Source organism: Eucyclogobius newberryi, unplaced genomic scaffold (assembly GCF_026437365.1).
Source record: "Eucyclogobius newberryi isolate DKJ021-1_F unplaced genomic scaffold, fEucNew1.0.hap1 SCAF_22, whole genome shotgun sequence".
NCBI lineage: Eukaryota > Metazoa > Chordata > Actinopteri > Gobiiformes > Gobiidae > Eucyclogobius > Eucyclogobius newberryi.
This window is the reverse complement of record NW_027315857.1, coordinates 25,263,732-25,407,910: the sequence shown is the minus strand read 5'-3', so window position 1 is coordinate 25,407,910 and position 144,179 is coordinate 25,263,732. Positions and strand designations below refer to the sequence as shown.

General features: G+C 45.2%; 6 protein-coding genes across 7 annotated transcripts in view; 1 reads left to right on the top strand and 5 right to left on the bottom strand.

Annotated features, from left to right (window-relative positions):
- LOC140371636 (phosphatidylinositol-binding clathrin assembly protein) overlaps nucleotides 1-20,668 on the bottom strand; it is a 100,751-nt gene extending 80,083 nt beyond the window's left edge. Inside the window, exon 1 of the mRNA XM_072458814.1 lies at nucleotides 20,496-20,668. Coding sequence (XP_072314915.1) covers nucleotides 20,496-20,625 — 130 coding nt within the window. The 5' untranslated portion in view covers nucleotides 20,626-20,668. The remainder of the gene's footprint in view (nucleotides 1-20,495) is intronic.
- A 14,052-nt stretch (nucleotides 20,669-34,720) lies between these two features.
- LOC140371651 (uncharacterized) lies at nucleotides 34,721-54,792 on the bottom strand. Of its 2 annotated transcripts, XM_072458835.1 has the most exons (3): nucleotides 54,635-54,792; nucleotides 48,790-49,309; nucleotides 34,721-36,067 (listed from the first exon to the last, which is right to left on the bottom strand). In XM_072458835.1, the coding sequence occupies exons 2-3, from the start codon at nucleotides 49,286-49,288 to the stop codon at nucleotides 34,878-34,880; spliced, it is 1,689 nt and encodes a 562-aa protein (XP_072314936.1). In that variant the 5' UTR covers nucleotides 49,289-49,309; nucleotides 54,635-54,792; the 3' UTR covers nucleotides 34,721-34,877. The 2 variants fall into 2 exon arrangements, with proteins under 2 accessions (XP_072314936.1, XP_072314935.1); XM_072458834.1 differs by lacking the exons at nucleotides 48,790-49,309; nucleotides 54,635-54,792 and adding an exon at nucleotides 39,006-39,254 and having other exon boundaries at nucleotides 34,721-36,167.
- Nucleotides 54,793-75,186: 20,394 nt separating this feature from the next.
- Nucleotides 75,187-120,275, top strand: LOC140371657 (uncharacterized). The gene is made up of 2 exons (XM_072458841.1): nucleotides 75,187-76,156; nucleotides 120,015-120,275. Exons 1-2 carry the CDS (start codon nucleotides 75,194-75,196, stop codon nucleotides 120,024-120,026), a joined length of 975 nt encoding a protein of 324 aa, XP_072314942.1. The 5' UTR covers nucleotides 75,187-75,193; the 3' UTR covers nucleotides 120,027-120,275.
- LOC140372126 (uncharacterized) lies at nucleotides 82,942-83,962 on the bottom strand. Its single transcript, XM_072459411.1, has one exon. The coding sequence runs from the start codon at nucleotides 83,836-83,838 to the stop codon at nucleotides 82,942-82,944; it is 897 nt and encodes a 298-aa protein (XP_072315512.1). The 5' UTR covers nucleotides 83,839-83,962.
- Nucleotides 111,354-116,973, bottom strand: LOC140371650 (uncharacterized). The gene is made up of 2 exons (XM_072458833.1): nucleotides 116,898-116,973; nucleotides 111,354-115,158 (listed from the first exon to the last, which is right to left on the bottom strand). The coding sequence occupies exon 2, from the start codon at nucleotides 115,134-115,136 to the stop codon at nucleotides 113,865-113,867; it is 1,272 nt and encodes a 423-aa protein (XP_072314934.1). The 5' UTR covers nucleotides 115,137-115,158; nucleotides 116,898-116,973; the 3' UTR covers nucleotides 111,354-113,864.
- A 3,282-nt stretch (nucleotides 120,276-123,557) lies between the features above and the next one.
- Nucleotides 123,558-134,453, bottom strand: LOC140371675 (ras-related protein Rab-38). The gene is made up of 4 exons (XM_072458856.1): nucleotides 134,261-134,453; nucleotides 128,593-128,723; nucleotides 127,233-127,382; nucleotides 123,558-125,732 (listed from the first exon to the last, which is right to left on the bottom strand). The coding sequence occupies exons 1-4, from the start codon at nucleotides 134,448-134,450 to the stop codon at nucleotides 125,535-125,537; spliced, it is 669 nt and encodes a 222-aa protein (XP_072314957.1). The 5' UTR covers nucleotides 134,451-134,453; the 3' UTR covers nucleotides 123,558-125,534.
- Nucleotides 134,454-144,179: the final 9,726 nt, after the last annotated feature.

Here is a 144,179-nt window from a genome sequence, read left to right as displayed (position 1 = left end):
AAGTGACATTTTTACAGAAGTGGAGGAGGAATTCAAGTCACGGCAAGTTAGAAAACAACCTGCTGTTCCCGTTTTATCGACACTTTATTGTACTTTATCACGAGTTTGTGCTGTACCTTCCAGTAAGTACAGTAGAGACTATAGTAGGACAGAAGCTTAAGACATTCTACTCTTCACAACAGAATCCAACCTATTAAGAGCAGGTTACTAAATGATCTTTGAGCGTAGCTTTTGTTTGACTGTATCTGAAAGCAAGGTTTACTGGAATGACCGCCGTTGACAATTACTTAAAAAAAGGGTCTAATTACCCAACAGCAGCAGTTAAACACTCTCCTCCGCTCACTCGTCACGCAGCCTTTTTACATTTGATCAAAAGCATTACCTCCGCTATTAAAAGTTTCCCCACTGTTTCAGACTTGCAAAATGAATAATCTCTCCCATCCCGGGGTTCAGACTTGTTGCTTTGAAATGGCTTCAACTCGCAGCTAGCATCCAGTCAGACACCCGCGCGCACGGTCGCTAACAATCGCCCGAAATCTCCCTCCATTCACGCGCCGCAGCTTCCCTCCCGTGTAATCTTCCAATCCAACCCATTTAGGAGCCATTAGAAAGCCGCGCGACGCTTTTATGAGAGAAATAAAAGCATTTCGACAATACCTAAAGTGAAATAGGCTTGAAACGCACAAACGCGCCGTCGTATCCTTTTGTCGCAGAAATACGGCCCGGCGTTTCCCAGTCACTTTAAACGAGAGCCTTTCCAGATTGTCGGACAGAAGTGAAGTAGTGTGCAATCGTGACGTAAGCGGACACATGGGGCGCTGTTTAAGCGGAAGACGGGAGTGAAAGACATCGTGGGAGTTGAAGGCTCCGTTTCCATTTCATTATGAACGCGCCACTCAAGCCGAAAATACCACGAAAGGCCGTTGGACACCGACCCGTCTCCAGATCAAGTCCGCGGACGTTTGAAAAAGCGGAAAAGCTCCTTCAAATGTTCTAGACACTGCGTTGTGTTGTGTCCATTTGTAAATTGTCAAAAAAACGACTGAACCACATGTTGAGATCAGAGCTGCAACTGGTGATTATTTAGCGCATCGATTAGTCTGAGGGTTTTTCTTTCACTCGCGGAGGTGTTAAGAATGCGGAAGGCCCGTGAATTTTTTTATATTTCAATTTTTATTCAATTGTTCTCAGATGAAGCTGAACTGAAGCCGTACGTATATGTTGTGTTTTTATCAAAATCCCAAAATTTACACATTTACCACATTATTTTTGTGATATTTGAAGAAGACAAGAGGTTCTGGGCTTTGATCCTTCAAACATTTGTGGACATTTCCCTCTGCTCTTCCTCGTCCAGACGCCCTCTGCACTGGACACACCCCCTCTGCACCGGACACGCCCCCTCTGCACCGGACACGCCCCCAAAGCGTTCAAGAGCGCGGCCTTGATTCTAAAATATAACATCCGGACAGTTGGAAACGAGGCTCCTTAAAACAGTCTGCAACGAGGCTAACGTTTATTAGCATAGCCACTAGTATTAGCCAGCCGAGTAGCCAGAAAAGAAGGGTTGCGTGTCACGTGAATAGTCGGGTGATTATTTGACGACTGAATTTGACCTAATCCATTTCTATACTGGTTTAGTTGTGATTAATCGAACCCGCCGCCGCCGCCGCCTGTGGCGTTCAGCGGGGCTTTCATGGAGGTCAAGTGCCCCTGTGCGCCGATTTCTTCTCTGACCGTGGAATCTCAGTGATGTGAACCCGGAGGAGCTCAATACAGGAAACACTAGAATTTACAACATTTTTTTTTTATTTCAGTGGTTTTCACTTATATCTGATCAATTATCACCGGGATTTCAGACAAATTCATCAAAAGTCGCCAAATTAAGGAACTTCAAATGCTTTGGCCGTTCTGCTCCTAGATTATTTTCCTTAATATTGTTCCAGTTACACCTATATCCGATTATGGGAATGTTGTGGTTTTCTTTCTGAGGCTGTGACTTCAGGGTTAGCGGCGTACGAGCCAAGTTCATCTTCAATGAAACAAAATCTAAAAACTACTACTTGGCATTTTCGAGTAATAAAAACTCCTGCATTTGGGGTAAAAAGATGCAGGACGGAGAAGTCAAACGTCACACTTCACTTCAGCACGTTTCGGTTTCCGTGTAGATCCCGATTTTCACTCGTCAATCAAAGTCTAATCGACCTAATGCTCTGCTGGTTTCGGCCAAAGAATCTGGCAACACGAGGAGTCTTTCTGTCCACGTCTCGTCATATCTTAAGCAACATTAGTGAAATAATGCAAATAAATTACCAATAAGTAATATATAAGTAATTCACGAATAAGTGAACAGCGAATTGAACTGGGCTTTGTCGAGTTTTTGAGCCTTTCTTGTACCGTTTTTAGCACCGACGTGTCACTGCGCGGGGCCCGATCCCACACGGCTCAAACGGAGTAAAGCAAAGGACCGACCGGAGCGACAAACGGGGGGAAAAAAGAAAGCAAAGAAGAAAAAAGCAGCTTGTTAGCCGTTTGGAATACGGTGGAAGCGATAATCGGGCTTATCATCACGGCCGAGAGCTCGTCGAGATCAGAGCAGGTTCAACAGGTTTGGCTCCGAGTCGACGGATCGTCCCGGCAACGGCATTCCCCGCGTTCGCTCAACCTTTCGCCGAAACGCAGCACGCGTTCGGCAACTCGCGCACGAACCTCCGAACGTACGAGCACGAGCGACGCGTTCACAATAAAGCAGAAATAACCTTCACATTATAGCGTTCTGCTACTTAAACTGCACTTAGGTCCATTTGCAACAGGGTTTGAAAAGCAGTTATGTACAGAAACGACTTGGCTTTTTCCCTTTTCGCACATTTTAAAAAGCTCGACGACAATTTGAGAGAAGAGCGATCGACCCCACGTTTACAACGCTTCGCTTGACGGCGGAGGGAATCTTTCTTGACAGATAAAACCTAACTTATACCTGTGTTGTACTTCGTAATCGTGAGGCCGAGCTCGCCAATCAACGTGCTTCACAGAGAAAGGGATGACACAAATGTCACAGATGATCGAGGAAACAGACATCAGGCAAATGGAAGAACTGACATTCAGACTTGGCACTAACGTGGCATTTTGGATTAATTCGTTTTTACGTTTTACTGGACATGGTTTTTCATTGTATTTACAGATATTTATACCACGAATTTTACTTTTTGTGAAGTTTCAATATAATTTTGAGGCTAGAAAATAACAATTTCTCTCGCCTTTTGAATAGAGAAGAAAACAACAGGACATTTCTACCTTGGAAATTCAAAACTGTTGCGAATCTTTCGCCATAAAGACTTAACCATTGAACATCCTTGTTTTTTTTTATTTTGAAATATTGAACATTCAGGGCATTTTAAAGCGTCTATATCTCTGAACATTCCAGAACATGTGGATTAGAACGTTCCAGAACACGTGGATTAGAACGTTCCAGAACACGTGGAATCGAACGTTCCAGAACACGTGGAATCGAACGTTCCAGAACACGTGGATTAGAACGTTCCAGAACACGTGGATTAGAACGTTCCAGAACACGTGGAATCGAACGTTCCAGAACACGTGGAATCGAACGTTCCAGAACACGTGGATTAGAACGTTCCAGAACACGTGGATTAGAACGTTCCAAAACGCGTGGATTAGAACGTTCCAGAACATGTGGATTAGAACGTTTCAAAACACATGGATTTGACCCGACATTGACATTATTCCTGCGTCGACAGCTCGAGCTCTTGAGCAAAGCGCTTTTCCCTCGCTCCTCTCTCACCCTTTTGCACCTACACCCTTCCCCCCCCCGGAGTACTTTGACGCGACTCCCTTTCTTCCACGGACGACTCGCTTGTGCACAGGTAAAGCGCACGAGAAGCCGATGGCTCCGCCGGGACGAGCGCTAAAAATAACCAAAGCCAGAAGAGCACTGAATGTTCCCAAACACAAACATCACACGGGCAAAGCCGCTTCGCACCGCTAAAGCTGAAGGCGCCGAGCGAGTGCCTCACACACATTCTGCGATATCGAGTCGGCGATAAACGGGCTAAGTGCTCGTTAGTCGTTAGCGTCGTCGTAGTCATCGCAAACGGAGCTCCTTCATTCTAAAGGCTGCTCCCGTTTGTCAACTCCATCGGGTTTTCGATGGGAGCGTTAGCGTTAGCATACGAGCGTCACAGACTATGAAGGACCAGGGCCGTTTGGTGCCGGGGGGCCCCAAACGCTTCAGGGCCGGGACGCGCGCAAAACGGCCACGAAAGCGACTCGAGACCGTAAACGGTGATTTATAGGGATAGATGCAATCCTCCTGCTGAAGGTTCATCGATAATCGTGATCATTTAGGTCACAAAATAATCGTAAACACAAAAAATTAAGTTCCTTTTTCAATCTAAAGCCCAAAAACAGACCTAAATGTAAAGAACTGTTTTTATTCTGGCTGTTTTTGTCACATTTCACTTGATTTCGTCTTTCAGAAAGTTCAGTTGGGTAATGTCGGTCACACACACTGGAGGAACTGTCACACGTCGGACCAGAACGTTTAAGATTTCACGTTTCCCCCCCCACAACAATCGCAGCGCTCGCATTTGACAACGCGACGTGCCCAGTCCTGACCCAGACTAGACCACGATCCGGAGACGCTCGACCCGGAGACATTGAGGCCCGGGTCAAACGCAGAGGAAGAGCGAGTCATGCACCAAACATAATGAAAGCAAGCGAATGTTTTACGTGATCAAAAGAGCGGATTTAACGCCGTGGTTTATGTTCAGTTTCACACGGCGCACCTTTAAGACGCTCAACCAACAACAAGGAGTCCAGTTCTATTCCCGGCCTCAATTTGAAACTACGCCTTTCTTACTCGTCCGAATGGATTTACTCCGGCGCAGATTACTTTCCTCATAATGGAAGAAAACGAGGACTTGAGTGGCTCTGGTGCGGACGCAATAACATGTCCGGAGTCATAAAAGGCATGGCCACGGGCTGCGGCCAACACTTCGTGATGAATGGCTCCTTGCGCGCTCCTGCTGCTCCGGACAAAAGGATTAAATGCAGACGTTTACCGCGTACGTCAGAGTAGATACTGCACGCGATCCCTGTCCAGGTAAGACTCTGCGTTTATCCGAACATTAGCTCGTATTTGGGTCATTTCTTGCGATGGCGACGGTCATAATTCAGACCTGGATTAGGCCTAACGTAGACCTGCCGTTCACAGTAAGAATGTATGTTTCTCACTGAATGTCTGAGCACGACACATGGTTATTTGAGTTTGAGTTTATTAATATGCAAGTTAATGCCGTTCATCTTTTTTACCCTGGGTAAGAAAACATTGTTCATTTTTCATATATCTTGGATACTTTACGGACTAATTCTGCGACAGAATGTCTAAAAACACTTCTATAACGTCGTAACACTTGTCCCCAAACATCATTATGTCAGAGTGCACTTTGACCCCTGAACTTTGACCCAGGCTGCCTCCATTATCGTTTGCTAAAGATGCTAACTATGCTGAAGACTTATTTAGCGCGACGGTCAAATGTCATGAAGTATGAATTGTCAAACTGGATTCAGGAGCTTCAAAATTAGGACTTATATGTTCAAATTGCAGCTGAAGTTGGTCAATATTTAATTATTAATGAATGTGGCCCTAGTTTTTGACATTTAAAAGCATATTTTGGCACATTTCTGATGGACTGGTTAATCTTAATTTGGTCGTTTTGTCCGTATCTTCTTCCCTCTCCGCATAAAAGCTGCTTAAACTCTGCTCCTTGTGGAGCTATCTGAAAGTATTCAAACTATAGACCAGACATGCTACACTATGCTATGCTAACTTGGTCCCTCCAGTGCTTGGACATAGCCCTGTGGACGGCGGGCGGGTCTATCTAAGCACCGCAGTCTGGGAGCAGCCGCTCAAACGTGGAGATAACGCTGGACTCGCCTTGGTTTCAAAGGCCACGCCCCGTGCTGCCCGGTGGTGGAGTGGTTAAGGCACAGCACACGTATGCCGGGCTCCAAGTGCAGCCGGCCCGACTGACACTCTGCATGTCCTCCCTTCTCTCTCATCCGCCTTTCACACTGTACTTCCCTGCCCATAAAGCCCACGGGCAAGACATCTTCAAAAATAAATTAAAATAAATAAATAAAAGCTTCACCCGGAAACTCTATCTGCGTTTGAATCGATTGTGAGCCACAGTCGCAGGAAATACCAGAGCACAATGTGTCGCCTAGCACCGCCCTGCAGAGGCCTGGCCCAAACACACACTAATAAGTACTTTCCAAATTAGAAATCCACCAACATGAGGTTTTCCACGGTCAAAGCAGACATTTTAGAAGCCAGAGTTTTTATCTTCATGTCTTTTAAATATATATCTGTAATCGACTCAAACTACTCGCACCGTGCACTGCTCTAAACACATAAAAACTAATGCTGCAACCACTTTGTGAGTCGACTATCAAACACGGTAGATGTGTTTATTTCATCATTTCAATAGAAAAGTTGAATGGAAATTGACAGACCAACAATGGAGTCATGTGATTGGGTCTGAGCACCAAAGTGTTCAAACAAAGCTTTAGGTCTTTCCTTAGTTTAGCTGTTCAGTCCCTCAAATGTGTGGAGCCAAAAGAATCTGAATATCAAACGAAGGACCAGGTATGTCACGATTATTCCATGAATCAATCGTCGTGATTATTCAGGTCATGATATAATCGTAAGAACCAAAAAGTAATAATTGTGACGATTTTAGGATTTTTTTGTTCAATATACGGCACAAAAAATTGACCTTTAAATGTAAATAACCTTATTTTATCTGGTTGTTTTTGTCACATTCAACTTTATTTTGTCTTTCAGAAAGTTCAGTTTGGTAAAGCTGCTCACAAACTGGAGGAACAGTGACAAGTCGGACCACGAGAACGAAAGACAATGAAAGATTTACTGTTGTTTGGTCTCGATAATGTGAATAATCATGAATCATTTTTAAATCGTGACCTTTTCTTCACAATAATCGTAACTCTAACATTTGACATGGTGACATCTCTGATCTAAGTCTAACGCTTCTTGCAGCAACAGTTTGAATTTGAACTTTAAAAAAAAATAAAAAATAAACTGTAAAATAAATTTGACACTCTGAATATCCACTTTAAATATCATCTTTAGATTCAGCACATGAATCCTGCTGAACAGTTGAAGATGGAGCGCTTGAAGACGACTTTAGCCACACGGCGTTCCAAAAGCACTAAACAGCGTTATGTCCCAGCGGGGCCTCCGTACCTGCCTCACATACCTGCGGGGAACTCAAACTTTTCCATGACCTATAATTCTCGGAAATGTGAAATAATAATGGAGAGCCCAGTGTGGCGCCGCGACACGTGCTCTGCGTTACTCTGTTTGCACGTTGCACCATCAAGAAAATGAGTCATTATCGTGAAGTGGAGGTGCATTTTTAGCATTGTAAAACCGTCTCAATCGAAAAGCTTTCTCGTCTTACAGTTTTTCGAGATGACTTCACGGCTGGAAGCTCGACGGTCCGGTTTTTGAAAAGAATTGTGAAAACTCGCCAGGCCAAAACCCCACGCTTTTACAATACTTAACAAAAGATAAGACGTTAAAACCCTTTCAAATGCACCAGAATGTTCAAAAATCAAATCAATTACAACAATAAATGAGCAACAATTTTACATTTCCAGGTTAAAGGAGTCAGTTAGTTTGCCTTACTAAAGCAAAGGATGGAAAGAACACACATGTCGAGCCTCAAAAATGCATTCGAGCTTCACAAAACATATCATTTGTGGTCAAGTTAGTCATATATGCTCAACATTTCTGTAAGCGTTTGTCCAGTAAAACCAGAACAATCTCCAACAATCGCCGCAAAGTCCAATGTTGAATCCGTCTGAGGCTTTTACTTTGACAAAACCACCAGGATGCGTCATAGTTTGCGATATTCTGCGGTGAATCCCAGTTCCTCCCGTGAAATCGCGTCACGTTCCGCTGAAACGTTGGCCTCCGATCAGGAATTTAGAGCGCATTTGTTAACAAACTTTAAAAGGGTCTGGGAGTCTGACCGGGTCAAACGCAGAGGACGGGTCAACATAAGTGTGCCATAACTGACTAAATATCTGTTACTCGTTCGCGGAGGAAATCGTGTTGAACGCCAGCGGTCTTTGCCGTTTGAGGAATGTGTTTTTTGCGATCTGTTTCCCAGAGTTTAATCTTGCATTTCACACGCGTTCGACTGCACAGAGCGCGGGGGCCAATCGCTGACGCACAGTTCCATTCCCGTGGTCTGTATTGATGTGACTCTTTTGTGTGCGCTTCTCCACGGAGGCGTCAAGGACGGAGGTGCGTAGAGTGTGCATTGAAAGTGTACAGCTGTAGTGTAGGTGGAGGAGGTGGAGGAGGACGGCGACGTTAAACCGATGGCTAAACTCTAAGCAAACAGATTTCTATGACAAATGCAAAGTGAAAGTTTTGTCTGCTAAACCTGATTATTAACATTATTTGAGTTCGGTTAAGCCACGACTGGCCCTGAACCCGCGGATCGGATGGCTTTAGAACGGCTCTGTTAGCGGCACGTGGCTCTGCTACGCGAGCGACTAACGTCACCCAAACATAACAAATATGTTATTAATAAATTAACGCAAAGTCGTACCTGAATTATACTTTTTAATCATGAAGTTGCGTCTGAGCGATTGACAAAAATACGTTTATTAATTCCAAGCGTGTGTGTGAGGGGCGTGGCTAAAGCGAGCGTGCACAGGAACAGTTTTGCCTCACTTCTTTGACTTCTCTCAAAGCATCTACGCTGTGTTTGAACCTCTCTTTATGTCATGCTAATGCTAATGCTAATGTTAGACTCATTATGACCTGGAAAGATCAGATTGTGGCTCTTGACAAAGCGAGTGCCTTGCGGCCATAAACAGGAAACAGCTGTCGCTAACGCACTTCGCTAGCTTTGTGTTGCTAATGCTCGACGTGTAAGTTAGCGTTTCCATCAGCTGCGGTTGAATAAACCAGCTCAAAATGCATTTATTGTTTGGACATGTTATTTTGCTGCGAAAAGCCAAACCTCAGTGGACTTTATTTGTTTTGTTGCAAGACAGTGTAAGTTTGATTTTCCTCCACAGCTTTCGTTTCGATCTCGTTTAGCGGATGTTCAAGGTTTGTGTGACGTGAAAACACATTGTAGTTCAATAGTCGCACTCATAGTTTCAGAGCGGCTCGGAAAACCTCGCATACAATCACCGATCCAAGGCTGAGGCTGCGGTTCAGAGTTCTGTCGCGGCGGCTCGTCCACAATAACGTCAAGAGAAAAGTGTTACGCAAACGCCTCCGACATCCAAGTGTATGGAAACTGAATCAGGCGTGTCAAACGGACTCAAACGCTACACTGAAAGGAGTAAACTCAAAAAGCAAATGTATAACATAGACTAACGAGGGACTGAAGGGAGAGAGGGAGCATATATAACCTCCCATAGACTAACGAGGGACTGAAGGGAGAGGGAGCACATATACCCTCTCATAGACTAACGAGGGACTGAAGGGAGAGAGGGAGCATATATACACTCCTATAGACTAACGAGGGACTGAAGGGCAGCTGAAGAGAGCGGGAAAACAGGGCAGGGAGCAAAACCCGAACTGGAGCAGAACAAGAGCAGAACCAAGGAAAACACAGACAAGAACAGAAACACAGGATCATGAAAGTTGCACGTTTCTCAGCGATAAAAACGTCCATCACAAACACGGCATCGCGACGAAACAGAGATGGGTAAAAACGTGTCGTGAGTCCGAGTTCACGATCTTGTTCATTGATCATTGTTGGTCGTCACCGCGTTTGTATGGAGGGGTCCACATCCGATCGTAAAATGTGATTCATTTTTTGTCCCGTCGCTCAGTTGGGCTGGGCTCCGTTACCGAAAAGGCCCGGGGAAAATTATGTCGTTTCTGTGCCGACTTTGGGTTCCTTGCATCTGCGTCTATGAGCGACCCCGGCACAAACCTACATCATAGTTCTGTCATGTTCAAACAAATCTCAGTGCATCACCTTAAACCCAAGGGTCGACAACACGCGGCTCTTTAGCGCAGCGTGCCACTCTTTAGCGCCGCGTGCCACTCTTTAGCGCCGCGTGCCACTCTTTAGCGCCGCGTGCCACTCTTTAGCGCCGCGTGCCACTCTTTAGCGCCGCGTGCCACTCTTTAGCGCCCTGCTAGTGTGAATGAAAATGGAATTAGATGGTTTTGATATATTTGTTGCTTTAATGTGGTTTCTGGAGAAGGACAAACATGACGCAAACATTCTTAACGTTTTCCAATGCTGTAAAATGTTTATAATGAATATAAAATTTCAACATTTCTGTCGACGAGAATTTGCGGCGGCGCACGTGGGCGGGGCAGCTTTTGTAAACAAACCGTAACAAAAGAAAGCAGATGATAGAGGATTCAAGGAAGAATGATTTGCTTTCAATGCCAATGCAGAAGGACTGTCTGCATGTTTGCTTTGGAATGAGAAGTTTTCAAATAACAAAGAGTCATAAAGACATTTCCAGGACATGAAGGATTCGCCGCAAAGACATTAAAACGGCAGGAATTATCACCAATCGAGCGATACAAAATAGTAGAAGAAGTATTGCTTAGCATCTATATTTTTTGACAAACCCAATCCTGGCAGCTTTAATCTAGCTGTGACTTTTTAAAAAAACGAGAACTATATCTTACATGTGGCACTGTTAATACCAAATAAAAGAGGGATTAAACAAACGGTAGCCGGCTCTTCCCAGCATCCGCCGCAGTGATTTTGATCTTTATGATTGTCCATAAAAATAAAGGTTTCGCGGGGAGCAGAAGGATGACTCGGGTGGGGTTAATCGAGGTGGACAGCCCCAATCACCGTGACACTAAATGGCTTTAAAAAAAACGCAGACTTCAGCCACCGGCGCATGAAAGTCACGGCTGTTCGATGGGAGAAAATAAGACTGGAGAGCCCGTCCCGGCTTGAAGGCACCAGACGCAGCTCGGCCTTTTTTTCCCCATGTTTCCAATCTTGTCCATTTTCGTGCGGCACTTGAACACAACGCTTTTACAGATGATGCCGTCGAAGCGAAAACATCTACGCCCATGGGCCCTTCGAAAGTGTCGTCAGAGCAACGCCTGTACTGCCCGTGTACGGGAAAACGACAGAGAAACTGTCAAAAACCTGCTCATGAACATTTTCATTCCCCCGGGTCGGCGTTGACGCGAGCAATCTTTACTTTCTCCAAAATAACACGACACGAGCACCTACAGGAGGTCCTACACCGGCCACCGAAACGGCCACGCATTCGAAACGGCCATCGCCCCCAAAAAACTCCTATCGACAAGTTTTTGTGAGTTTTTCGCTTTCCGCAAAGCTTCGTTCACGCCGTCGATGATCATGTGACGCAGGTGCAAAGGGTCAACACCAGACACTGGGGCTGTAAAGCTTTAGTCGTGGTGCCGGGGGCGTCGACCAACATCGATTCACCGAAATCTCGCGATACTTCCGAGTCACGAGACTGGATGAACATGCTTTGTTGCCTGGACTTCAGTTGATTTAGCTACGTTACATGCCATACTGTGGAACATTCCGGGCAAAAGGACAACGTTTGCACGAAGACAAACGGGTGCAGAATCCTCCGCCACATTTTAACGGTCAGCTGAAACCACGCGCACGCTACTGCACGAGCGATAAAAACAGACACTACTTTTTTGATGACGTTGTAAGCCTTTATGAGCCGAGGGGAATGAACCATAATAACTTTAATCCCTTGCCAGTTCAGCGTCGCGTCATATTTTATGTTTGGCAATACCGCCTTTTACGACATTTACTTTTAAACTAATGATATTTCCCGAAGTGTGTTGTTTTTAATGCGCATTATATATAAAAGACGAACCTTGATGGGATGAATACGACGAGGCATCAGCAGGTTTCTCGTGCCGACGGTGGCGCTCGGTTGTCTGGAGGGAAGCCGTAAACCCTAGTCTCGCGTCCAGGTCGGCATTTTGGCAATAAACCTCTCGATGGGTGTTCTGGCCCCGGCGGCGAGCTCTGGTAGCTGCCGCGCGAACGGGGGCGGGCCCGAGGGGCGGGCTGCGGGCGACTGGAACGCCTGCCAAACGCTTACCTCGCTCAAAAGAGACAGCCGATCGAGCGTAGTCGATTTGGGATGAATAGATTGCGGGGAAAGGGCACATCTTAGGCTAAAGTGACTTTTCGGAGCTGGTTACGACGTTGTTCATCAGAAACATGCCTGGAATCGTGTTTAGCTCAGAGTTACGCGCGATACGACCATTTCAAACGTCGATACCGAGGAAAAGGCTCGATTTTCGATCCCACAACGATAACATAAATGTTTTAGACACATAATAATAGTACTTTCTTCATTAAACCTTGTGGTCTTTTATTAGTTCTGATGATTTTAAAATTGATCACAATAGTCAGATTTCGTTAAGTTTCGATACTAGTTTTGGCATTAATTAGTATCCGATTTGAGCTTAATTTAACCCAATTGGAATAAAACAATTGATTGAACTACATTTTTAATGCACAAGATCAAGATGGATCAACGCTTTGGACCAAAACCACAAATATACGTCATATGGAATTTTTTAAGGTTCCATTCAGAAAAAGAAAAAGGTTTATGGCAGACAGGTATTTAACTAAACGGAGACTACTTTTTTCATTTCACGTTGGCGTTTTCTTTAAAGAAGCTGTACATTTTCTCCTGTTTGACTGACTAAAGGGACGTTTTACCTGAAAGATCGTGGCTTTTTTTCCCAATTTAATTATGTTATTTATTGGCCAAGCCGGGACTAAGTCAGAGGGCCTTTCCATGACCTCTGACCAGACGTTCCGAACACGTGGAAAAGCCATAGAGCGCGGTACGTTATTTACGCGACGCCGAGCTAGATTTGTGACACCACAGGTAGAAATCTGGAGGGTTTTTTTGAGTCCGTTAATCATCTCAGTCGCGCCTTGCAACGGCCGCTTGCGTTAGCGCGTCGGGGGCGAGCTAGCTTTTGTCGCTTTTGACACGTCATTGCCTCATGTAGCGTTTTGCTTTTGAATAAACGTAACGGAAAGTGCAGGCAAAACGGCGGCGCTTTGATGCGACGTGTCCAACGCGGCGCGACGACAAAGTCCAGACAGTGGCCTTGGGAGAGAGTGAAGTGACCGCTCAAACTGACGGACGCCGTGTTTACGAGCGTTGGGGAAGCGCCAAGCTCGGGAGAAGCCGCGCACGTCCCGGGCGGACGCGGCCGCGTGAGTGAAGAGAGCGCACGTCCCTGACAACGATCGAGACGAGTTAGAGGAGGCGGCCAAAGAGAAGACGGACAACGCGCTTTGTTCAGAGCAAAACCACAACTCGGATGTTTGAGACGGACTGCCAGAGTTTAAACGAATGAATATCTTTGTATATTTGGGGATTATCTCGTCAATATACAAAGGTTTCATCAGGAATGTGCTAAAATGCGCCTGTAATCGTCTTATACGTCCAATATGAGGCCTAAAATGTAAAAAGAGAAAATGTGCCATAACAATACGACTGATGTGACGAGATCTGACGAGGTCAAACTGATTCTGCCACAAAATAACACATTTCATATTGGCCCAAAAGCAAATGAACAATCCGATGTGGCCCGGCCCACACTCAAAACGACAGTTGAGGTATAATACATTTTTGGATAAACATCTCACTTCTGAATGCAATAAATCAAGTGTGAAAAGCTCTTTCAGTGAGGGAAAAGTGCAGTGCAATATAATGCAGAGGCGAAACAAGCGCCTGGACCAAAAAGAACATTGATAGTATTTTTGGGACTATAAGTCGCACCTTTTGTCATAGTTTGACTTGTACTTATTTTATACTTATTCTCCGGAGCAACTTATGTGATATTATTTGTTATTTTCACACTTTAACTGCATTTCATATTCCAGTGCGACTTATACGTTTTTCCTTCTCTACTATGCATTTTTTGCCTGGTGCGAATTATACTCCAGTGCGACTTATATATGTTTTTTTCTTCTCTATTATGCATTTTTGGCCAGGGTGCAACCTATACTTATATTTATACTTATACTCCGGAGCGACTTATGTGTGATATTATTTGTTATGTTCACACTTGTAACCGCATTTCATACTCTAGTGCAACTTGTACATGTTTTTTTTCCTTCTCTATTATGCTTTTTTTTTTACCTGGTGCGACTTATACTCTGGAAAATACGGTAGATGCAAGTTAACCGTTTAACCATTCACTCAATGTTAGGACGTCTGGAGAAGACGGCCAGCTCACAAGCGGTGACAAAAGTGTCGGGACGCAGTGAGAACCATTGGCTCTTCGACCCGCCGCTGTGTCCCGGGGCATCTTTTCCATTTGCTCTGATTGCGCCCGGGGCCTGTGCCAGCCTAATACCCGCTCAGCTGATTCATCATTTACATTTAGGAGACGAGCGGCGCCTCCGCAGAGGACGAAAAACAAGGGCGCGTAGGGCGAGCGCTCCGCCCGGTGCCAAGGCGTCGCCCATAAATCCCCCCCCCTAGGTTTTCGCACCACGGCCGATGAATTTAAATAGGAAGCAGGCGGACGGCACGGGCGAGTCGCGGCGTTTTGTTCTCCGCCCGCTCGAGCGCTTCACGGAGTAACGATGGCGCCCGGTGCCTTCTGGCTCCCGGCGCATCCCCGACCGACTCTCAGATCGACCGTTTTGTGAGCGACTGATGGAGAGAAGACTGCGCGGTCAATGTTTCATTTCGGTTTCTGTCGTGCGGCGATGACCGGTCCCCTCGTCCTAGCGACAAAACTCGAGTCGTAGTTGGATTTTTCTGATAACGGTCGTGGTTCTCTAGACTCTTAACACAAATACAGAACTACCTTAATATGACAAAGACCGCAAGGGTGGAGAATATATCGAATTTAAGATAATATTGTGTTTATACATGTTTTTCATATTATACGTTATGATAGAAATGCTACAAAACGTGATGTTGTAAAGGGACAAATGAAGGCAAAAGGTGTCATTTCTGAACCTCTGCGATTCATGACACGTTTCTCCGTCGATTGAATCTCGATGAATACGTTTGAACACATTTCTATTGGAGTGACATAATACCGTTATTGCGATACGGCAAAACAACACTGTCAATATCGCCCAGTCCTAAAAGGCCGTGGCCTTATTAAATCAAAATGTCAAAAGAGAGAAACTATTTCAGTTTGATGTTCCAGTTTCATCAAAAAAATACTTTATTCATGAATATTCTCTTCATCCAGTCGCCTTTGTTACTACTCAGACTAGTGAAATACTGAAATATTCATCATTCGCAGCCATAATGTTCTGCCATTGTTGTTGGACTTATTAGACAGGAACGGAGTGAAATGGGGGATGAGAGAAGGGAGGACATGCAGTAAATTGCCTGTACAAACATGCTCTGAAATAGCGGTTTGTCCCTTTACTTTTAAATGTGAACTTTGAACCGAAGCCCATCACGAAAACATAAATACTTTAAGAAATGTGATGTTCCCCATGAAGTGAAAAACATAATAAATGAGGCCCTTTGACAACGTGACTGGTGATGGTTTATGGGCTTCAAACTGAGCCTCAAGTTTTACCTGTGACGAAACGACACGGGCGAAACTCAAACGGAGTGATTTGTGAGGCTCAGAGACAAAGAGAGTTATTACAGTTTTAAGTCTACAAAGTTGATTTTTTTTTGGCAAATTTTACTCCAAAACAAAAAAATAAATCCAAAATCTGCTCCGTGAATGTGTTTGTGTCTAATATGTGGAGAAAATGAAGACATTTAAACTGCTCTGTCAGTTTTTCCTCCTCCCCGTCCTGAAACACACGGGAGTCTGAGAGGAGTTTAGAGTATCAGTAGTGGTAGTATTTATAGCAGTAGTATTTGTAGATGGTAGGGGTAGTATTTGTAGTAGGTAGCGGTAGTATTCGTAGCGGTAGTATTCGTAGCGGTAGTATTCGTAGCGGTAGTATTCGTAGCGGTAGTATTCGTAGCGGTAGTATTCGTAGTACTTTCATGCTTCTGTTGGTTCCTGTTGAATCAAAGTCCTCGAGGACAAAGATGAAATCTATTAAATAAACAGTCGCTCTCCTCATTTAACCCCTCAACAGTGTGGAACTAACCCGGGAACTAACCCGGGAACTAACCCGGGAACTAACCCGGGAACTAACCCGGGAACTAACCCGGGAACTAACCCGGGAACTAACCCGGGAACTAACCCGGGAACTAACCCGGGAACTAACCCGGGAACTAACCCGGGAACTAACCCGGGAACTAACCCGGGAACTAACCCGGGAACTAACCCGGGAACTAAAACAGGACAGAATTTGGGGTTCACCTGCACGAAACAAGAATTAAACAAGGACTATTTTGATTGTCTTTGTCGTGAACCGGGACCATAAACGACACGAGAACCGGGACCATAAACGACACGTGAACCGGGACCATAAACGACACGTGAAGCGGGACTATAAACGACACGTGAACCAGGACCATAAACGACACGTGAACCGGGACCATAAACAACACGTGAACCGGGACCATAAACGACACGTGAACCGGGACCATAAACGACGCGTGAACCGGGACCATAAACGACACGTGAACCGGGACCATAAACAACACGTGAACCGGGACCATAAACGACACGTGAACCGGGACCATAAACGACACGTGAACCAGGACCATAAACGACGCGTGAACCGGGACCATAAACAACACGTGAACCGGGACTATAAACGACACGTGAACCAGGACCATAAACGACACGTGAACCGGGACCATAAACGACACGTGAAGCGGGACCATAAACAACACGTGAACCAGGACCATAAACGACACGTGAACCGGGACCATAAACGACACGTGAACCGGGACAATAAACGACACGTGAAGCGGGACCATAAACAACACGTGAACCGGGACCATAAACGACACGTGAACCGGGACCATAAACGACACGTGAACCGGGACCATAAACAACACGAGAACCGGGACTATAAACGACGCGTGAACCGGGACCATAAACGACACGTGAACCGGGACCATAAACAACATGAGAACCGGGACTATAAACGACGCGTGAACCGGGACCATAAACAACACGTGAACCGGGACTATAAACGACGCGTGAACCAGGACCATAAACAACACGTGAACCAGGACTAAACGAAACGTGAACCAGGACCATAAACGACACGTGAACCGGGACCATAAACGACACGTGAACCGGGACTATAAACGACGCGTGAACCGGGACTATAAACGACGTGTGAACCAGGACCATAAACACGTGAACCGGGACTATAAACGACGCGTGAACCAGGACCATAAACGACACGTGAACCGGGACTATAAACGACACGTGAACCGGGACCATAAACGACACGTGAACCAGGACCATAAACGACACGTGAACCGGGACCATAAACAACACGAGAACCGGGACTATAAACGACGCGTGAACCGGGACCATAAACAACACGTGAACCGGGACCATAAACGACACGTGAAACGGGACCATAAACAACACGAGAACCGGGACCATAAACAACACGTGAACCGGGACCATAAACGACACGTGAACCGGGACCATAAACGACACGTGAACCAGGACCATAAACGACGCGTGAACCGGGACCATAAACAACACGTGAACCGGGACTATAAACGACACGTGAACCAGGACCATAAACGACACGTGAACCGGGACCATAAACGACACGTGAAGCGGGACCATAAACAACACGTGAACCAGGACCATAAACGACACGTGAACCGGGACCATAAACGACACGTGAACCGGGACAATAAACGACACGTGAAGCGGGACCATAAACAACACGTGAACCGGGACCATAAACGACACGTGAACCGGGACCATAAACGACACGTGAACCGGGACCATAAACAACACGAGAACCGGGACTATAAACGACGCGTGAACCGGGACCATAAACGACACGTGAACCGGGACCATAAACAACATGAGAACCGGGACTATAAACGACGCGTGAACCGGGACCATAAACAACACGTGAACCGGGACTATAAACGACGCGTGAACCAGGACCATAAACAACACGTGAACCAGGACTAAACGAAACGTGAACCAGGACCATAAACGACACGTGAACCGGGACCATAAACGACACGTGAACCGGGACTATAAACGACGCGTGAACCGGGACTATAAACGACGTGTGAACCAGGACCATAAACAACACGTGAACCGGGACTATAAACGACGCGTGAACCAGGACCATAAACGACACGTGAACCGGGACTATAAACGACACGTGAACCGGGACCATAAACGACACGTGAACCAGGACCATAAACGACACGTGAACCGGGACCATAAACAACACGAGAACCGGGACTATAAACGACGCGTGAACCGGGACCATAAACAACACGTGAACCGGGACCATAAACGACACGTGAAACGGGACCATAAACGACACGTGAACCAGGACCATAAACGACACGTGAACCGGGACCATAAACAACACGTGAACCGGGACCATAAACGACACGTGAACCGGGACTATAAACGACACGTGAACCAGGACCATAAACAACACGTGAACCAGGACCATAAACAACACGTGAACCAGGACCATAAACAACACGCGAACCGGGACTATAAACGACGCGTGAAACGGGACCATAAACGACACGTGAACCAGGACCATAAACGACACGTGAACCGGGACCATAAACAACACGTGAACCGGGACCATAAACGACACGTGAACCGGGACTATAAACGACACGTGAACCAGGACCATAAACAACACGTGAACCAGGACCATAAACAACACGTGAAACAGGACCATAAACAACACGCGAACCGGGACTATAAACGACGCGTGAAACGGGACCATAAACGACACGTGAACCAGGACCATAAACGACACGTGAACCGGGACCATAAACAACACGTGAACCGGGACCATAAACGACACGTGAACCGGGACTATAAATGACACGTGAACCAGGACCATAAACAACACGTGAACCAGGACCATAAACAACACGCGAACCAGGACTAAACGGTGTAACACATGGTTCATGGTTCCTCTCTGGTGTTAACCAGCCCAGACTGGGACCTCGAGCATTTGCTGCTGCCACAAAAACAGAAAAAAGAAAATCAATATTGTGCAATGATTTGGGCTGAGGAGAATCTGAGCCAAGTTCACAAGGACCTGGTCCAGACCCTGGTCCTGGTCCAGACCGTGGTCCTGGTCCAGACCGTGGTCCTGGTCCAGACCGTGGTCCTGGTCCAGACCGTGGTCCAGACCGTGGTTCAGTCCCGGGTATGGGCCGGGTATGGTCCAAGCATAATCCCTTCATCACAACAGCTTGACTACTTTTCAAAAAGTACAATTATGAATCAAAAACAATAAACAGCTTGTTCACACTTAAGTCCACGTGAAGGCTTGTGTGCTCGTGACTTAGTTTGGTGCGATTTTTATATTGTTTTAGTTTTGTAGCGCGCTTGCCTTCTGATCCGAAGGTCGGCGGTTCGAGGTCTGCCTACGCCACATTTGCGCTCGTGTCCGAACCAGGAAGTACGATTATAAACCGGAACACCGCCCCCTAGTGTCTGCGAACATCTGGTGTGCTACATGAAAACCGTTTACGCTTTTCTGCCGGTTTAAACCATCGTTCGACAGAATAACGCTATTACCGTGAGTCGTATTTATGGATTTTGGCTAAACGGTCAGATTTATATAACACGGCATGTTTCGCAGTGCGTCAATGTCAGAAACCAGTTCTTGTTTACACTCTGGTTGCTAGGTAACGCTGTGGCATTTACCTCTACCTACGTCACATTCGCGCTCGTGTCCGAACCAGGAAGTGCGATTATAAAACTTTAAACAAACGGTGGCGCGGCACATTTCGCAGTATGCTAATGGCGGGAGCTTACGCTATGGTCGCTAGGTAACGCTGTGGCATTTACCTCTGCCTACGTCACATTCGCGCTCGTGTCCGAACCAGGAAGTGCGATTATAAAACTTTAAACAAACGGTGGCGCGGCACATTTCGCAGTATGCTAATGGCGGGAGCGTAAACCAGTCCTTATTTACACTCTGGTTGCTAGGTAACGGCTGTGGCATTTACCTCTGCCTACGTCACATTCGCGCCCGTGTCCGAACCAGGAAGTGCGATTGTAAAACTTTATACAAACGGTAGCGGCACATTCAATATCAGAAACCAGTTCTTGTTTACACCCTGGTCGCTAGGCAACGGCTGTGGCATTTGCCTCTGCCTACGTCACATTCGCGCCCGTGTCCGAACCAGGAAGTGCGATCATAAACTTTACACAAACGGCTCGGAACTTCACAAAAAACGGGCAGAACGTCGAGTCGCATCCGAAGGACAATCGCGTTTGCGTCGTTTCGGTCGTGCGCATGGTTCGAACCCCGTCGTCGCGCGGACTTTAAACTCACAGTCCAGGTGCTTCTTCTTGGGCCCGCTGACCTCGTGCGTCGTCGCCTTGCACACCGCTTTGCTGATGGCGGAGCCGGTCATGCTGTGCTGCGCCGCCGCGATACGGTCCGTGATGGATTGACCCGACATTATTCTCCCGTTTTCCGCCGAGAACGCGCCGACAATCGCCCGGTTGGACTGCGCCGTATTTCCCCGCGGGCGCGTGCGAAATGGGGGGGAAAAGAAGAAGAAAAAAAGATGCAATTCAACGTGGCAAAAAAAAACCAAAAAGCCCAAAAATGATATAGAAGTGAATGGGAGTCTGGGAGAGGAGTCTGAAAACGAAACTAAAGTGAGCTAGTTCGTGTTAGCTCCAGACGCTTTCCTCGCACGAATGGTAAAGAGTCCCTAAAATGCCGCAAATGTTGAATTTTGCTTTTTGCCCGCAATTTAACATCGCTGTACGGCCGGTTTGCGACTTCTGGAGCCTCGCGCTGCGGTGGAAATATGTCCCGAATGCTGAAGAATCCCAAAAATGTAGTTACAAAACGGCAGCGTTCCTCCTCCTCGGAGCGAACCGCGCGCGAGAAATCACCAAAAACGTGATAAAAACGGGCGAAACTCCGGTAAAAAGTAGTCACAAATGGAGCCGCGCATCGTCCGGACCGTTCGCGAGCATTTTAAGGCGTTGACAGCCCGGGACAGGCGCGTTTTCCACCCGCAAAAGGGCGACGCAAAGACGGGGTGGGTGTCCGCTAGCAGCGCGGCTAACAGCGGCGGAGCTCCGGAGCCGACGGCGAGAGCACGTCAGAGCTGTGACCGAGCAGCGACGCCGGCAGACAGGGGGAGTTCGGCCAGACACGCCGGTCCCCAGGTCGCTTCCCCGCGGGCGTTGCGGTCGAGGACGCCGGGCGGTGCTACGCGGTCGTCCCGGGGGAGGGCGGTGGTGCCGGTGCGTGCGCGTGCGGGCGGGCGGGCGGCGGTCGGGAGGAGTCCGCGGTCACCGGCGCTGGACGTGGCGGTGTCTGGGTGAAGTCTGAGCCCGTGTGGGAGCTTCCGTGAGTCGGACGGAGCCGCGGTGCGTGTGCTGCCTCTGCCGGAGCCCGGACAAAATGGCAGCGTGAAAAATCAGCTGATCTCACAACCGCGCCGCTTCACGGACCCGGCCCGCGGTGGGAAAGTACGGGACCCGCGCCGCTTCACGGACCCGGCCCGCGGTGGGAAAGTACGGGACCCGCGCCGCTTCACGGACCCGGCCCGCGGTGGGAAAGTACGGGACCCGCGCCGCTTCACGGACCCTGCCCGCGGTGGGAAAGTACGGGACCCGCGCCGCTTCACGGACCCGGCCCGCGGTGGGAAAGTACGGGACCCGCGCCGCTTCACGGACCCGGCCCGCGGTGGGAAAGTACGGGACCCGTGAGAGCGCCACCTACTGTGTCATTTGGAACCAATGACTATTATTTTGCAGTATTGTCATAATCACATTTTTTATCATGATTTATTTATGTATTTATATTTGTATTATTTTTTATCTGTTTTATGTTTTAATTATTACTATTTATATATGTATTTTTAATTATTATTTATTAATGTATGTATTCTTTCAATATTATCCATCCATCCATTTTCTACCGCTTGTTCCCTTTTGGGCTCGCAGGTGACTGGAGCCTGTCCCAGTGACTTCGGGCCTTAGGCGGGGTACATCCTGGACAGTGGCCAACTCGTCGCAGGGTTTTATTCATTTATGTATTTTATTATTATTATTATTCGCTTCAATTTCTGTATTTTTTATATTATTATTTATTCATGTATGTATTATTATTATTATTAATATTATTATTATCCCGTGGTTTGAAAGTGGTCACACGTCTGTGGCGGGATTATATATTATATGCATGAAAAGTACTAAGTGGAGTAAATGCAGCAGGTGCCAGTGCGACCAGCCCAGTGTGCGCATGAATGCGTCCCGTATAACGCAGAGTAAAGCCGCTCATAAATCAGATCATAAATCAGCGCCGTTTGTCCTTCAGGAGCTCATGTGACGCACACCATCAGCAGAATTACACTTGCTCTTACGTCCACGGACTTCAACACGGGACGGCGCACGTTAAACACGCTAATCCGCCAGAAAGAAAGCGACGACACGCAAATGGACGAGTTCTTGCGAATTTGCTGGTGAAAAAAGTTGTATATTTGCGAGAATAGGGGGAGAAAAAGTGCACATTTGTGTGAAAATGTCAGGTTGGAGGGAGTTGGTTGGTTTGGGGCCGACAGTGGGAGCGCTGAAGTGTCCAATGAGAGCGTAGGGGAAAGGTCCAGCCGCTCGTGCGAATAGGGTCAAACCGTAAACGAGACCGATCAGATCTGCGCAGGTCCGACTCATCTCAGGAGGAATAACCACTCAAGGAACCAAACTGTGTGACGTTTGCCGTGGTTAAAGTTCAACGACACAGTTTAAGACGGACGTTTGGCCCGTTTGCAAGCTACGCTCAGAGTCCCAGAGCGGAAACGTGGGCCACAGCAGGACCTAAAGCTCCACACGCAGAACACCGCCACCAAAATGCAGTATATGAAGTACAACAGCTGCACCTCTGACCTTTAGATCCACATGAAAGGACCCGAGGAGGTGAAAGATGAGCATTTACGCAATAATATGCATTTCATTATTTAAATAACTTAATATGCGCCTATGACTGAAATACTTCTATCTGGTTTTTACTATATACCATGTTAATGTGTTTGATGTTTTTGTTGCTGCTGCTGCTGCTGCGTTTGGGTCGACGCGGCTGAACACTTTGACCTTTTGGCCTTTTCCAGTACCGTGTCCCGCTGGTCCGTGGACATTTGACTGTAAACGCACCGTGTCGCCACAATAATCCGAATATTCATCTCGAGCGACGTTAGTTTGTGTCCTGCAATTATCAAACGTCACCGTCACATACAGAACACTGCGCTGTGGGGCCCGGGACGACAAAAACAGACACAAATACATGAGGAAAAAGCAGCTGATATGCATTTAATATTTAATTTTTTTTACCAAATGTGCACGTTTAAAATGCATAAAATGTGCATTTTTTTTTTCCATCTCAAAAATGACTTTTTTCTTGCAGCTTTGGCTGTTTTAACTCGAAAACATGCGTTACTATTTCCTTCTTTCTCTTCTCTCTCATCCACCGTGGCCCCACACGCGCTCCACACGGTCTGGCCGGATGCCGCGCGCCTTTTCCCGCGGCCCTTGAACGCCCAGCGCGGTCAGACACTCGGCGCGTCTTTGACGCGTCGCGGGTTTTCACGGTAACGGCGTTTCACAGCAGCAGTCGAGCCCGGTGTCCCGTTTCTGCCGCGCACTTACGTCACGATTCGCGCGGTTTTTTTTTTATTATTTTATGGTGTTTTTTTGCGGGGGTCGCGTCGCTCCGTCTCCCCGTTTTAAGGTCGCACCGGAGAGTCCTCAGACGCCGTGTCCTTGTTTGACTCGGGCGCGCGAGGGGGGCGGGGGCGCGAGGGGGGCGGGGGCGCGAGGGGAGGGGAACACGGTGTGCCGACGATGCGCGCTCCCGAGGCTCCGTGCGCGCTCCCGGCTGACGCAACAAGAGGCGGATTAAAGATGCGTTTCTTTTAGTCCCCATCGTCTTAGTCCGGACCCCGTAACTCAAATAAATCTGTCACGTGTTCGCTGATGTCCAGAATCCTCCCGAATGGTCAGAAATGGTCAAACCTTCGACAAATTCGATTAAAAAAATGAACAAAAAAACAATCTATCCGAGACGGCGTTAGAAATGAAGTGTCAGTAAAGATTGTTTAGTGATATCTTGAGCGGTCTGATGCTGATTTAAGTGCCCATAAGTGTTTTAGAGAAACTGGGTCGGAAAACAAAATTAATGACTAAAATACATAGAAATAAAACCTAATTTTAAAAGATTTGCCACTTGAGATGATCGCAGTGGTCTATTCCCCTTCACCGTGCGGGTCCCGAGTTGGTTGCATAGTTACTTTGGGGTGAAAACCGCGGTGACGAACGACAACGAGCTTGAAATGTGGCTTTTGGGGTCTGTCTTTTGTCATTAAATGAAGCCGTTAATGACTAAATATCCTAAATACCGAATCAGATGAAACGTTAGCGACCGATCGTTCACCGCCGCGGCCACAACAGCCGCTGCCAACGCACCAAAACGGCACCGCAGAGTCGGGATGACGCGAGGGTCAGGTCGTTAGCAGCTAATGCTAATGCTAGTGGCTACGCTAATAAACGTTAGACTAGTCGCAGACCGTTTTAAGGAGCCTCATTTCCAACTGTCCCGGGTGTTATGTTCTAGGATCAGACACAAAGTCCGTGCTCTTGAACGTTTTGAGGGCGTGTCGGGCACAGAAGGCGTGTCCGGCGCAGAGGGCATGTCGGGCGCAGAGGGCGTGTCGGGCGCGGAGGGTGTGTCCGGCGCGGAGGGCGTGTCCGGCGCAGAGGGCGTGTCGGGCGCAGAGGGTGTGTCCGGCGCAGAGGGCGTGTCCGGCGCAGAGGGCGTGTCCTGCGCAGAGGGCGTGTTCGGCACAGAGGGCGTGTCCGGCGCAGAGGGCGTGTCCGGCACAGAGGGCGTGTCCGGCGCAGAGGGCGTGTCCGGCACAGAGGGCGTGTCCGGCGCAGAGGGCGTGTCCGGCGCAGAGGGCGTGTCCGGCACAGAGGGCGTGTCCGGCGCAGAGGGCGTGTCCGGCACAGAGGGCGTGTCCGGCGCAGAGGGCGTGTCCGGCGCAGAGGGCGTGTTCGGCGCAGAGGGCGTGTCCGGGGCAGAGGGCGTGTCCGGCGCAGAGGGCGTGTCCGGCGCAGAGGGCGTGTCCGGCACAGAGGGCGTGTCCGGCGCAGAGGGCGTGTCCGGCACAGAGGGCGTGTCCGGCGCAGAGGGCGTGTCCGGGGCAGAGGGCGTGTCCGGCGCAGAGGGCGTGTTCGGCGCAGAGGGCGTGTCCGGGGCAGAGGGCGTGTCCGGCGCAGAGGGCGTGTTCGGCGCAGAGGGCGTGTCCGGCACAGAGGGCGTGTCCGGCGCAGAGGGCGTGTCCGGCACAGAGGGCGTGTCCGGCGCAGAGGGCGTGTTCGGCGCAGAGGGCGTGTCCGGCACAGAGGGCGTGTCCGGCACAGAGGGCGTGTCCGGCGCAGAGGTCGTGTCCGGCACAGAGGGCGTGTCCGGCGCAGAGGTCGTGTCCGGCACAGAGGGCGTGTCCGGCGCAGAGGTCGTGTCCGGCACAGAGGGCGTGTCCGGCGCAGAGGGCGTGTCCGGCGCAGAGGGCGTGTCCGGCGCAGAGGTCGTGTCCGGCACAGAGGGCGTGTCCGGCGCAGAGGTCGTGTCCGGCACAGAGGTCGTGTCCGGCGCAGAGGGCGTGTCCGGCGCAGAGGGCATGAGCACTGGGTCATCTTTAACCGGAGCTTTGAATTCATCTAAAGGCATAAAAGCATGTTTTTTGTCCGAGAGCTTCGTAAACACATAAAAGGCAGCGCTGCTCGCCCGTGACCTCCTCCTGGTGAAGCGCCCCCTACAGGTCGGATCACTCTTGAACTACAACGCAGTTATGATAAATATATTTTGAAATCAGCCAAAACTGATAAAAATGTCATCCCAGAATCGCACATTTCTTTTGGTTTATAGTTTCACTTCCTGTTTGTAATTGATGACATCACAGGAGGAAATTATCCGGCAAACACTCGGCCAAAATTCATCTAATGTCATAATTTGTTTTATTTAACAAATACAAATGTATGAGTGCAACTTTATTTCGTTGAATTGATGTTCAGAGAGTCAAAAAAGTTGTTTATTTGTGTAAATTTTGCACAATTCTCTACACCACCATCACCAGGACCTCAAGTGGAGCCTCCATCACCTCCATTATCACCTCCTTCATCACCTCCTCCATCACCTCCATTATCACCTCCTTCATCACCTCCTCCATCACCTCCATTATCACCTCCTTCATCACCTCCTCCATCACCTCCTTTATCATCTCCTCCATCACCTCCATTATCACCTCCTTCATCACCTCCATTATCACCTCCTTCATCACCTCCTCCATCACCTCCTTTATCATCTCCTCCATCACCTCCTCCATCACCTCCTTTATCATCTCCTCCATCACCTCCTTTATCATCTCCTTCATCACCTCCTCCATCACCTCCTTTATCATCTCCTCCATCACCTCCTCCATCACCTCCTCCATCATCTCCTCCATCACCTCCTCCATTACCTCCTTTATCATCTCCTCCATCACCTCCTTTATCATCTCCTCCATCACCTCCTCCATCATCTCCTCCATCACCTCCTCCATTACCTCCTTTATCATCTCCTCCATCACCTCCTTCATCACCTCCTCCATCGCCGTGTGGTACGCTGGAGCCACAGCCAGGGACAAACAGAGACTACAGCGCCCTCTGCTGAGAAGGTGATCGGCTGCAGACTTCATTTCTGCAGGATGCCACTCCCCTCATGCAGGAGGCCACTCCCCTCATGCAGGAGGCCACTCCCTCAGGCAGGAGGCCACTCCCCTCAGGCAGGAGGCCACTCCCTCAGGCAGGAGGCCACTCCCCTCAGGCAGGAGGCCACTCCCCTCATGCAGGAGGCCACTCCCCTCATGCAGGAGGCCACTCCCTCAGGCAGGAGGCCACTCCCTCAGGCAGGAGGCCACTCCCCTCAGGCAGGAGGCCACTCCCCTCATGCAGGAGGCCACTCCCTCAGGCAGGAGGCCACTCCCTCAGGCAGGAGGCCACTCCCCTCATGCAGGAGGCCACTCCCTCAGGCAGGAGGCCACAGTTCATCAGGACCAGAACCTCCCGTCATAAGAACAGTTTCTTTCCCTCTGCTGTTGGACTCATGAACACTGCCTAAGCACCTGTCACTCACTGCACCTGTCACTCACTGCACTGTCACTCACTGCACCTGTCACTCACTGCACCTGTCACTCACTGCACTGTCACTCACTGCACCTGTCACTCACTGCACTGTCACTCACTGCACTGTCACTCACTGCACCTGTCACTCACTGCACCTGTCACTCACTGCACTGTCACTCACTGCACCTGTCACTTACTGCACCTGTCACTCACTGCACTGTCACTCACTGCACTGTCACTCACTGCACCTGTCACTCACTGCACCTGTCACTCACTGCACCTGTCACTCACTGCACTGTCACTCACTGCACCTGTCACTCACTGCACCTGTCACTCACTGCACTGTCACTCACTGCACTGTCACTTATATTGCACTGCATAACTTTAAATTTTTTATGTAAATATCATGCCATTTTTGTATCCTGAGTTCAATATTTTGTTGTTTGTGTTGCACCAGGACAAGTTCATATGTCTGTGAATTTTTGTTCATCGACAAATGGCAACAAACCCTTTTCCGATTCTGATTCTAAACTTTGCTGGAATGAGTGTCCGTGGTGTGATGTCACTTCCTGTCATTTTCTACAGATTTTTGGACGTTTTCTCAAAAAATACCTGCTCGATTGGTGTAAAACTATCATTTATAAGTACAATAGATAAAATCAAAATTAGAACATTGTAAAAACCTGTTTTAATGTAAGGTTTTTATATCTATACTATCATCATAATCCAGCACTGAGACAAGATTGGGCCTGGATTAACAATTAACAGGAAGATACTTTTCATTTCTAAAGAAGAACAACAATCTGGCTTTAAGATTATTTCTTATCTTATCACAAAATATGAAATAAAAGCCAAATTCTGGTCATTCAAACACATCAAATATTAAACATTAAATCATATCTGAAGGAGCAAAAAACACAAATGTTCAAATCATAAAGTATTTGTCACATGTGGCGCCCTCTAGTGATGAACAAGTGCTACTCCCACGGCTCAAAACACAGTGAGGCCCCCTGGTGGTCAGAGAAATGAAGATCTCATTTGCTTGCATTTGTATATTTATTTCAGGTTGAAAGGTTTATGAAATTAAATATTTTCCATCTTTGTAGTATTCATGTTTTTTCTTTTTAAATTCTAACAGCGTCCAAAGAGACAAATGGAGCTGAAAATTCGCCCACTGGAGTTTTCCATTCATTTTCAAGCTTTACACAGGTTCTGCAGCATTAAAAGTGACACATGCTTTTTCAGGCATTTAGACTGAAACTATTTACATTTACATTATGTTCATCTGAAAACAATATTATGGAAGACGATTTCCGCCAGTGATTAAAAAATAAAATCCCACAGGTGGAAACGGGCTGCACCAGTATCACCCGTATTTCTCTAGTTTCTCATGTTTCTTTTTCTAGATCATCAAATCAAATCAATTTATTTTTGTAAGACCCAAAATCACAACAACAGTTTCCTCTGAGGGCCACAGTGAGAAATGAATCAACAATGTCTGTGGTGGCGAGGGACGATGTCCCAGAGTCCTTAGACCCTCCTTCTGACCTTAGACTCTCCTTCTCGGCCAGGAAAAACTACAAAAAAAAACCTCTTTGGGAAAAAGTAGAAACCTGGAGGAGTTCCAGATGAAGGAGAGATCTGACTCTCACAGACGGACGCGAGGGAGACTGGAGCTGGAGCCACTCTTCAGGCAGATGAGGGACCGTCCACACAGGGCAGGGACACTTCACCAGGAGAGGGACATCTGGGTCCACAGGTCCTCAGGAGTGAGAGAAAGAAAAGAAGGCGGTGAACAGTTTGCAAGTGGAATCAAAAAATAAATATTGTTTGATAGCATAAGTAGTCAGAAGAAGAAGAGGATAGTGCTCAAGCTGTCATACTTCCCCCAGCACAGTTACTCCTAGGGCAGCGTAGCTAAAGCTGTGGGTTTATCTTTCTGTTCCTAACTAGTCTGACCATAAGCGATTTCGAAGAGGAACGTTTTAAGCCTGGACTTAAATGAAGAGACTGTGTCAGCGTATTTAACATGGGTCGGGAGCTGATTCCATAACACAGGAGCTTGGTAGCTAAACGCTCTACCTCCTACAGTACTTTTAGAGACTCTTGGCACCACCAGAAGGCCAGCATTCTGAGAGCGAAGAGCTCTGTTTGGATGATATGGTTCTATAGCATCTTTGAGGTAGGATGGGGCCATGTCATTTATGGCTTTGTAGGTCAAGAGTAGAATTTTAAATTTGATTCTAGACTCGACGGGGAGCCAGTGAAGAGACTTCAGCACTGGCGTAATGTGCTCTCTTCTTTTTGTTCCTGTCAGTAATCTTGCTGCTGCATTTTGAACCAGTTGAAAGCTTTTTATGGAGCTTTTAGGACACGCTGCAAGCAGGGAGTTACAGTAGTCTAATCTAGTCGTTACAAATGCATGGATAAGTTTTTCAGCATCACTTTTAGGCAGGATTCTTCTGATTTTGGCGATGTTGCACAAATGGAAATAGGCTGTTTTACAAGCTTGATTTATATGAGCTTTAAATGAGAGCTCCTGGTCAAATAAGACTCTGAGGTTTCTTACAGTAGAACTGGAGGCTACACTGACATTGTCCAGTGTGACTATCTGCTCAGATAAAGCGTCTTGTAGATGCTTGTTTGTTTCCATCCCATGTACTGTAATGTCCACCACCTCGGCTTTCCTCTGACCCTTGAGACCACCTCGGCTTTCCTCTGACCCTTGAGACCACCACGGCTTTCCTCTGACCCTTGAGACCACCACTATGTCCAGTTGGTTCTCCACCACCATGCGGTCTGTCTGTATCTGGAAGTCCCAGAGGACCTTGGCTCGGTCGTTCTCCACCACCTTTGGAGGTGTTTCCCACTTTGTCCTTGGGGTCTCCAGCTCGTACTCTGCACAGATGTTTCTTACTCTATGTCAGCCACCTGGTGATGGAGCTCCATGTATGTTGTCCCTGACGCATCTGCACCTGCAGTTATGTGTGGGATGGTCTCAGGGCCCCCTTTGAACAGCCTACACCTTGGGTCTTGTCTCAGGGCCCCCTTTGCACAGCCTACACCTTGGGTCTTGTCTCAGGGCCCCCTTTGCACAGCCTACACCTTGGGTCTTGTCTCAGGGGCCCCTTTGCACAGCCTACACCTTGGGTCTTGTCTCAGGGGCCCCTTTGCACAGCCTACACCTTGGGTCTTGTCTCAGGGGCCCCTTTGCACAGCCTACACCTTGGGTCTTGTCTCAGGGGCCCCTTTGCACAGCCTACACCTTGGGTCTTGTCTCAGGGGCCCCTTTGCACAGCCTACACCTTGGGTCTTGTCTCAGGGGCCCCTTTGCACAGCCTACACCTTGGGTCTTGTCTCAGGGGCCCCTTTGCACAGCCTACACCTTGGGTCTTGTCTCAGGGGCCCCTTTGCACAGCCTACACCTTGGGTCTTGTCTGGTGTGGTAGATCAGGGACTTTGTCCTTCAGACCGGCTCTTTCTAACCATTGGTAGGAATTCATGATATCAGCCACTTCAGTTATGTTCCAGTGGTACATCCCATGTAGGGGCGTGTCCTCCAATGATTGTCCCTCCAGCACCTCATCATCCTTTGTTCCTCATTGTCTGAGACATTCACTGAGCACGTCCTCTGTAGAAGCCTTGTCCTGGATGTACTTATGGATCTTGGACGTTTGGTCCTGGATAGTGACTCTCACACTCACTAGTCCCCGCCTCCTCTTTACGGCTAGTGTACAGTCTCAGGGTGCTGGATTTGGGATGGAACCCTCCATAGTCACGAGCTTTCGTGTCTTAACATCTGTGGTCTGTATCTCCTCCTTTGGCCAACTGATTATTCCTGTAGGGTATCGGTGTCAGGAGTCACAAAACGGCAAATGCACGACACAGGAAACAGTTCAGGTCTAGAATAGGGGTATTTATTACCAGCAGAGATCAAAACAAGGTCGTAACACGTAGCAAACAAATCCAGAATGGGGCAGGCAAAAGAGATGGTCCAAAGTCCAAAAAGGCAGGTCAAAATATGAACAGGCAGGATCAGAATCAGGATAACAGGGAACATTAGCAAGTGTTTGATATGAAAACACAAGCATCTGATAAAACTAAGGTTTCTCTCCAGTGCGGACTCTCAGGTGTCTTATTAAGTTGCTTGACTGGGAAAATGCCTTCTCACAAACATCACAGCTGTAAGGTTTTTCTCCTGTGTGGATTCTGGTGTCTTTTGAGAACATTTGCTTTAGAAAAACTGTTTCCACACTGGTCACACTCATATGGTTTTTCTCCTGTGTGTGTTCGGTAGTGAAGCGATAACTCATGTGATGTTTTAAAAGCCTTTTCACACTGCTCACACTTAAAAGGTTTCTCTCCAGTGTGGATTCTCATGTGTGATATTAAGTGGCTTAACTGAGAAATACCTTCTCACAAACATGACAACCGTAAGGTTTCTCTCCAGTGTGGCCTATCATGTGTGATACTAGGGCACCTAAATGGGTAAAGGCCTTCTCACAAACATCACAACTGTAAGGTTTTTCTCCAGTGTGGATTCTGGTGTGGCTTTGGAGATGACTTTCTGTAGAAAAACAGTTTCCACACTGGTCACTCATATGTTTTTTTTTTTTTTAGTGAATCAAGAAGTCATGTGATGTTCTATAAGCCTTTTCACACTGGTCACACTGTAAAGGTTTTCTCTTAGACAACACAAAATTTTAAACCAGACAACACAAGATAAAAACTGGTTCATCCTAATGGCACAAGAGGCTTTATCAGCACAGAAGACACTGGAGTTCAGGACCACAGGGTGCAGTGCATCTTCATCTTGAGAGATGGTTTAAAGAGTTAAGGGGGTGTAGCATTATGTGAGGCAGGGTGGGCTTTAATTGACTAACCAGCAGGTGGAGCCAAAGCTAAAACTTAAAGCCAAAGGTCACTTGTTGTACTTCCTCTGAGCCACACACTCCACTTCTGCCTGGTGGGCGGGGCCTACTCAGAGTAGAATAAATATCTGCATTCTCAAACTAGATCCTCAGATTGAGAATGACTCTTGGACGAGAGTCAAAACGTCTTGTTTTTTCTAAAAAACAGTGTCCAGATGACGAGCTCATTTATCGTAAAACATGAACATTAGCAAGAGTTTGATATGAAAACACAAGCATCTGATAAAACTAAGGCTTTTCAATAGTGTGGATTTTCATGTGGTTTGTTAAGTTGCTTGAATTTGAAAATGCCTTCTCACAAACATCACAGCTGTAAGGTTTCTCTCCAGTGCGGATTCTGATGTGGGTCTTGAGACGACTTGCAGTTGAAAAACTGTTTCCACACTGGTCACACTCATTTGGTTTCTCTCCTGTGTGAGTTTGGTAGTGAATCAAGAGCTCATTTGATGTTCTAAAAGCCCTTTCACACTGGTCACACTTAAAAAGGTTTCTCTCCAGTGTGAGTTCTGTAGTGTGTCTTGAGTGTAGAAGCTGACCTCCATGTCTTTCCACACTGGTCACAGGTGAACCCCATTCTTCTGATGGTTTTAAAAATCTGCCATGAACACAGAAAAAGAACACATGAGAGTAATTTTCACAAGTTTCAGTGAGTTATGAAATGAACAGGACTTGACAGTTTCTATAAGAATGTGGACAGTGTAACAGGCTCTGGCTTTGGGTGAGGACCGACAGCATCAAACCAGTCTGACCCAGAGCTCTGTCACTCAAACATGTTTACATTCAACATTTTGGCAAAAAGATGTTGCAACATCAATGAACAAACAGTGAAAAAATGAAATGTGTTTGTGTGAATGAGGCTAAAGTGGGACAGTCATGTTTGATCCATTGGGGGGAAAAAAGAACTCTTGATTGTTAAATACAGAAGATTTTTGGACTGTAGGCTTTGACAGGACAGTGCAGCATGAAATGGGAATGAGACTGGGGAACGACATGCAGCAAACAGGTGAAAGCCGGACTCATACTCATGAGGCCGCAGCCCGCCCCACACGGCAGGCGTCTCTCAATGCTCGGGGTAATATCAAGACAAACAAAAATCACACTTTTAGCAAAACGGAGAAAGAAATGTGACTATTTTTTGTCTTTTGTTCATTTTTTGGTTTGACAATGTTTTGTTCTGGTTCAGGAAATTCATCTTGAAGGATTGTTTTTATTTTTCCCCTGCTGATTTTAATAAGACAAACTTAACTCAAACTGAAATGGTCAGTGTTGAAAGAAAGGCGTTCAATCATGTGTCACGTGGCCCGGCTCGAAAAGTGTTGTAATAATGGGCTGTAGCAACATCCAGACAGTTTTCTTCCTTATTACGCTGCAAAACAGAAGCGCTGGGCTGAACGTCTGCTCAGGCGCGTTACATGAGAAACACACAATTTTGTACACACAATCAAGACGCCAAACCGTTCTATTGAAACAGGCCTGCGAGACTCATCCACGTCACATTCAACAGTCCCTAGGTCAAAGGGCACGTCACAGGTTTTTATTTGATGTGTCTGTATCTGTTGTGCATATGAACGATAGTTTTACACCAATTGTACTTTTCTTCGCAAATATCCGCTCAAAAAAATCTGTAGAAAATGACAGGAAGTGACATCACATTAGGGTCCAGCCAGAGTCGATGCATAATTTACACAAAACAACTGTTTTTCACCCTCTAAACGTCGATTCAACTAAATAAAGGAGCGCTCATAGATTTTTGTCAAATAAAAGAGGTTGCTGGGTAATTCCCCAGTGTGATGTCATGAATTACAAATAGGAAGTAAAACTATAAACCTAAACCTCTACGATCAAAACCGTGCAGTAGACACGATTAAAGGAGGCAAAACTATTTAGTATCTTTATGATTAGACTAAGGCAGGGCGATAGTGACAAAAATCTTTATTTGAGGCTAAAAACATACCTCTTCACCCAAGCCTATGACCTCCCCTACCCCTAGCCTCCTCTACCCCATTGCCTACACTTCTACCCCCTGTTACATCCCCATCTTTTTCTCTCTACTTCTTCTGTCTTGTTCATTTTATCTGTATATTAATGTGTTCTGTACGTGTTGTCCCCCCTGTCTGTAAATACCCCCCCCTTTTTTATTATGTCCGGCGTCTTTGGGTCACTGAAAAGCGCTATATAAATAATAGTTATTATTATTATTATTATGATAACGATAATCGGACAATATTATTTCAATACAACACAAATGTGTTTAAATGTATAAGTATTCAAATTCAGCCCATCTTAAAAACAACATTGACTTTTATATGTTTTGCCAACAGAACATGTATTTGACCCAGAGTGGAACGACAACGCCACAAGATCACAGGAGTTCACACTATTGCAAATATGTCTTTATTTTTTACAGAAAAAGACTTGTGTATTTACATGAGAAACAACAGAATGAACCCATAATTCACTCCACTTCACTGAATTGAACATTGAAGGAGTCGAAACGTTTTATTATTCTACACAACAACAAAACAGTGTCCAGATGACGAGCTTATTTATGGTAAAACATGAACATTAGCGGGTGTTTGATATGAAAACACAAGCATCTGATAAAACTAAGGTTTTTCTCCAGTGTGGACTCTCATGTGTCTTATTAAGTTGCTTGAGTATGAAAATGCCTTGTCACAAACCTCACAGCTGTAAGGTTTCTCTCCAGTGTGAATTCTGGTGTGTCTTATTAAATGGCTTGATCTTGAAAATGCCTTCTCACAAAAACCACAGCTGTAAGGTTTTTCTCCAGTGTGGATTCTGTTGTGTCTTATTAAATGGCTTGAGTATGAAAATGCCTTCTCACAATGATCACAGCTGTAAGGTTTCTCTCCAGTGTGCATTCTGATGTGGGTCTTGAGACGACTTGCAGTTGAAAAACTGTTTCCACACTGGTCACACTCATTTGGTTTCTCTCCTGTGTGGATTTTTGTGTGTCTTATTAAGTCGCTTGAGTTTGAAAATGCCTTCTCACAAACATCACAGCTGTAAGGTTTCTCTCCAGTGTGGATTCTCATGTGTGATATTAAGCTGCTTAACTGGGTAAAAGGCTTCTCACAAACATCACAGCTGTAAGGTTTTTCTCCAGTGTGGATTCTGGTGTGTCTTATTAAATGGCTTGAGTTTGAAAAAGCCTTCTCACAAACATCACAGCTGTAAGGTTTTTCTCCATTGTGGATTCTGGTGTGTCTTATTAAATGGCTTGAGTTTGAAAATGCCTTCTCACAAACATCACAGCTGTAACGTTTTTCTCCAGTGTGGATTCTCATGTGTCTTATTAAGCTGCCTAACTGGGAAAATGCCTTCTCACAAACATCACAGCTGTAAGGTTTCTCTCCAGTGTGGATTCTGGTGTGTTTTTTGAGATCACTTGCTGTAGAAAAACTGTTTCCACACTGGTCACACTCATATGGTTTCTCTCCAGTGTGGACTTTCATGTGACGTATTACGCTGCTTGAGTCTGAAAATGCCTTCTCACAAACATCACAGCTGTAAGGTTTTTCTCCAGTGTGAACTCTCATGTGTGATATTAAGCTGCTTGAGCTTGAAAATGCCTTCTCACAATCTTCACAGCTGTAAGGTTTTTCTCCAGTGTGGATTCTGGTGTGTCTCATTAAATGGTTCGAGTTTGAAAATGCCTTCTCACAAACATCACAGCTGTAAGGTTTTTCTCCAGTGTGGACTCTGATGTGGGTCTTGAGAGCACCTGCTGTAGAAAAACTGTTTCCACACTGGTCACACTCATATGGTTTTTCTCCTGTGTGAGTACTGCAGTGTTTCTTGAGTGTAGAAGCAGACCTCCATGTCTTTCCACACTGGTCACAGGTGAACCCCATTCTTCTGATGGTTTTAAAGATCTGCCATGAACACAGAAAAAGAATACATGAGAGTAATTTTCACAAGTTCCAGTGAGTTATGAAATGAACAGGACTTGACAGTTTCTATAAGAATGTGGACAGTGTAACAGGCTCTGGCTTTGGGTGAGGACCGACAGCATCAAACCAGTCTGACCCAGAGCTCTGTCACTCAAACATGTTTACATTCAACATTTGGGCAAAAAGATGTTGCAACATCAATGAACAAACAGTGAAACAATGAAATGTGTTTGTGTGAATGAGGCTAAAGTGGGAGAGTCATGTTTGACCCTTTGTATTTAACAATCTGAGTACTTTTTTCCCCAGATGATTTTTTGGCCTGTAGGCTTTGACAGGACAGTGCAGCATGAAATGGGAATGAGACTGGGGAACGACATGCAGCAAACAGGTGAAAGCCGGGCTCAAACTCATGAGGCCGCAGCCCGCCCCACACGGCAGGCGTCTCTCAATGCTCAGGGTTTGAGAGACTCGACTAAAACAAAAGCACATTGTTTTCTTCTTCAAGAGACACAAACCAAAAACACTGACGACAAATGTTGAGGAGACAAAATATGTTTTAGTCATGGCACAAATTGGTCAGCAGGGGTCGCAATGCTCCTACACAACATTCCTGGGAAAGTAATTGGCTCTAAAAATGGTGGTTTGGGTCAGTTGACTAAAAGGGCAACAGTTCACACCTGAGATCACTTCAGAACCGTCTTGTGACAGGCAAGTGACTCATGTCTGAACAAGCAACAGAAACAGCAACATTCAGCAAAAACATTTAGCATCTTTAAATGTGGCGAGCATAAGCTGTTCATCGTGTTCAGAGGCTCCACCCACTTTCTCTCCTGTTGATCCAGATCAAAGAAAGAATGGAAATTTGACTCAAACCTTCTAAAACGTGACTTTCTTTGTCCAGATGAATTAGTAATTAACGATGCCTCATTATCAAATGATATAAATAAATGGCAATAGTTTTATTCATTTGATATTTGCACTACTTAAAAAAACAGACCTTTAATATGAGAGTTGAATCAAATGTAAAGAAACTGTGTCGTGGGCTTCATCTCAGTGAAGCTACTTTGACTTTGGTTTATCTCACTTTACCTTATCCAATCTCATGATTTATCTAATTCAACTGTTACTTCTTTATCTCTCAGTGCTGGAGGTGTTACTTTTTTGCCACTTTTCAGTGTATTTCATAAGGAACTCTGCTTTTCATCTCTGAAGCACATGAAAGAAAGGAGTGAAAAACAACCTGGAACTGAACCTCTGGAGACAATTAACTCAACTACAACTCTTCTCTCCTCTTTAACTACATTTCATGTACTTTTACTTTCATTACTCATCCTTATTAGTCCTTCTTGGAAATCCGGGTCACTTCCCCCTCACAACACTTTGACTATCGAGTAAGCTAGCGGTCATTCTGATCGATCCCGGGCACTAAAACAGATATTCCTTTATTGTCCACACATGGGGAAAATTCGGTGTCACAACGCAGTAGAAAGGACAGATAACTTATAGGAAAGTTTAAAAAAAACACTTAATAGAAGAACTCTTATGAACAAAACAAAAAACTCTTATTAGCAAAACTTCTTTCATCTCTTAATAGGGAATGGAGGAAAAAAATAAATAAAAAAATAATAAAATAAAGTAAAGTAAAAATAGCTAGCATTAGCCTAAATAATACTAATACTCATGGTAAAGTAAACACTCTTATTTACACCAGTTGTATGCACATGAATATGGCCTTAATTGCTTGTGAGTATGACAGGAATTGCATATGAATATGACGGTATTGCACATGATTAAGTCTGTCAAGTACTGCACGTGTTCAGGGCAGTGTTTGTTATAAAGTCTGACAGCAGCAGAAGGAAAGACCTGCAGGTTCTCTCCTTCACACAACGAGGGTGAATCAGTCACTGAAGCTGCTCTCCAGAGTGGGTTAGGGTTAGTGTCCTGCAGGGGGCGACACTCATGGTCCAGCATAGATGTGAGTTTAGCCAGGACCCTTCTGTCCCCAGAGTCCAGAACAGTATACAGTATACAAAATAGTATTGATGCCTAAAGTGTCTCTGGTTTTGGAAGTTCAAATCACGCTTGGCGAGAAGAAAATGTTTCCTTCTACATTATACCAGCAGTAAAAGGTCAAATACAAACTCAGCGGCTACAAGCGATCAAACGAGTCGAAGATGGCAAGACATGGAGCCCAAAATCAAAGTGGAGCTACGTCTGCAGTCGTCACTTTATAAACGGTTAGTTCATGTAGGCCTAGTTAGCATAATTATTGTTTATTATCAATCTAGATGTCTTTTCTCTGCTGACACTAGCTCATGATGCTGCCTCATTTCACACGTCAACACTCAAGATTGAGAAGAAAACATTGATATGATTATATGTCCACCTGGAAAAACATTTGAGCCCAGCGTGTGACATCTTCAGCTCATAACGATGCTTTTCTGATGCTCCAAATGCTCTGCGTAACCACGTGACACGCGGTAGTTAAGGTGTTGTTTACCCCTCGTTACTAGGTCACGTGACCCGGATGACGACGTCAGCGTGAAGCTACGTATTGTTGCTGGGACAACGGTAAAAACGCGTTTATCTTTCATTAAAAGCATTAAACATGTAAAATAATAGTAGAAAAACTCTCAGTAATTCACTTCACATCCAGCCGAGCCGAGAAAAAGAGTTTTCATTTCATTTGTGTTGTTGTTTTAGGTTTGTAGCGTTAGCCGACTAGCTAACGTCACAAACAAGTTAAAACGTTGACCTAAACGCTGGATATAAGTGAATGAAACACATTCCTGTACAAATATAATGTCATTCTCCTCTTACCTTCGGCTGTGTTGAGTTGGAGCCGTTGTAGGTCTTGTGTTTAATCAGAGCAAAGCGATGAAGCTGAGAGAGTCCAGCAGCAGACTCCGTGTGGAGGAGGTTTGCTTCTTCTTCTTGTGTTCGTTACTTTCTTCCTCTGCCCAGTAAACTCCTGACCGCGGTGCAGAGGCTGAGCAGGAACACGACTCGTTGCAACACGATTTTATTTGGTTTCATGAAGCAGAATGCAGGACAAGCGGATCAGCGGCGGCAGAAACACACAGCCAAAACAACAACACACTTCCGGCTACCCACAATGCCCTCCTCTCTCTTAAAGGGGCCAGGCCGGTAACGCTGCGGTCAGCACCATGGTCAGCACTAGCAGATGCCGGAATGAAACATGCATAAACCATAAAACAACTTGAGAAGACGGAGGAGAAGTTGAAATAAATCCGAATTATGTCAAATGACTGTTGAAGTTAAATGATCTGCTGCTGCTGAAATACAGAGTGAAAGAGCTTCCACTTAGTCAGAATATTTAATGTCTTTCACTTGCATCTCTCCGACACAAAAACACGTTCAAACAGCGCCCCCGTGTGGCTCAGTGGCGCAATGGCATGAACACGACCGCAGACGCTGAGATCCTGCAGCAGAAAGAATCATGTCGACCTTTTGTCAGCGAAACGTATTTGATAAAGAAGATCAACAGAAGGACAATAATCTACTCCACAATCATCCACACGCTTCAATAGGAGTAAATAAAGACGTAAAACACTCCATACAAGTGTCGATTCCCGGACCAGACCAATAAAAGACATGCATGTGTCAGGTAAAAATTGGTGACTCTAAATTGGCCCTAGTGAATGAATGTGAGAGTGAATAGCTGTCTGTAATGTCTATGTCTCTGTGTTAGTCCTGCGACAAGTTGGCCACTGTCCAGGATGTACCCCGCCTAAGGCCCGAAGTCACTGGGATAGGCTCCAGTCACCCGCGACCCTGAAAGGGAACAAGTGGTAGAAAATGGATGGATGAACACTCCATACATTATGAGATCAAATAAAAAGTAATAATAATAATAACAACAATACTGCTGTTAATAATAATAATATAATATAATTGTAATAATAATAACAATAATAAGAGTAATAATAATAACAATAACAAAAACAACAACAATAATAAGAGTAATACTAATAACAACACTATAATAGCAATAATAGTAATAATAAATTCAATAATAATAGTAAAATAATAATAATGTCTTACAATTGTGCTTCAGACTGGTCGAAGCCTCTCCACACGTTGTACCCTGTTGTCATTATTCTTTCATCCCACACTCTGATGGTGAAGGTACTACTGTAGCCTGGGGCAGACTGGCGTAAACGAGGCTGACAATCTACGCCATAGGCCCCTCTGACCACCACTAACCATTCTTTCATTCCAGGCGCTGTGGATGAAGGGTCTTGCCGAAGGACACAACGACGGGGACAAATCAAACCTCTGACCGTTGGGTTGCTGGGCAAGCGCTATACCGGGTCTGGACGGGTGTAAGGAGGGTGTTGTTGTTGTTGTTTTATGGCGGTTGGCATCCGAGTGTTGCATTACCGCCAGACTTTATTCCTCAGACTTTGTTTCGTAGTTGTATTTCTCACCGTGCAGGGGTTATGACTTTGCAGACTTTCCTTTAAAGTCAAGGAACAAGAGCGAGTTCAAAGGAAAAAGAACAATATAAATACAATGCAGAATTTGAGTAATTCTTAGTTGGACTATAAAGAAGTCTAAAAAGGTTATAGGTTCTTCAAGTCTTCAAATGGGTAAAAAAAACATCCAATTGTCTTGACTTAGTTTTGAAATTAAGTTCGAACATTTGAATGATCTCATCGTTGAAGATTTAAGTAGAAGAATCCAAAGCGCTCACACTCATCTGTCTCGCTTCTGCCCGCTCTGCTTCTGCCCGCTCTGCCTCTGCCCGCTCTGCCTCTGCCCGCTCTGCCTCTGCCCGCTCTGCCTCTGCCCGCCCTGCCTCTGCCCGCTCTGCCTCCGCCCGCTCTGCCTCCGCCCGCTCTGCCTCCGCCCGCTCTGCCTCCGCCCGCTCTGCCTCCGCCCGCTCTGCCTCCGCCCGCTCTGCCTCCGCCCGCTCTGCCACTCTTACTGAGTGGAAATATTCTTAGTGACATAAATGATCCTGGACGTGGCATCATTTGTGTGAAATCGAGAGGGGAACTTTTATTTATAAAGTTCTTCACACTCAAGGTGACCAAAGTGAGTCTGAAGTAGCTTAAGTCTCGAATGGTTTATCCAAAGCCTGAAACACGCTGCAAGATGATTTAGGCCCTGCTTTTTGTGCTTCTTCCCGACTTCAGTGACGTGTGGCGTGATGCAAACTGTTGGATTATTTCTGCTCCGTGACCTGGACGCTTGAGGTCACGTGACTGTGGCCTTGACTGGACTGTGACGGGAAACGTCTTGCAGCAAAATGTTTTAAAGGAAATCAAGGAGAAAAGAGGCAATAACAATCACAGATATTTAAATGCTAATGGTATATTTGTGTCCGACTGCAGAGAAACACATAGGCATCGACAAAACCAATGGTCATTCTTCCGTTTACTTCAAAAACATGATCATAAAAACATTCTTTAAACACACATGTACACAATAGTTTGGTTGAACACGAGCGTTAGATAAAGTGCAAAGTGTTTACGACAGAATGGGGAACAAAAGGAGTTTGAGTCTGAGTTCTTTGAACAGACGTTTCTGACACAACACAGAGCATAGGTACAGCAGGCCGTTTACCGACGCCGGGCTAAAACCTTCTATTTCCGTCTTTTTTTTTTTTTACCTGTGATATACCTGTGTTGTCAATTACAGGCATCTCTCATATTTTTAAGTGGGAGAACTTGCACAATTGAGTTCACTCCATGTCAAGTTAAAGGAGGCACCAAAACCATGAAAGTCCCACATGAACCTAAAACCTGTGGAAATAATAAAGAGTGTCAACAACATTCCTTCACGTCTTGGACTCGGAAGAGGGAAACATGCTGTGGAATCTGACTGAAGGACATGGGACTCGGGTGGCTATTCGGACAAGGCCAAAGACATTTTTTTCAGATTCTTGCTCATCTTCTGAGGCATCCCACTGTGTTTGTCAGCTGCCTTGGAATCAGTGGGAACTAAACCAAAACCGGAGACGATGCGCGCTGGGAACTGTCGGGAGGGGAAGGTGAAATAGCACGTACAGGGTTTAAACAGTAGAGCAGTAAGTCAGAAATAAAGTCAATACGTGCATGCTTTTCCAGTTGGTCAAAGTCGCTGGACAGTTTCATCATTTGCACAGCTATAAGGTTCTATTATGAACATTTGGTGTTGTAGGTTTGGCCTTGTTTGGCCCTCTTACTCTGGTTATGTCTGATTTAAAGGGACAGTGCACATTATTTGTTTGTAGTTTGGGTGAACTATATGAACTTCGTTGGCAGTTTTGTTTCTGAAAAAGGAGCGGAGGGAAATGCTTTGTGCATTTGATTTGGATTTGAGAAGTGGATTTATCAAAAGTGGGATTGTGGTGAAGCTTCAAAATGGCAGATATGTTCATTTCTGTGAAGCAAACGAGTTTAGGAGAAAAGGAGAAGATCATCTTTGTGACCAAAATATGTGACTGTAATCTGTGCAAAACCTCAGAAGAATGTGATCTTCTCTCATAACACGCGGTCATCTTCAGCAGCGGTCAGCCTGAGCGTTCATCCGGTGTAAACGCTGAACCTGACTGTTCATCTGAGGCTCAGTGAACAAAGAGCTGTCATCTATAGACCAGGTCATCCACACAAACACGAGCTGCAGTCCAGAGCACTCCAAAGACCTGCTGTGGAAGCCCTGTTCCCTGTTCCCCATGCCGTTAGCATGCTAGCTGTCGTTAATTTTACTGCGGCGGTAAATTCTGCTCCGAAAGGGGTGACTAGCACTTAAAAACTCATCTGGGTGAATCATTAGGACGCTGTAATGACCCAGGTAAGTGAGCAATGACAGTTTCTTATGAAGTGTCTCTGTTTTTAATGTTTTTAAGATGTAAACATCAGGTACAGCTCAATTCTTTATTTTAACACAAACATAACGATAACACTGTTTCCATTTAAAACTGGATTTTTCCACTTTTGGAGATTCATTAATTAACATATTATGACTGTGGTGGCAAAAATCTCTTGATAAGACAAAGAAGCAAGTTGTCTCGTTTCAAAAGTAAACTGTTTAATCTTGTGGCTGAATCAGAAAGAAACTCGTGTGGACTCGGCCATTCTCATGGAAGGCCGAGTCCACGCGTCTGTCTCTTGCCTGCTTCCCAAAATGTGTCTCTCCCTAGTCCCTCTCGTCCCACCTCTGGCCCCTTCCTTTAATCACAGATGGTCACATGACCATTCCACATTTACAATTCACAAGCCGGTCTTAGAGGACATAGATGCAAATGGCACAGGCAAAAGGACAACCAGAGAATACAGGGTTTACATTTACATTTTGACTGCCGACACCTTAAAGACAACAGGCTCGTCCTGGACACCCGTGGTTCCTTTTATTCGATTGGGAAGGCAGGAAGTTTACCGGCTCTTAAGAACAAAAGCAGCTGATTGCTCTGGTGTGAGGGTGTTCAGACATGTAGATGTCAGGCTGTGACTTTGGGCGTCACAAAAATGAATTGAATTGAATTAGAATTGAATCGAAATTGAAACCAGGCAGAGGGCCAGATTCTTATTATTATTTTTCCATAACATGACACACACTGAGCATTTTTGATGATTTTAAGGTTTTACTGGGCAAAAACTCAAGACACGTTGAACACTTTCATCTACAGATATATAACAAACTATACTTTTTTTGTGACACTTGACTATAGTTTGATTTAATTAATAACGTAACTTTTGGGTGCGTTGCGTGTTGCCAGATCATATTTCCTTCCGATAAAAGACATTGCTGCTTTTACTGTAAAATTATCCTTAAATCTAGTTTTGATTCCGTGTAAACGCTGATCCTGAGCGTTCATTTGAGGCTCAGTGAACAAAGAGCTGTCATCTATAGACCAGGTCATCCACACAAACACGAGCTGCAGTCCAGAGCACTCCAAAGACCTGCTGTGGAAGCCCTGTTCCCTGATTGGCTTCTGGTTTCTGTGGGTCAATCAAACTCCGCCTCCTGCTGCCATTTAGCCAACGCCTGTGTCCGAAAAGCCACCCGAGTCCCATGTCCTTCAGTTAGATTCCACAGCATATTTCCCCCTTCCCAGTCCTTCCGAGTCCAAGACTTGAAGGAATTTTGTTGAGTCTTTATTATTTCCACAGGTTTTAGGTTCATGTGGGACTTTCATGGTTTTGGTGGCTCCTTTAACTTGACATGGAGTGAAAAGAGGAGACAGTTTCACCCTCTTCTGTTAGTCACACTTTTACTAAAATAACTGACAAACCAGATTCAGAGTTGGCGGATTCAACTCTGGAACCCACGGTTAAGACTAATGTACCATCACAGAGGTGTTTTGTGGACAGTGATATTGCACAGGTGTGTTGCCACACTAACACAGACTTTTTCTGCTAACAATGCTGATATTGTGTCTGCACGACTGGCAGACTCAGTTATTTCAGAAGTTTATTGCTGGGTACGAGACAAGAGACGTCCTTACCTCAGACAGGTTAAAGGAAAAACTCAACGAAAACTTTGGTGGCAGTTTCCTAAGCTGAGACTGTGATAATTTACTCTGTCGGGAAGGTCATAGTGCACCAGGTCAGTCTATGGTTTATCAAGTGTTAATACCATCTTCACTTGTTGTACAAACCATGCATTTATTACATGGCAACCCTTGCTCTGGACACTACAGTGCTGAGCTCACATTTAAAAAAGCCCTGTCAATGTGTTATTGGCCAGGAATGAGAACTGATATTGAGAATTTCTGTAACCTGTGCAAGTCATGTGAATCTTTCAGGAAGCCAGTACCACAGCGAAAGGCTCCTTTACAATCTATTCAGGCTGATAGACCATTTCAATTTGTGTGTACTGACATTACGGAACTTCCTATAACTGCTGCGGGAAACAGATATATACTTGTTGTACAGGATCATTTCACTAAATATGTAAATGCGTATGCTATGTGTGGTCAAAAGGCTGCTACAGTAGCACAGTTGCTTTGTGAGAGGTTTATTCCTGAACATGGTCTTCCTGAGGAATTGTTTTCTGATCAGGGTCGGCAGTATGAGTCGGACATCATTCTGACAATATGTCAGAGACTAAACATCACAAAGAAGAGGACTTCGCCATATCATCCATGGGGAAATGGTATGTTGGAGCGGTTTAATGGGACTTTGAAAGGACTGTTGGGTAGACTTATTCAGAGCAATATAGGTGAATGGGACTATTTGCCATCTGTGGTTCTTTCTTTTAACTCTACACCTCACTCAAGCACCGGATATTCACCTTATTTCCTTGCTCATGGCCGGGAGCCCAGGCTACCTGCTCACATTCAAGTTTCATCACCCGGAGATTGTTATAGTCCACAGAACTATGGCTCAGAGTTGGTTTCACGCTTGAATTCTGCTTTTGAAGCTGTTCGCCTGCACCGTGAGGAACAACTAAAGCGTGAGCACTATTACAACAGACAGGTTAAGTTCGAGCCGTATGTATGGGGTGATCTTGTTTGGTTGGATGACCACACTACACAGAGACAAAAACTTTGCCCAAACTGGACTGGACCGTTTAAGGTGGTATCTGTGGATGATAGTGAACTTATTTACAAGCTGCACCAAAGGTCATTCACTATGATCGGTTAAAACCTTACAGCTCTGAAATCACTATTTCAGATGTGACGACATCTATTTCTGGGGACACAGTTCCAAGGTACACTGCTTTGTCTGGTTCGCTTCCATTGTGTTTTGGTCAAACTGTTACGAACCAGGCAGCAGGGACTAATATGACTGCTGTTCCTTCATTAAGGAGACCAACTGGAAGAGTCTCTCATGGAGCTCCACTGCCACCACAAGTTCCCTCTAGTGGTGAGGTAGCTACTAGGAGTGGTCGCCTTGTTCGGAAGCCTCAGCGTCTTCTCTCCTGAGATGGAGGTGTTATTTAAAAAAACGATAACAAAAATAATTATATTAGATTGTTTGTTCATACAATGGTTGTATAAATGTTTTCCCTTGGGTTTTGGTATTTTATAAGAAATGAGGACATTTCATTTAAAGAGAGGGAAGTATGTAAGATTAAATTGTTTGTTCAATTTGGATGGAACTATTTTGTAGGGTGGAAGGATATGGCTCACGGTGGTCACGTGAGCAGGTAAAAGAGGGGAGTCTACTTTCGGTGTTGTTGACGTGTTGCCTGTAACGTTCGGGACGTACAATAAAAGCTATCCCGAGGAGCTGTCCTTCTCCTGGTATTATTTCTACACCCACGATACACGTACACCCGCACAGAAGACGTGTTACATTAGTTTTACTGTGGCGGTAAATTCTGCACAGGGGTGACTAGCACTTAAAAAGTCATCTGGGTGAATCATTAGGACGCTCTATTGACCTGGGTAAGTGAGCAATATCAGTTTCTTATGAACTATCTCTGTTTTTAATGTTTTTAAGATGTATACATCAGGTACAGCTCGTCTAATTCTTTATTTTAACACAAACATAACGACAACACTGTTTTCAACACATTTAAAACTGGATTTTTCCACATTGGGAGATTCATTAATTAACATATTATGATACACACTGAGCATTTTTTGTGATTTTAAGTTTTTACTGGGCAAAAACTCACGACGCGTTGAGCCCTTTCATCTACAGATATATATAACACACTATACTTTTTTGAGACACTCGACTACAATTTGATTTAATTAATAACGTAACATTTGGTTGCGACGCGTGTTGCCAGATCATATTTCCTTCCGATAAAAAACAAATTGCTGCTTTCATTGTAAAATTATCCTTAAATCTAGTTTTGATTCCGTGTAAACGCTGAGCCTGAGTGTTCATCTGAGGCTCAGTGAACAAAGAGCTGTCATCTATAGACCAGGTCATCCACACAAACACGAGCTGCAGTCCAGAGCACTCCAAAGACCTGCTGTGGAAGCCCTGTTCCCTGATTGGCTTCTGGTTCCTGTGGCTCGTCTCTCTTGCCAATCAAGCCCCGACTCCTGTTGCCATTTAGCCAACGCCTGCGTCCGAATGGCCCCGCGAGTCCCATGTCCTTCAGTCAGATTCCACAGCATGTTTCCCCCTTCCGAGTCCAAGACGTGAAGGAATGTTGTTGACACTCTTTATTATTTCCACAGGTTTTAGGTTCATGTGGGACTTTCATGGTTTTGGTGGGTCCTTTAACTTGAGATGGAGTGAACTCAGTGACTGTAAACGGGGAAAATAGTGAATTTATTTTGGCGTTCGGGTCGGACAGTCACTCGCTCTGCTTTGGGCTGATAACGTGTCGCGGTGCAAAGAAAACTCCAGCTGCACAGACACAATCTACTCTCACTACACAGAACGGATTAATTGTTCTTCTCGGGTTTGGTCAAGAACTCTTCAAAGACTTGTTAGATTTCAAGTGAGAAGCCTGTAGTCTCCTCTGTGTACATACTTAAACATCTGGCCAATATATCAAAAAGGGCCAGGGTTTCTCAGAAGAGTTTTCTCTGTGGGCGTTCCCGCACATGAGTGACTGTTTACTTCCTTCACGCCCCTCACAACCCTGTCTTCGTTAGACCATTCTACACACAACTTTCTACACACTAATGCCCGCTCTAGGTCACTGCAAACAATATCCTAAAATGGACAAACGCAAGAAAAGGTTCGCAGTGGCTCTAGTGCCCTCTGGCAGTCGGAAACACTGGACATGGTTTCCCCTATTATGCCAATTTTAACTATAACAAATCACAAATATAAACATTCCATCCGTGAAACCGTTAATCAGACATTTCGTTCATGTACCACGTGGGAAGACGTTGTGTTGCTCTTCAAAAACCAAAGTGAGACTTGTGCTAAATGTCAAGTCTTTATGTAACAATTAATTTCTAATCAATAATTATATTTCTTCTCTGTTTTTAACAGAAATAGATAAAGAAATCCCGCTCACTGTCTTACTTGCAAATAAAAGTTTATTGGTAAAGAGGCAATGTTTCGGCAGCTGGGCCTTCGTCAGGCTGGGAATCTTCTTAATATCAAAGAAGATGTGACTAACTTAACTCCTGATGACGTGGACGCACAGTCAAACTTGAAAAACCATTTACATGTGTGAAAACAGAATCAGAAAACCTTTTATTATAGCCATTGTTAGTGAACAAAAATCACAGACTAGGAACTTGCATTGGTGAGTGAATGGTTGACAAAGCCTAAAAGTAATTGAAGAAAACCTCATATTTTAGCCAAAATATTTTTTATTAAAAATTGAAAATATATACTTAGAAAATGGGGTGTGACCTGGACTGAAAGTAATCTCAATCAAGAAAGTTTCCATCCAGCAGAACAAGAGGATTTGTTACAGTGGACGATTCCACTTCTCCACAGGGGTCAGGTCCTTGGACCCATTTGGTGTCCTCTGTGTTCTTTATCAGAGGTGTTGACCCAAAGGGGGGAGGGGGTGTGGGGGATGGGGAACATTCTTCCAACCTTCTAATATTTTGTGTCTTGAATTATGAAAAGGTAATGTCTTTTTGGACACCTATGTCCTACAGAGGCCATTTGCATTTGATAAGGCTAAGGCTTTTCAACAGTGTGGATTCTCATGTGTTTTATCAAGTTGCTTGTGTCTGAAAACGCCTTCTCACAAACATCACAGCTGTAAGGTTTCTCACCAGTGTGGACTCTCATGTGTGAGATTAATGTGCTCGACTGGGAAAATGCCTTCTCACAAAAATCACAACTGTAAGGTTTTTCTCCAGTGTGGATTCTGGTGTGTCTTTTGAGAGCACTTGCTGTAGAAAAACTGTTTCCACACTGGTCACACTCATATGGTTTTTCTCCTGTGTGGGTTCTGTAGTGAAGCGAGAGCTCATTTGATGTTCTAAAACCCTTTTCACACTGGTCACACTCAAAAGGTTTCTCTCCAGTGTGGACTCTCATGTGTGTTGCTAAGTTGCTCGAGGTTATAAACGCCTTCTCACAAACATCACAGCTGTAAGGTTTCTCTCCAGTGTGGATTCTGGTGTGTGTTTTGAGATGACTTGCTGTAGAAAAACGGTTTCCACACTGGTCACACTCGTATGGCTTTTCTCCTGTGTGGGTTCTGTAGTGTTTCTTGAGTGCAGCATCAGACCTCCATGTCTCTCCACACTGGTCAAAGGTGAACCCCATTCTTCTGATGGACTTTTAGATCTGCCATGAACACAGAAAAAGAGGACGTAAAGTATAATAAAAGTGTTATATAAAGAACTTACACTTTTGTCAATTCCTCATCACTGTTGAGAGTGGTGTTGTTATGGAAAAAATTAGAATATTTTTCACAAGTTTCAGTGAGTTATGAAATGAACAGGACTTGACAGTTTCTATAAGAATGTGGACAGTGTAACAGGCTCTGGCTTTGGGTGAGGACCGACAGCATCAAACCAGTCTGACCCAGAGCTCTGTCACTCAAACATGTTTACATTCAACATTTGGGCAAAAAGATGTTGCGACATCAATGAACAAACAGTGAAACAATGAAATGTGTTTGTGTGAATGAGGCTAAAGTGGGAGAGTCATGTTTGACCCTTTGTATTTAACAATCTGAGTACTTTTTTCCCCAGATGATTTTTTGGCCTGTAGGCTTTGACAGGACAGTGCAGCATGAAATGGGAATGAGACTGGGGAACGACATGCAGCAAACAGGTGAAAGCCGGGCTCAAACTCATGAGGCCGCAGCCCGCCCCACACGGCAGGCGTCTCTCAATGCTCAGGGTTTGAGAGACTCGACTAAAACAAAAGCACATTGTTTTCTTCTTCAAGAGACACAAACCAAAAACACTGACGACAAATGTTCAGGAGACAAAATATGTTTTACTGAGTACAACGGCAGAGGGAACGGTAAAACATGAACATAGGCAGGTGATTGATATGAAAACACAAGCATCTGATAAGGCTAAGGCTTTTCAACAGTGTGGACTCTGTTATTGTGTTTTATTAAGCTGCTTGAAAATGCCTTCTCACAAACATGACAGCTGTAAGGCTTCTCTCCAGTGTGGATACTCATGTGTGATATTAAGTTGCTTGAGTGGGAAAATGTCATCACAGCTGTAATGCTTTTCCATGTCTTTCCACACTGGAACTGGACTTTTAGATCTACCATGAACACAGAAAAAGAAGACGTAAAGTAATAATAGTGTTAAATACTTTTACTTTTGTCAATTCCTCATCATATGCAGATGACACTCACCTGTATTTATCAATGAAACACGATCAGAGTGTGAAGAATATAAAAACCTGGATGACACTTAAAATCTGCTTCTTAACCCTGAAAAAACTGGAGGTCATTGAGCTTGGCCCTAAACATGTACGAGACGCTTTATCTGAGCAGATAGTCACACTGGACAATGTTAGTGTAGCCTCCAGTTCTAGCCTTTTATTTTTATTTTCTCACTCCCTTCTATCCCAGAGGACCTGTGGACCCAGATGCTCCTGGTGAAGCGGTCTCTACTCCATATGGTCATTCATCTGCCTGGAAGAACTGGTTCTCCTCCCGAAGAACTGGTTCTCCTCCCGAAGAACTGGTTCTCCTCCCAAAGAACTGGTTCTCCTCCAAAAGAACTGGTTCTCCTCCCGAAGAACTGGTTCTCCTCCCGAAGAACTGGTTCTCCTCCCGAATAACTGGTTCTCCTCCTAAAGAACTGGTTCGCCTCCCGAAGAACTGGTTCTCCTCCCGAATAACTGGTTCTCCTCCTAAAGAACTGGTTCTCCTCCCAAAGAACTGGTTCTCCTCCCAAAGAACTGGTTCTCCTCCCAAAGAACTGGTTCTCCTCCTAAAGAACTGGTTCTCCTCCCAAAGAACTGGTTCTCCTCCCAAAGAACTGGTTCTCCTCCCAAAGAACTGGTTCTCCTCCCAAAGAACTGGTTCTCCTCCTAAAGAACTGGTTCTCCAAAGAACTGGTTCTCCTCCTAAAGAACTGGTTCTCCTCCCAAAGAACTGGTTCTCCTCCCAAAGAACTGGTTCTCCTCCCAAAGAACTGGTTCTCCTCCTAAAGAACTGGTTCTCCTCCCAAAGAACTGGTTCTCCTCCTAAAGAACTGGTTCTCCTCCCAAAGAACTGGTTCTCCTCCTGAGTGGCTCCAGCTCCACTGTCTCTCTCGCGTCCGTCTGTGAGAGTCAGATCTCTCCTTCACTCTGGAACTCCTCCAGGTTTATACTTTTCCCCAAAGAGGTTTTCTGTAGTTCTTCCTGCAGAAGGAGGGTCTAAGGACAGAGGACTCTGGGACATCGTCCCTCGTCCCCACGGACATTGATTAATCTCCTTTTTCACTGTCGCCCTCAGAGGCAACTGTTGTTGTGATTTTGGGCGTAACAAAATTAAATTGAAGATGTAAAAAGAACAATTGGGGATGTAATTAATGATGACTCATTATCAAATTATATAAATAAATGACAATAGTTTTATTTATTTGATATTTGCACTACTTAAAACAACAGACCTTTAATATGTGAATGATTTATCTAATTAGGCCCGAGCGCTACAAGCTGGCGAGAGGCCTATTAATCTCGTAAGGCCGTGCGAAGCACGGCTGCGAAAGTGCGCACGTAGTGCGCACGAAATCGAGCGCGAAGCGCTCGCCCACTTCCAAACACTCACTAACGCACTCCTCCACTCATGCACGCCCCGTGCATACTAATTAGTTGTAGGAAAATGGAACATTACCGTTGTAAACGGGCGAAGCCCGTGCAAAAGTTCGCACTAAACGAGCACTTTACATTGAGATGACGACCGCGAAGCGGTCGTCATCCCCATATAAAGCACTCATTTGCGCTAAGTAGCTCACGAATACGTTCCCCATCTCTTGCATGTTCCGTGCATATAAGCATGTAATGCAAAAATTGAACATTATTACTGTATAGAGGGCCAAAAACACAAAGTGGGCGGAGCCCACTCAAAATTATCGAAAGTACCCGTCAGTGACCAGGGACCCACACCATGAGGTAGGAAAGCGCGAGCGCTTTCCGAAAATGTATAGTTTATGATATTTGAAAAATGGGAAACATTGTTTTCGCATCGGAATATTATTCTTTCTTTCTTTCTTTCTTTCTTTCTTCTTCTTCTCGGGACCAACCCCCCTATTTTTCACCCAGTGAACATTGACGAAAAGTCACAAAAATTTGCACACCTCTAAAAATCGTGCCTCTCTACATTCTGGCTATTTCCCTTTTCTAAAATAAAAAAAATTGGCGCGTCAGCGCCACCAAATGTACCAAAAATGCATTGAGAGATGGGAAATGACCCAAAAAAAATCTGATCGTAGAATCATGAAATTTGGCGCAGAGGTAGATGGTGACAAGAGAAGTAAAAAATATTATTACGGCAACGCCGTCCCCCGAACCAAATGTCGGCCATATTGCTTCAAAAATGGCTAAACATGACTTCGGAGTCTTTCCAAACGTCGTACTATTACGAACTCCTCCCAGGGCGTTGGCCCTAAAAAGCTGAAATTTGGTGAAAATGCTACTGAGGAGTGGGACATCAAAAGTTATCCAAATTACATTGATACCTCTCACGGTCTCTGTGCGGCGAAGCCGCAAACTGTAACTAAAATTTCAGAAATCTCCCATATTTAAAATTTCTGCCGTTTGCGCAGATAAAGTCCGAATTGCGTCAAATTAGAATCAGTTGTTAAACTCTTTGCCCTAAACCTACTTGAAGTGAAATAAATTCATTTGGCGCCACAGCGCCCCCTACAGATTTTATATGGAGGTTAAATGTTTAGTTTTGCGAAATTATATGAAATTTGACACACAACTCAATTTTAGCATCCCCATCAAAAAAGTCAATGAGACCCATGTCATAATTGTTATGGCGTTGCCGTAACGATGACCGAAACCTCCCATGTTATTCCAATGGGGCCAGAACATGTTTACACTTTAGACTTTCACAAACTCCTCCCAGGGCGTCAGCCCTATTAACCTGAAATTTGGTGAGACTCATCTTCAGGACCATCAAAAGTTATCCACATTTTCATTCAAAGAGTCACGGTGTCTGTGCGGCAAAGCCGCACATTTTGCCAAGAATTCAAAATAAAATTGCTTTTTGATGGTAAAACAAAGGGGAGAACATGTGACAGCGTCACAGATTCAGCAGTAGGCGTGATAAAAGGACAATTGGGGCGCGTTAGCGCCCCCTCCTCTTGCGGCGTGGCGGCGGTGTGGCGGCGGCGTGGCGAGGGCCGATCATTGCCGCTTGCGGCTATATTTCAACTGTTACTTCTTTATCTCTCAGTGCTGGAGGTGTCACTTTTTTGTTACTTTTCAGTGTATTTCATAAGGAACTCTGCTTTTCATCTCTGAAGCACATGAAAGAAAGGAGTGAAAAACAACCTGGAACTGAACCTCTGGAGACAATTAACTCAACTACAACTCTTCTCTCCTCTTTAACTACATTTCATGTACTTTTACTTTCATTACTCATCCTTATTAGTCCTTGTACGTCTGTTAACCGTCTATTGCAGACTTTCACATGAATGGATGTATTCATGGAAATTATCATTAAATCACAAAAACAAAAAAAACTTTAACTTCCGGTAGTTTTATTGTTGCTGGGACAACGGGGACAAAAGCAATACATGTGTAAAGTAATACACAGCTTCACGCTACGTCACAACATCCGGGTCACTTCCCCCTCACAACACCTTGACTACCGAGTAAGCTAGCAGTCATTCTGATCGATCTCTAAAACGACACTAAAACAGTATTGATGCGTGTCTCAGTTTTTGGAAGTTCAAATCACACTTGGCGAGAAGAAAATGTTTCCTTCTACATTATACCAGCAGTAAAAGGTCAAATACAAACTCAGCGGCTACAAGCGATCAAACGAGTCGAAGATGGCAAGACATGGAGCCCAAAATCAAAGTGGAGCTACGTCTGCAGTCGTCACTTTATAAACGGTTAGTTCATGTAGGCCTAGTTAGCATAATTATTGTTTATTATCAATCTAGATGTCTTTTCTCTGCTGACACTAGCTCATGATGCTGCCTCATTTCACACGTCAACACTCAAGATTGAGAAGAAAACATTGATATGATTATATGTCCACCTGGAAAAACATTTGAGCCCAGCGTGTGACATCTTCAGCTCATAACGATGCTTTTCTGATGCTCCAAATGCTCTGCGTAACCACGTGACACGCGGTAGTTAAGGTGTTGTTTACCCCTCGTTACTAGGTCACGTGACCCGGATGACGACGTCAGCGTGAAGCTACGTATTGTTGCTGGGACAACGGTAAAAACGCGTTTATCTTTCATTAAAAGCATTAAACATGTAAAATAAAAGTAGAAACACTCTCAGTAATTCACTTCACATCCAGCCGAGCCGAGAAAAAGAGTTTTCATTTCATTTGTGTTGTTGTTTTAGGTTTGTAGCGTTAGCCGACTAGCTAACGTCACAAACAAGTTAAAACGTTGACCTAAACGCTGGATATAAGTGAATGAAACACATTCCTGTACAAATATAATGTCATTCTCCTCTTACCTTCGGCTGTGTTGAGTTGGAGCCGTTGTAGGTCTTGTGTTTAATCAGAGCAAAGCGATGAAGCTGAGAGAGTCCAGCAGCAGACTCCGTGTGGAGGAGGTTTGCTTCCGAAGGCACAGGAGTGGGTGGAGCTACACTCCGTCACATCCGGTGAGAAAATCAAACAAATAAAACGGGGATAAATTAACAATTCACGATATATATAATATTATATATATATATATATATATATATAAATAATATATATATATATATAATATAATATATATAATATATATATATTATATATTATATATATATAATATTATATATATATATATATAATATATATATATTATATATATTATATATATATTATATATATATATATATATAATATATATATATATATATATATATATATATATATATACATAATATGTATATAAATAACTCTCCATGAACATGAAAAATGAACATTCCATTCCATGGCTCGAGCCTAACAAGAATAAAGTCAAAGTTTACTACACACAGTACTTTTACTCAAGAATGCAGACATTCGCAATGGCTTCAGCCATTGCACATTATCTAGTTGTAAATGTAATGTTGTTAACTGCACTTGCCTTTTGAAATAACATATTTAACAGTACCAAATACGTCAATTTTTATGTGTCTAAAAACAATATAATTTATTCAGAAATATCTTATATTCTTATTAGTGTAAATGTGTAAAATAATAACATCCATACACATACATCTATATATATCTACAAATAGATATAGATGTATACTTTGTGCGCTGTGTGGTCTGCTGCGCAGCCTGCGTCACTTTTCTTCGTAGCCGTGGGGCGGTTTGAAAAGCCCCAGAGCCTCATAGAAAATCAATGGGAATTTTTAGCCAATAAAATCACAATCAAAAGTGACTACGTCACTATGGTTTTCTCCATAGGAAAATAGCGACTATGTGGCGCAATCTCGAGTGCCCTTTTGAACGTAGAAGTTACGCCACGGAGCTACACTTTTTACGCTGTGACACAGACATGTGCGCGCAGAAGTGCCCCACACGCCGTGTTTACGGCTTAAAACTGCATCTACAGAGTCTGTGACAAAAGGTACGTCCAAAACGACTCAGAATGAGCTGCTCAACTGTTTGTTGCTTTATTCGTGTTGAAAGCGGCTGATTTCGCATCAATCCGAGCCACATGTGTCTGTCAAACTCCGTGCTCCGTTACCATGACAACAAACACGTAGTTTTTTTTTAGTTTATTACTTGCATAAGGCTAACGCTAAGCATTAGGTATCGCTTAACTTCTGATAAACATATGCTTTTGTTATTAGAAAACCCATGAAAGAAAGTCATAAATGACAACTTTCCAACAGCAATAATGTCTGTGATGATTAAATATGAAAATGTAAATATTACACATGTAGTTCAGGGTAACTAAGGCCACATAGAAGCTGTTTTATGAAACACCAACAATTGTTTGTGTTTTTATTTCCTCTTCATGTAGTAATGTCTGCTCTGCACTGTAAGTGACAGTATCACTGAGATTTTTGATTTGCTCTTTTCAATCTGATATTTTATATTGTAAAGTGTAATTTTATGTCAAATGTATTTTCTCACAAATGGAATCTGCCTCTAAGTCATTGTATTATCATTAACAAAAGTGGAAATAAAGTGTGTTTACTTAATTAATTCAGTTGTAAATGTGTATTTAAAATATGTATCCATACAGTCAATGTTAAAGATTCAATTTTGGACATTTAAAAAAACCAAAAAAAAGTCATGTCAAATAGCGCCCCTTGTCATTTGTACCACCAGCCGCCACTATTTAATATATTAAATTAATGGAAACATCTTCTGCCTCTTCAATGTAAAACGAACCTGTGTGACTTCTGTCCAATTTCACTACATAAATGGCGTTTTTAGTGCGAGTTCAAATGCATCGAGGAGAGATACGACCAGGAATCAGGAAGTTAAAGTAAAAGTATTTATTTCCTGACCAGTACAATTCTAAAGCAGATCTGGGTTCTGGTCCCTTCGCACACCATTCTATGCGTGTCTTAGTCAAGGGTACTAACCAAAGAACAAACGCATTTACTCAGAAACCCAGTATAACAGACACAGATTCATGAATATGCAAACGTCGGTAGATCTGTCGTTTCTTCTCGGAGCCCCGCCTCCTGCACTGCTTCTGTCAGATACAAGATCATCCCGCCCACGCTGTCTGCTCAGCACAGTATCTTTCCACTGACTCCATTTTGTAGAATGCCGCCATCTTAGGTCCCCAATTGACTCTGTCCAGAATATGTTTTATGCGGCTTCCTTTTAGCATAGTTTAATACATGATTATCTTTATTTCAGCATAATTTAATACATGATTATTCTTTATTAGTCATTTCAATTGAGTTATAATTTAATGGGAGACTTGATAAATAAGTCTCGGTCCGCTCGGTATGCCACATATGCATCCTCACACGGGCAGCACCATTATGTAGGGTAAATCCTCTGGGACTAGGATTTTAGGTCATTAATGTTCATATTTATATTTAAAAAGGGCTCCATCTGAAGCTTGTTCAGCAAAACATTAATACTTACTGAGTCTCATTTTCTGAAAGGGGAGAACTCGATTCATTCACTGACAATTATAACTCTAAAAAAAGATCAATAAAAAGGTCTATAAACCAGAATGATTTTGTGTGCTTTAATAAACAAATATGTCAGAGCAATTAATTACACATTAATTACACAAGTTATGACTGGACATTTTTAAAATAAATGCTGGTAGTGAAAATAAAGTTTTGATTCATTCTAAAATGATCTGGACGGAACCTGACTTTAATGCCACTCTACAAGTTTCAGCCACTCTCAGGTCTAAAAATTTTTGGACACGTGAGAAAATTTCAAGAATAATTGGCCCAGCGTGCCATGCTGTTAATTTTGGGTTCAACTCCCGCTCCGACCCCTAATTTTTTTTTTTGTTTAAATTTTTTAACATATAGTTTGCACAGTCTAATTTGTTACATTTTTTCCCCTTGTTAAGGTTATGGTTTAGGGTTAGGGGTTAAGGTTTAGGGGTTATGGTTTAGGGGTTAAGGTTTAGGGGTTATGGTTTAGGGGTTAAGGTTTAGGGGTTATGGTTTAGGGGTTAAGGTTTAGGGGTTATGGTTTAGGGTTTAGGGTTAGGGGTTATGGTTTAGGGTTAGGGGTTATGGTTTAGGGTTAGGGGTTAACCCTATTTCTTTATTTTTTTCCATTTATTGTGGTTTGGTCAAAAACAAAAAGCGCTCAACATTCAAGCAAAAAACTAAATATACTACGTGTGAAGTGGAACAGACTCTGCAATAAAACAAATCTTTTTAGAGAGAAAATTATTGCCTGAGCTGTATCAGCGGAACCAAATTTGTCACTTCCGCGAGTTATAAGTGTATATTCTTGTGCTGACCCAAAAACACATTTCCGGCTACCCACAATGCCCCCGCGCTCTCTTAAAAGGGGCCAGGCCGGTAACACGACCCCCACTCTGGACGAGGATTAAACCTTTGATATCACTCCAGAACAACAGTGGTACAATGCAGTAAGAACAAAGTACACATCTAAAACTTAGGAAAGTCAACACAGACAAATGCAGTAGTTGCATGTGAAAAATGTACAACACGCGAACAAACGTCACAACCTTTTTTTTTTTTTTAATCTCTGAGAAGGGCAACAACACCTCAGAGCTAAATCTAAAGACCTGTCACCAAATTTGTCGGGTGCTCTCCGGGTCCTCTGCGGTCTGGACAGTGGCGCGCTAACTACCAGATGTCCCCCACTCGATGCCAGATTTCGTCCCGCTGAGGCGGTCCAGAGTTCGGAATGGATGGAGTCAGTGAGAGTTGACCGGCCTCCTCAGCATCAGAGTCCCACATCCGGAACGGACCAATGTCGGGGTTGGAGTCCTCATCAGAAGCGGTGGGTGACGCCTCCCGTGGAGCCGATGGGTCAAATCTATGACTGTTCTCTGTGAGTGCTCTAGAGTGATGAGGCTAAAGCTTATCATGCTAGTCTCCAGGAATCAAGCTTTTCTTTTTTTACTTTTTTCAATTTAATTATAGATTTTTAAGGAATATTTATCTTCAAAAATCAAGTTTTTTTTAAAAATAGCTTAATCGGGTAAACTAGAAAGTTAAATTGTAGTTATTATAGTAGTTTAAGTCTCCAGATGTGACGGAGTGGGTGGAGCTACGTACAACGTCCACGTATGGGCTCCACTGGACACGTGACACAAGAGGCGGAAAAATCCAGTAAACAACTTCAGCAGTGATTTAAAAATGTCCAAACAACATTAGCACTCAGTGGAAGCATATTTTAGTAACAACTTCTTCAAATCCAGGGGGCGTTGGCTCTTGTGGGGTTTATAACAGGCTGAGACGGCTCAAACTAGATCCGCAGATTGGGAATGACTCTTGGAGGAGTCGAAACGTCTTGTTTTTTCTAAAAGACATTGTCCAGATGACGAGCTCATTTATCATAAAACATGAACATTAGCAGGTGTGTGATATGAAAACACAAGCATCTGATAATGCTAAGGTTTTTCTCCAGTGTGGACTCTCATGTGTTTTATTAAGCTGCTTGAGCTTGAAAATGCTTTCTCACAAACATCACAGCTGTAAGGTTTTTCTCCAGTGTGGATTCTGATGTGTGATACCAAGCTGCATGAGACTGAAAATGTCTTCTCACAAACATGACAGCTGTAAGGTTTCTCTCCAGTGTGGGTTCGGTAGTGACGCGAGAGGTTATTTGATGTTATAAAAGCCCTTTCACACTGGTCACATTTAAAAGGTTTCTCTCCAGTGTGGACTCTCATGTGTGATACCAAGTTCCCCAAGTTTACAAACGCCTTCTCACAAACATCACAGCTGTAGAGTTTTTCTCCAGTGTGGATTCTGGTGTGTGTTTTGAGATGACTTGCTGTAGAAAAACTGTTTCCACACTGGTCACACTTGTATGGCTTTTCTCCTGTGTGAGTTCTGTAGTGTTTCTTGAGTGCAGCATCAGACCTCCATGTCTTTCCACACTGGTCAAAGGTGAACCCCATTCTTCTGATGGACTTTTAGATCTGCCATGAACACAGAAAAATAGTGTTAAATGAAGAACTTATACTTTTGTCAGTTCCTCATCACTGTTGAGAGTGGTGTTGTTATGGAAAAAATAGTCATTTTCACAAGTTTCAGTGAGTTATGAAATGAACAGGACTTGACAGTTTCTATAAGAATGTGGACAGTGTAACAGGCTCTGGCTTTGGGTGAGGACCGACAGCATCAAACCAGTCTGACCCAGAGCTCTGTCACTCAAACATGTTTACATTCAACATTTGGGCAAAAAGATGTTGCAACATCAATGAACAAACAGTGAAACAATGAAATGTGTTTGTGTGAATGAGGCTAAAGTGGGAGAGTCATGTTTGACCCTTTGTATTTAACAATCTGAGTACTTTTTTTCCCCAGATGATTTTTTGGCCTGTAGGCTTTGACAGGACAGTGCAGCATGAAATGGGAATGAGACTGGGGAACGACATGCAGCAAACAGGTGAAAGCCGGGCTCAAACTCATGAGGCCGCAGCCCGCCCCACACGGCAGGCGTCTCTCAATGCTCAGGGTTTGAGAGACTCGACTAAAACAAAAGCACATTGTTTTCTTCTTCAAGAGACACAAACCAAAAACACTGATGACAAATGTTCAGGAGACAAAATATGTTTTAGTCAAAAACATTTAGCATCTTTAAATGTGGCGAGCATAAGCTGTTCATCGTGTTCAGAGGCTCCACCCACTTTTTCTCCTGTTGATCCAGATCAAAGAAAGAATAGAAATTTGACTCAAACCTTCTAAAACGTGACTTTTTTTTAGTCAAGATGTAAAAAGAACTATTGGGGATGTAATTAATGATGCCTCATTATGAAATTATGTACATAAATGGCAAAAGTTTTATTTATTTGATATTTGCAAATAAAAAAACAGACCTTTAATATGAGAGTTGAATCAAATGTAAAGAAACTGTGTCGTGGGCTTCATCTCAGTGAAGCTACTTTCACTTTGGTTTATCTCTGTTTATTTTATTCTATCTCATGATTTATCTAATTCAACTGTTACTTCTTTATCTCTCAGTGCTGGAGGTGTTACTTTTTTGTTACTTTTCAGTGTATTTCATAAGGAACTCTGCTTTTTCTTTTCATCTCTGAAGCACATGAAAGAAAGGAGTGAAAAACGACCTGGAACTGAACCTCTGGAGACAATTAACTCAACTACAACTCTTCTCTCCTCTTTAACTACATTTGATGTACTTTTACTTTCATTACTCATCCTTATTAGTCCTTCTTGTACGTCTGTTAACCGTCCATTGCAGACTTTCAAGTGGGTTCCACACCGCCGCAGCCGAAGCGTCCAGTTTACATTCAAAGTCTATGGTAAACGCTCGTCGAGCACGTACAGTAGTGCGTTATCCGGGGCGCGATTTCTTCGTTTTTTCGGCGCGATTTCTTCGTTTTTTTTACGCTCTCGACACTTTGAGCGCGCGTATGAGCCGGCCGAGGTGACGAAAGCGGCTTACGCAACGCGTTCAGATATGTTGAGGTCTTTACGATCGCTTTCACCGTCTTAGGGGCTATTGCTTTTGACATTTTTACAAACCAGAATACTATTTCAGTATATCAACGAGGCTCTCAGGTCTGCGTTGAGCACGATCTTGCAATTTGTCAGGACCAACAACTATTTGAGTCGCAAACTACGCAATCATCAACTGTGAATTACTGAGCGTCATTGTTATGTCGCAGGGGCGGGAAGGCTGAATATTTTTAACAAATATTGAACATTTTCAACAACACATGTAGTACTCTGACACACATGCAGTACTTTCACACAAATGCAGTACATTTTGCACATTACACTTCTTTACACAACTAAACTGCATGTTGTTGTTGTTGTTGTAAGGCGGCTGGTATACAAGTGTTGTTGTTGTTTTATGGCGGTTGGCATCCAATTGTTGCATTACCGCCAGACTTTATTCCTCAGACGTTTCGTAGTCCTCAGACTCTGTCGTAGTCCGTAAAAGTACTCCTCCCATTGCTTTGGTGTTACAAAGCCCATGAGGTCATGATGTGTTTTTGTGACTAGAATAGTTGTTGTGTCAGAGACCAACCGGCTTTATTCCAGGGAGACTCTTCTTCATCTTCCTCTCCTTCTTTGACGTTCGGTGCTTCCACCGTACAGCTTTATTCTTTAGGCTTCATTCTATAGGCTTTAATATTTCCACTGATGTCGCTGCTTGGTAGCCGTGCGTCTACGAGACTGGGCGAGGACAGGAGACCACCCCCACCCCCATCTCGTCACTCTGATCACTCTGACTCCCCACAAGCAGACCCCCATCACTCCGACTCCCATTTAGCGCCTTTAGCCTGTTTTCTATATCTGCCCAATCAAGCTCCTTTGTTCCAAGGAATCTCCCTGCAGCTTTAGCAATGATCCTGATCCTTTCAGTTCTGCTTTGAGTCTGAGCAGCACAGTTTACAACATCCACCATAAAGAGTACAAAATCCTCTCTATCCACAACCAGGGTATTCTCATTAATTCTGGAACCTGCACACTTGGGACCTCCACTCTTGAAACCTTCACACTTCTTGGGAGCCACGCTGGCCTTTCTCATTTCGCCCTGGCTGGGAGCAGCGCTGGCTCCTCTCTGTATTTACTCTAAACTCGTTACTTGAAACTTTCTTGACTGCATCTGCATAGGATATACCTTGAGAGACCTTTATTTTCTGCACCTCAGCAGCTCTTTTGCTAAACCTGCATCCCCCGAAGGCAGAGCTATGTTCTTCCCCACAGTTACAGCACTTCAGTTTTGCACCCACGTCACACTTCCCATACTCGTGGTCTCCTGCACATTTACCACATCTTTGCTTCCCTCTACAGACCGCTGCAATATGCCCAAAGCGCTGGCACTTAAAGCAACGCAGGGGCGGCGGAACATATGGCCTGACGCTATAGCACATGTACCCAATGAACACCTTACTAGGCAGGCACCTCCCTTCAAGTGTTACCATTACCGACAAGCTGTCACATCTTACCCCAAACCGGGTCACCTTCAAACGCCTAGCGTCCACCACCGTAACTCCAGTCAAATTCTCCTTAACTTCATCCACAGACGTCGCCGTAGGGACACCTACGATAACTCCTCTGACCGTGTTTCTTTCAGCATCAGACACAAGAATGTCCTTTCCACCCAGACGTTTAGTTCCAATCGCCTTCCGTTGCTGAGCCGCGTCCTTGCACACGACCAGCAGCGAGCCATCTCTAAGGACACTCGCACTCTTGATCACTCCCACAGCTACAGTTATCAGAGCCCAACCGGCTTTATTCCAGGGAGACTCTTCTTCATCTTCCTCGCCCTCTTTGACGTTCGGTGCTTTGGAAGTACAAAGCCCATGAGATCATGGGACGTCTTTGTCGTTTTATCCTTTAGAAGTCCTTCCTCCATCACTTTGGTGTTTCTAGGCCCATGAAGTCAAAGCGCGTTAGAACATCCTCTTGCTCCTCATCCTCGGCTCAGTCTCCAACACCCCCCACCTCTATAAACGTTTACCCAGCCCTGTGCTACATAAGTAAGCAACCACAGCCTGACACAAACCCTGTGACTGGATCGCCAGAACGTTCCGCAGATTGAACTCCCGCCCATTATTCCGAAACCACAAGGCCAACCCGGCCCTTTCCCTATCATAAGCCTCACAGCGAATCAGCACATGCTCGACAGTCTCTGGCACCCGACAGTGACCACACAGACCGGTCGGGTGTTTGCCTATCCTACTCAGTGACCAATTGAGTCCAGCATGGCCAATCCTCATGCGGGCGAAGGCCCTTTCCTCCCACGCGTTCCTGCCCATAGACCCGCAAGGACCCACACTACCCTGTATGTGATAGAGATGCCGTCCAGTAACACAGTGGCTCCAAAATTCCTGCCAAAGGCCGACCACATGACTCTTGATAACGGGCTTGATTTCAGATTTGCTTAACTCAACCGCCACATCAATTGATGGCCGCCTAAGGGAACGCTTAGCCAGTGCATCAGCCATTTCGTTACCATCCACCCCCACATGCGCAGGGACCCAAAAGAAGGAAACCCTCACATCCTTCCTGGACAGGGAGAGCATCAGACAGAAGATGCCATTCAACACATCCTGTCTGCAATCCGATTTCCCAGATTTAATGCTTTGCAATGCAGAAAGGCTGTCAGAGGCCACCACAATGCCGCAACACTGCAAAGCAGATTCCGCCCATTCCAATGCCAACCGTATCGCTATGAGTTCCGACGTGAAAACAGAAAGGCGATCTGTCAACCTCTTCTTGACCGCCAGCCCCAGGTCAGGCACAAAATAAGCGGCGCCAGTACGCCCACTCTCAGGATCCCTAGACCCGTCGGTATAAATAAACACATCACATTGCCGCCAGACTTGTTGTTGTTGTTGTTGTTTTATGGCGGTTGGCATCCGAGTGTTGCATTACCGCCAGACTTTATTCCTCAGACTCTGTCGTAGTCCGTAAAAGTACTCCTTCCATTGCTTTGGTGTTACAAAGCCCATGAGGTCATGATATGTCTTTGTGACTAGAATAGTTGTTGTTGTTTCAGAGACCAACCGGCTTTATTCCAGGGAGACTCTTCTTCATCTTCCTCTCCTTCTTTGACGTTCGGTGCTTCCACCGTACAGCTTTATTCTTTAGGCTTCATTCTATAGGCTTTAATATTTCCACTGATGTCGCTGCTTGGTAGCCGTGCGTCTACGAGACCGGGCGAGGACAGGAGACCACCCCCACCCCCATCTCGTCACTCTGATCACTCTGACTCCCCAAAAGCAGACCCCCATCACTCCGACTCCCATTTAGCGCCTTTAGCCTGTTTTCTATATCTGCCCAATCAAGCTCCTTTGTTCCAAGGAATCTCCCTGCAGCTTTAGCAATGATCCTGATCCTTTCAGTTCTGCTTTGAGTCTGAGCAGCACAGTTTACAACATCCACCATAAAGAGTACAAAATCCTCTCTATCCACAACCAGGGTATTCTCATTCATTCTGGAACCTGCACACTTGGGACCTCCACTCTTGAAACCTTCACACTTCTTGGGAGCCACGCTGGCCTTTCTCATTTCGCCCTGGCTGGGAGCAGCGCTGGCTCCTCTCTCTGTATTTACTCTAAACTCGTTACTTGAAACTTTCTTGACTGCATCTGCATAGGATATACCTTGAGAGACCTTTATTTTCTGCACCTCAGCAGCTCTTTTGCTAAACCTGCATCCCCCGTAGGCAGAGCTATGTTCTTCCCCACAGTTACAGCACTTCAGTTTTGCTCCCACGTCACACTTCCCATACTCATGATCTCCAGACTTTATTCTTCAGACTTTATTGAATGTCTGCTTATGTCATAAAGCATTGTTTCAAAGCCAATGAGTTCAAAGCTCGTTAGAACATGCTCTTCCTCCTCGGCACATTCTTCAACTTCCAACTCTATAACTAACTAAACTACATGACACGACAAAAATCTGAAGAATAAAGTCTGGCGGTAATGCAACGCTTATACGGGCCAACCGCCATAAAACAACAGTCTGAGGAAGAACAAGCCCTGGACTAAAACTGTGAGGAGACCTTGCTCAACACCCGGTCTGGAGAGACGGGAGATGGCGGAGGAGAGTGGATCGGGGATGGAAGACATTCTGGACGGCGTGGAGGAGCAGCCTTTTCTGCCTGCACGTGCCCGGAAACGTAAAAAGTCCCTTAGCTCGCCCGAGGGTTCTGGGAATGAGCAGCAGGATGAGGCTGAAGCTATTGATATCCGGGGTGAGAGCAGAGACTGTAAGGTGATCATAAAGCTTGCACAGGATAGTGCATCCTTTAAGGAGTGGAATTCAGTGGCATTGTCAAAGAGCCTAACTGTAGCTGTGGGAGTGATCAAGAGTGCGAGTGTCCTTAGAGATGGCTCGCTGCTGGTCGTGTGCAAGGACGCGGCTCAGCAACGGAAGGCGATTGGAACTAAACGTCTGGGTGGAAAGGACATTCTTGTGTCTGATGCTGAAAGAAACACGGTCAGAGGAGTTATCGTAGGTGTCCCTACGGCGACGTCTGTGGATGAATTTAAGGAGAATTTGACTGGAGTTACGGTGGTGGACGCTAGGCGTTTGAAGGTGACCCGGTTTGGGGTAAGATGTGACAGCTTGTCGGTAATGGTAACACTTGAAGGGAGGTGCCTACCTAGTAAGGTGTTCATTGGGTACATGTGCTATAGCGTCAGGCCATATGTTCCGCCGCCCCTGCGTTGCTTTAAGTGCCAGCGCTTTGGGCATATTGCAGCGGTCTGTAGAGGGAAGCAAAGATGTGGTAAATGTGCAGGAGATCATGAGTATGGGAAGTGTGACGTGGGTGCAAAACTGAAGTGCTGTAACTGTGGGGAAGAACATAGCTCTGCCTACGGGGGATGCAGGTTTAGCAAAAGAGCTGCTGAGGTGCAGAAAATAAAGGTCTCTCAAGATATATCCTATGCAGATGCAGTCAAGAAAGTTTCAAGTAACGAGTTTAGAGTAAATACAGAGAGAGGAGCCAGCGCTGCTCCCAGCCAGGGCGAAATGAGAAAGGCCAGCGTGGCTCCCAAGAAGTGTGAAGGTTTCAAGAGTTGAGGTCCCAAGTGTGCAGGTTCCAGAATTAATGAGAATACCCTGGTTGTGGATAGAGAGGATTTTGTACTCTTTATGGTGGATGTTGTAAACTGTGCTGCTCAGACTCAAAGCAGAACTGAAAGGATCAGGATCATTGCTAAAGCTGCAGGGAGATTCCTTGGAACAAAGGAGCTTGATTGGGCAGATATAGAAAACAGGCTAAAGGCGCTAAATGGGAGTCGGAGTGATGAGGGTCTGCTTTTGGGGAGTCAGAGTGATCAGAGTGACGAGATGGGGGTGGGGGTGGTCTCCTGTCCTCGCCCAGTCTCGTAGACGCACGGCTACCAAGCAGCGACATCAGTGGAAATATTAAAGCCTATAGAATGAAGCCTAAAGAATAAAGCTGTACGTTGGAAGCACCGAACGTCAAAGAAGGAGAGGAAGATGAAGAAGAGTCTCCCTGGAATAAAGCCGGTTGTTGTCTGAAACAACAACAACTATTCTAGTCACAAAGACATATCATGACCTCATGGGCTTTGTAACACCAAAGCAATGGAAGGAGTACTTTTACGGACTACGACAGAGTCTGAGGACTACGACAAAGTCTGAGGAATAAAGTCTGGCGGTAATGCAACACTTGGATGCCAACCGCCATAAAACAACAACAACAACAACACAACAACTTCAGCTTAAACAAACTAGAGACTTTAAAGATTAAAGTCTCTAGAATATTTTTATTCTTTAGACTAACAATCTCTCAATATAAAATGATATAAATATAAATGACAATAGTTTTATTTATTTGATATTTGCAGTACTTGAAAAAAAACAGACCTTTAATAGGAGAGTTGAATCAAATCTAAAGAAACTGTCAAAAAATGTGTTACTAATCCTTATTAGTCCTTCTTATACGCCTGTTAACCGTCTATTGCCTACTTTCACAAGAATGGATGTATTCATTGAAATTATCATTGAAAAGACAAAAACAAAAAGACTTCTGGTAGTTTTCTGAGTCTATTGTTGCCGGGACAACGGTAAAAATGCGTATATCTTTTCTAAAAAGCAATAAATGTGTAAAATAATAGCAGAAACACACTCAATATTACACTTCACATCCAGCCGAGCTGATAAAAATAGTTTATTTCATTTGTGTTGTTGTTTTAGGTTTGTAGCGTTAGCCGACTAGCTAACGTCACAAACAAGTTAAACTTGTTTGTGTCTATTTATATGAGGCCTGCCGCTTGCGTGGCGCAGCCTGCATCACTTTTCCACGTACCCGTGGGGCTGTTTGAAAATCGCCCCCGAGCCACATAGAAAAGCAATGGGAAACTTTATCACATTCTGAGAAAATGGACTACGTCATTATGGCAAAAGCCATAGGAACATTTCTGAAATGGACGTTTAGCGCTACGCAGTTTATGCCGGAGACTGACAGGTGTGCGCCCTGGTCAGGACTGCGTTAAGACTGATGCTTCTCCGTAAAGTCAACGTGGAAGTGCTACACGCCTTGTTTTCCAGGTCTACTTTTTAAAACTGCATCTACAGACGCCTGTGGTCAAAGGTACATCCAAAACGATCAGAATGAGTTCCTCGACTATTTGTGAACAAAAACATTACATTCAAATATTCGTGTTGAAGTGAAAGCGGCAGATTTCATATCAATCCGAGCCGATGAGACTAGACTTTTGTTTTTGACAATCCGATATTTAAAAAAAATGTAAACTGTCATTTTATGTCAAATTAATGTCTCACAATTGGCATCTGCCTCTAAGTCCTTGCATCATCATTACCAAATGTGCAAATAAAAGTGTGTTTACTTCATTGATTCAGTTGTAATGTGTATTTTAAATGTGTATTTATACAGTCGAGGTAAAATATGGACTGGACTGGACTAATAACACAGACGCACTGTACAGGAAGAGCCAGAGTCGGCTCTACCTCCTGAGGAGACTCAGGTCTTTTGGAGTGACAGGGCCACTCCTGAAGACCTTCTACGACTCTGTGGTGGCATCAGCCCTCCTGTACGGTGTGGCCTGCTGGAGCAGCAGCATCACAGAGAGGGAGAGGAAGAGGCTGGACAGAGTCATCAAGAAGTCCAGCTCCGTCCTGGGCTGCGCTCTGGACTCGGTGCAGGAGGTGGGGGACAGAAGGGTCCTGGCTAGATTCACATCTATGCTGGACCATGAGTGTCACCCCCTGCAGGACACTCTCTCCGCTCTGGAGAGCAGCTTCAATGACTGATCCACCCTCGCTGTGTGAAGGAAAGGTTCCGTAGGTCTTTCCTTCCTGCTGCTGTCAGACTTTATAACAAAAACTGTTAGTACTGAACACTCGCAATACTGACCTAACCTAATACTGATGTGCAATTCTGTCATATGTGCAATTACTGTGAAATTCATGTGCAATCTATGTGCTGTCGTGACATATTCATGTGCAATTACTGTCGTGATCACATGCAATGGTATTTATTTGTCTATGGGAGTTTTTATTTATTTATAGGAGATCTTCTACTGAAAGTAGTTTTGCATCGCAGTCGCCCCTGGCACCGAGACACGCCCAGTCTGCCGGAAAGCAACAGAAGAAGAAGAAGAAATGCGGAAGTGCCGTGTCCGCTTGTGCGGGGCTCGGGTCACGGGAGCTGCCGCTGTTGTTGTGGAGGGAAAACGTCCCACGTCAAACCGCGGTACGTGAGGCCAGAGTCGGTTTACCTTGTTCTTCACTGGAACTCTTCAGCTCTGCAGATGATTCTTCACTGGACTCGAGTCATTTCGCAGCGTTAGCTCCGCGCGCCGGTCACGTGATCCTCCCGTGTCGTGGCGGACTCTCCGTGTCGTCCTCGCGGTCCTCCGGGCTCTTTCACGCGACAAAACCCCGCCTCGTAGACACGCGTGTGACTCTAAAACGGACCGAGTTCTCCTCCGTTTGCTGTAGTCGCTCCAGGCGCCGCGGGGAACGAGCTCCGTGTGAAACAAGCGCCACAGGAAGTAGTTCCGCGTCTTCTTCTTGTGTATTTCCGGCAGACCAGGCGCCGCTAGTGCGTTGCTGCCTCCAGCGGTCAGGAGATAAAACACCCACTACACACTTTATAATGAACCCCAGCTTCTCTAAAATAGCCCTCTCTTTTGGGGAAGCTCTGGGCCCTAATATGAAGAAGGAACAAACTTTTTGATCAGAAAACCCTCTGAACACGACTCTTTTCTGCTCGGTGGATGCTGGACACTGCAGCAGAACATGCAGCACAGTCTCCGGAACACCACGACGCTCCATTGTCGTGTTTTCCAACGAGGAACAACCCGCAGACGTGACGTGGAAGGCCCGTCCCGGAGGTGGTAGGAGACAATGTTCTAATGCTTCCTCTTGTTTTTTAAAGCTGGCCTCGTCAAGGCTGTGCACAGTCTCATTCCCATCATCGCCAGCACGAGCAGGCACCCGCGGACTCTCACCTTCAGGTCATTATCATGATTTCATTTGCATGATCTGGGCGTCGACCCTCTCCGCCGTCCTTAGCCAACAGCGATGACACTGAGCTTCCATCTGGAGGACTTCATCTGACTCTGCTGAAGGTCCAGGAGGGGAATATAAAGCCTTATTATTATCTGAGTCTGTAAATATTTGGGCAACGTTGTTCCGTGCGCCACAGATTCATGTGTTTATGTGAAAAACCTGTAAATTGAACATATCATCGAGGAAACCAAAAAATAATACAGCTTTTTATATTTGAATTACACAACTGACTCTAATCCTTTCAGCTTTAGCAGTTTTGTCTGCTTTTTGGACAATTTAGCCTTTGTGAGATTTTCAAGATGAGAAATAATGAGCTTTTATGGAAAACAATATTTCTGATGAGAAAACACCACAGGCCAAATTATAATGCAAATTGTGTTTACGTGTAATGAATGCATTATCTGTTTGTTTTCCAGTGAAACTCATGGATTGTTTTGTGTCAGTGAATCTCAGACTCCTGAGATTATTTGCCAGGTCCAAATAAAGGAAAAACTACTGAAGAAGGAAGTTCCACGTTATTAAACAGACCGTCATTTTCAAGCAGAAAGAAAAAGGATCTCAAAAAGCTGAAAAGCGTGACATTGTTGAATGCCGTGGTCTGAAAACCTTAGATATTTCACAAAAACTTAAGGTGTTCATCGCACGCTTAAGATATTTGAACCTGGTTCAGAGCACACATGGATTAGTGCAAATAAAGGCACAACGAGGAAGGTTTCTGCCAGACAAATACATGGGATTAAGAGAGCAGCTCCATCAAGGTGTAGGATCCCCCAGAGGCCGAGGCCCGGGATCCCCCAGAGGCCGAGGCCCGGGATCCCCCAGAGGCCGAGGCCCGGGATCCCCCAGAGGCTTCATGACTACGTCTGTAATCATAAAGTAATTTGAGCGCCTGGTCCTCCCCCACCTCAAGTCCTTCACCTCCCCCCTGCTGGACCCCCTGCAGTTCACCTACAGAGCCAACAGGTCTGTGGACGACACCATCAACCTGGCTCTCCACTTCACCTGCAGCATCCGGACTCCCCGGGAACCTACACCAGGATCAACACCACCTCCTGCTCTGCTCCAGGACAAGCTCTCCCAGCTCAACGTGCCCGACTCCCCCTGCAGGGGGAGCACCGACTCCACCTGCAGGGGGAGCACCGACTCCACCTGCAGGGGGAGCACCGACTCCACCTGCAGGGGGAGCACCGACTCCACCTGCAGGGGGAGCACCGACTCCACCTGCAGGGGGAGCACCGACTCCACCTGCAGGAGGAGCACCGACTCCACCTGCAGGGGGAGCACCGACTCCACCCGCAGCGGGAGCACTGACTTCCTGATGGATCAGAGGCAGTTCGTGCAGCTGGAGAAGAATGTCTCAGACACTGGGACAATCAGCACAGGAGCTCCACAGGGCTGTGTACTTTCTCCCCTGCTCTTCTCCCTGTACAAACTGCTGCACCTCCAGCCACTACTCCTTAAAACTAATCAAGTTTGTGGATGACACCACCCTCATCGCCATGACGACACCACCCTCATCGCCATGACGACACCACCCTCATCGCCATGACGACACCACCCTAATCGGGCTCATCTCGGAGTTTGTCTACAGGAGGGAGTTGGACCGGCTGGTGCAGCGGTAACAACCTGGAGTTCAACGCCCCCTCACTATCACTCCCCCATCACCACCGTAGATTCCTTCCGCTTTCTCAGCACCACCATCACCAGGACCTCAAGTGGAGCCACCATCAGCTCCTCATCAAGAAGAACCAGCAGAGGATGTACTTCCTGCAGCAGCTGAGGAAAGACAAGCTGACAGCGCAGATGATGGTGCAGTTCTAGACGGCCATCATCGAGTCCATCCTCACCTCCATCACCGTGTGGAGCCACAGCCAGGGACAAACAGAGACTACAGCGCCCTCTGCTGAGAAGGTGATCGGCTGCAGACTTCCATCTCTGCAGGACCTGTACGTCTGCAGGACTCTGGGACGAGCAGGTCGGGTCACAGCCGACCTTTCTCACCTTGGACAAGGACTATTTGAGCCCCTTCCCTCAGGCAGGAGGCCACTCCCCTCAGGCAGGAGGCCACTCCCCTCAGGCAGGAGGCCACTCCCCTCAGGCAGGAGGCCACTCCCCTCAGGCAGGAGGCCACTCCCCTCAGGCAAGAGGCCACTCCCCTCAGGCAGGAGGCCACTCCCCTCAGGCAGGAGGCCACTCCCCTCAGGCAAGAGGCCACTCCCCTCAGGCAGGAGGCCACTCCCCTCAGGCAGGAGGCTACGGACCACAAGAACAGTTTCTTTCCCTCTGCTGTTGGACTCATGAACACTTCACTTTAACCATAATTTAATCACTCACTGTTCACTTTCTGCACTACATATGTATTATACTACATCTGAATATCTGTACAACTGTAAATTTGTGTACATATTACATACATATTACATTTTTTTGTTTTTAATTCTTATGTTTTTTTTATCTGATAGCTTATTGTAATGACTTATTCATTGTTTTATGTTGCACGGAATCATCTAGACTGGTTCCTATGTTTGTGATTTGTTCATTGAAAATGGCAATAAACCTTTTCTGATTCTGAAAAAGAAGAACCGTGCTCTCTCCCTTACAAAATCATCTTCATGAAGGACAATGCATCATCTCATGCTGCGAGGAACACCTCTGCATCATTGCCTGCTAAGGTCATTAAAGAAGAGAAGCTCATGGTGTGACCCCCATCCTCCCCTGACCTCAACCCTATTGAGAACCTTTGGAGAGTCCTCAAGCGAAAGATCTGCAAAGAAATTCAAGCAGAAACTCTTTACAAACTCACAAGTTCAGTGGATCCAGAATTGTGAAGCTCCTGTCAAATAAGGGCCCTATGTTCAAATGTAACAACATAGGGCCCTGAACATCCTGTTCAGATGTTTAAATTGAAATAGTTTTTGATCTCAGTAAATATGACCTGCTAAAGCTTCTGATTTAACAAATGACCATTTTCTTTACAACAATAACATGGTTTGAAACTCTGTTCTCAAAGAGTCTCTACTAGACTTAATGCTGCTAAATAGTGCAATAATACATCAGTGTAATATTAAATAATGGGATGAGTGCAGCAGGGCTGCAGCTATTGATTATTTAAGTAATAGAGAAATCATAGAATCTTTTTTTCGTTATAGTTTATAGAAATAATCAATTATCAAGTTTCTGTGTAAAATAACACATTTTATCCTTAATTTCACATGGACACGTCCCCAAAACGGCAACATTTCACTTCACCAGTCCAAACTGTTCTGTTTGTATGTAAAGAATTATTAAGGACTAATTAACTTTCAGGTTCAGGGCTAGTGAGGCACCGACTCTTTGAGTCAGATTTACAAAGTGAATGAACCAAAAGAGCTCTTTAAACCGGTCGTTCTGGACCAAAAAGAGGAGAAGCTGCAGGAGACTTGCATTCATTGCTATACAGTCCCACTAGCTCCGCCCTTAGTCTCACAAAGTCTAAAAATCTTGCATATTTTAACAGGCTCTGCAGTTTTGTGTCATCAAAATGTTGGGACATTTCACAAAAGTTTGTGCAATCCACTAAACCAAGTAGAGCTACCTCACCAAAATGATCAAATCTGACTTTAACATTTTTGATAACATCATTGATCAGATTAAAGAACCATTGCCTCCGTTCATCCGGTGTAGGTCTTCCTTTAGTTATAACTTCTTGCTTTGATTGATTGAGTGTGTGTGTGTGTGTGTGTGTGTGTGTGTGTGTGTCTGTGTGCGTGTGTCTGTGTGTGTGTGTCTGTGTGTGTGTGTCTGTGTCTGAGTGCGCTCCCAGAGGCAGCGCAGCTGCTGCCTCCTCCCTGTATCTGAACAGCAAACATCTGAACATTTTGACATTCTTATTTGAAAAAATATTGTTCAATATTGGATCCAAACGGAAAGGGAGTTTATAATACATACCAGATGACAAATATTAATATATATATATATATATATATATATATATATATATATATATATATTTTTTTTTTTTTTTACCCAAGATTGACAGGTGAGGCACTGCCCCCCCTGAATGAACGTCACTGTTAACTTGTCAGACAAGTTTTTAACCTTGAAATAAGAAACTTGTAAAATGTAGTATTGAGTGAGACCAGTGATCCTGGTGTTTTGAGCTGAGCACACTTCCCAGTCGCACTCATAAGTTTAAAAAAACGCCGCTCTCTCCTCTTTTAATTAAATATGTAAATTAAACTAATCATCGAGGCAATAAAATAATCAAAGCTTTTTTGTAATCAAATTACTCTATTTACTCGTACTTGTTGCAGCCCTAGAGTGCAGTGTGTGCATATTTAGTATTATTAAATGCTTTTCTTGAATGTTTCTGTGATGCACGGACTAGAAGAGACATGGGAAAACTACGGCCCGCGGGCCATATACAGCCTGTTTGTCTTTATAATTTGGTCCGCCAAACATGCCAAGTAATATTTTTTTTATATATATATACGTTTTTTGTTTTTGCCCTTGAGCTTTATCAGACAGGAGATGAAAGAATGAAGGGGGGGTGAGAGAGAAGGGAGGACATGCAGTAAATGTTGGAGTCAGGATTTGAACTCACTGCGGCCGGCCGTTCGTTTTACCTTTCGCCTGTAAATCCCACATTTCCCCACGAGATGGCGCACTTTGAACTTTTTGGTGCCCTCTTCTTCTCTTAAGCTTTTCCCAACGAGCCTTTCTGTAAAAACATGCCAATGTCATATCGGATGGATCACCAAATTTAACAGGAAAAAACGTTGAAAAGAATCCAGGACAAAGTGAAAGAGGAAAACCCTGAGCAGGATGTTATTTTCCTTCACTGAATCATCTGTCAGGAATCGCTGCGTAAGTCTATATTGCAACTTAACCATTTCGTGGATCCCGTTGTAAAACTTGTGAACTTTTCACGCGCAAGTACACTCCAGCATCGTAACACCGTCCATCTGTCCCTGGCCCGGCCCCTTGCTCAAATTTTAGAACCCATTGTGACCCTCGAGTCAAAAAGTTTGCTCGCCACTGGACCAGAAAGTAACTTTTTATTTATGTGTTTCACTGTGTGTTCATTGGTGCTGCAACGTCTCTTTGGTTTTAGGAGAACTGAGACGTTTAATCCTAATGTTGAATGTAAACATGTTTGAGTGACAGAGCTCTGGGTCAGACTGGTTTGATGCTGTCGGTCCTCACCCAAAGCCAGAGCCTGTTACACTGTCCACATTCTTATAGAAACAGTCAAGTCCTGTTCATTTCATAACTCAATGAAACTTGTGAAAATGACTTGATGAGTTATAAGTAATTCACTGTTAAACACAGCCACTTGAAACTCTGTTAAAATTCTTTACTTAATGTTTTAATATTATTACTTAACGTCTTCTTTTTCTGTGTTCATGGCAGATCTACTAAGTAAGAATGGCGTTCACCTGTGACCAGTGTGGAAAGACATTTTCCTTTGCTTCCAGACTCAAAGAGCACTACCGAACTCACACAGGAGCTAGACCATACGAGTGTGAAGTGTGTGGAAGCAGCTTTTCTCAAGCAAGTGCTCTCAAGAACCACATCAGAATCCACACTGAAGAAAGGCCATTCAGCTGTGACGTTTGTGAGAAGGCATTTTCACGCTCAAGCACCTTAGTGTCACACATGAGAGTCCATACTGGAGAAAAACCATACAGCTGTGATTTTTGTGATCAGAGGTTTGGACGAGAGTATTCTCTCAAAAAACACATGAGGATCCACACTGGAGAGAAGCCTTTTGAGTGTGACCAGTGTGAGAAGGTTTTTAATACAACACAGGACCTCTCCAATCACTACCGTACCCACACAGGTGAAAAGCCATACAGCTGTGACCAGTGTGGGAAGAAGTTTGCTCTGTCTTCCACTTACAAACGTCACTTGAGAAACCACTCTGGAGAAAAACCATTCAGCTGTGATGTTTGTAAGAAGACATTCTCCCACTCAAACAGCTTAGTATTACACCTGAGAATCCACTTTGGAGAGAAACCTTACAGCTGTACTGTTTGTGAGAAGGAATTTTCACACTCAAGCACCTTCATATCACACATGAGAGTTCACTTGGGTGAAAAACCATATAGCTGTGACCAGTGTGGGAAGAGGTTTGCTCGCTCTTCTAATTACAAAACTCACCTGACAATCCACTCTGGAGAAAAACCTTACAGATGTGATGTTTGTGAGAAGACGTTTTCATGTTCAAGATACTTAGTAACACACAAGAGGATCCACACGGGAGAAAAACCATTTGTCTGTGAAGAGTGTGGGAAAGCTTTTAGATCTGGGTCAAGTCATTGGAGACATGCTCAAATCTGCCGCTCCAAACCTGCAGCTCTGACCAGTGTGGAAGAGCTTTCTGAAAACCTGCACCTCTGAATCCACATTGTCTTGTCTTGAGCAAACTAAAGGAGGCAGAGCTGCTGAGGCTTAATCATGTGAACCCAAATACGGACTCAAAAAGCTTGATCAGGCTTAAGAGAATCCAGACCGAAAAGTGATGACCAGTGTGGATCCAGCACACTGGCATTTAGTTCTTGTTTAGTAAAAAATGCAGAACTCTAGTTGTATTGTAATACAACGCTTATTGAGCGTCTGCTTATCATGTCATATAGCAGACACTATATGTTCTTGTATTTTAGGATTGTAGGAATTTTAACGTGTTTCCACTCCCTAACACTTTCACCGATTTCAACAAGTTATACCTCTTTACGATCACTTTCACCGACTTAGGGGCTATTGCTTTTGACATTTTTACAAACCAGAATATTTTTCAGTATTTGCAAAAGTAAATTGCTAATGTTAACGCATTAGCGTCTCTACAGGGAGGAGGGGGTGCATCCGGGTCACCAGCACGATCTTTGCAATTTGTCAGGACAAACAACTATTTGAGTCGCAAACTACGCAATCATCAACTGTGAATTACTGAGCGTCATTGTTATGTCGCAGGGGCGGGAAGGCTGAATATTTTTAACAAATATTGAACATTTTCAACAACACATGTAGTACTCTGACACACATGCAGTACTTTCACACAAATGCAGTACATTTTGCACATTACACTTCTTTACACAACTAAACTGCATGTTGTTGTTGTTGTTGTTGTTTTAAGGCGGCTGGTATCCAAGTTGTTGTTGTTGTTGTTGTTGTTTTATGGCGGTTGGCATCCAAGTGTTGCATTACCGCCAGACTTTATTCCTCAGACAAGTGTTACATTGCCGCCAGACTTTATTCTTCAGACTTTGTGTCTGCTTATGTCATAAAGCATTGTTTCAAAGCCAATGAGTTCAAAGCTCGTTAGAACATGCTCTTCCTCCTCATCCTCGGCACATTCTTCAACTTCCAACTCTATAACTAACTAAACTAACCGCCATAAAACAACTATTGTCGGTAATGGTAACACTTGAAGGGAGGTGCCTGCCTAGTAAGGTGTTCATTGGGTACATGTGCTATAGCGTCAGGCCATATGTTCCGCCGCCCCTGCGTTGCTTTAAGTGCCAGCGCTTTGGGCATATTGCAGCGGTCTGTAGAGGGAGGCAAAGGTGTGGTAAATGTGCAGGAGATCATGAGTATGGGAAGTGTGACGTGGGTGCAAAACTGAAGTGCTGTAACTGTGGGGAAGAACATAGCTCTGCCTACGGGGGATGCAGGTTTAGCAAAAGAGCTGCTGAGGTGCAGAAAATAAAGGTCTCTCAAGGTATATCCTATGCAGATGCAGTCAAGAAAGTTTCAAGTAACGAGTTTAGAGTAAATACAGAGAGAGGAGCCAGCGCTGCTCCCAGCCAGGGCGAAATGAGAGAGGCCAGCGTGGCTCCCAAGAAGTGTGAAGGTTTCAAGAGTGGAGGTCCCATGTGTGCAGGTTCCAGAATTAATGAGAATACCCTGGTTGTGGATAGAGAGGATTTTGTACTCTTTATGGTGGATGTTGTAAACTGTGCTGCTCAGACTCAAAGCAGAACTGAAAGGATCAGGATCATTGCTAAAGCTGCAGGGAGATTCCTTGGAACAAAGGAGCTTGATTGGGCAGATATAGAAAACAGGCTAAAGGCGCTAAATGGGAGTCGGAGTGATGGGGGTCTGCTTGTGGGGAGTCAGAGTGATCAGAGTGACGAGATGGGGGTGGGGGTGGTCTCCTGTCCTCGCCCAGTCTCGTAGACGCACGGCTACCAAGCGGCGACATCAGTGGACATATTAAAGCCTATAGAATGAAGCCTGAAGAATAAAGCTGTACGGTGGAAGCACCGAACGTCAAAGAAGGAGAGGAAGATGAAGAAGAGTCTCCCTGGAATAAAGCCGGTCACAAAGACATATCATGACCTCATGGGCTTTGTAACACCAAAGCAATGGAAGGAGTACTTTTACGGACTACGACAGAGTCTGAGGACTACGACGACAGAGTCTGAGGACTACGACAAAGTCTGAGGAATAAAGTCTGGCGGTAATGCAACACTTGGATGCCAACCGCCATAAAACAACAACAACAACAACAACAACGACTACGAAACGTCTGAGGAATAAAGTCTGGCGGTAATGCAACACTCGGATGCCAACCGCCATAAAACAACAACAACAACAACAACAACCAAAGCAATGGAAGGAGTACTTTTACGGACTACGACAGAGTCTGAGGACTACGACAAAGTCTGAGGAATAAAGTCTGGCGGTAATGCAACACTTGGATGCCAACCGCCATAAAACAACAACAACAACAACAACAACTATTCTAGTCACAAAAACACATCATGACCTCATGGGCTTTGTAACGCCAAAGCAATGGGAGGAGTACTTTTACGGACTACGACAGAGTCTGAGGACTACGAAACGTCTGAAGAATAAAGTCTGGCGGTAATGCAACACTCGGATGCCAACCGCCATAAAACAACAACAACAACAACAACAACTAACTAAACTACATGACACAACTTCAGCTTCAACGAACTAGTACTGGAGCTAAAGAGACTTAAAAGAATATTCTTTAGACATAATCTTTAGACTTTATTCTGATATTCTTTATTCTGGTTTCTTATTCCTATTTTTCATGTTCATACTCGGGCATTTTTGATCCCCTGAACATTGATGAAAGTCACACATGGGACATAGACACGATCGGCTCGGCCCCAACTCTAATAAAATGGAGCTTGCCGCCTGGATCCACACGGCCCAGCGCCGCAATGTTACAGCAACCTGATGTGTGTATACATGTACGTGTACCGGTATATAAAAGTGTGTATATACTTGTAATATATGGTATTGTTTTGAAGTTTTGAGTGCACTATGTTTAAATGCAAAATTAATAATAAAAAAACAGTTTGAAATGTTTGTCATATTTAATGTACTTCCTCATGACCTGCTCATGATGTGTGTTCATTGACATTGTTGCAGTTTGTTGTTATGGTTACATGTCATTTTGCTGGTTTAACTTATATTTGTCTAAATTAGGAATATGTTTGAGAGTACGCCCACTCTAGGCCACACCCCATTCACCCCAAACTAATCCAAAATAATTCCAATTAATGACAAGGATCGGGTTTGGCAATTGAATTTCTCTGAATATGCAATGTAAACATTTTAGGCTTTGCCAACCATTCACTCACCAATGCAAGTTCCTAGTCTGTGATTTTTGTTCACTGACAGTTTTGTGATTCTGTTTTCACACATGTAAATGGATTTTCAGGTTTGACTGAGCGTCCACGTCATGAGTTAAGTTAGTCACATCTTCTTTGATATTTTAAAGTTCATGTACAAGCTCCTCCAAATTCCCAACAAGATGTGACAACTGCAATAAGAGATGCACATTTCTTGAATACTTTATAAACTAAGAGCTTTAATGTTTTCACTTTCACATGTTCATTTCTGTATGACTTTAGTGGGAGGCATATATTTACTTGGGCCCCTGACAAAACATCACCCCTGTGGACAGCTGCTGATTTATTCAGTCTACTTTATTTATTCAATGTTGTCCACGTGTGATAAAAGGAGCTCTCAAGCTGCTAGATATGTTGTACTTCCAGTTCAATCAATCATTCTGGAAAGAAGTCAGTTTGTTCTCAAACCCACAAATAAACAAATGCCCTAAAACTAATCAACATAATAGTACATTTATATATTTTAGTGACTTTTTTAGTGGGGTTTCCTGGACCCCTAATTAGGTGGTGTTGCATAGAATTTGGGATTGTGGGTAATTTATTGGGGATTTAGTGGGGAATTTAGTAGTCTAAACTATAACCCTACCTCTTTGTCGCCACATTAGCAAAACTGACACAAGCCTCATCGCAGCGCTTCATTTGACCCATCACTACAAACCAGTGTCTGGACTAGGTTTTCTTTGTTAAATACAAATCAGAGTAAAGCTGGTGTTAGAGCATGGTCTGATTGACACTAGTTTGAGCATTTGTTGACTTTTAATTGCGGCACCAAAGTAGAAGGACTATATATATATATATATATATATATATATATATACATATATATATATATATATATATATATATATACATATACATATACATATATATATATGTATATATATATACATATATATATATGTATATATATATATATATATATATATATATACATATAGTGTCTTCCGTCTGAGCGAATATGTCGAATATGCAATATCCAAACAACTTCACCTCGGTGTGACATGCTCTATTATATAAAATAAAACAACAGAAATATCAGCAATAAACAGCAAATAACATCCAAAACAGACCTCGCTCTCGGATGCTGCCCTCACTTTCTGCCACCAGGAGGCGCGCAAGAGCCAAAAACGCCGGGATAAAAAACACTAACGGCGATCGCTCGTATTAAAAACAGGGCTAAATGATTAATTCACGATAGCTGCATGGTTAAGTTGGGTAAAGTTAGAGTCGGTAGTGAAGCGTGAAACTAAAGCAGATGTGGCGCTCCACTCGACATGACGCTGCCCGTCAGCTGCAGCCAGACTCTTCTCACTGAAGGCGGCGAAAAGCAACTGCCGCTGTGCCAGAAGAGCTCGGGTTTGTTATTAAAAGATGCATTCATCATACGGAGGCAAACACAAGAGGGGAGTGGCAATACATCAAACCGATATGTACAAAGGAAATAAAACATTAAACATAAACATTCCCCCATCATTTGAGATGCTACTGAAGCATCACTTCGGCCAGGGGTCGGCAACAGCCAAATCGGACCAAAAAAACTAAACACAAATCTGTTTGGAGCCACAAAAAATGAAAAGCCCTATATAAGCCTTATATGAAGGGAACAAAGGCTGTACGTTTATATTAGCTATATTATCCACTATCAAAATGACAAGGCTACAAATACATAATGAGCATTCCATATGAAATGTTTATTTTCCCTGCAGCGCCCCCTGGAGAGAGACACACCATGTGACTTATCGGTTATACGATATTTGGTGCTTTAAGTTTAACTTCCATTACAACGTTAATGCATCATATTTTGTTGCATTGATGAAAATATAGAAATACAAATAAGAAATCAGATTTTTGGTGTCATTTTTATTTAGAGGTTTAGAAAAAACAAAAACACACTCCTCTTCAAACCTTAACATTACAATCCTCTTCTCGTTCCCCCCGTATCTGGGCAACAGTGGAATTGAACACAGCCTGCAATTATATATATATGATATTTCTTCTCCCGTCAAAGTTCACATTCCTGCATAACAGCGCTGCCTGTTCGATATCGATCACGTCACACGACTCATCACAGGCACTTGAGTGTGTTGGAGCTGAATTAATGTCCTTGATTTGACGATTGGTGATAATTCCTGCCGTTTGAATGTCCCTTTCCTTCACTGTCTTTGCGGAGAATCCTTCATGTCCTGGAAATGTCTTTATGACTCTTCTTGTTATTTGACAACTTCTCATGACAAACAAACATGCAGACAGTCCTTCTGCATTGGCAATGAAAGCAAATGATTTGGTCCCTTCTTCCTGGAATCCTCTTTTTTCCTCTTTTCTTCAGTTACGGTTTGTTTACAACAGGCACTGCCCCGCCCATGTGCGCTGCGCTGAAACGAGCTTCGCAGGCTATGACGCAAATCTTCGTTGATAGAAATGTTGAAATGTAATATTATAAACATGTTCACAGCATTTGAAAACGTTAAGAATGCGTCATGTTTGTCCTCTTACAGAAACCATATTAAAACAACAAATATAGGAGGCCACACTAGGAGGGCGCTAGCAGGGCCCTCCTAGTGTGGCCTCATGCGCAGGATGGCGACCCCTGGCTTAGGCAAAACAAAAAACAAAACGGACAAGAAAAAACTAAAATTGCTGGAGTTAAATCAGGGGAATCCTCAGGTGTTACAGAAAATTAAAATAATGATTTGCCCTCACAAAAATAGTCAAGAACATGCTCTTTACCAAACACACGTATTACAAAAATGAGCCAACATTTTCTAAATTGTAATTGTAAGTGTAAGTAATGCAATCAAAACCAAACAAGACAAAATTCAATCAACCTTCTATAAAAAAAACAAAACATTTTTCCAAAACCTCATGAGTTAAAGTTGAAATAAATTATTTTAGACTCCCTCAGTTTGCCTCTTATGACAGAAGATCAAAATAAAAATGAAGGAGCTGAAATAACAATCATAACAAGCAATCAAAAGACTAAAGAAGAATAAATCTCCAGGAGCGATGGGTTCACCTCAGAGTGGTATAAAGCTTTAAAAAACACACTTATCCCTTTGCTTTTAACAACTTTTAACTGGGCACTAAAGAAAACTCCTCCACTCCTAGTTGGAAAGAAGCAGTCATATCTCTAATACCCAAAGAAGGGAAGGACCGACTGGACTGTGCCTCATATAGACCCATTTCTATTCTGAATGTGGACTATCGTTTATACACCTCAATAATGTCCCAAAAAATGGAACAAATACTCCCAAACTTAATCCACATTGATCAGACAGGATTTACAACCAAACGACAAACACAAGACAACATAAGATGATCCTTACACATAATGAGCCAAATACAAAAACAACTAAACAACAATACAATAATTAGTTTGAATATAGAGAAAGCTTTTGACTCTGCTATCTGGCCTTATTCAAAGTGCTGAACAGATTTCAAATGAATGACTTCATTGTGAAAACTAATGGGGCTCTTTATGCGAGTCCAACATCAAGAATGAATCAATGGCTAATGAAAAGAGGGGTGAGACGGGGCTGTGCCTGGTCTCCCCTCTTGTTTGCTTTGTATTAAAGCGCCGTTTCCTTTAATTTGTTCAAGACGATGCGCCTTCAGATGAGCCGGTCTGCTGAAAGATCTCCCACACTGGTCAGAGCTGCAGCTTTGCTCTTTAGAGCGGCAGAATTGAACATGTCTCTTGTGATTCCACTCCGATCTAAAAGCCTTTCCACACCCTTCACAGAAAAATGGCTTCTCTCCAGTGTGGATCCTCTTGTGTTGTTTGAGTGAATGCTCTTGTCCAAACCCCTGACCACAAACATCACAACTGTAAGGTTTTTCTCCAGTGTGGATTCTCATGTGTTGTATTAAGCCGCTTGAGTCTGAAAATGCCTTCTCACAAACATGACAGCTGTAAGGTTTCTCTCCAGTGTGGACTCTCATGTGTTGTATTAAGCCGCTTGAGTCTGCCTTCTCACAAACATGACAGCTGTAAGGTTTTTCTCCAGTGTGGCGTCTCATGTGTGATACTAACTGGCTTGACTGGGGAAATGCCTTCTCACAAACATCACAGCTGTAAGGTTTCTCTCCTGTGTGGATTTTCATGTGTTTTATTAAGGTGCTTGAAAATGCCTTCTCACAAACATTATACCTGTAAGGTTTTTCTCCAGTGTGGATTCTCATGTGTGTTATTAAGCTGCTTGGCTGGGAAAATGCCTTCTCACAAACATCACAGCTGTGAAGATTTTCTCTAGTTCTGTAGTGTTTCTTCAGAGCACTTGCTTGAGAAAAATAGTTTCCACACTGGTCACACTTGTATGGCTTTTCCCCTGTGTGAGTTCTGTAGTGTGTCTTGAGTGCTGAAGCTGACCTCCATGTCTTTCCACACTGGTCACAGGTGAACCCCATTCTTCTGACAGACTTTTCGATCTGCCATGAACACGGAAAAAGAAGACATGAAGTAATAATAATGTTAAATAAAGAACTTATACTTTTGTCAATTCCTCATCACTGTTGAGAGTGGTGTTGTTATGGAAAAAGTAAGAATCATTTTCACAAGCTTCAGTAAGTTATGAAATTAACTCCTCTGATTAATGCAAGAACGTCGAGGCATCCATCCTCAGCGTTTCGGTGCTCATTGTAGAGCTGCCACAGATGGTTTGGATGAGTATACAGACACTGTGATGTCATACATTAGATAATGTGAGGACAGCATTATACCATCACACACCAAAGTCACTTTCAACAACGACAAACGCTGGTTCTCACCCAAACTGAGGCAGTTGAGACAGCAGAAGGAGGCAGCGCACAGGGCCGGCGATAGAGAACGCTACAAAGATGCAAAGTACGGGTTTAGCAGGGAGGTGTCGAGAGCTAGAGCCCAGTACAACACGCATCTGAAGCAGCAATTCTCAAACAACAACCGCCTCTGTGTGGAGTGACCCCGCCTCTGTGTGGAGTGACCCCGCCTCTGTGTGGAGTGACCCCGCCTCTGTGTGGAGTGACCCCGCCTCTGTGTGGAGTGGGCTCCGGCTTCTCACACACTACAAGCCCAGAGCCCCCCCCCCCTTCTGTAGATCATCTACAGACTACATTAACTTGTCGGGCCAGTTTTCTGTCATCTACAGTAGATGACAGAAAACTGGCCCGACAAGTCAATTCCTTCTACTGCAGATTTGACACCCCCTCCCCCACTGTGGCCACTTCTACCAACCCAACCCCGGTCCCCCCCACCTCCCCCACAGTTCAGGAACAGGATGTAAGCAGACTATTTTGTAAATCCAACCCGTGAAAAGCTGCCGGACCAGACGGTGTCACTCCGGCCACCTTAAGACACTGTGCAGGCGAGGTGGCCCCTGTCTTCACTGGCATTTTTAACACCTCCCTGGAATCATGCCATGTCCCAGCTTCAAGTCGTCCATCATTGTCCCTGTCCCCAAGAAGCCCCGGATCACTGGACTTAATGACTACAGACCTGTGGCGCTGACGTCTGAAGTCATGAAGTCATTTGAACGCCTGGTCCTCCCCCACCTCAAGTCCCACACCTCCCCCCTGCTGGACCCCCTGCAGTTCACCTACAGAGCCAACAGGTCTGTGGACCTGATCCAGCCTCAGCAGCTCCGTCTCCTTTAGTTTCCATTAGACACTGGTCTGAGCTGCAGCTTTTCTGTTTAGAGCGGCAGATTTGAACATGTCTCTGATGATTCGACTGGTATCGAACTGCTTTCCCACACTCTTCACAGACAAATGGCTTTTGTCCAGTGTGGATCTTCTTGTGTTCCTTGAGAGAATGCTCTTGTACAAACCTCTGACCACAAATAGTACAGCTGTAAGGTCTTTCTCCAGAGTGGATTCTGAGGTGCTTTTTGTAATTTGGAGAGCAAACCTCTTCCCACAATGACAGCTGTATGGTTTTTCTCCCGTGTGGGTTCGGTAGTGCTTGGAGAGGTCATGTGGTCTTCTAAAAGCCTTCTCACACTGGTCACATCGGTAGGACCTCTCATCTCTGTGGATCCGCTGGTGATCTGAGAGCAGCCCTTTGGTCCTAAATGATTTTCCACACTGGTCACACTCAAAAGGCTTCTCTCCTGTGTGGATCCGCTTGTGTTCTTTAAGAGAATATGCTTGTGTAAACCTATGATCACAAAAATTACAGCTGTATGGTTTTTCTCCAGTGTGGACTCTCATGTGAGATATTAAGTGGCTTGAGCGTGAAAATGCCTTTTCACAAGATTCACAGCTGAATGGCCTTTCCCCAGTGTGGATTCTGGAGTGGTTCTTGAGAGCAGTTGATGTAGAAAAACTGTTTCCACACTGGTCACACTCGTATGTTTTTTCTCCTGTGTGACTTCTGTAGTGTTGTTTGAGTGCAGAAGCATAGCGCCATCTCTTTCCACACTGGTCACAGGGGAACCCCATTCTTCTGATGGACTTTGTAGATCTGCCATGAACACAGAAAAAGGACACGTCAAGTAAGATATTAAATTAAGAAATTGACACGAGTTTCAAGTGGCTGTGTTTAACTGTGAATTCCTCGTCACTCATCAAGTCATTTTCACAAGTTTCAGTGAGTTATGAAATGAACATTACACGACTTTACAGTTTCTATAAGAACGTGGACAGTGTAACAGGTTCTGGCTTTGGAGGAGGAAATTACATTAAAATGTGAAAAATGGAAAAGATTACCTTCTTAATTTGAAAATTGACTCATCTGACAGACTTTGGACCAAAGGGGACTTACACGCTTGGCCAATATGTGCCTAAACTTTAGGGGCAGTCCTATTTGTGCTTTTTTTTGGTTCCGTTTTGTTAGTTTAAATTTGAAAAGTAAAAATAAAAATGCAGTATGTGAGGATGCTCTCAATCGAGTAAGTGTGTGTGTAATATATACAAATACAAGTATATTGATGAAAGAATGTGCTGGATGTTTACTGCATACGGGACATCCTTGGGTCCCCGGTTATCAGGCTGTTCTCTCCAAGCAGAGCCATAAATAGGCCCCTGATGCTACACACATTGACTACATCTTTATGGCAGGGGATCTTGAGGGGGGCGTTTTCTAATTTTCTAATGGACCATTCACTCCGCGGCATCAAAGCGTCCAGTTTACATTCAAAGTCTATGTGGACGCGCGTTCTTGCGACGCAAATCCTGCGTTTTGAGCGTTGGACGCAACGCGTCAGGGGCGTTTGCGTGTTGGACGCTTTGGACACGTCGAGATTTTGGAATCTGGCCCCGTCAGGTAAAGTTTCTTTGAAATCGCTTATGGTCAGACCAGTTAGGAACAGAAATATAAACCCACAGCTTTAGCTACGCTGCCCTAGGAGTAACTGTGCTGGGGGAAGTATGACAGCTTGAGCTCTATCCTCTTCTTCTGACTTATTCTAACAATATTTATTTTTTAATTCCACTTGCAAACTGTTCACCGCCTTCTTTTTCTTTCTCTCACTCCTTAGGACCTGTGGACCCAGATGTCCCTCTCCTGGTGAAGCGGTCCCTGCCCTGTGTGGACGGTCCCTCATCTGCCTGAGGAGTGGGTCCAGCTCCAGTCTCCCTCTCGTCTGTGAGAGTCAGATCTCTCCTTCATCTGGAACTAACCCAGGCTTATACTTTTTCCCAAAGAGGTTTTTTGTAGTTTTTCCTGGCCGAGAAGGAGGGTCTAAGGACAGAAGGAGGGTCTAAGGACAGAAGGAGGGTCTAATGACAGAAGGAGGGTCTAAGGACAGAAGGAGGGTCTAAGGACAGAAGGAGGGTCTAAGGACAGAGGACCCTGGGACATCGTCCCTCGCCACCACAGACATTGTTGATTAATTTCTCACTGTGGCCCTCAGAGGAAACTGTTGTTGTGATTTTGGGCCTTGCAAAAATAAATTGAATTGAAAGTTAGCGTCATATTCAGATTCGGACTTCCGAGGTCAATAGCTCCAAAACGCAAAAGTCTTTACAGATCATACACATGCCAAAAAACTCATATTTACACTGCCAAGCGACTACAACCTCGTTTTTAAAAATCAGATGCGTATTTTGGGCGCAGTGAATTACACAGCTCCGAATGGGTGGAGCCTAGTCGCTAGGCAGTGTAAATGTGAGTATTTTGGCGTGTATATGATCTGTAAAGACTTTTGCGTTTAAGATTGACCTCTGAAGTCCAAATCTGTGAATATGACGCTAACTTTACGGGACTGTGGCTCAGTGCAAGCCCAACGTGGAGCCACTGAACGCTCAAGCTCAAAGGAGGAGAGCGGGAGAGGGAGGGAAAGAGAGAGGGGAGACAGGTAGTGCCAGAGCATAATCTTACCTGTAAATGCTTTTTTATTCTTCACAAATCTGTTTGTTGTTTGCGTGAGCCAAAGGAAAGTGACTTTGAAGTCTCAAGCCCCTCCCCCGAGCGTTAATATAGGGCTCATCTCATTAATAAATTAAATAATGCTTCAAAGAGTTGCAATGAGGGGCCAATAAGCATACTTTTATATTATTTAATCCATTTGCGGCCATTTTATTCTTTAATTAATACGCTGTATTAAAGAGTAAGAAAGTTTATTTGTAAAAATACAATATAAATGTTTGTTTTTTCTGATAATTGTGAATAATCGTAAAATCGTGATATTTCTCCTCATGATAATCGTGACTAAAATGAATATTGTGACTTCCCTAATAACGAGACAAACAAAAGTCAACCAAAAGCTAATAAGGAGTAAATATGAGGAAGTGTTTGTAGCACTGGTCTTCACTGTGACTGCGGTGGAGACGAGGAAAGACCAGCGTGTCTTCTGTGTCTTTAATGTTGCAGCGACAGCATGAAACCAAATGAATATCGGGGATGCGGAGTTTATACGCCCGGCGTATTAAAGTCGCAGCGGAGAGTAGGGGGGCACCAAGTGTTTTCTTCTTCCTAGGGGGGGCTTACCAGGCTGCAGGGCAGGGGTCACCAACCAGGCTGCAGGGCAGGGGTCACCAACCAGGCTGCAGGGCAGGGGTCACCAACCAGGCTGCAGGGCAGGGGTCACCAACCAGGGCAGGGGTCACCAACCAGGGCAGGGGTCACCAACCAGGCTGCAGGGCAGGGGTCACCAGCCAGGCTGCAGGGCAGGGGTCACCAACCAGGCTGCAGGGCAGGGGTCACCAACCAGGCTGCAGGGCAAGGGTCACCAACCAGGCTGCAGGGCAGGGGTCACCAACCAGGCTGCAGGGCAGGGGTCACCAACCAGGCTGCAGGGCAAGGGTCACCAACCAGGCTGCAGGGCAGGGGTCACCAACCAGGCTGCAGGGCAGGGGTCACCAACCAGGCTGCAGGGCAGGGGTCACCAACCAGGCTGCAGGGCAGGGGTCACCAACCAGGGCAGGGGTCACCAACCAGGGCAGGGGTCACCAACCAGGGCAGGGGTAACCAGGCTGCAGGGCAGGGGTAACCAGCCAGGCTGCAGGGCAGGGGCCACCAGCCAGGCTGCAGGGCAGGGGCCACCAGCCAGGCTGCAGGGCAGGGGTCACCAGCCAGGCTGCAGGGCAGGGGTCACCAACCAGGCTGCAGGGCAGGGGTCACCAGCCAGGCTGCAGGGCAGGGGTCACCAACCAGGCTGCAGGGCAGGGGTCACCAACCAGGCTGCAGGGCAGGGGTCACCAACCAGGGCAGGGGTCACCAACCAGGGCAGGGGTCACCAACCAGGGCAGGGGTCACCAACCAGGCTGCAGGGCAGGGGTCACCAACCAGGGCAGGGGTCACCAGCCAGGCTGCAGGGGTCACCAGCCAGGCTGCAGGGCAGGGGTCACCAACCAGGCTGCAGGGCAGGGGTCACCAACCAGGCTGCAGGGCAGGGGAGGCTGCAGGGCAGGGGTCACCAACCAGGCTGCAGGGCAGGGGTCACCAACCAGGGCAGGGGTCACCAACCAGGGCAGGGGTCACCAACCAGGGCAGGGGTCACCAACCAGGCTGCAGGGCAGGGGTCACCAGCCAGGCTGCAGGGCAGGGGTCACCAACCAGGCTGCAGGGCAGGGGTCACCAACCAGGCTGCAGGGCAGGGGTCACCAACCAGGCTGCAGGGCAGGGGTCACCAACCAGGCTGCAGGGCAGGGGTCACCAACCAGGCTGCAGGGCAGGAGTCACCAACCAGGCTGCAGGGGCCACCAACCAGGATGCAGGGCAGGGGTCACCAGCCAGGCTGCAGGGCGGGGGTCACCAGCCAGGCTGCAGGGCAGGGGTCACCAACCAGGCTGCAGGGCAAGGGTCACCAACCAGGCTGCAGGGCAGGGGCCACCAACCAGGATGCAGGGCAGGGGTCACCAACCAGGCTGCAGGGCAGGGGTCACCAACCAGGCTGCAGGGCAAGGGTCACCAACCAGGCTGCAGGGCAGGGGCCACCAACCAGGATGCAGGGCAGGGGTCACCAACCAGGCTGCAGGGCAGGGGTCACCAACCAGGCTGCAGGGCAGGGGTCACCAGGCTAAACATGTTGAAATAGTCAAACACCTTGTGAAACATATTTATGAAACATTAGCATTGGGCCTTCTGTAGTTTGGTGGATTAAAGTCACACTCTGATCGTTTTATGCCTCCACAATGCAAACTTTGAATCTGACAGCTAATGCGTTTAGCCTAATTTGAGCTTCGAGTTTTAGGGGACCAGCAGAACATTTCGTCTCATCAGAAATCAGGGCTGAACTGTTTAACAAGTGCTGCTCATTCTTTTTTACTAAAGGGCTAATGCTAGGGCTGAAACCATCCATCCATCCATCTTCTGCCGCTTTATCCGGGGCCGGGTCGCGGGGGCAGCAGTCTGAGCAGGGACTCCCTGACTTCCTTCTCCCCAGACACTTCCTCTAACTCCTCCGGGGGGATCCCGAGGCGTTCCCAGGCCAGCCGAGAGACATAGTCTCTCCAGCGTGTCCTGGGTCTTCCCCGGGGCCTCTTCCCGGTGGGACATGCCTGAAACACCTCCCGAGGGAGGCGCCCAGGAGGCATCCGAAACAGATGCCCGAGCCACCTCAGCTGGCTCCTCTCGACGTGGAGGAGCAGCGGCTCTACTCCGAGCTCCCCCCGTGTGGCCGAGCTCCTCACCTTATCTCTAAGGGAGCGCCCAGCCACACGGCGGAGGAAACTCATTTCGACCGCTTGTATCCGCGATCTTGTTCTTTCGGTCACTACCCAAAGCTCATGACCATAGGTGAGGGTAGGAACGTAGACCGACCGGTAAATAGAGAGCTTTGCCTTTCGGCTCAGCTCCCTCTTTACCACAACGGTCCGATGCAGCGATTGCATCACTGCAGCCGCTGCACCGATCCGCCTGTCGATCTCACGCTCCATCCTTCCCTCACTCGTGAACCCCGAGATACTTGAACTCCTCCACTTGGGGCAAGGACACCCCACCCACCTGGAGAGGGCAAGCCACCTTTTTCCGGTCGAGAACCATGGACTCGGATTTGGAGGTGCTGATTCTCATCCCAGCCGCTTCACACTCGGCTGCAAACCGTCCCAGTGCATGTTGCAGGTCCGGGTTTGATGGAGCCATCAGGACAACATCGTCTGCAAACAGCAGAGATGAGATCCTGTGGTCCCCAAACCGGACACCCTCCGACCCCTGACTGCGCCTAGAAATTCTGTCCATAAAAATTATGAACAGAACCGGTGACAAAGGGCAGCCCTGGCGGAGTCCAACATGCACTGGGAACAGGTCTGACTTACTGCCGGCAATGCGAACACAGCTCCTGCTCCGGTCATACAGGGACCGGACAGCCCTGAGCAAAGGGCCCCGGACCCCGTACTCCCGGAGCACCCCCCAAAGGACACCCCGAGGGACACGGTCGAAAGCCTTCTCCAGATCCACAAAACACATATGGACTGGTTGGGCAAACTCCCATGAACCCTCGAGCACCCGATGGAGGGTATAGAGCTGGTCCAGTGTTCCACGACCGGGACGAAAACCACTCTGCTCCTCCTGAATCCGAGGTTCGACTATCGGTCGGATTCTCCTCTCCAGTACCTTGGAATAGACCTTACCCGGGAGGCTGAGGAGTGTGATCCCTCTGTAGTTGGAACACACCCTCCGGTCCCCCTTCTTGAACAGAGGGACCACCACCCCGGTCTGCCAGTCCAGAGGCACGGTCCCCGAACGCCACGCGATGTTGCAGAGACGTGTCAACCAAGACAGTCCTACAACATCCAGATACTTTAGGTACTCAGGGCGGATCTCATCCACCCCCGGAGCCCTGCCACCGAGGAGTTTGCGAACAACCTCAGTGACTTCAGCTTGGGTGATGGATGAGCCAGCCACCGAGTCCCCGGTCTCCACTTCCTCTTCGGAAGACGTGACTGAGGGATTAAGGAGATCCTCAAAGTATTCCTTCCACCGTCCGACGACATCCCCAGTTGAGGTCAGCAGGCCTCCACCCGCACCGTAAACGGTGTTGGTGAGACACTGCTTCCCCCTCCTGAGGCGCCGGACGGTTTGCCAGAATTTCTTTGGTGCCGACCGATAGTCCTCCTCCATGGCCTCCCCGAACTCCTCCCAGGCCCGGGTTTTTGCCTCTGCGACAGCAAGAGCCGCGGCTCGCTTGGCCTGCCGATACCCGTCGATGACCTCCGGAGACCTACAAGCCAGAGTGGCCTGATAGGCCTCCTTCTTCAGTCTGACGGCATCCCTTACTTCCGGTGTCCACCACCGGGTTCGGGGGTTGCCGCCACGACAGGCACCGGAGACCTTGCGACCACAGCTCCGAGCAGCCGCATCAACAATGGAGGCGGAGAACATGGTCCACTCGGACTCAATGTCCCCAACCTCCCCCGGGACATGGGAGAAGCTCTCCCGGAGGTGCGAGTTGAATACCCTACTGACAGAGGGCTCCACTAGACGTTCCCAACAGACCCTCACAATGCGCTTGGGTCTGCCAAGTCTGTCCGGCTTCCTCCTCTGCCAGCGGATCCAACTCACCACCAGGTGGTGATCGGTTGACAACTCTGCCCCTCTCTTCACCAGAGTGTCCAAGACACGCGGCCGGAGGTCTGATGACACGACAACAAAGTCGATCATTGACCTCCGGCCTAGGGTGTCCTGGTGCCATTTGCACTGATGGACACCCTTGTGCTTGAACATGGTGTTCGTTATGGACAATCCGTGGCTAGCACAGAAGTCCAATAACTGAACACCGCTCGGGTTCAGATCGGGGAAGCCGTTCTTCCCGATCACCCCTCTCCAGGTGTCACTGTCATTGCCCACGTGGGCGTTGAAGTCCCCCAGTAGAACAACGGAGTCCCCGGTCGGTGCACTGTCCAGTACCCCTCCCAAGGACTCCAAGAAGGCCGGGTACTCTGCACTGCTGTTCGGCCCGTAGGCCGCCACAACAGTGAGAGACCTGTCCCCCACCCGAAGGCGGAGGGACGCGACCCTCTCGTTCACCGGGGTAAACTCCAACACGTGGCGGCTGAGCTGAGGGGCTATCAGCAAGCCCACACCAGCCCGCCGCCTCTCCCCGCGGGCAACACCAGAGAAGTGGAGCGTCCAGCCCCTCTCGAGGAGATGGGTTCCAGAGCCCAAACTGTGCGTGGAGGTGAGGCCGACTATATCTAGTCGGTATCGCTCAACCTCCCGCACAAGCTCAGGCTCTTTCCCCCCCAGCGAGGTGACATTCCATGTCCCCAGAGTTAGTCTCTGTGTCTGGAGATCTGGTCGCCGAGGCCCCTGCCGTCGACTGCCGCCCAGATCTCTCTGCACCGGCCCCTTATGGATCCTCCTGCGGGTGGTGGGCCCACGGGAGGGCGGCCCCACGTCGCTCTTTCGGGCTGTGCCCGGCCGGGCCCCGTGGGGTAAGACCCGGCCACCAGGCGCTCGCCATGGAGCACCCATCCCAGGCCTGGCTCCAGGATGGGGCCCCGGTGACGCCGATCCGGGCGACGTAAACGGCCTTGTTCGTGTCGTCGTCATAAGAGGCTTCTGAACCGATCTTTGTCTAACCCGTCACCTAGGACCTGTTTGCCTTGGGGGACCCTACCAGGGGCATGAAGCCCCCGACAACATAGCTCCCGGGATCATTCGGGCACTCAAACCCCTCCACCACGTTAAGGTGTCGGTTCAAGGAGAGGAGGGCTGAAACCATTAGAATAAAAGGAGACCTCAGGGAGAATAGCAACTGGTTTTCAGGAGCTAATGGGGATCTTCATAAACTAAACTAAACTTTGATTACGATTAGTTTAATATTTAACTAAACCTGTGTGACGTCTGTGGCACGCGGAACTACTTACTGTGGCGCTTGTTTCACACGGAGCTCGTTCCCCGCGGCGCCTGGAGCGACTACAGCAAACAGGAAGTGTGACGTGGGAGCAAAACTGAAGTGCTGTAACTGTGGGGAAGAACATAGCTCTGCCTACGGGGGATGCAGGTTTAGCAAAAGAGCTGCTGAGGTGCATAAAATAAAGGTCTCTCAAGGTATATCCTATGCAGATGCAGTCAAGAAAGTTTCAAGTAACGAGTTTAGAGTAAATACAGAGAGAGGAGCCAGCACTGCTCCCAGCCAGGGCGAAATGAGAAAGGCCAGCGTGGCTCCCAAGAAGTGTGAAGGTTTCAAGAGTGGAGGTCCCAAGTGTGCAGGTTCCAGAATTAATGAGAATACCCTGGTTGTGGATAGAGAGGATTTTGTACTCTTTATGGTGGATGTTGTAAACTGTGCTGCTCAGACTCAAAGCAGAACTGAAAGGATCAGGATCATTGCTAATGCAGGGAGATTCCTTGGAACAAAGGAGCTTGATTGGGCAGATATAGAAAACAGGCTAAAGGCGCTAAATGGGAGTCGGAGTGATGGGGGTCTGCTTTTGGGGAGTCAGAGTGATCAGAGTGACGAGATGGGGGTGGGGGTGATCTCCTGTCCTCGCCCAGTCTCGTAGACGCACGGCTACCAAGCAGCGACATCAGTGGACATATTAAAGCCTATAGAATGAAGCCTGAAGAATAAAGCTGTACGGTGGAAGCACCGAACGTCAAAGAAGGAGAGGAAGATGAAGAAGAGTCTCCCTGGAATAAAGCCGGTCGGTCTCTGAAAGCGTGACCTGGTCGGTGACGATATGAACAGCGGGGAGGACTCCCCTGGAGCCACTGATCCTGTGCAGCGTAGGGCGTCTTCTTGCTCGTCTATGGAGGGCTCTCTCAGTGAGGAGCAGGGCGGGGGGGTTGCAGATGTCGGGGATGTGAGTTCAGAGTGTAAGGTGTTCATAAAGCTCGCGCAGGATAATGCGTCCTTTAAGGGGTGGGATCCGATGCCGTTGACAAGGAGCCTGACTGTAGCTGTGGGAGTGGTCAAGCATCCGAGTGTCCTTAGGGATGGCTCGCTGCTGGTCGTGTGCAAGGACGTGGCTCAGCAAAGGAAGGCGATTGAAGCTAAGTGTCTGGGGGGGAAGGACATTCTTGTGTCTGATGCTGTAAGAGGCACGGTCAGGGGAGTTATAGTAGGCGTCCCTACGACGACATCTGTGGATGACATAAAGGAGAATTTGACTGGAGCTAAGGTGGTGGATGCTAGGCGGTTGAAGATGACCCGGGATGGGGTAAGGTGTGACAGCCTGTCGATAATGATTAGATTTGAAGGTGGGATCCTGCCTCGTGTGGTGTGCGTTGGGTACATGCGCTATGGCGTACGCACATATGTTCTGCCGCCCCTGCGTTGCTTCAAGTGCCAGCGCTTTGGGCATATTGCAGCGGTCTGTAGAGGGAAGCAGAAGTGTGGTAAATGTGCAGGAGACCACAAGTATGGGAAGTGTGACGACGGAGCAAAACTCAAGTGCTGTAACTGTGGGGGAGAGCATAGCTCTGCCTACGGGGGATGCGTGTTCAGCAAGAGGGCTGCTGAGGTGCAAAAAGTTAGAGCCTCTCAAGGCATATCCTACGCGGATGCGGTCAAGAAGGTGTCTGGTAGTCAGGTGACGGTGGATGCAGTGGGGGCTGCCAGTGCTGCTGGTGTCCTAGGCGACAGGGGAGGGGGCAGCGTTGCCCGCGGCCAGGGGGAGGTCCCCACTGGGATGCCTGTGAGTGTGGCTTCCACGGGCAGAGGCCCTGTGGGTGCGGAGGATGTACTGGTTGTGAAGAGGAAAGATTTCTTCCTCTTTAGAGTGGAAGTGATTAACTGTACTGGGCAAACCAAGAAGAGATCCGAAAAGACTAAGATCATCGCTAAGGCTGCAGGGAAGTACTTTGGAGCTGGGGGCCCCGAGTGGACGGAGATAGAGGATGCGCTGCGGGAGGGCGCCCTGCCCCATTCTGGCAGTGGGAGTGGGGGGGCTCCCGATGCGCCGTCAGGTTCCGGGGGCTCATAATGGCGGTGGTTGTCTTGCAATGGAATGCGCGTAGTCTTCGTGCTAATGGCCAGGAATTTAAGCATTTTGTCTCTACCTTGTTGAACAAGCCTCACGTTATGTGCGTGCAGGAGACTTGGTTACGACCTAGGTGGGGTTTTGGGATACAAGGGTATGTGTGTGTTAGGAATGATAGGGAGCAGGGTAGAGGCGGAGGTGTGGCTGTGTTTGTCCGAGATGACCTAAATTACGTTGTTGTCAGTGTGAGTAAAGCGCCGGAGGCTCTGGCGGTGAGGGTCTGGCTGGGTGGTGAAGCTGTTACTGTGGTTAACCTTTATAATCCGTGTGGTGAGTTAACGTTAGAGTCCTTACATAGTATCGGTAAGGATGTTCGGGGAAAGGCCGTGTGGTGTGGGGATTTTAATGCGCATAGCGCTTTGTGGGGCGGTAGTGGTACCGATAGGTATGGGCAGGTGGTAGAGGGTTTTATCAATCAAAGGGAGTTGGTTTGTCTGAATGATGGGAGTGGGACCCGCTATGATATGGGGACCGGTACGGAAAGTGCAATAGATCTTACGCTTGTGTCCAAGGAGTTAGCTGGTGTTTGTAGTTGGGAGGTTCTTGGTAATCTTTCTTTTGGTAGCGATCACTATCTAGTCCGCACCGAGATTGGCTTTGGGAGCTGTGTGGTCAGGGGGACGAGGATCCAGAGGTGGCAGTTGGCAAGGGCGAACTGGGGGGCTTTCCTGAGGAAAGCTGATGATGGTTCTAGGGTTCTGCAGGAAGGAGGATTGACTCAGGTGGATGATCTCAATAGTGCAATTGTCTCGCTCATCACGCAGTCAGCGGTAGGCACGATTCCTAAGAGTGGTGGTAGTGGACATAGGAAGCGGGTGCCGTGGTGGAATGAAGCATGTGGTCATGCTGTTAGGGCGAGAAATGCGGCGTTTCGCCGGCTAAGGGTTACCCACACTGAGGGTGCCCTCATTGACTACAAGAGGGCCCGCGCTGTTGTGCGGAAAACTGTGAGAACGGCCAAGAGTGCCTATTGGAGGCGGTATTGTTCCAAAATTAGGAGAGAAACGCGTCTCGGGGATGTTTGGGGGATGATTAAGCGGATGCATGGGGTTGAGCGCCGTCATGGGACCCCGGTCCTAATACTGAATGGTGTTGAAGCAGTCAGTGACGTTGACAAAGCTGAACTGTTGGCCAGCACCTTTGTGTCGGTGCACAGCTCTGACAATCTCTCACCTGCGGAAAGGCACTACAGGGAGAGTACTTTGGCCCAGAATTCTGAGCTGATTGGGCACCAGCCTTCGACTCAAGATGACCTTGACCTTCCGTTTAGTTTGTTTGAGCTAAGGAGAGCACTTTCTAAGGCGAAACAGACAGCCCCGGGTAAAGATGAGGTGTGCTATGACATGCTCTCTCATTTGACTGATGACACGCTTGGGCTAGTCCTGGGTCTTTTCAACCGTGTTTGGGATTCAGGTTGTGTTCCATCTGCGTGGAAACAGTCTACGGTGGTGCCGGTTCTGAAGCCGGGTAGGCCAGCGTCTGACCCTTCAAGTTATAGGCCGATTGCCTTGACGTCGCAGCTCGGGAAAACGATGGAGCGCATGGTTACCGAGCGGTTGGATTACTTCTTGGAGAGTCAGGGTTTGCTTCCCGCGCACCAGAGTGGTTTCCGTAGGGGCAGGAACACCATGGATTCCGTGTTGTGTTTGGAATCTGATATCCAGCTGGCCAGGGCTCAGAAAGAAAAGGTTATTGCGGTGCTCTTCGATGTGGAGAAGGCGTACGATATGGTTTGGAAGGATGGGCTCCTCATTAAGCTGCGGAAGTGTGGTGTGAAGGGTAAACTGTTTAACTGGGTCCGGAGCTTTCTGTCTGGCCGGCGTATCCAAACCAGAGTGGGCGCTGCTTACTCTGGGGTCTATGGGGTGGAGAATGGGATCCCGCAGGGGAGTGTGTGTAGCCCTATCTTGTTCAATGTTATGATTAAGGACATCTTTGACGACGTGGATGGGTCTGTTGGGAGGAGCCTTTATGCTGACGATGGCGCTCTATGGGTGAGAGGGAGGAATCTCCGGTTTTACGAGGCGAAACTGCAAAGGGCAATACAGCAGGTGGAGCGGTGGACCCTGAAGTGGGGGTTTAAACTGTCCGTACGGAAGTCTCAAGTGATCTGTTTCTTCAATGGGCATAGGGACGTCTCCCTTCGACTGCATGGGCAGGTGCTCGAACAGGTCAGGGAGGTGAGGTTCTTGGGGGTCACCTTTGATGAGAGGCTTAGTTGGCGTCAGCACATTGATGAGGTCAGTGGTAAATGCAAAAGGGTGAATAACTTGCTTCGTTGTCTATCCGGCCAGGACTGGGGGGCCAGCAGAAGGTCGCTCCTGGGTATTTATCGGGCCGTCATGAGGGCGACTATTGATTATGGCTGTATAGCCTACATGTCTGCGGCTAAGACTAACTTAAAGAAGCTTGATGTGGAGCAAGCCCAGGCCTTGCGCATCTGCTGTAGGGCTTTTAGGACCTCCCCTGTCTCGGCGCTGCAGGTTGAGTTGGGGGAATTGCCGTTACGGCTCCGGAGGCTAGAACTTCTGTTGGCTTACTGGGTGAATGTGCAAGGTCATACGAGCTCTCACCCGGTGAGGGACTTTCTCAGGGTTGATGGGGGGCAGAGTGAGGCTGGCGGTATGGTTTTTAGCCAGGTAGGAAATGCGAAGGCGCGGCTTGCGGGGGTTGGTGATCTGCGTGTGAGCCCGTCGGTGGCTTTGTCTGCTATAGCTCCGTGGAAGTTTGTCCCGGCTCCTGTTGATGTTAGCTTGCATGGCAAGCTTAGAGGAGTCGCTGGGAGGGCACCGCAGTTTGCCGTTCAAGCGCTCATCGATAAGCACTCAGGTGATGTGTTTATTTATACCGACGGGTCTAGGGATCCTGAGAGTGGGCGTACTGGCGCCGCTTATTTTGTGCCTGACCTGGGGCTGGCGGTCAAGAAGAGGTTGACAAATCGCCTTTCTGTTTTCACGTCGGAACTCATAGCGATACGGTTGGCATTGGAATGGGCGGAATCTGCTTTGCAGTGTTGCGGCATTGTGGTGGCCTCTGACAGCCTTTCTGCATTGCAAAGCATTAAATCTGGGAAATCGGATTGCAGACAGGATGTGTTGAATGGCATCTTCTGTCTGATGCTCTCCCTGTCCAGGAAGGATGTGAGGGTTTCCTTCTTTTGGGTCCCTGCGCATGTGGGGGTGGATGGTAACGAAATGGCTGATGCACTGGCTAAACGTTCCCTTAGGCGGCCATCAATTGATGTGGCGGTTGAGTTAAGCAAATCTGAAATCAAGCCCGTTATCAAGAGTCATGTGGTCGGCCTTTGGCAGGAATTTTGGAGCCACTGTGTTACTGGACGGCATCTCTATCACGTACAGGGTAGTGTGGGTCCTTGCGGGTCTATGGGCAGGAACGCGTGGGAGGAAAGGGCCTTCGCCCGCATGAGGATTGGCCATACTGGACTCAATTGGTCACTGAGTAGGATAGGCAAACACCCGACCGGTCTGTGTGGTCACTGTCGGGTGCCAGAGACTGTCGAGCATGTGCTGATTTGCTGTGAGGCTTATGATAGGGAAAGGGCCGGGTTGGCCTTGTGGTTTCGGAATAATGGGCGGGAGTTCAATCTGCGGAACGTTCTGGCGATTCAGTCACAGGGTTTGTGTCAGGCTGTGGTTGCTTACTTATGTAGCACAGGGCTGGGTAAACGTTTATAGAGGTGGGGGGTGTTGGAGACTGAGCCGAGGATGAGGAGCAAGAGGATGTTCTAACGCGCTTTGACTTCATTGGCCTAGAAACACCAAAGTGATGGAAGAAGGACTTCTAAAGGATAAAACGACAAAGACGTCCCATGACCTCATGGGCTTTGTAAAACAACAAAGACGTCCCATGACCTCATGGGCTTTGTACTTCCAAAGCACCAAACGTCAAAGAGGGAGAGGAAGATGAAGAAGAGCCTCCCTTGGAATAAAGCCGGTCACAAAGACATATCATGACCTCATGGGCTTTGTAACACCAAAGCAATGGAAGGAGTACTTTTACGGACTACGACAGTCTGAGGACTACGAAAAGTCTGAGGAATAAAGTCTGGCGGTAATGCAACACTCGGATGCCAACCGCCATAAAACAACAACAACAACTCGGTACAAGCCTCGAAGCCTCGGCTTCAAATGACCCATCACAACCTGCTGCTGGACTCTCTCAGCTTCATCGCTTTGCTCTGATTAAACACAAGACCTACAACGGCTCCAACTCAACACAGCCGAAGGTAAGAGGAGAATGACATTATATTTGTACAGGAATGTGTTTCATTCACTTATATCCAGCGTTTAGGCCATAGTTTAACTTGTTTGTGACGTTAGCTAGTCGGCTAACGCTACAAACCTAAAACAACAACGCAAATTAAATTAAAACTATTTTTATCGGCTCGGCCGGATGTGAAGTGAATTACTGAGAGTGTTTCTACTATTATTTTACACATTTATTGCTTTTTAGGAAAGATTTACTCGATTTTACCGTTGTCCCAGCAACAATACACAGCTTCACGCTACGTCACAACATCCGGGTCACTTCCCCCTCACAACACCTTGACTACCGAGTAAGCTAGCAGTCATTCTGATCGATCTCTAAAACGACACTAAAACAGTATTGATGCGTGTCTCAGTTTTTGGAAGTTCAAATCACACTTGGCGAGAAGAAAATGTTTCCTTCTACATTATACCAGCAGTAAAAGGTCAAATACAAACTCAGCGGCTACAAGCGATCAAACGAGTCGAAGATGGCAAGACATGGAGCCCAAAATCAAAGTGGAGCTACGTCTGCAGTCGTCACTTTATAAACGATTAGTTCAAGGTGGAATGGACGATTTTTTGGCCCAAATCTGAGTCTCATTTCCTCGTGGCGTGGACTGCCGATTAGTCCTGCTACGTATCAATCATAGAACTCACCTGCAGCCTCGTTCTGGCTCGTCCCCAGGAGAGTAGCACGTTTCCCTGTGTCTAAGCGCATGGATCTATCATATTATAGTTCCCTCAGTGTACTGGACAAAATTAAGACAGAGAAACTGTTTGAGCTCAAAAGAGACAGAAATCTACTGGAAACGAGAGATGCGATGCGATCCGTCGTGCTAATAAACAAACGCACGAGTAGTCGTAAGGCTGTTGTACAAAAGGCCCGTGGCCCCTGTGTTCTTGTAGTTCCTGGGGCGACCACTAGAGGCGCTCCAGCACCGCAGGGCGCTTTATGACATCAATCCATTTCACCCTTTATTCTTTCCTCCAATGCCCTCTCCTTTGTTCTTCCTTGGCTTTGTGACACAACATAGCCGCTACATTCCGGCTTTGTTCCTGGCGGGGTATGTAAGAGGGTGATATGTACTGGAATGGTATTTGTCGTCTCCTGTATCGACCTGTGAGCCTGAATAAAGCTTCCACCAGCACCTCGTCTCTTCTCGTCTTTCTGACCCTCATTCCTGGCCTCCAGTAGTGCTCTGACCAGCGCTCTCGGGCAGTGACTTCTACGAACCAGAACCAGCACCCTACAGTCCACCCAGTCCAGAGGTACCTCTCCAACTGCTGTTGTGTGCCTCCGCTCGGGGGGAGCGCACATGTGCACTTCCGCTTGAGTTCTCAAATCGGCGAAAAATCGTCCATCATTCTTTTAACGTAGGCCTAGTTAGCTTAATTATTGTTATCAATCTAGATGTCTTTTCTCTGCTGACACTAGCTCATTTATATGATTATATGCCCACCTCGAAAAACATTTTAGCCCATCGTGCGATATCTTCAGCTCATAACGATGCATTTCTGATGCTCCAAATGCTGCAAAACTGTTTTTATCTTTGAACATTGTCAGAGTAGAAGCTGTCTCACATCTTCAGGAAGAATGTTCCAGATTTCAGCTGCATAAAACTGAAACGCAGATTCCCCATGTTTAGTCCTGACTCTGGCACCAGCAGGAGGCCGGTCCATGTTTAGTCCTGACTCTGGCACCAGCAGGAGGCTGGTCCATGTTTAGTCCTGACTCTGGCACCAGCAGGAGGCCAGTCCATGTTTAGTCCTGACTCTGGCACCAGCAGGAGGCCGGTCCATGTTTAGTCCTGACTCTGGCACCAGCAGGAGGCCGGTCCATGTTTAGTCCTGACTCTGGCACCAGCAGGAGGCCAGTCCATGTTTAGTCCTGACTCTGGCACCAGCAGGAGGCCGGTCCATGTTTAGTCCTGACTCTGGCACCAGCAGGAGGCCGGTCCATGTTTAGTCCTGACTCTGGCACCAGCAGGAGGCCGGTCCATGTTTAGTCCTGACTCTGGCACCAGCAGGAGGCCGGTCCATGTTTAGTCCTGACTCTGGCACCAGCAGGAGGCCGGTCCATGTTTAGTCCTGACTCTGGCACCAGCAGGAGGCCGGTCCATGTTTAGTCCTGACTCTGGCACCAGCAGGAGGCCGGCCCATGTTTAGTCCTGACTCTGGCACCAGCAGGAGGCCGCTCCATGTTTAGTCCTGACTCTGGCACCAGCAGGAGGCCGGTCCATGTTTAGTCCTGACTCTGGCACCAGCAGTAGGCCGGTCCATGTTTAGTCCTGACTGGCACCAGCAGGAGGCCGGTCCATGTTTACGGCAGTAAACTCTAGTCTTGTTTTACGCCGTGCGATCCTGGATGCCCAGGGAATTTTGCGGATCCCACACAGCAAAGCGCATCAAACAGATTCAGAAAAATGCTCAATAACGTAATAAGAGTATTAAGAGTGCAGTTCTGAAAAGCACCTTATGGCCTCACTTTATGAAACTGTTGCACTTTCATTTGATACACACTTTGCTTATTTATTTACATGCTGCTGGGTATTTAAAGTTGAGCTGCTATTTTTAATTAATTCAAATTTTGCACTATTATTTCTCTTTCAAGCTACCTCAAAGAAAGATGCACTGTTAAAAACTGGGGACAACCTGTTTATTTTTTATTTTATGTTGCATTTGTGCATTTTTTTAATGTGTCGGATCGGGACTCGGTATCTGTAGACACTCAAAGTCAGATGAATCGAATCGGGGCCAACAAACCTGATCAGGACGTCCCTAGTACTTTCCCAAGCCAGAGCCTGTTACACTGTCCACATTCGCATAGAAACCGTAAGGCCAAGAAGAAAAAATGGTGTGTTTCCGGTAACCTAACCGAGCTAGAAACATTTGATAGAGGACGTGCACCTGACATCACGTGATTCAGTTGCGGACGGCAAGAACACAATCATACGCACACGGATACACGCACTGTGATGTCAGTATTTATAGCCATCCAAGCTCTTGTAACTTGTCAGTGCTTCAGCAGTGTACGAAGACCATTTGTTGATCAGGTAATTGTATATGTCCGGGTAGCGTCACTGTTACTGCCGAAGAGCTGCGACTCGCTGAAAACACTGGCTGTAACATCGCTTTCGGCAGGGAGTAGGGGTCTGGGCATCCTGTCTCACGAATCTTGGATAAATAACGCTCTTTGTGAGGGTCTGACAACCTTGCAGCATATTCAGAAAGTCCATAATTTGCAGAAAGGTCCAACATCACAGTGCGTGTACTGTGTATCCGTGTGCTACTAGTTGCAGGCTAGTAGCCGAGGCTAAATATATTATGCACGTAAACACGCCAGAAAGACGGCAGATTTCAACTGCTTACTTATTTATTCCATAACACCACTCTCAACAGTGATGAGGAATTGACAAAAGTAAAAGTTATTTATTTAACACTATTATTACTTCATGTATTCTTTTTCTGTGTTCATGGCAGATCTAAAAGTCCATCAGAAGAATGGGGTTCACCTGTGACCAGTGTGGAAAGACATGGAGGTCAGCTTCAGCACTCAAGACACACTACAGAACCCACACAGGAGAAAAGCCATACGAGTGTGACCAGTGTGGAAAATGTTTTTCTACAGCAAGTCATCTCAAGACCCACACCAGAATCCACCCAGGAGAGAAGCCTTACAGCTGTGATGTTTGTGAGAAGGCATTTTCACAGTCAAGCAACTTAATATCACACATGAGAATCCACACTGGAGAAAAACCTTACAGCTGTGATGTGTGTGAGAAACCATTTTCAAGCTCCAGCAACTTAGTATCACACATGAGAATCCACACTGGAGAGAAACCTTTTGAGTGTGACCAGTGTGAAAAGGCTTTTGGAAATTCAACTGAGCTCTTAACTCACTACCGAACCCACACAGGAGAAAAACCATATGAGTGTGACCAGTGTGGACACTGTTTTTCTACAGCAAATACTCTCAAGACCCACACCAGAATCCACACTGGAGAGAAGCCTTACAGCTGTGATGTTTGTGAGAAGGCATTTTCCCAGTCAGGCCACTTAACAAAACACATGAGAGTCCACACAGTTGAAAAGCCTTAAGTATTATCAGACGCATGTGTGCTAATGTGTTTTACCATAAATGAGTTCGTCATCTGGACACTGTTTTTTAGAAAAACAAGACGTTTCAAATCATCCAAGACGTAGAAAAGATTCATTTTATTTCATTGACTGTTTTTCAAGCAAATGTGATCATCATGCATTTATTTAATCTCTGTGGTTAAATTAGGCTGGTGGTAGTTTCTCTGACCACCAGGGGGCCACACACTGTGTTTTGAGCCGTGGGAGTAGCACTTGTTCCTCACTAGAGGGCGCCACATAAGTTACAAGTGACAAATACTTCTTTTTTGTTTTGCTCCTTCGGATATGATTTCATGTTTAATATTTGTTTGAATGACCAGAATTGGGCTTTTATTTCGTTTTTGTTTCTCAGATTGAATGAAGTCCAGTTAATAAAATAATAAGAAATAATCTTAAAGCAAGATTGTCGTTCTAGAGAATAAACTCATAATTTAAAGAGAATGAAAGGTCTGATACGCATTTCACTTTCAGCACCACGGCCAGTACGCAAATGACACTTGACTTGGATGGGTTAAAAGTTAATACCAAAAGCCCACAATAGATCTTTATTATTTATGCGCCCCTTTTAGATTTCACAAAAATCATTTCAGAATCAGAATAGGTTTATTGCCATTGTCAACGAACAAAATCCACGATCATCATCACTGTCTTCTGGGCGTTGAGCTCCAGGTTGTTACCGCTGCACCAGCCGGTCCACCTCCTCCTGTAGACAGACTCATCCCCATCCGAGATGACCCCGATGAGGGTGGTGTCGTCATGGTGATGAGGGTGGTGTTGTCCGCAAACTTGATCAGTTTTACAGAGGCGTGGCTGGAGGTGCAGCAGTTTGTACAGGGAGAAGAGCAGGGGAGAAAGTGCACAGCCCTGTGGAGCTCCTGTGCTGATAGTCTGTGTGTCTGCCTGGTTGATAGCGTCGTCCACAGACAGGGGGTCCAGCAGGGGGTCCAGCAGGGGGAGGTGAGGGACTTGAGGTGGGGGAGGACCAGGCGTTCAAATGACTTCATGACTTCAGACGTCAGCGCCACAGGTCTGTAGTCATTAAGTCCAGTGATCCGGGGCTTCTTGGGGACAGGGACAATGATGGACGACTTGAAGCTGGGACATGGCATGACTCCAGGGAGGTGTTAAAAATGCCAGCTCGCCTGCGCAGTTTCTAAAGGTAAAAATAAAGAGCACCGAAACGCAGAGGCAGCCTTCAGCGGTGCCATCTTGGATTTCCACCGTGCAGTGCCCCCATGTCCTTCTGGTTAAGGGCCTGTTACTCCAGAGCACTACGGGCTGGTGGAGCTGCAGTCAGACTTCCCAACTCTCCCGTCTTTAGTCGGGAGTCTCCCGATTTGGGTCCTGTCTCCCGCTTAACCCGATCGGGAGTGCCTCACATTTGGGATATATGTGTAAAAGGACGTATAGTCTCCTCTCATTGTAGTCATCAACCAGGGCTACATGGGTGTTTCAGGCTGTAGTTGTGTTACTCTGCTGTGAGAGGTGGAATCAGTTGTATGGATGATGGCACACACACGCACACGTGCACGCACACGCACACGCACACGCACAAACTATTTTAATTTGCTATAGGATAAAATTAAAATGTGAAAATTGTAAAGGGAAGATCAAATATAAATTAAAATGCAAATGTCAGAGGTGAGATTGTGTTTGCCCCGAGCAGACACAGTGCCATCTCTCCCTTGTATTTCTGGACATTTTTAAATTTAGAAAAGGATATGAGTTTTGTCATTCTTTAAGGGAAGTGTGGTGTATTGCACTAGAGAATTGTATGTGCTATATTCTGCTCCTCTTAATGTGAATGTGTTATTATGTGCAATAGAGTGTCATTATTAGTGCTCCCCAATAGAGGGCGCACTTGCCTTGAGTATGCATGTTTTTACCAGTTCGCGAGCAAGTGAAGCTCCGCCTGTACCTGTGATAAAGTTGTGATTAAAATACACGACGGAAATTGAGATGTTGTTCTACTTTATTTCGGCCAAGATACAACATCTTTTTGGCGACGAGGATAAAGAACTTTGAACGGGTAAAGATTTTGTTTTTTGGTGAAAAAAAAAGGGGGGAGAGAGAAACGCGAAAGAAAAAAAAGCTGGAAGATGGCGACCATTGGCACTCTAGCAGCGTTTGATGCTAAAAATCAAAGCTGGGAAGAATACTGTGAAATAATGGAACAGTTTTTTGAGGCCAACGAAATTGATAACGGAGACAAGCAGAGAGCAATTCTCCTCAGTGTGGTCGGCGCATCTACGTACAGTTTAATGCGGAATCTCCTCAGCCCGGAGAAACCAAGAGATAAAACTTATCAGCAACTGGTGTTGTTGATGAAGAACCATTTTGACCCGAAACCAAGTGAAATCGTCCAAAGGTACAAGTTTGATTCCCGCAGTCGTAAGCCAAACGAGTCAGTGTTGGATTACGTTGGCGAGCTGCGTAGGCTGGCACAGGACTGTAATTACGGCGACACATTACAGCAGAGGTGGAGAGACAGGATCGTGTGTGGTATCAATGATGATCGCATTCAACGACGACTCCTGGCAGAAACGGACTTAACTTGTGAAAAAGCGTATTCTATTGCAGTTGCTTCGGAAACAGCAAATAAAAACGCATTGGACCTCCAGAATCCAAACGCAGTGACAAGGTGCTTCAAACTAAACAAGGGTTCGTACAGCAGTGGAACGTTCAAGAGCACAACGCAGGAGTGCTATCGTTGCAAAGGACAACACAACCCAGGTGAATGTAAGTTCAAACAAGAAAAATGTCATGCATGTGGAAAAGTGGGACATACTGCAAGAGCTTGTCGAACAAAAAGTAAACAACAGAAGGGACATGCTAAATTTAATGCTGGAAAAAAGATCAGAGAAATTCAAGCTACCGCTCACATAATGTTCAAGAGCGACAAGAGGATAGCAACACGGACAGCTCAGAAGACAGTCCTTTTGCATTACAGTGTATGAAGTTCAAACTGGGACGTATAAGTGAAATACATTTGAGGAAAGTTGAGCCGTACATTGTGAGCATGAAACTAAATGAAAAAAGAATTGGTTTTGAAATAGATACAGGCTGCAGTCTCACAGTGATGAATGAGAAGACTTTTCAAACAACATGGGAAGATGGAGAAACTCCTCGCATCAAGCCAGTGCAAATAAAGTTGGAGACTTACACCGGAGACCCAGTGAAAGTGGTGGGAGCTGCTTATGCGAAAGTCAAATATAATCAGCAAAGAGCTAAACTGCCGTTGGTTGTTGTTAAAGGAGAGGGCCCCACACTGCTGGGCAGAGGCTGGCTTGAGGAAATTCAGTTGGACTGGAAAGAGGTGAAAGCGAAAAATAAGGCTCGTCAGGTACAGCACTTACACTTGGAGAAACAGATAACGCTACAAGAAATACTGTGTAAGAACGAAGAAGTGTTCAAAGAGGAACTTGGCACTTTAAAGGGCACTAAAGCCACAATTCATGTGAAAGAAAATGCTGTTCCGCGTTTCTTTCGTCCAAGATCGATTCCTTATGCAATGAGAGCAAAAGTGGATGAGGAAATTGACAGATTGTTAAGAGAGGAAATTATCACGCCTGTGAAATATGCTGAATGGGCCGCGCCTGTTGTACCCATCCTGAAACCAGTGGGAACCGTTAGGTTATGTGGAGACTACAAACTTACTGTAAACACTGTTTCCTCATTGGAGCAGTATCCAATACCCAGAGTGGATGATTTGTTCAATGCACTAGCTAAAGGCACACAATTCACCAAACTAGATATGAGTCATGCTTATCAACAGATATTGATGGATGATGAGGCAAAGAAATACCTCACGGTGAACACACACAGAGGACTGTTCACTTATAACAGACTACCGTTTGGTGTGGCGTCAGCTCCAGCCATATTCCAAAGGACCATGGAGAGTCTCTTAAGTGGGATTCCTCTGGTCATGGTTTATCTGGATGATATTTTGGTCAGTGGGGTGGACAAGGCTGATCACTTAAAGAATCTGGATATTGTGCTGACAAAGCTAAAAGAAGCTGGATTGCGCCTCAGAAGAAATAAGTGCACCTTTCTTCAGGATGAAGTGGAGTATTTGGGATACAGAGTGGATTCACAAGGATTACATCCCGTGTGTAAAAAAGTCAAAGCAATCCAAGATGCTCCAGCTCCTACAAATGTCACAGAGCTGAAATCGTTCCTGGGACTGTTAAATTACTACAACAAGTTCCTTCCCAACTTAGCAACAAGATTGGCTCCGTTACACGAACTGTTGAGACATGATGTTTGTTGGAAATGGAACAAAGAACAGGAACAAGCTTTTCGAAACTCTAAAGACTTGCTGAACACGTCGGATGTTCTGGTACACTACTCAGCTGATCGAGAGCTGATACTGTCGTGTGATGCGTCACCGTATGGAGTAGGAGCAGTGCTATCACACGTCATGGAAGATGGAAGTGAGAGACCGATTGGATTTGTCTCGCGCACTTTGCAACCTGCCGAGACAAGATACTCACAACTGGACAAAGAAGGACTGGCCGTGATATTTGGTGTGGAAAAATTTCATGAATACATATATGGACGGAACTTCACCATTTATACCGATCACAAGCCGCTGATTTATCTGTTCAGTGAAAAGAAGCCGATTCCCCAAATGGGATCTCCAAGAGTTCAAAGGTGGGCAGTTAAACTCAGTGCGTACATGTATAATATTGTGTACAAACCAGGAAAAAACCATGCTAATGCCGACGCCCTGAGCAGATTGCCAGTTCCGGTCAAACTAAAGGAAGAGGAGAGGACTGAGCAAGTTCTGATGATGGACATTGGTCGATGCAAACCAAATAAAAAAGTGGACTTCCAAAGACGAAATACTAGCTCAGGTCCATGGATACATCCTAAAGGGTTGGCCTGCTGAAACAGAACCGGGCCTTAAACCTTTCCACCAGAGAAGAATGGAGCTCAGCGTAAAAGACGGCTGTGTTCTCTGGGGAGCTCGAGTTGTTATTCCAACAAAAGGGAGAGAGTATATGCTCAAACTTCTACATCAAACTCACAGCGGAATGACAAAAATGAAAGGTCTGGCAAGATCATACATGTGGTGGCCAGGAATGGACCAGGAGGTAGAAAAAACTGTTCAGGCATGTCATGAGTGTCAATCTCACCAAAAAGCACCAGCTCATGCACCATTGCACCCGTGGGAATGGCCTGAGTCGCCATGGTCAAGGATTCATGTGGACTACGCGGGACCTTTCCTTGGAGAAATGTTTCTTGTGATTGTGGATGCTCATTCCAAGTGGTTGGACATTTATCCAACAAAGACTAGCACTTCACAAGTGACAATTGAGAAACTTAGACAAAGTTTTAGTGTTTTTGGTCTACCAAAAATGCTTGTGTCCGACAACGGGACCTGCTTCACAAGTGCGGAGTTTGAGACATTCATGAACCAAAATGGCATTCGTCACGTGAGGTCTGCTCCCTTTCACCCGTCCTCAAATGGGCTCGCTGAGAGAGCGGTTCAAACCTTCAAAGTGGGGATGAAAAAGATGAATGAAGGAACAATACAAACCAGGCTTTCGAGATTCTTGTTTGGTTACAGAATTACACCTCACGCCACGACAGGTTTGTCACCTGCAGAGTTGATGATGTCACGCAGACTGAGATCCGCCCTGGATTTGGTTATGCCGGACATGAAAACAAAAGTTCAACAAAAACGACTGAAACAAAAAGAAACTCACGACAGCCACAGCAAATCGAGATGCTATTCATCTGGAGATGACGTTCTCATCAGGAATTATTCCTATGGACCAAAATGGATTCCTGGTGTGGTACAAGACTGTTCGGGACCCCTTTCTGAGACCGTCAGTGTTGGGAGTGGTCAAGTGATGAAAAGGCATGTAGATCAGGTTAGATCTAGATTGTCCGATCCGGAGCTAACTGTTGAAAGAGAGCCTACCTTGCCGTTGTTTCCAAGTGTTACCCAAACTACTCTCGAGTCAGTGCAGACACAAAACAAATCCATGTTAGAACTGACTACTTCTAATCAAGAGAGTGTTGCAGAATTACCTCTTGCTCCAGACAGTCAGGTTGAGTCAGAAGTGAGACGCTCGACTAGAGAAAAACGTACACCTGTTCATCTTAAAGATTTTGTTCGCTAAAGTAAAAGAAAGTACAAATGTTGAGTTGTTTACAAATGTGTTTGCAGTGTTATGTTGTGACCGTTAATTATTGGAAATTACAGTTACGTGTTGTTCGCTTAAAGGTGGGGGAGATGTGGTGTATTGCACTAGAGAATTGTATGTGCTATATTCTGCTCCTCTTAATGTGAATGTGTTATTGTGTGCAATAGAGTGTTATTATTAGTGCTCCCCAATAGAGGGCGCACTTGCCTTGAGTATGCATGTTGTTACCAGTTCGCGAGCAAGTGATGCTCCGCCTGTACCTGTGATAAAGTTGTGATTAAAATACACGACGGAAATTGAGATGTTGTTCTACTTTATTTCGGCCAAGATACAACAGGAAGCCACCATATGAATCAAAAGAACCGGGAGGAGAGGAGATGGAGGATTCTGGGTGACCTCAGGAGGATTTTTTAATGTCTAAATGATCTAAATTTAGGTACATTGGTATAAACCCCGGTACAAACAGAACACATACGTTATATAATTAGTGGAACTGTTGTATATAGATATTGTACTATAGAGATTGTGATTGAAGATCAAAATAAAAGTTCAAAAAACAGAAACAGGAGGGAGGAGCCTCAACACAGGCTTACACAAAAGGGAACAACCCCCTTCTCACAGCTTCCCCTCCCAATTACAGTGAGCTCATATTGGAGGTATATGCAGCACTGAGAAACCTGAATTCATCTACAACACACCCTCATCATGAACATATGTCAGTGCTGAAAATACTAGCTTTAGCTGTAGAGGTCACGCACACTGATGAAGAACGTAAAGAAAAGGAGTTTGAAAGAGCTATGCTATCTTCACACCTCGATATGCTTAAAAGTGCCTTTGAAGCTCACAAACCTAGAGCACATGCAGCAGCAGCAGTAGCAAACCAGAGCTCCTTGCCATATGTGCCACCTACATCAATGTGAGGGGAGAACTCCACTCTTCGCTGTAAACCTGGAAACACCAAAACACAAAGACCCGTAGACTTGAAAGTTTTGGTTGCAAGGGGAGACAAGCACTGGCAAGAGCGCTCAATGAACTTCTCCAGTTTAGTGAATTCTCTCCAACTTTCTCTGTCTCCTCCTCAACTCTTTTATTGAGCCGTATGAGTGGAACCACATGACATCCTCAATGTTTAACATTCACAAAGACAACTTTCACGTATGTGAACCTCTCACAACCTCTCTTGTCCTCAGGCTCAGCTGAACATTGCCCATACATACTCTAATCCATTAATGCCAATTCCAAAAGGGAGCGATAATGAATCATGTCCCTTCTCACTAAAATCTGAGACTTATCATGGATTCAAAACAATGCCACATGATGAAATGTATAGATAAAACAGGCAAGTGAGCGATGAATGTAATAAACTACGACATGAGAAGGACCAGCTACTCCACGAGCTCAGTAGAACCACAGACGCCGCTGCAAGAGCAGTGGAGGCAGCAGCTAAACGACACTCATTGATGGACAGTTTGGTGAAACAAACACTGGGTCGGGACATCGGAAATATTTTTGAATAATTGGTTGACTCCAACTGAACTCTTTGCTTCTGCTCATGCAAATATATGATGACGGTTCAAAACCATGAACCAGTTGCTCAATATTCAAACCCATTTTGGTTCTGCATTCAAAATCAGATTTCCAGGACACAAATGCAACTGATGACAGGAGAAAGTCTTCTGTCATCAGCCTTACACAAAACATTCGCCCAACCCACTGACAGCAGATGAACCTCTTTAAGGGACTTTAACACCACTTTGATACATAAATCACAAGTTAGACTTGTGGATGATCCTACTGACATTAAAGACTGTTGACCATGAACAGTTGAGTCACACCTTGATGTGACACTACATGTGGAACGTGTATATTTTGCAAATTGAAAACTTCGAGATGTCATTCAAAGAACTACAAAATCAGAATGATAGAAACAAACTATGTAAAGTTATGATGATATTGGAAATGTGATGTGTGAATCGAGATGGCAGTGCAAAAAGCCACCCAAGTAGGCCAACCCAACTGTATTATTATGCCAAACTGCCCGTCCAGTCCTCTATTTAATACATTTAACATTTGAAAGAAAAAATATGAATGTGACTGATCAAAAAGGACAAGATACGTTTTGCTTATTTGAAGTTCTGACTCACGATGACCCCAGTAAAGATTGTCTGGGCTGGGACAAGACTAAATCAAATGTAATGACCTAAGCATATTATAATTAAATGTGACGTTGTGTTGACCCTAAACCAACAGAGGGCGCTCATTATGATTTAGCTCACTTATCCACATGTAAAACCACACTAAATCTCACTGGTAATACGATTGTTTGTGAATTTAAAGTCCCTAGAGCTGATGTCTGGTGCTACTGTATATGATCCCGATATGAGTTTTCCAGATATGCTGAAAACTGAGACATGGGACGTTTAAGGTGCTTGGATCGAGAAAGATGAGCGCTCTCGACCTGCTGATGCCTGGCGAAAGTGGAGAAAGTAATGTACAAAATGGCAGATGAAGTAGCAGAAGGATTTGAAGCAGGTGAAGTCCTGAGTGCTGTTTTCCCATCAACGACTAACAAAAATGTGAGCTGAATTAATTTGGTACATTAAAACATAGAGACTGGCAAATTAAACTAGAGACTAAATTGATGCCACACGTTAACAATTAGCAATGACTTTATTGATGACTTTACAGAACAGACTGCACCTGACGGACGACTGACTAAAAGCTTGCAGGAACTTGGGGCTCTCTCAATTAAACTAAAAGAACTGTCTGGCATAAATAATATAGTAATAGATTGGCTGAACTCCACTTTTGGTAAGTAGGGTAAAGCTTAAATGGGTTTGACTAGAATAATGTGCACATTTCTCTTCTGTATGTCACTGGAGGATCCCACATTAAGTGACCGTGAAAACTGCCCCTGCTCCAGTTCATGGACCAGGATCCTCCTGTTAGCATAGAACTGATTAGTATTGATCTTTACATTAGGGCATTGTTTCAGAAGAACTGTAAGGGGTGTGAACTGACTTGATGCAAATGTGGTCAACTGTCCTTTTCCTGTACAGAGTGCAATCTTGTCTTTAGTGGAATTGTGGCCATTTGCCTTTCAGCCCGTTTAGAAACTATAATCTTTTCTATTGAAGTAAGTCATGTGAGCCGTAAACTATAAAATTACTCTGGATCCCTTTGGAAGGACCAGACCAGGGTGGGGCGAGGAATAGAATGATTCTGTATTCAGGGAAAGTTAGTTCTGATTGTACAGAATAATTAAACGCTTACTTTTGAGAAAAGAACACTCTGTTCTATTGTTCCATTCAATGTCTTGATCATTTTTAGAAGAGAAATTCCAAAACAGGCCTTTAATATTAAGAGGGGCTCTGGATTAGCCCATCAACCTGAGGAAACAGGAAGGAAAAACAATTCAATTTATTTTTGCAACACCCGAAATGAAAAAAATGGTTTGAAGGGCCAAAATAAAATTGAAATACAATAAAATGGACTATTGATTGCCAGTGTGCTGGATCCACACTGGTCTTCACTTCTCGGTCTGGACTCTCTGAAGTCTGATCTCCAGCCTTTTGAGTCTGACTTTGGGTTCACACGATCCAGCTTCAGCAGCTCTGTGTCCTCCTTTAGTTTGTTTAAGACGATGTGGCTTCAGAGGAGCAGGTTTTCTGAAAGATCTGTCACACTGGTCAGAGCTGCCACTTTTCTCTTTAGAGTGCCAGATTTGAACATGTCTCCGACGACTCGACCCAGATCTAAAAGCTTTCCCACACTCTTCACAGACAAATGGCTTCTCTCCAGTGTGGATCCTCTTGTGTTGTTTGAGAGTCTTCCCTTGTCTAAACCTCTGACCACACACATCACAGCTGTACGGTTTTGCTCCTGTGTGCGTTTGGTAGTGCTTGGAGAGGTCCTGTGATCTTCTAAAAACCTTCTCACACTGGTCACACTCAAAAGGCTTCTCCCCAGTGTGGATCCTCTTGTGTTCTTTGAGAGAATGTATTCGTTTAAACCTTAGACCACAATCATCACAGCTGTAAGGTTTCTCTCCGGTGTGGTCTCTCATGTGTAATACCAAGCTGCTTGAGTGCGAAAATGCCTTCTCACAAAATTGACAGCTGTAAGGTTTTTCTCCAGAGTGGATTCTCAAGTGACGTTTGTAAGTGGAAGACACAGCAAACCTCTTCCCACACTGGTCACAGCTGTAGGGCTTTTCTCCCGAGTGAGTTCGGTAGTGATTGGTGAGTTCCTGTAATGTTCTAAAAGCCTTCTCACACTGGTCACATCTGTATGTTTTTTCTCCTGAGTGAGTTCGGTAGTGATTGGAGAGGTCCTGTGATGTTTTAAACGCCTTCTCACACTGCTCACATTGGTACAGCCTCTCATCTCTGTGGACACTCTGGTGTTTTGAGACCTGCGTTTTGGTCCTAAATGATTTTCCACACTGGTCACACTCAAAAGGCTTCTCTCCAGTGTGGATCCTCTTGTGACCTTTGAGAGAATGCTCTTGAGTAAACATCTGACCACAAACATCGCAGCTGTAAGGTTTCTCTCCCGTGTGGAGTCTCATGTGTGATGTTAAGTGGCTTGAGCGTGAAAATGCCTTCTCGCAAACATCACAGGTGTGTGGTTTCTCTCTAGTGTGAGTTCTGGTGTGGTTCTTGAGAGTACTTGCTGTAGAAAAACTGCTTCCACACTGGTCACACTTGTATGGTCTAGCTCCTGTGTGAGTTCTGTAGTGCTCTTTGAGTCTGGAAGCAAAGGCCAATGTCTTTCCACACTGGTCACAGGTCAACCCCATTCTCCTGAAGGACTTTGTAGATCTGCCATGAACACAGAAAAAGAAGACGTCAAGTACAAATAATATTAAATAAAGAACGTTTTAAGAGTTCGAAGTGGATGTGTTTAACTGTGAATTCAATGTCACTGTTGAGAGAGCTGACGTATGGGAAAATAAAACTAAAAGTCATTTTATTTTCATTGAGTTATGAAATGAACAGGACTTGACTGTTTCTATAAGAATGTGGACAGTGTAACAGGCTCTGGCTTTGGGTGAGGACCGACAGCATCAAACCAGTCTGACCCAGAGCTCTGTCATTCAAACATGTTTACATTCAACATTAGGATTAAACGTCCTAGTTCTCCTAAAACCAAAGAGACATTGCAGCACCAATGAACACACAGTGAAACACATAAATAAAAAGTTACTTTCAAGTCAGTGCATCACAGATAACGTTCAAGAAAAAGTATTTAATAATACTAAAACATGCACACACTGCACTCTTCCCATTATATATGTGTCAATATTGCACTTTACTGCACTATTTAGCAGCATTAAGTGACAGCAGTCAAGTAGAGACTCTTTGTGAATGTTTGCCCTTGTGTTTATGGACCTTTAGTGTCGGCCTGACAGTAGCAGCTCAAAAAAGAATGTGCAGGTGTGAAGTCCTTTAGGACCGTGGTTCCCAGAGTGGGGGTCGCGAGTATGTTTGAGTGAAATCCAGTAACACAATAAAATCTTCATATTGTTACGGGCCTGGATGGGTTCGTGGGCTTGTTGTCCTTTTGCCTGTTCTACTGCTCTGTTGCTATGCACGTCTCACCTTTTCACACTTGAGTTTGTCTTGTTGTTTTACGACTTCCCTCACGTCACAAATCTACATACAACCTCATACCGTTATATTTTGTGTAAATATGACTCTTTGCAAACCCTCTGCTGCATTAATGACCTCAACAGTCGGGTGTGAAGCGGTGGGGGGGGGAAATGTCCTTTTGTTTGTTCGAAAAGTGTTCGTGGTATTTTATAACATGTCAAAGTGCTTTGTTTTTCTGGCTGGTCAGAAACATTGGATTAAGATGAATAGAGTCACTTGACTTCAGAATTATGTATCGGAGTCTCAAAACTCCTGCCATGGACACAATAAAAGGATACATTTGGAGCATATTTACAGCGTTTAAATTTAGTTTTTAAATGGATGAAACAAACTGAACGATGAAAGACTGGACCAATATTATGGAATAAAATGGAAAAGATTACATTCATAATTTGAAAATGATTGACAGTCTTCGGACCAAATGGAACTTATACGCTGGACAATCGAATACATAAGGCTTTATTATTATTATTGTATTAATTAATTATTATTATGGGGTTCATTATAAAGTGTGTAGTGGGTGTTTTATCTCCTGACCGCTGGAGGCAGCAACGCACTAGCGGCGCCTGGTCTGCCGGAAATACACAAGAAGAAGACGCGGAACTACTTCCTGTGGCGCTTGTTTCACACGGAGCTCGTTCCCCGCGGCGCCTGGAGCGACTACAGCAAACGGAGGAGAACTCGGTCCGTTTTAGAGTCACACGCGTGTCTACGAGGCGGGGTTTTGTCGCGTGAAAGAGCCCGGAGGACCGCGAGGACGACACGGAGAGTCCGCCACGACACGGGAGGATCACGTGACCGGCGCGCGGAGCTAACGCTGCGAAATGACTCGAGTCCAGTGAAGAATCATCTGCAGAGCTGAAGAGTTCCAGTGAAGAACAAGGTAAACCGACTCTGGCCTCACGTACCGCGGTTTGACGTGGGACGTTTTCCCTCCACAACAACAGCGGCAGCTCCCGTGACCCGAGCCCCGCACAAGCGGACACGGCACTTCCGCATTTCTTCTTCTTCTTCTGTTGCTTTTATGGCGAGTGGCACTCAACCTTTAGGTGCATTTCCGCCATCTACTGTTCGTCTTACTTGGTGCTATGTATATGTCCAGTGCCATCACAAAGTGTGTGCAGATCCTTCCACTTGCAGCTGCTGCAGTTCTTCCCCGGCGACATCTTTAACGTCCAAAATAGTCCTGTGAGGACAGTGATGCAGCGGGACGGGTCAATGTCAGTTACGTTCTCAAAACTCACATTTACATGCAGGAAGTATAATCCAAGCTTACGCCGCTTACTGTGGATATTGATCAAATTATTGTCATGTCTGTGTCCTATTTATCATGAGTCACGACGATCTTGCTGCATATGGGTCACAATGAACTATTCTGTGTATTTGAACTTTCTGTGTATTTGAACTATTCTGTGTATTTGAACTTTCTGTGTATTTGAACTATTCTGTGTATTTGAACTATTCTGTGTATTTGAACTTTCTGTGTATTTTCTGATCATCTGTGGACTCGTCTAAACAATCTCAAAGTGACGTCATAGTGAAGGTCAGGCCATTTTATCAGACCCAAGCATCAGCTTTATAAAACACAGCTAAATCTTGTGAAGAATTGAATCTCAGCTGCAGACGAACAACATGCCGCTGTTTTGCCTGTTTTTCCCTGTTTTCATCAAATAAAGACCTTGAGAACGATCTTCGCCTCTCGCAGTGTATAGACTAAACTTCCACAGAATTGGTGGAGGATGCGGGTCTCTCATCGTTCAACAAAAGTAAGGCAGAAACCTCTTTGCTCATTTATTATGAAAATCTGCACATTGAAAATGCTAAATTGTTGAAGTTTGCCAAAACTTGACCTAAATTTTCCACATTGCACAAGTATGAATTTAGTGAATGTAGCTCATTAGTTTAGACAATCAGTTGGACTGATTTAAAAGGGAGTTGGACTCCGGAGATCACATGACGGGCAAAAAGTGTAATCAAATCAGTCCGTTTGTTGTTGAATGTGAGATCCAGGACTTGTCTGAGGATTATTTGTCCATAAATATGTGCCGGATGGATTTGATCCATATCTGAGTTTAAGGTTAAAGTTTACTTTTTTTGTCACTCGGACGCCCGAGTCACGTGACCTGCGGCGAGGAGAAAGTATTGCACTCAGTGTCCGAATCGCTCTGTGACCGAGTGTACTATGAAGTCTGCTAAAGAGTCTAGGACTGTGGAGTGAAGGAGGGGTCAGGGGAAGAGAAGGAGGGGTCGGGGGACGTGAAGGAGGGGTCGGGGGACGTGAAGGAGGGGTCAGGGGACGAGAAGGACGGGTCAGGGGACGAGAAGGACGTGAAGGAGGGGTCAGGGGACGAGAAGGACGGGTCAGGGGACGAGAAGGACGTGAAGGAGGGGTCAGGGGAAGAGAAGGAGGGGTCGGGGGATGTGAAGGAGGGGTCGGGGGACGTGAAGGAGGGGTCAGGGGACGAGAAGGACGGGTCAGGGGACGAGAAGGACGTGAAGGAGGGGTCAGGGGACGAGAAGGAGGGGTCGGGGGACGAGAAGGAGGACGGACTAACTAATTGTTTAAATAGATAATAAAATAAAATGACAATCAATAAAATGATAATCAAATGACTCGATTCATTGTTGTAAACCATTCATGGCTCTGACTGAGGCGGCGCTGGAATTAAATACGCTGAACTCGGCCAAAAACCCAAGAATAAAAGTGAACTTCAGCACAGATCACACCAGTGACAACATGAAGCTTACTTTGTATCCTTTCCTAATTATCTGTAAACCGGTACAAATCATCTTAAAGCTGACATCATTACATCAGACCCAAATAACGTCTAGTTAAACCACAGTTCAACTCTGGACTCGGGAACGAGCTCTGTTCTGCCTGTTTCCCTGTATGCAACAAATAAAGACTTTGAAAAATCCTCTTTGCTGTTTATCATAGACTAAAAACTTTGATATAACATTTTTTTAGTTTTTGAAGAACTATGAAATAAACCTTTTTATCCTTTTCCAAAATGACTAAAGCCAGAGCCTGTTCACATTCTACTAGAAACAGTTTCATTTCATAACTCACTGAAGCTTGTAAAACATTTTTTGGGAATCCAGAACAGCTTTTTCTCACAGTTAAACACAGCCACTTCACACTCTTTTAAAGTTATTTATTTAATATTATTATTACTTGACCATCAGTTTTCTGTGTTCTTGGCAGATCTACAAATTCATCAGAAGAATGCAGTTCACCTGTGACCAGTGTGGAAAGATATGGTGCTCTGCTTCTGCACTCAAGAGACACTACAGAACTCACACGAGAGATAAAACATACGAGTGTGACCAGTGTGGAACCAGTTTTTCTACCGCAAGTCATCTCAAGCGCCACACCAGAGTTCACACTGGAGAGAAACCTTACAGCTGTGATGTTTGTGAGAAGAAATTTTCCAGTTCAAGCACCTTAGTGTCACACAGGAGAATCCACACTGGGGAGAAACCGTACGACTGTGAGGTTTGTGAGAAGGCATTTTCCCAGTCAAGCCACTTAGTGTCACACATGAGAATCCACACTGGAGAGAAACTACACAGCTGTGATGTTTGTGGTAAGAGGTTTGGTCGAGAGGATCATCTCAAAGACCACAGGAGGATCCACACTGGAGAGAAGCCTTTTGAGTGTGACCAGTGTGGGAAAACCTGTACGACCGATAAGCAGCTCTTAATACACCACCGGATCCACAGAGATGAGAGGTCGCACCAATGTGACCAGTGTGAGAAGGCGTTTAAAACATCACAGGACCTTTCCAGGCACTACCGAACTCACACGGGAGTAAAACCGTACCGCTGTGATGTTTGTGAGAAGGTATATACCCACTCAAGCAGTTTAGTGTTTCATATGAGAGTCCACACTGGAGAAAAACCTTTTGTCTGTGAAGAGTGTGGGAAGGCTTTTAGATGTGGGTCAAGTCGTGGGAGACACAATAAAATCTGTCATTCTAAAGAGCAAAGCTGCAGCTCTGACCGGCGTGGGAGAGTTTGAAAACCTGCTCCTCTGAAGGCGCATCGTCTTGAACAAACTAAAGGAGACGGAGCTGCTGAGGCTGGATCACGTGAACCCAAAGTCAGACTGAAAAAGCTGGAGTTCAGGCTTCAGAGAGTCCAGACCGAGAAGTGATGACCAGTGTGGATCCATTTGACTGCGGGTTGGCTCCGTATGCCATTAATATTATTTATCCATCAGCCATTTCAACTTGGAATTTCCACAGATAATACACTCGAGCGCAGAGTTGTATTTATAGATCAATAAACATTCTCCACTTTTCCCTCTTTTTCCCCGTGATCAGCACGTTTGTTGTAATGGCACTTCCTGTGCGGCAGGAAATCCGTTGGTGTAAGTGGAGAACGAGAATAAAGTCTCGCAGCTAAATTAGATTAGACTCTAAAGTAGATTGATTTGTGTAAAATGTCTAATGTCCATGTGACCAACAAGTCAACGATGAACCGATTCCCTGGGCGGCCCAAAAACTGCATTTTAGTCCATGTAGAACATATTTTCTCTCGTGGTCGCTAGCCCGATGTGAACTAATAGAACTGGCAGAGGTATTGCATCGTATGGCAGTGCCCAGGCAGGCTTCCGGAATGAAGTGAATAGGTTCTTAATTTTTATTCCAAACATTTATAGATGTCTCCGGTCATACGTGACTCCCTGTGCCACCAGCATGTCCCCGCCCCCTTTTGGTGAAAACAAACAGTGTTGATAGATGGGCGGGACACGCAATTTTAAAATATAGGTATTGGCGACAAAGCAGCCATGGAGAGAGAAGTTTATGAATACTTTCATTCAATCCCAAAGGTTTGAGGTGTTTAGGGTCAGATTACCTGGAGATTGAATTAGATAGTTGTAGATATCGGGACCCTGCTGCTTGTGTCTAGAACCAGGAAGTACCATCACATTAGTCCTGTTCTCGGGTCTCTGCACTGGCTCCTTATGGCCCAGAGAATAGACTTTAAAGCAGCTCTGCTTGTGTACAAGTCTCTCCATGGCCTAGCACCAAAGTACATCTATGACATGTTAGTGCCATATGAACCATCTCAGACTCTGAGGACCTCAGGAACCGGCCTCCTGCTGGTGCCAGAGTCAAGACTAAACATGGACCGGCCTCCTGCTGGTGCCAGAGTCAGGACTAAACATGGACCGGCCTCCTGCCGGTGCCAGAGTCAGGACTAAACATGGACCGGCCTCCTGCTGGTGCCCAGAGTCAGGACTAAACATGGACCGACCTCCTGCTGGTGCCAGAGTCAGGACTAAACATGGACCGGCCTCCTGCTGGTGCCAGAGTCAGGACTAAACATGGACCGGCCTCCTGCTGGTGCCCAGAGTCAGGACTAAACATGGACCGGCCTCCTGCTGGTGCCAGAGTCAGGACTAAACATGGACCGGCCTCCTGCTGGTGCCAGAGTCAGGACTAAACATGGACCGTCCTCCTGCTGGTGCCAGAGTCAGGACTAAACATGGACCGGCCTCCTGCTGGTGCCAGAGTCAGGACTAAACATGGACCGTCCTCCTGCTGGTGCCAGAGTCAGGACTAAACATGGACCGGCCTCCTGCTGGTGCCAGAGTCAGGACTAAACATGGACCGGCCTCCTGCTGGTGCCAGAGTCAGGACTAAACATGGACCGGCCTCCTGCTGGTGCCAGAGTCAGGACTAAACATGGACCGGCCTCCTGCTGGTGCCCAGAGTCAGGACTAAACATGGACCGGCCTCCTGCTGGTGCCAGAGTCAGGACTAAACATGGACCGGCCTCCTGCTGGTGCCCAGAGTCAGGACTAAACATGGACCGGCCTCCTGCTGGTGCCAGAGTCAGGACTAAACATGGAGAGTCTATGTTTCAGTTTTATGCAGCTAAAATTCTTCCTGAAGATGTGAGACAGGTTCTACTCTGGCAATGTTCAAATCTAAGCTAAAAACTGTTTTGTTTAGCTGTGCATGTGACTGAAAGCATTTTTTTTGCACTCTTCTCGATCTGTTTTGTGATTTCTGTCATGTGTATCTGATTTTTAACGCATTTTTTCCTGCTGTGAAGCACTTTTGAATTTCCTTGTGTATGAAATGTGCTCTACAAATAAACTTGCCTTTCCACCTTTGGCCACTGTGTGGAGTTATTTTACCAAAAGGATTCTGGTAACGTAACGGGTATCTCTCAACACCCAACACCACTGTTTTTCTTGTCTAATTCATTCTCCAGGTAATCTTTATAACCCTATACAATCTTTATGACCCTATACACCTCCACCCTTTGGGATTTATTTAAAATATAGTGTCTATGCTAACAGGATCCACACCGGAGAAAAGACTTTTGTCTGTGAAGAGTGTGGGAAAGCTTTTAGAGCTGGGTCGAGTCATCTGAGACATGTTCAAATCGGTCGTTCTAAAGTGCAAAGCTTCAGCTCTGACCAGTGTGGGAGACCTTTCAGAAAACCTGCTCCTCTGAAGGCGAATCGTCTTGAACAAACTAAAGGAGACGGAGCTGCTGAGGCTGGATCGTGTGAACCTAAAGTCAGACTGAAAGAGCTGGAGATCAGACTTCAGAGAGTCCAGACCGAGAAGTGATGACCAGTGTGGATCCAGCACACTGGCATGCACTACTCCATTTGACTATTTAGATTTTATTTTGCTGTTTTTGTCCCATATTTAATCCTAGTTTTTGTCTTATTTCTGTTAAAGGTCGGTTCATTCAAAGAAGGACTTAACATCACACTTTCTGTTTGTATTGATGGATGTCATGTTGTAGTTCGTACACCCGGGTTCTTCCGCAAAGCCACAGAAAACACATATTCAACTACAATGACATATTCTACTTGTCTTTTAGAGTCGTCCCATCCCGTGTGTCGCTTCTTTCGGCTGGTTCTGTTCCTTCTCCTTGTGTAGTTGGAGCAGTCTGAGCTAAAGTTTGTTGCGCTGACGTGGTTTGTCTGTATCAGTTCATTCATCATCATCATCAGGCCTACCACCTTTGGGTGTGCAGAAGGCTGGTGTTCTCCCTTAAACATGAAATAAAAACTGCTACTGAAGGCTTTGAGATTGGGCCAATGAGGAATGACACATGAGGTTTCACCAACTTATAGGTCCTTTATCCTTTATTATGGGCAAAAACAAGAACAAAAATGCAGCAGAACATTGGACATCCCCGAGCAAACCTGCCTCGGTTAAAATATTTAAATGTTATTGCATTGGTGGTTTATATTTTTGACTTGACTGGCCCTTGCTGGCCCCCCTGTAAAATAACGTTTTACGCCCCTGTTGATAGTGAAGGTACATTTGTGCAGCAAAAGAAGCCAGTCACGCTCAGTTTTACATTCTCTTGCCTGGGCACAAGCAGGATAATAATAATAATAATAATAATAATACCTTTTATTATATAGCTTTTCAATGACCCAAAGCTTTGACATGTAGAAAAAGGGGGAGGGTATTTACAGGCAGGGGGGGACAGCACGTACAGTACACAATAATGTAGTCCGGTAAAAAAAAAAGAACAGATAAAATAAGCAAGACAGAAGAAGTACAAAGACAATGATGGGGGTGTGACGGGGGTAGAAGAGTAGACAGTGGGGTAGAGGAGGCTGGGGGAGGGGGAGGTCATAAGCTTGGGTGAAGAGGTATGTTTTCAGGCGGGATTTAAATGTCTCTAAAGGATCTCTTTCTCCAAGAAGGTTTCCAATTTAAGAGGAAAACCATGGCTTGTTACGAATATGATTAGTTTTTGTGCTGCATCTATTGTTAAATAAAGACTTTGTAAATGATTTGGAACCTGGCCAGCCTTGTCTTTTAAACTCACCTGTTCGCCTTGTCACTTTTTGGAGTGGCTTAAAGTTTATTTGACATCATCTCCCCTTTGATAACGTACTTTAAAGACATTCATCAGGACATTAGGATTGATTATTGGCTTTAACTTTAGAAAGGACAGATGGAGACATGTTCCTGAACATGCACCGTCCCAGCTAAACACATAAACACAAACAAATGCAAAAGGGTTGAAGCTCGGCTTTTTGCTCGTCTTGGATTTGGAGTGATCGTAGTAAAAGTGGGACAAGTTGGACAATGTGGTGGGACAGACATTAAACATTTAGATAAGATAACATTTATTTGTCCCACAATGGGGAAATTCCAGTGTTGCAACACAGAGTAGGAACAGAGGAAACTTTTTAAAAAACAGGGTAAAGACTGCTATTAAACTGAATGATTTGTTTTAACACTTAAAGGAGGACAAGACCCTAAAAGTGATGTTTGATTTGAGTAATAATTAATTCCTTGTGTTTTCAGTGTAAATATCACGGCTTTCTAGCATTTGTGGCCCCAGTGAAAGAAACATTCTCTTAAGTTTTGGGCGGAGTTACGTGTTCACAGGGGCCACAAGGGGGCGGTCACAGGGTCTTCACCTTCAGACCAACACTATCAAACCTTATGTTCATATTTCTATTGGAATGGATCTTATTATAATGTTTTAGTCAGAGCTTATGTCTATAATGGAAGTGACTGGAGATATGCAGTGTTTTTGTACATAAATCTCTCTAATGCACCAAATATTATTGATAAATACAAGGGTCTCATACATTTAGCTTTTAAAAATATATGTACCGTATTTTCCAGACTATAAGTCGCAACTTTTTTCATAGTTTTGGCCGGGGTGCGACTTATACTTATATTTATACTTATATACTTATACTCCGGAGCGACTTATATGTGATATTATTTGTTATTTTCACACTTGTAACAGCATTTCGTACTCCAGTGCGACTTAAATGTTTTTTTTCTTCTCTATTATGCATTTTTTGGCTGGTGCGACTTATAGTCCGGAAAATACTGTATTTGTTTGTACTGTTCACGAAACTGTATGTAGTTTGAGTGTAGATGGTCGTATAAAGTACTCTCGAGGGTCCCAAAGTGTGACTTTTGTACATAAACCTCTCCCATTCAAAACAATAAAAGTACATTATTGACATCTACTTGGGTCTAATAAATGTAACTCTACTTGTAATCTCCACACTTAACGCAGGGAGTACTTTTAAGGCTATTTTATTTGTCCTGTTCACCGTTCTCTGTGTTTGTATCCTTCCTCTGTGTCCTCAATTCGCCCTTTACTTTACTGGCAGCGACTGTGGCAGTTCTGCTGATGTTTTACGATATCGTAGCGTGCAGCAGTCGTCATGTGTTGCTGTGTTTCCACGCTTAGTTTTACTTGAAATGCAGTCAGGGCTGGGCGGGGCCACGAGCGCCGAGCCGGGACGTGACTCATGGAAAAAGGGCATAAACGACGTGAGGGGGAAACGGCCTTATTTGAATATATTTAGGAACGTTTTTTTTTTTTTTCTACTATGGAACACGCCTGGACGAATGAGGGATTACACCGACATATTTAGGAACGGTTTAAAATATAGTTGTGACACAGGGACATTTTACATTTGATTGGTCAGTCGCCGCTCGCCTTGATTGCCCGGCCTGGTTTGGACTTGCAACTCGCAAACGCCTAAAAACCAGCTGCGCGTGAAGTCCCCGAGCGCGCCTTCAATCGTCCGAGTCGGCGGCTCTGCGGGAGGGGCACCCAGAGCAGGCGCCGTGCCCCTTCTCCCGGGGGCGGTAGTGGAACTGCGGCAGCACCAGCACGGCGCCCTCTGCTGGCGAGTGGGAGCTCAGAGCGTCGTCCTGCAGCGACATGATGTGCTTCACCAAACACGACACGGCGCAGTCGATGTTCGTGTTGTCCTGGAAACGGCACAAAGAGGACCGTGTCAACGACTGACGTTTGGAACACGTGTTTGGTTCGACGCGGTTTGTCTGTGGTGTCTTTAAATGTCTTGGGCATAAAGAAGTTTTTTTTTCTAATTTTATTGATTTATTTTAAAATTTTAAGATGAAAAAATATGTATATTTAACGCTTAATAAATACAGAAGTTTTCATTAAAAAAGACATGATATAAAAGCGTGTGTGGCAGAAACCCTTTAGGCCGCACACCTACAACTCATTATTTAGCCGAATCTGTTTTGGTCCAGTGCAGATATTTTATGCATTTTTGTACATGGAAAATACTTGTTTTTCTAATTATGATGTTGTTTGGTGAGATTGTCCCCGTGGTAAACGATTTAAATCAGTCAAGTTGCAGTTTGTGAAGAAAATGTGTTGGAAAATGACAGGAAGTAGAGCTGAGTTCTGCAACAGAATCTCTCTGTGATGTCATCAAAAAGCGCCATTCCGTCAAAATGTGAAATATAATTCAATTCCCTTTGTTTTACTGAAAAGTGTCTAATGTGTCACATGGACTTTAGTCATGTTACTTCTTAATCATTATTTTAATACACAGGATTTAATTTAAATATAAAAGGATTTAATTTATAAAAATAACTAAATAAATGGGGCAGGATTAACATTTTTACATATTTTTTCTTCTGTTGGTTTAGTCAGTTTTATAGTAATCTAGTTCATTAAAACACTATAAAAGACATTTGATCTTGACAGAACCAAGACATTTAAACTTGGTTCGATTCATTTCAAGGATTCAAGTGACAAAGTGAATTTGTTTTGCCATTTTAAGAAAACAATGTGATACACGATGACAATTTTCAATGCTTTTTTAAAAATGTAGTTTGAAATGCGTCTCTAAATGTACGTATTTGTCCTATTCCTCTGCAGTGTCTCGCTTACAGTTGAAAAGGACTTGGAAAAAAGCTACGGCGTTGTACGTTTCAGATCAGAACGAACAATCTTCCATTATTCCAACTTAGGTTCCTTTAGTTTCTTCTCGTTTAACACTTAAAACATTGAACGACCAACACACAGAACAGATCGAGACGAGACAAACAGCGCGGGAGGTAAAAAAAATCAAATTAAATCAAAATGAAGTCCGTCAACTGTGTCCGACTTCTGACCTGTTTATAAATGTCCGTAGAGCGTGTAAATGTGTTGCGCTTTTGCCGTCGTTGCGCTGCACCGAGCACAATGTCGAGGCTGTGCTCGGAACAACAGACAAAAGGAACGACAGAGACGACAGAGACGACTCAGCCGAAGGTCAGAGCGGTTCGGGGGAAAGGGCGGAGGTCAAACATCTGCCGTAGAGCTGACCATTTGACCGTGGAAATGCAGACGTTTTGTGTTTTGTTGTTCAGTAAAGTCTGCCCAAGTCTGGCTTATACCTCTTAAAAAACACATTCGTACGACATACGTACTTCAAAACGTTTGGAGGTTTCACAGCTGAAGCTCGGACAAACCTTGGCCGACGTCTCGAACCAGCCCACGAAGCCGTACTGCTGCGAGAAGCGCTCCAGTTTGGGTACTTTGGAGCAGAGGCCGAGCCCACGCTGGTCACACTTGTTCGCCAAGAGAACGGCAGGAACAGGGCGGCCGTTACTGAGCGCCACCTGCGGGAGAGAGACGGGAGAACGGAAGCCACGGTCGAGCCTTTTAACTCATTTACAACGACAATATGTGTTAGAAAACTTAAACTAAAGTCATTGCGAGCACTCACGTCACTGTATCCGAGTATATTTGTGGAGTAATTGTACATTTTTGACCAGAGTTTTATATATGTACTTGTTTTTGATCAGTAGCATTTAAAACGTTCGTCTCGCTGTTCTTTCTCTTTGGACCAGAGAATGTGGGAAATGTGGTTTAAAACATAATTCAGTTTAAACCATTTTTCCAAATTTTGCATGAATATTGATCCAAAAGTGACTACATTAAAGATTACACCTTCTTAAAGCGAGAAAAATACACAAAACCTCCTCGATATAAGTGAAATGATCTTTCTAAGTGAGTTTTACTTATTTAGCATTTATTTTGTGGAAAACTATTGAAATTTGGAGTGTAGAAAATAGTACTCTACTATTTTTCATGTGTACTTTTTACTCAAGTACAGTTTTAGCAGCTGTACTTGTACTTGTACTTGTACTTGAGTACATTTTAGCCATGTCGAATGACTCATTGAACTAAGATGCAGTTGAGATAAATATATTTTAAATTTTGCTAAAAAAATTATACACATTTCATCCAATTATCATTTTTTAGGTTTATAATGTCACTTCCTGTTTGTAATTGATGACATCACAGTAGGAAATTACCCAGCAACCACTGGGCCAAATTGCATCTAATGTCACTATTTATTTATTTGACGAATAAAATTATATGAGAGCGATTTTATTTTGTTGAATTCATGTTTAGAGCGTCAAAAAAGTTGTTTCTTTGTGTAAATTCTGCATAAACTTTGACTGGAACGAGGTGTGACGTCACTTCCTGTCATTTTCTACAGATTTTTCAACATTTTCTCCACAAATACCTGCTCGATTGGTGTAAAACTATAATTTGTATGTACAACAGGTATAAATACACCAAATAAAGTCAAAACTAGACAATGGTAAAAACCCGCCCTGGGCCCTTTTAAGTACATTTATATATTTGCACCGCTCTTTCCACTTCTGCTTCAAAAACATCGAAAACCAGACATTTCTTTGAGTCGGTCGTTCCCTCATTGTAGCATTTGGTGTTAGCGCTCCATCTGCAGGCCGCGGAGGGAACTACCGCAACACAAGCTGGCGTAAACGCACGGCCGTAACGAAGGCGATCGGCGTTTACCTTTGAGTCCAGGTCTCCTTTCCACTTGAGCACGGCCTGAAACGTGGACAGCCGGGTCATGTCGAAGACCACCAGCGCCCCCACTGCCTCGCGGTAGTAAACGCGCGTCATGTGTCCGTAGCGCTCCTGTCCTGAGCGGCGGAAACAGAGGTGGGAAAATGGAAAAATGATCATATTGCTGTTGTTTTTTCGGACATAGAACATTAGAAGATCGAGCGTTTGCCCACAATGAAAAAGGGTTCGAAATGAGCTCAAAAAGAGACAAAAACGTCGAGCGTAATCTCGCAAATGAGACGATTAAGTGACATTTCTTCACTTTTTGGGGTTCGTTTTATGGTCGACTCACGCTCGGTCCAACGCTCAAACCTCGGGACATTTACAGACTTTTTTTTTTCAGAAGAAACAACGGAATCGCTGTGTCACTCGACTCGTCACTCGTCAAGATGGCCGACCGATTCGATTGTCGTCCCCCCGTTGCGCCTTAAAAACTCTTGCGAAACATCGATGAATGATAAAAAAAAATAAAAACAACCTGAGCCGCGGCGTTAAAAGCGTTAGCATGTCGGAGGAGGTGGTTTAGCGTCACGTTTCCCGCACACACACACTCCGCAGGCCTGAGCGAGGTCACGGGCCGCAGGTCGAGCTGAATCGTCCCCATTCTCTGGCTCCAGATTGAGATCATGTGCAGGACGTTAAGCTAACGCTAACAGGCTAACAGGCTAACGGCCACAGAGGAACTCCAGACCGGCCGCACGCTCATGATTTAGTAAAACGTGTGCTCAGCTCTTACGTCTGCAGCAGTCGTTCAGAGGAAAGTGTTGAGCTGATGCGATGCCACAGAACGGCGGGTCAATGCGCCGGCGTGAAAAGTACATAGTGTGACTTTAATTTACTTAATCCACAGACGTCATTAACTTGGCCTAAAATACTGTATGTGGCATTTGTGGAGGCATAACTTCGTTTGTGTGTGAAAGCCGGCTGTGAGCTCGAAGACCACGAGTCAATCTGGACTTATTATTGAGTTATGGCCTTGGAGGATAGTCCTGGTTTAGACCCGGTTTAGACCTGGTTTAGACCCGGTTTAGACCTGGTTTAGACCCGGTTTAGACCTGGTTTAGACCCGGTTTAGACCTGGTTTAGACCTGGTTTAGACCCGGTTTAGACCCGGTTTAGACCTGGTTTAGACCCGGTTTAGACCCGGTTTAGACCCGGTTTAGACCTGGTTTAGACCCGGTTTAGACCCGGTTTAGACCCGGTTTAGACCTGGTTTAGACCCGGTTTAGACCCGGTTTAGACCCGGTTTAGACCCGGTTTAGACCCGTTTTTTTTGTGTTTGATTTTGTAGTTTATTTTTTTGAAAATTAAAATGTGAAATATCAGATGTTTCTCTGTTTGTTTGTTCATTTTGACACAGTCTGAAGTTATTTGACCTTTCAGGGATGACACAACCCGTGTTCTTGAAGCGCGTTATCAAAGCGCGTCCTTAGAAGCGTGTTATTAAAGCGTGTTATTAGACCGTAATAACACGCTATAATAGCGCACTTTAATAACGCGCTCTAGAGCGTGTTATTAAAGCGCGTTATCAAAGCGTGTTCTTAAAGCGTGTTCTTAAAGCGTGTTCTTAAAGCGTGTTCTTAAAGCGTGTTCTTAAAGCGTGTTCTTAAAGCGTGTTCTTAAAGCGTGTTCTTAAAGCGTGTTATTAAAGCGTGTTCTTAAAGCGTGTTCTTAAAGCGTGTTCTTAAAGCGTGTTCTTAAAGCGTGTTCTTAAAGCGTGTTCTTAAAGCGTGTTCTTAAAGCGTGTTCTTAAAGCGTGTTCTTAAAGCGCGTTCTTAAAGCGCGTTATTAAAGCGTGTTCTTAAAGCGTGTTATTAAAGCGTGTTCTTAAAGCGTGTTATTAAAGCGTGTTCTTAAAGCGCGTTCTTAAAGCGCGTTATTAAAGCGTGTTCTTAAAGCGTGTTATTAAAGCGTGTTATTAAAGCGTGTTCTTAAAGCGTGTTATCAAAGCGTGTTATTAAAGCGTGTTCTTAAAGCGCGTTCTTAAAGCGCGTTCTTAAAGCGCGTTCTTAAAGCGTGTTATTAAAGCGTGTTCTTAAAGCGTGTTATTAAAGCGTGTTCTTAAAGCGTGTTATTAAAGCGCGTTCTTAAAGCGTGTTATTAAAGCGTGTTCTTAAAGCGTGTTCTTAAAGCGTGTTCTTAAAGCGTGTTATTAAAGCGTGTTCTTAAAGCGTGTTCTTAAAGCGTGTTATTAAAGCGTGTTCTTAAAGCGTGTTCTTAAAGCGTGTTATTAAAGCGTGTTCTTAAAGCATGTTCTTAAAGCGTGTTATTAAAGCGTGTTATTAAAGCGTGTTCTTAAAGCGTGTTCTTAAAGCGTGTTATTAAAGCGCGTTCTTAAAGCGCGTTCTTAAAGCGCGTTATTAAAGCGTGTTCTTAAAGCGTGTTATTAAAGCGTGTTCTTAAAGCGTGTTCTTAAAGCGTGTTATTAAAGCGTGTTCTTAAAGCGTGTTATTAAAGCGTGTTATTAAAGCGTGTTATTAAAGCGTGTTCTTAAAGCGTTTTCTTAAAGCGTGTTCTTAAAGCGTGTTCTTAAAGCGTGTTCTTAAAGCGTGTTCTTAAAGCGTGTTCTTAAAGCGTGTTCTTAAAGCGTGTTATTAAAGCGTGTTCTTAAAGCGTGTTCTTAAAGCGCGTTCTTAAAGCGCGTTCTTAAAGCGCGTTCTTAAAGCGCGTTCTTAAAGCGCGTTCTTAAAGCGTGTTATTAAAGCGTGTTATTAAAGCGTGTTCTTAAAGCGTGTTCTTAAAGCGTGTCCTTAAAGCGTGTCCTTAAAGCGTGTCATTAAAGCGTGTCATTAAAGCGTGTTCTTAAAGCGTGTTCTTAAAGCGTGTTCTTAAAGCGTGTTCTTAAAGCGTGTTATTAAAGCGTGTTATTAAAGCGCGTTCTTAAAGCGCGTTATTAAAGCGCGTTCTTAAAGCGCGTTCTTAAAGCGCGTTCTTAAAGCGTGTTCTTAAAGCGTGTTCTTAAAGCGTGTTATTAAAGCGTGTTATTAAAGCGTGTTCTTAAAGCGTGTTCTTAAAGCGTGTTATTAAAGCGCGTTATTAAAGCGCGTTCTTAAAGCGTGTTATTAAAGCGTGTTCTTAAAGCGTGTTCTTAAAGCGTGTTCTTAAAGCGTGTTCTTAAAGCGTGTTCTTAAAGCGTGTTCTTAAAGCGTGTTATTAAAGCGTGTTCTTAAAGCGTGTTATTAAAGCGTGTTCTTAAAGCGTGTTATTAAAGCGTGTTATTAAAGCGTGTTCTTAAAGCGTGTTATTAAAGCGTGTTCTTAAAGCGTGTTATCAAAGCGTGTTCTTAAAGCGTGTTCTTAAAGCGTGTTCTTAAAGCGTGTTCTTAAAGCGTGTTATCAAAGCGTGTTCTTAAAGCGTGTTCTTAAAGCGTGTTCTTAAAGCGTGTTATTAAAGCGTGTTATTAAAGCGTGTTCTTAAAGCGTGTTATTAAAGCGTGTTATTAAAACGTGTTCTTAAAGCGTGTTATTAAAGCGTGTTCTTAAAGCGTGTTCTTAAAGCGTGTTATTAAAGCGTGTTATTAAAGCGTGTTCTTAAAGCGTGTTATTAAAGCGTGTTCTTAAAGCGTGTTCTTAAAGCGTGTTCTTAAAGCGTGTTATTAAAGCGTGTTCTTAAAGCGTGTTCTTAAAGCGTGTTATTAAAGCGTGTTCTTAAAGCGTGTTCTTAAAGCGTGTTCTTAAAGCGTGTTCTTAAAGCGTGTTCTTAAAGCGTGTTCTTAAAGCGTGTTCTTAAAGCGTGTTATTAAAGCGTGTTCTTAAAGCGTGTTCTTAAAGCGTGTTCTTAAAGCGTGTTCTTAAAGCGTGTTCTTAAAGCGTGTTATTAAAGCGTGTTCTTAAAGCGTGTTCTTAAAGCGTGTTATTAAAGCGTGTTATTAAAGCGTGTTCTTAAAGCGTGTTCTTAAAGCGTGTTCTTAAAGCGTGTTCTTAAAGCGTGTTATTAAAGCGTGTTATTAAAGCGTGTTATTAAAGCGTGTTCTTAAAGCGTGTTCTTAAAGCGTGTTCTTAAAGCGTGTTCTTAAAGCGTGTTATTAAAGCGTGTTATTAAAGCGCGTTCTTAAAGCGCGTTATTAAAGCGCGTTATAAAAGCGCGTTATTAAAGCGTGTTCTTAAAGCGTGTTCTTAAAGCGTGTTCTTAAAGCGTGTTCTTAAAGCGTGTTATCAAAGCGTGTTCTTAAAGCGTGTTCTTAAAGCGTGTTATTAAAGCGTGTTATTAAAGCGTGTTCTTAAAGCGTGTTCTTAAAGCGTGTTCTTAAAGCGTGTTCTTAAAGCGTGTTCTTAAAGCGTGTTATTAAAGCGTGTTCTTAAAGCGTGTTCTTAAAGCGTGTTCTTAAAGCGTGTTCTTAAAGCGTGTTATTAAAGCGTGTTCTTAAAGCGTGTTCTTAAAGCGTGTTCTTAAAGCGTGTTCTTAAAGCGTGTTCTTAAAGCGTGTTATTAAAGCGTGTTATTAAAGCGTGTTCTTAAAGCGTGTTCTTAAAGCGTGTTCTTAAAGCGTGTTATTAAAGCGTGTTCTTAAAGCGTGTTATTAAAGCGTGTTATTAAAGCGTGTTCTTAAAGCGTGTTCTTAAAGCGTGTTCTTAAAGCGTGTTCTTAAAGCGTGTTCTTAAAGCGTGTTCTTAAAGCGTGTTCTTAAAGCGTGTTATTAAAGCGTGTTCTTAAAGCGTGTTCTTAAAGCGTGTTATTAAAGCGTGTTCTTAAAGCGTGTTATTAAAGCGTGTTCTTAAAGCGTGTTCTTAAAGCGTGTTCTTAAAGCGTGTTATTAAAGCGTGTTCTTAAAGCGTGTTCTTAAAGCGTGTTATTAAAGCGCGTTCTTAAAGCGCGTTATTAAAGCGCGTTATTAAAGCGTGTTATTAAAGCGTGTTATTAAAGCGTGTTCTTAAAGCGTGTTCTTAAAGCGTGTTCTTAAAGCGTGTTATTAAAGCGCGTTCTTAAAGCGCGTTATTAAAGCGCGTTATTAAAGCGTGTTATTAAAGCGTGTTCTTAAAGCGTGTTCTTAAAGCGTGTTATTAAAGCGTGTTCTTAAAGCGTGTTCTTAAAGCGTGTTATTAAAGCGTGTTATTAAAGCGTGTTCTTAAAGCGTGTTATTAAAGCGTGTTATTAAAGCGTGTTATCAAAGCGTGTTATCAAAGCGTGTTCTTAAAGCGTGTTCTTAAAGCGTGTTATTAAAGCGTGTTATTAAAGCGTGTTATTAAAGCGTGTTCTTAAAGCGTGTTCTTAAAGCGTGTTATTAAAGCGTGTTCTTAAAGCGTGTTATTAAAGCGTGTTATTAAAGCGTGTTATTAAAGCGTGTTCTTAAAGCGTGTTCTTAAAGCGTGTTATTAAAGCGTGTTCTTAAAGCGTGTTCTTAAAGCGTGTTATCAAAGCGTGTTCTTAAAGCGTGTTCTTAAAGCGTGTTCTTAAAGCGTGTTCTTAAAGCGTGTTCTTAAAGCGTGTTTAAGTAGTCTTATGTCAGTTATAAATGTGGTAAGTACAGTCTTATGTCAGTTATAAATGTGGTAAGTACAGTCTTATGTCAGTTATAAATGTGGTAAGTACAGTCTTATGTCAGTTATAAATGTACATAATACATACGTTCACGTGTAGGAGAAGGACAAATGTGATAATAAATGTCCTAAACTCACCCGCGATGTCCCAGAGCTGCAGCCGGACCACGGCCTTGTCCCACTGCAGCACTTTGAGCGCGAAGTCCACGCCGATGGTCGCGCGGTAATGCTGCGAGAACACCTGGTGCACGTAGCGCTTTATGACGGATGTCTTCCCCACCCCGAGGTCCCCGATCACCAGCACTTTGAGGAGCCGCTCCTGCTGCATCTCCGCGGCTCTGCGACGACGCGCGCGCTGCGGGAAAGAGGCGCACAAACTAAAGTCGCGCGCGTGTGTTTCCCCCGAAGCGGCTTCGTTAAACCCGTCGAGCTGCGCCACGTGCGCGCGCGGTGCGTCACGTGCGCGCGCGGTGCGTCACGTGCGCGCGCGGTGCGTCACGTGCGCGCGCGGTGCGCCACGTGCGCGCCGCGGAGGAAGTTGAACAATAGAGAAGCGCAAAAGGAGAACTCGACGTGGCGCGCGCGCCTTTGTTTGCGCCAGAAACAACGCGAGCGCGACGCGCCGCGAGCGCGACAAAAGTCGGATGAAACTCGGCGGATTCCGGAGCACGTGACGCCCCCGTCCCGAGAAAAGGACAGTGCGGGACATTTCACACGCATTACGTTAGGAATAAACAGCAATGCGTGTATTTTTCTACTTATATTTAAACTATATCTACAGCACGTGACGATTTGTTTAGTTGTGTTTTGACGATATAATAAGAAACATGGACTTTTATGACGTTTGACCCTGTTATTACGGTTTATTTATTCAGGTTTATATTATGATTGGAAAAGTCATGGAAGAAGAATAAAGTCTGGCGGTGATGCAACACTTGGATGCCAATCGCCATTAAACAACAACAACTATAATATTTTGGTTGATGGTGTGTTGCCATGGCAGCCGGTCTCTGTTTACTGCCCAGGGCGTGTCTGATTGGCTGTTGGTGACAGAAAAGGAGCACGTGATGCGTTCTGCTCGCTTCTCTGGCCTAACGAATAGAACATAAGCGTAAATAATCGTTTGAAGGTTTATTTTTGTTGAATTCGCACAATCGGCCTTTTCTTTTTCAACTCTCGGACGGTGGAGTCGACTTCCAGATACTTTGAAATTGTTTGTAGATATTCATAACGTCAGTCGAAACTTGAAAAAAGCGCATCCCGATGATCAACGCCGCCGACATCTTTTACGTGTATTTTTATCCGTCTGAACTTATTTTGACATTTTTGTTTCATAGTGTTTTTTACCGAGCTAATGTTGATCATGAAGCGCAACGTGCTGTAGTTGTAATGACGCGTGTGCTTTTTATGACTGTTGCTGTGGCGCGCTCACCCGCCGCCCGGGGACTGCAGATTGAAAGTAGCACACAGAAATATAATATAAATGCATGACAATAATTTGATCAATATCCAGGCGTTTCCGTCCGTAGTTTTACCAGAGCTTTGTTATAATGATCCAGATGACCACGTGGGAGGAGCCCCGGGAGTGCACCACGTGACCCAGACCCCGCCCTCTTCTGGACACCCCTGTTTCAAACCCACTGCATAAAACACGGTCCAACCACAGACAGAAGACACGCCCCCTCTCAGACGTTCACAGCGGAATATATGACGTCATTCACCTCAGATTTGGCGGTATGGACGATTTTTCGGCGATTTGAGAACGCAGGGCGGAAGTGCGCATGCCACTCCCCCGTGCACATGCCACTCCCCCGTGCGCATGCCACTCCCCCGTGCGCATGCCACTCCCCCGTGCGCATGCCACTCCCCCGTGCACATGCCACTCCCCCGTGCTCATGCCACTCCCCCGTGCTCATGCCACTCCCCCGTGTACATGCCACTCCCCCGTGCTCATGCCACTCCCCCGTGCTCACGCCACTCCCCCGTGTACACGCCACTCCCCCGTGCACATGCCACTCCCCCGTGCTCATGCCACTCCCCCGTGCACATGCCACTCCCCCGTGCGCATGCCACTCCCCCTTGCACATGCCACTCCCCCGTGCTCATGCCACTCCCCCGTGCGCATGCCACTCCCCCGTGCGCATGCCACTCCCCCGTGCGCATGCCACTCCCCCGTGCGCATGCCACTCCCCCGTGCGCATGCCACTCCCCCGTGCACATGCCACTCCCCCTTGCACATGCCACTCCCCCGTGCTCATGCCACTCCCCCGTGCGCATGCCACTCCCCCGTGCGCATGCCACTCCCCCGTGCTCATGCCACTCCCCCGTGCGCATGCCACTCCCCCGTGCTCATGCCACTCCCCCGTGCTCATGCCACTCCCCCGTGTACATGCCACTCCCCCGTGCACATGCCACTCCCCCGTGCACATGCCACTCCCCCGTGCACATGCCACTCCCCCGTGCACATGCCACTCCCCCGTGTACATGCCACTCCCCCGTGTACATGCCACTCCCCCGTGCACATGCCACTCCCCCGTGTGGACCGATACAACACACACATGCGTTTGTTTATTAGCGCAACGGATCGCATCGCATCTCTCGTCTCCCGTAGATTTCTGTCCACTTCTGCGTCAGCTCGAACTGTCTTTCTCCGTCTTCATTTTGCCCCGTACACTGAGGGAACTATATTATGATAGATCCATGCGCTTAGGCACGCGGAAACGTGAGGACGAGCCTGACGCGGCTGCAGGTGAGCGACAGGTGCGTTTTATGATTGATACGTGGCAGGACAAATGATTTATCCACGCCACGAGGAAATATGATACAAAAAATTTGCTGAAAAAAATCGTCCATTCCACCTTTAAAATGAAGTGACTCGTGTCGGGTTCAAAAAAGCCACAAGAGCGTGGGCGGTTTCAGTCCTATCGTGGGGTCTTTTTGGACCAGAACTGGACTTTACGATGGGCAGAATGTAAAACAGTGATCTGACGACAGATGGTGGCGTTTCATTTGCTTTTCAGACTCGCGCCGGTCCGACACGGCAAACGTGAAGCTCGATTAATGACCCGACTCCTGCTTTAGCTGACGAGATTTCATTTAATTTCATTTGTTTATTTATACAGGGAAAACCCAAAAGTTTTCTTTTTCATGGACCTGTTAAAACACAACAAACATAAGATACTAAATCACAAACAATCAATATAATTAATTAATACATAAAAACACATTTAAACACACAATCTGAGATACAGTTATGAGGGTCGTCCTTAACCAGAGCTTTAAACTCATTAAAAAGCATAAAATGATTTAATTTAAAAAGTCTCTGTGTTTTGTTCCACAGCAAAGTTGATGAAGGACTTTTTCCTGTCTCTGTTGACACGATGGGATTGTAAGATAATGTCCTGAGACTCAAACGGTGAAAACTTGAACTAATGTGCAATAAACGTGATAAATAATCAGGCAAAATGCCAAAAAGAGCCTAAAACACAAACAAAAGGCAGAACTTTCCTCGTCTTGTCTAATGATCACATTCTACTTAGAGCTGAACCTTAGAGCTGAACCTCAGAGCTGAACCTCAGAGCTGAACCTCAGAGCAGAACCTCAGAGCTGAACCTTAGAGCTGAACCTTAGAGCTGAACCTTAGAGCAGAACCTTAGAGCTGAACCTTAGAGCTGAACCTTAGAGCTGAACCTTAGAGCTGAACCTCAGAGCTGAACCTTAGAGCTGAACCTCAGAGCTGAACCTCAGAGCTGAACCTCAGAGCTGAACCTCAGAGCTGAACCTTAGAGCTGAACCTCAGAGCTGAACCTCAGAGCAGAACCTTAGAGCTGAACCTCAGAGCTGAACCTCAGAACTGAACCTTAGAGCTGAACCTCAGAGCTGAACCTTAGAGCTGAACCTCAGAGCTGAACCTCAGAGCTGAACCTCAGAGCTGAACCTTAGAGCTGAACCTTAGAGCTGAACCTCAGAGCTGAACCTCAGAGCTGAACCTCAGAGCTGAACCTCAGAACTGAACCTTAGAGCTGAACCTCAGAGCTGAACCTTAGAGCTGAACCTCAGAGCTGAACCTCAGAGCTGAACCTCAGAGCTGAACCTTAGAGCTGAACCTTAGAGCTGAACCTCAGAGCTGAACCTCAGAGCTGAACCTCAGAGCTGAACCTTAGAGCTGAACCTTAGAGCTGAACCTCAGAGCTGAACCTCAGAGCTGAACCTTAGAGCTGAACATCAGAGCTGAACCTCAGAGCTGAACCTCAGAGCAGAACCTTAGAGCTGAACCATAGAGCTGAACCTTAGAGCTGAACCTCAGAGCTGAACCTTAGAGCTGAACCTTAGAGCTGAACCTTAGAGCTGAACCTCAGAGCTGAACCTCAGAACTGAACCTCAGAGCAGAACCTTAGAGCTGAACCTCAGAGCTGAACCTTAGAGCTGAACCTCAGAGCAGAACCTCAGAGCTGATCCTTAGAGCTGAACCTTAGAGCTGATCCTTAGAGCTGAACCTCAGAGCTGAACCTTAGAGCTGAACCTCAGAGCTGAACCTTAGAGCTGAACCTTAGAGCTGAACCTCAGAGCTGAACCTTAGAGCAGAACCTTAGAGCTGAACCTCAGAGCTGAACCTTAGAGCTGAACCTTAGAGCTGAACCTCAGAGCTGAACCTTAGAGTTTAGAGCTTTAATGAGATGATCCACAGACTTGAATATGACTCTCCTTTGATGCTGCTGAGCTCAGTGTGAGAACAAGTTACATTAAAAACACTGACGACAACGAGCCATAAATAATCATAAGTCACAGATGGAATGTTTCCCAGTCGCACCGATGATGACGGATGTGTTGATACGGCAGTTGCAGTTGTCCTGTTTCGCCACGTGGCCGCGCTATTGAGCAGCCGTGTCTCCATTTGTGCTGCAGAAAAGACCGAAGTGAGCGGCGCGTGACAAAAACACGTTAAACTAAAAAAAAGACAAAATAACAATCACACAACAAATGAACGCGTACGTGTTAAAGCGCGAGAGGTTTTCCTGTTCACCTGCAGCGCCCTGAGGCCCCGCGCCTGTGTAAACATGGATCTGAACCGGATCTGAGCGCGCCACGCCCAAAGGAGTACAAGGAGCAGCTGGAGGCAGATCTGTTGACCGCTCAAACTTTATTTAAACCGGACGACGACGCCACCGACAGAAACAATGAGTCATATTCAAATGTAGACGTGAAGAATGTGGAACATTTGATCCATAAAAATGCATCAAATTAAAATGCTACATTAAAATGGAGACAAAAGTTTGAGTGGAACGTGATGTGAGAAACTGGGATTCACCTCAGAATATATTTAGTTTTAAACAAACTTAACATTGTTTTTTTTACTGCATTTGTTTATTTATTTATTTTTGTATTTATTTATTCTTACATTTTTTCACCATTTGTTTATTTATTTATTTTTGTATTTATTTATTCTTACATTTTTTCACCATTTGTTTATTTATTTATTTTTATGTATATATTTTTTCAGTGATTCTGCATTTGTTTCTTTCTTTATTTTATATTAATGTATTTATTGCCCCAATTTTTCAGCATTTGTTTATTTTTGTATTTATTTATTGTTTCAGTTTTTCAGCATTTGTTTATTTATTTATTCCAGTTTTTCAGCATTTGTTTATTTATTTATTTTTATATATATAATTTTTTTTCAGGTTTTCCATAATTTGTTTATTTATTCAATAGGAGATTATAAAAGACATTTAGCATTTTTGATGAAGACATAATCCTGATTTTAGGTTTTTCTTGCCAAATAGTTTAAGTTAATTGACAGATAAACATTCTTTACCATAAATTATATTGTTTGTGAAGCTCAAATACAATTTTAAGGCAAGAAATGTGTATTTTCTGTCCATCATTGTACAAACTAACAGACATTTCTAACCTGGTTATGCTATTTTTGTCTATTTTCTTTTGTCATAAAGGCTTAAAATACTTGTGAAGAGTCTGTGGAATCAACATGAATGACACGTGGTCCTTTTTGAAGTAAAATGCTGCTTCAACGTTCAGTAAAACTCGTAAAACGCGATATTTTATTAGATTCGCGGAGAAAACTACAAACCCGTTCCTTTTCCGGGTATGCGCAGTGCGTCGGTGACCTCTGAACTCACGAGGCGCACGGTAAACGCTCACCGACTTTTTCTGAAAAAATAAAAAAAAATCTAAAAAATTCCAAATAACTGCGTCCAATTAGAAACAAGAAAAGAAGTGTAAAAAATGCTAAGACTTTTCCGGTGGTAGTTTATGTCTTTTTAGTTCAAACATTTGCTCCAAAATAAATCACATTAATCACAATTTTATCACTTGACCTTCTGAATAAACTCGAGTAAGAAAACAGGCCCTGCTCATAATGTAACGGCCATTTTTAGTTTTTGGTCAATTTGGACAAAGTAAACACCACAACAACAACAAACACCGACAAATATAAATCTTTATTATTGTGTTTAGCATTATTTTGTCTGTTTTCATCATCCAAAAATATGAATTGAAATTGTTTCGGTCTGTAGTTTGATATTTATTGACACCGTTTGTGATTTATCTTCATTATTTACGTTTTTTTTTGGTTGTTTTTTCATGTTTTGCTTTGCACTTTGAGCTTTTTACACACGTCTTATAAATGTGATTACGAACAGCAAACAGTTAATCCACCAAACTAAACCAAACTCATCTAAATGAAACTAAACCAACAAAGCGCTCGCGTGTCGGTGGCGCGTGCGGGCGTTGCGCGTGCGCCTCTCCGCGGTGCGTTACGGTAGTGGTGCTGATGCGGGGATGAGTCAGGCTCCCGACGATGCTCCCGCTGCCATTTCCTCCGCATCCGCAGCGCACGGGCCCCGGAACAGCAGCGCGCGCGACCTCCGGCATGACCGCACGGGATCCCCCCGCGACCACCCGCGCCCCGCGACCCCCGCGTGCCCCGCAGACACCGCGCGTCGCCGCGTTGTGAAGGATCAAACACAGAACCCGACGTGACTCGCGCGCGTCCGTGTGCGCCGCGGGGCCTAAGCGCAGCCTGTTGTTTTCGCCGCGTCCACTCCCTCTTTTTTCCGGCTTTGTCACGCTCCGGGGGGCGTCGGTGTGTTTTTTGTTGTTGTTGTTTTTCGGTTAACCGGGAGGGGGGGGGGGGGGGGGGGGGGGGGGGGGGGAGTGTCGACGGCGCCGCGACGGAGCCCGAGGTCCCGGACGAAGAGGAGCGCGGCGCGATCACGTAAGAACGGCTCCGGTCCGACACATGACGCGCGGGCGCCGGACACAAACACTGCGAGACATTTTGTCCCGGAGGCTTGATAATGTCCACCATTGTCCACCATTGTCCACCCCGGCCGCGGGGAGGACGCGCGCGAGCCGCAGGGCGACGCTTTAAAGGAGACTTTAGTGCGCGTTTTGTCCAAGAACGTGGTATTGAATTATAGCACAATTTGACACAATTAGGTCATCATTTTGCATTCTGTTGATTGTAAACCGCGACATTGATGAAAAAGACGGGATAAGCCCCGCCTCTTCGTAGTGACGTTTCACCGTAACGAGCAGCACATTGTCATTTATGTGTTTTATGGTTGAAAAGTGGCTAATTCAACATTTATCACTCACAGGTTTACCCCCCCCCCCCCCCCCCCCCCCAAATAATCTCATAATCACAGGCGTGTGGGTGGAGATAGGGGGAAGGTGAAGACAGGAATTTTCTACGCACCTGAGCCTCAAACGTAGGACAATATAGGTTTAACTCAAACGTATAAGTCAATCTAGAACTGTGTGTAAATGGTGAAGAAACACGGTTATAACGCGGTTAAAAGCTCATTAAAGGGTATGTTGCACATTATTTCCCCTTTAAGTTACTTTAAACTTGAATCGTCTTAAATATTGACCACATCGGGAGTGTTACACACGGCGTTTGCAGCGCAACGAGCAGTTTGCAATGGTCTAAGTGTAGTTAATCTGTGCGTAAAATGGCTGCCGACGACCATATTATTATATATTATTATTATTATTATTCTCAAACATGCATGAATCACTCGAAATATGACTTTTGGTGGTTTAATGAGAAGAGAAACGATCGTAATGTGTAGATTTTGCAGGATTTATCTCCTGTGGGAGTCCTGGATTCGATTCGGTCCCATTGTTGTCCTGCTTTAGTCCCAGTTTAGTCCCAGTTTAAGCCCAGTTTAGTCACAGTTTAGTCCCAGTTTAGTCCCAGTTTAGTCCCAGTTTAGACCCAGTTTAGTCCCAGTTTAGACCCAGTTTAGTCCCAGTTTAGTCCCGGTTTAGTCCCGGTTTAGTCCCAGTTTAGTCCCAGTTTGGTCCCAGTTTGAGGAGAGAGGGATTGAGGGAGCATATGTTATTTCTTTTACCCGCCGGTCGTGTTGGGGCGGGTCAAGAAATTCTCATTTTATCCCAGCGGTTTATAAAAGGCTGAGCTGCGGTTGTGGTGGGTATAAAATGTATTTATCTTTGTGTTTACCATTTAAAAGAAAACTAAAATATGTACAAGTTTGTAGTTTAGTTTGTCTAAAGTCAGAATAGTTTGTTGCTTGTTGCTGCTAAAAGCCTGAAGCTAATTCACGGTTAGCATAGGTAAACATTAGTGAACAAGTCAAATAAAGGAAAGAACATTTGTGTAAAAGTAACTCTTTGGTCTCTGCTGCTGCTGCTGCTGCTGCTGCTGCTGCTGCTGCTGCTGCTCGATTTTTACACTATTTTATTTGGATTTATGATCAACTTTGGCGAGCGGAAAACTAAAACGCTGCAGGTAAACTGAGTGTTATTGCGTCGCTTAGATTGTTCCACAGTTTGGCATTAAATGGACAGGTTTATATTTGAGACTTTACAGAAATGTTGCCCATTTTCCTCCGGTTTGACTATTTTGGTCACTTCCTGGTTGGATATGGATAATTCCACAACTGTTACCGAGCAACCAGACTGAAAACAAAAGCCAAAATCCACATAAATGACACAATAGTTACGATTCAACACACAATAATACCATATAACGCCTTTATTTTGGTAAATGATTGTTTAAATTGTCAGAAAAATGTGTCAGTTCTGTGTAAATTGTCGTCAGAATTCCTACTTTTCACACTTTTCAGAGCAATAGACAATCCGACACTTCTGCGCCTGCGTTTGGATAAACTTTAACCTCCGACAGTTAAAATATTGACATTACTAGTGTTGTTTTGTCTTTTGTCGCTCTCTACTGCCCCCTGCTGTCGGTGAACTTGCTCCGTGCTGCTGTTCAACCTCTGCTGTTACAAATGCAGTGTTATGCTAATGCCGCTAACGTCTACACAGCGTTAATAACGACAAAAGCAGTATAATAGCACTATAAATGTAGTAAAACTGTCCGAGTTGTAAAGTTTAGTTGAATTCAGCGCTTTATTTGATCCAAACGGTAATTCTGACACAGAAAACGTGACATTTTGTATTTTATTATTTTATTGACAAACTGACAACTTGACATTTACAGTTACAGTCATTTGCACTTTAAACTTGTCCAGCCACACTCACAGTAAGAATGCAGGTTTTTTAATGCCAAACTGTGGAACATTCCTGGGAAAAAACTATGGCTGAGCAAAAAGCCAAAAAACGATATCATGCTTTTAAATTTATGACCGTTCTAAGGCTTATTTACAAAAGGAAACCGGGTGAAATTTGAATTTGTTCACCAAATATCTAGTTTACTCAAACACCAAATAAGATATCTTTATGTATTTTGATTTTTTTTGGGACATTTAAACTGGATTTGTGGGATTTATACGTCCCAATTACAAAAAGGCCTATTTTTACATGAAAGCTTCACAAGATGAAACATTTTAACAATGATTTTCTTACATTTATGTGAGTAAACAACAGAAAATGTTTTAAATGTAAGTTTATTTTCCTGTACCTTAATTGTAACTGTGTTTTCTCTTTCCAGACTCGTCATATCTGGACACATCTGGACACATCTGAACACATCTGAACACTCTCTGGACACATCTGGACACATCTGAACACATCTGAACACTCTCTGGACACATCTGGACACATCTGAACA

Excerpts from the sequence above, each read along its gene's own strand:
- LOC140371675 (XM_072458856.1), bottom strand. The coding sequence starts at position 134,450 with ATGCAGCAGGAGCGGCTCCTCAAAGTGCTGGTGATCGGGGACCTCGGG. Across the intron at positions 128,724-134,260 it reads GCAGCTCTGGGACATCGCGG|GACAGGAGCGCTACGGACAC; the intron begins GTGAGTTTAGGA and ends TCCGCCGCTCAG. Across the intron at positions 125,733-127,232 it reads GGTTCGAGACGTCGGCCAAG|GACAACACGAACATCGACTG; the intron begins GTTTGTCCGAGC and ends TGCCGTTTCCAG.
- LOC140372126 (XM_072459411.1), bottom strand. The coding sequence starts at position 83,838 with ATGGGGTTCACCTGTGACCAGTGTGGAAAGACATGGAGGTCAGCTTCA.
- LOC140371650 (XM_072458833.1), bottom strand. The coding sequence starts at position 115,136 with ATGGGGTTGACCTGTGACCAGTGTGGAAAGACATTGGCCTTTGCTTCC.
- LOC140371657 (XM_072458841.1), top strand. The coding sequence starts at position 75,194 with ATGGCGTTCACCTGTGACCAGTGTGGAAAGACATTTTCCTTTGCTTCC.
- LOC140371651 (XM_072458835.1), bottom strand. The coding sequence starts at position 49,288 with ATGGGGTTCACCTTTGACCAGTGTGGAGAGACATGGAGGTCTGATGCT. Across the intron at positions 36,068-48,789 it reads ACACATGAGAGTCCACACTG|GAGAAAAACCATATGAGTGT; the intron begins GTGAGAAACCTT and ends GTACTCACACAG.